Raw genomic sequence first — 144,179 nt, forward strand, 5'->3', positions numbered from 1 at the left:
TCCTTTAGGGCTGACTTTACATAGAGTGGAACACAGGCTTCAGAAGACCACCCATTATTTGATGATGTCTTTACAGACCTTTTCAGATCTCTGTTAGTTTAGAGACGACTGTATTTGGTTTTGCTAAGACTTGGTCACATGGCCCTTCCGATGCTGAGCGTTTCTGAGAGCATGCCAAGACAGGGCTGGTCTTCAATTTGCAAGGTGCTGAGGATGGAGAGGGAGCAGTAAAGGGTGCTGCACGGCAATGGACACACAGACTCGGTGATTCACATTCAGGTATGTTACATCAAACACGGGCACCCAGGGGACCCAGCCAGTGTGCTCCGTTCTCCATGGATAGTTCCCCACAGTGCTCATGTTCTGCCCTCCACATGTTGAGCCTCGGTATGCATCGTCTCCATAGCAACTTCTCTGTTTGAAGAACGGCCATTAAGAACCACATGAAACGTTGCTGCTAGAGAAAATTGTTCTGCCACATGTTTTCATTCGTGGCAGTTTTCTTTTTCTCTTTAATTTTTTCATATCTGAAGTTTGCTTGCCTAGGCTTATTTTAGCCCAGCTCATATTCTCAAGGAGGAGGGAAATAAAGGGCACACCTGCCTTGGCTGTTCTTTGCTGAAATGCCCGTGTCATATGGGTGAGTGTTCCTTTCCTAAGTAAGCACATTATGACTCTATATTAAACATGGCCTTTTCTTTATACAATGAGGCCATGCTAAAAGATTCTTGTTACCATCCAGTGTCTATGACTAGAGTAGCTCTCACTGTATTTTTTCCCCATGTAATGCTGGTGTCCCAAAATAAAAACAAATCCTGAACAAGACAGGTAAAAATCAGAATGTGTGCTGCCGTGTGCTGGCCCCTGAGTGCCTGCCTGCCTGTTTGCTGACTACATACATATATGTGCTGGTGGGTATACATATATGTGCTGGTGGGTATACATGTATGTATGTAGAGGCCAGAGGGCAACCTTGAAAAAAAGTAGGGAGCCCTTTTATTTGTTTGTGAAGGCAATGTGTCTCACCCCTCTGGAACTAACTGACTGGGCTGAGCTGCCTAGCCAGCAAACCAGTCACCAACCTATCTCCATAGCCCCCAAAGTGGTACACAGGAGCGATACACCATGCCTGGCATTTTATGTGGGTCCTTGGAATACGACAGGGGTCCCCATGCTTGAATGACAAGCATTTTACCAACTGAGGAATCTTCCCAGCCATAAAAGTCATACTTTTAAAAACACTACTGTAGTGGGATCTGGTAGCACACACCTTTCCTCCCAGTCCTCCGGAGGCAGGTGGATCTCTGCGAGTGGTCTACGTAATGAGTTTCAGGCCAGCCAGGCTAGGCCGTGAAACCTTATCTCTAAAACAAGTAAGCCAAGCAACCCAGAAATGCTATTTTCTCTAACTGGTCTTCCAGGTGCTCCTAAATGTCTCAGCAATGGGATCATCTTTGCCTTATCTGTGGGAGTCTGGCCTCTCTGGGGAGGCCTGCCTGGCTAGGAAGAAACGTCTCGTTCTCCTCCTTCATTCCTTGAACATACAGTGCAACACCCAGGCTCACCAGTTAAGTGTAGTCAGGGAGCAAGCAAGAGTATCAAAATAGCTGATGTCAAGCATGCATGGCTGAACAGACTCAGCAGTGTGTGTGTGTGTGTGTGTGTGTGTGTGTGTGTGTGTGCATATATATACATGTATATGTGTGTGCATATATGTATATATGTGTGAGTTTATAATTTACATGTAATATTTATTGATATATAATTTATATATAATTATATGTATAACTCATGCAGATATAGATATATGCAGCAGTAGCAATAAGAAGAGAAGGCCATGAATCTGAAGGGTGTAGGAAAGGGCGGAGCTGGAGGGAGGGTATAGAGGGAAATGATGTAATTATATATTTTTTTTCTTTTTTCCTTTTTTCGGAGCTGGGAACCGAACCCAGGGCCTTGCGCTTGCTAGGCAAGCGCTCTACCACTGAGCTAAGTCCCCAACCCCAATTATATTTTAATTTAAGAAAATTTACACATGAAAATTAAATACCAAATTATACTACCTTACAATACAGAGATATTAGTAAAGTCATTTAAAATCATTTAAAAAAATGTGGAATTGCTTTGAGAGTTGTGTTCTCTGCCAAATCCCTTTGCCTCTAAGAAAAGCAAGCTCCAGCTGACAAGCTCTCAATGCTCAGCGGGGCTGAGTGGGGTTCTTGATTCTTCTCTCATGGGCGGCAGGAGCACTGAGGTGACAGACCCAGCTCCTGCTCTTAGAATGCTAAGGTGGCTTCTTCCACAAGTGCTGAGAACAAACTCAGGTCCTTCTGTAGAAGCCCTGTGCTCACCAATCTATCTCCCCACTGCTGATATTTTTAACACCTTCATGAAAATATTGGTTTGGGGGCCAGCAATTTAGCTCAGCAGGTAAAGGCATTTGCTGCCAAACCTGACAACTTGAATTCAATCCCTAGAACCACATGCTGGAAAGAACCAGCTTCTTCAAGCTGTCATCTGACCTCTGCATGTGCACTGTGTAGTGAGTATACACAGACATACACAATAAATAAATAGAATTAAAAATAGATAGATAGATAGATAGATAGATAGATAGATAGATAGATAGATAGATAGATAGATTTTGAAAATAACACTAAACTACATACCCTCCTCATTTGGGTACAACTATTATATATTTATATAAATAATATATATATATTTCATATATAATATATTATACTTTATGTGGTTATATTATAAACTATACATATAGAATATATTATATACATATACGTATATGTACATATATGTCTTGTTATATCTTATATATCCATATACATGATTAAATACAATTATAATACACACGATTAATAAATATATTATATATAATAAATATATAATGTATTATGTATATATGTCATGAAATAGGAAGTGGTATCTTGCATTGCTCAGTTACACATGCCAACCTAGCTGAAGACTGAGGAGAAAATTTACATTCAGGATTTGCTTTTCTCCAAGGAGGTGGGGGGGCTATCACAACTAAAAATCAATATCCTTGTGTGTTGTGGTTTGCCCTGGAGTTATCTGTATTTTGATGCTAATTTCACTATCCCAAGTAGCTGCCTAGTCACATACTCAGGAATCAGGTGACTTCACCAGAAACTTCTCCCCATTGAATTTGTAAAGTACAGTTGAGGGGCAGGTACAGGATAGAAGGAGGCCTGTCATTGGAGGAGAAGGAAGGATGGGCGGGAGAGAAGTTTGAAGGAAGAGGAGGAGACTAGCACAGAAAGGGGGAGACAGGAGAGAGAAGTCATGGCAGGTGATGTTAAGATTCTGCTCTGTGTATTTACAGGTTGTTATTAATATTCCTAAGGGATGGATGGTACCGGGCTTTGTATGTTTAAGTGGGCAATTATATCTTATCAATTAGATCTAAGATTATTCTGTTGTGTGTTCTTTTATGTGAGGGTTTGAGTGTAGGAAAGTGTGTGGTGGCAGGAGACACTGGGCCACCAAGGAGTTGGGATGTGTTTCTGCCAAGATACCTAGCAGATATCTTGGGGCACTGGGGTGCAGGACCTAGCAGGGTAAAAGACAACATACTTTTTATTTTTATATTTTTATAACAACACTTGTGTGGTGAACTGCCTCTCTTGTCTGCTGCTTTGCTAAAGAGAGGCTCACAGATCCGGCTTGCTTTTAGTAAGTACCTTTAGGGGACCAGACGCTGAGTCAGTAAGGACGTAATTGAGTAGAATGCCTCCCCTATACATGACAAGATGACCACAATGATAGTGATGTGCATTGTTGGATACTATGAGTCACTCGGGACTTGGTTCATTTACATGCAATAAAAATTACAGCATAGGAGTTCTAAGGGGAAGAGCCAGCCCCTTAGTCTTACTTCTTCACTGAGTAAGCTTTTGTGTAGATCCCGTGAGACAGGAAAATCCTAATCAATGCACATAAAAGCCCATCACAGAGGAACTAAAATGATCTTAAGAGAGGAGATACTAATGAAAACCTTTGCCATTTGTAGCCTGGAAACACCGACATCCAGCTTGCTGGCACGTAAGGAGAACAACTCGCTTCTGTATTCCCTTGACAGAGCTGACACCGGGTACTTACTGTGAGTGCAGGATTGGGTCCAAGTCTTTAATGCATTCGATTCTTTTAATCCCCACAGTGATGCTGGTATGTTGATGCACTGTCTTGTTAATTTCTATCTGCCAGTGAGGAAACTGCCACGAAAGAGAGTTAAATAACTACCCAAAGGTCTTCCTGTGAATGGTAGACACAAGACTTAGACCGAAGCAATATAAACAGGAGCTTGTTCACACTTCAGTGTGGAATTGAAGCTGACTAAACCTAGGCTTGCATCCCATGATGCCCAGAGGTCCTTGTGCTTCTAGCCCTGCCTCCCTAACAGCTCTGAGGTCATAGGCAATGCTCACCCAGACTCACTTTTTAATATGGGCTCTGAGGATATGAACTAAAGTTTTTATGCTTTTGTAGCAAGTTCTCTTACCTGCTGACCATCTTCCTTGCCCAAGAACTAACCTTGATGCACAGAGTCAGTTCTTCCCCAAGTCTTCCTAATTTTCCAAAATGGATCATCTCCGTGTCATAACCTCCTAACCATTAAAGATGTAAGGGCTTTCTCCTTCTTCCAAAGTAAGGAAACACAAAACACATTGTTCTCATGTTTTGTAAGTCAGAATATCCAGTTTTTTATAAGTTTTCAGATAGAAGTTCATACTCATCCTTTATGGGGAGATTCTGGGGAAAGGTGAGGGACAAAGTTAAATTCAGTGGTGATTTCTTTAGAGTTAGTGGGCTGCGTCTGAGATCCTCAAGTCTCTGCCTCAGAGAAAGAGACACTTAACAGAGGAACGAATCTTCAGTACCTACTGAGTCAGCATTTACTGTGCGTCTACTACAGACAGAGAACACTGCAAGATTCCAGGAAACACACAGACACACACACTCATAGAGAAACCCATGTTCACATACATAAATTCATACACACACTTACACACTCACACCACACATACACATTCACACACACACTAACACAAACACTCACACACACACTCACATACATGCTCATGAACACTCACAGACACACACAGAAATTCACACACTCACTCACATACACATTCACACACTCACACTCACGGACATATGCACATTCACACACATACCCACACATACACATTCACACACACTCATATATGCACTCACACACATTGACACACTCACACATACTCACATACACATTTATACATTCAGACATACACATACACACACATACACACACACAACACACACACACATACACACAAGCAATATACATCTTCCTCTCAAAAGTTTTACAAACTTACTGGAAAAAAATAGCTGAACAGAAAGTTGAGGAATACTATTTGATGCTAATGATTGACAGTGCGAACTGTGAAACTGTGGACCTTGCTGTAGCCAGGTTCTCTGCCTTACTCTCAACTGCAGTTTGAGGATGTGGCTTCAGAGTCAAGAGAGACCTTTGGTTTCAGTCTAATGTCCCTGTGATTTCCAGTTAACCTCTTTCAAACATTACTCAGTTGTGGCTTGAAGGTTCTAGAAGGCATGGCTTGAGCCTCACCCTAGTTAAGCCGGTCTCAGCATCTTCTGGTGCTTGTGGTCCTTGCAGAGCAAATCCATATTCTCTCCTTCATTCATCATTTCAAAATCTGGATTATGGTTCTTGGTGAAGAGCCATGATTCTCAACCTATGGGTTGGCAAAACTCTATCTCCAAAAAAATTTATATTCTGATTCATAACAGTAGTAAAATTACAATTTTAATTGAAGTAGCAACAATTCCCTCTCTCCTCTCTGCCCTTTTTCTCCTTCTCCGCCCCAGCCCCATGGCGACTCCCCTGCCCTCAATCCTTGAGGCCAGTGAACTCACCAGAGAGGAGCTTCCCAATTAACCTGCCTTTAATAAATGAAAATAAAAACGAAGTAGCAACAAAATTAATTTTATGGTTGGAGGTCATCACAACATAAGGAAATGTATTAAAAGTTGGCAGCATGAGGGAGATTGAGAGCCACGGGTCTAGAGTATGCTTGTGTTTCTTATAAAAATAGAATTTTTAAAAAAATGTTTGAGTGTCTTCAAAATTCTCCTTTTAGGTTTCTGAACACATTTCAGGTTTTTTTTAAAGAACTGTTGGTGACAAGAATTGGACATACTATTTAATCATCCCAGAGAAAACAGACCTCGGCTTTTCTTAGAAAATACCCTTCTGGTAATGGAATATCAGTTCCTGTTGACTCTCTTATTCAGGACAATGCACAGGGCGTATACAGTTCTGCAGACACCTCCATGCTTTCAGGGGCTGCTGTGAGGCTATGTGGTTCCTATCCTAGCTGTTCAAGCTGCTTTGGGACCCAAAATCATCGTCTTCAGATTTATCCCTTTAAAATTTTATCTTGTTTTATATGGCTCTGTATTTAACCTATAAAATGGTTTTGATCACTGCATATGATCCAAAGGGAACCTGAAAAGGGGGAGAAATAGAAGAATAAAATTATGCAGAGCTGGAAATGAGATCAGACTTCCATTAACCTCCCTTGAAAGACACACATTACATAACAGGATCAACCCTCTCTGGTCACTGTATCTAATTTCTGGGTTTTCCTTCTTAACTCACTTGTGTAGTTTTTGAGGATGGAGTAGTGATGCTGGGACCATCAGTGTCGATGCCTTCCCAGCATCTAATTATAAAGACTAAATGAAGCCCTTCTGAATGTGGCTGCTGGGAGAGAAGCATTGAGGGCTACACACTGGACACTTCCCCACCTCTGCTCTGATCCCTGCGGATCCTGGGCTGTTCTAGGAGAGCTTGACGTGAATTCTGAGCTTGGAGCAGCTATGTGATTGTTTTAGGGGGGGAGCAGCTTTCTCTGTTTCCTTACCCCACCCCAAGACTCAAGAAGAAGGATGAAAAGAATCAGATTCCATATACTCAAGTGTCTGAGGATTGTGCATCATTTAACATACTGCTTTCGTGCTTTATTTATGACACTAAATTTTGTTTTGCTTAAAAACCGAGAGTGATGAGAACTAGAAGGTAAAGATCTCGAGCCCTGCCATTTTGCTTCTGTGTGTGCTGATAGACCCCACCCCGTTCTTTCCAACACTATCGTTGTATTTTCAGGTATGTGCCCTGAAGGACATGGGGACATCCTGCATGTTAGCCAAGATTGCAAAGTGTTTCTCAATCCACTTATCCGTTCTATTGCTGCACTATCAAAATTGTCCTAATTACAGGGGCTGCAGAGATTGCTCAGTAGTTAAGAGAGCACTTAGTGCTTTTCCAGAGGACCCACCTGGTGGCCCACAACTGTCTGCAGCTCCAGTTCTGGAGGGTCAGATACCCTCTTCTGGTCTCTGAAGGCACCAAGAGTACATGTGGTGCAGGCAAACAACCATATACACAAAATGCATTCTGTAATATCACTGTGTTATGTTGATAAGCACTCCTCTGTGTTCTTCCTTCCAGAAGTGCCTGACCTATGAATTGTCTTTCGGTTTGGTTTTGTTTGGTTTCTGTTTGGTTGGGGGTTTTTTCCATCAATTTATCCACTTTACATCTCAATCAAAGTCGCCCCTCTCCTCCCAGACCCCTCATATATACACCTCCTTCTCCCCTCTCCTCTGAGAAGTATCAACCCCCGGGTATCAACCCACCCTGACACATCAAGTCACTGCAGGACTAAGCACATCCTCTCCCAGTGAAGCCAGGCAAGGCAGCCCAGTTAGGAGAACGGAATCCACAGACAGGCAATAGAGACATCCCATCTCCAGTTGTTGGGGGACCTGCATGAAGAACAACCTACACATCCACTGTCCTTTAGGAGGCTCCACACAGCAGCTGACAGAAGCAGATGCTGAGAACCTCAGTCAAACCTTAGACTGCGCTTAGGGAGTCTTGTGGAAGAGTTGGGAGAAAGGTTGGTGGACCCAGAAGGGATACAGACTCCACAAAAAAAAACAACAGAGTCAACTAACCTGAACCCTAGGGGCTCTCAGAGATTAAACCACCAGCCAAAGAACATACCCAGGCTGGGCCTAGGTCCCAGCACATATATAGCAGATATTTGCTTGTTTTTAATGCCTTTTGAATCCGTTGTTAAGTTCTGAGAGTAGCATATTCTTATCTAATATTTTAATCACACACACTGAATTTATAAAGTAATTTGATGACAATTAACATTTAAAAGACAATTGATGCTGTTGTTTGAGAAAATAACCAGTCCGGTACAGGCCCTGTGTTTTTGTAGAATTCTAAAGTTTTCCAACAAGCACTTAAACAGTTTTTCTAGAGTACTTTCTAAAGTTTGCTGTCTTTTTTTTTTTTTTTTTTTTTTTTTTTTGGTAGACAGGAGCGTCAGTAATTATTTTGCCCTGTTCAGAGCTCAAATCAAGCCAAATCTTACATGACTTCATTCAAAGTTTATGATACATGTAAACAAACAAATAAAAGAGAACTAAATAAACAATTAGTCTGTGATAGCGCATCTGTGCAATGCTAGCACTTGAAAGGCAGAAGCAGGAGGATCACAGCAATGTCAAGGTCGCTCACATCTACACAGCAAAGTCCAGGCTAGCCATGGCTACCTAAATGATACCTTGTTTCAAAAAACAAAGCAAAAACTAAAAACAAAGTTTGCACTGTTTTTGTTCTTCAGGCTGAATTTAGCCAAGAATAGTGTAGAAGGAACATGAGTATCCTCCTTAACACTCTGGTGTTCTTTTATTTTTAAATTGGATAGTTTATATATTTACATTTCAAATGTTAATCCCCTTTCCGGATTTCCCCCTCTCTCATCCTACCTCCCCCTGCTTCTATGAAGATACTTCCCCTCCAACCATTCCCACCTCAACACCCTAGCATTCCCCTACACTGGGGAAATGAGCCTTCACAGGAACAAGGGCTTCTCCTCCTATTGATGCCTGATAATGCCATCCTCTGCTATATATGCCGTGGGAGCCATGGGCCCCTCCATGTGTACTCTTTCGTTGGTAGTTTAGTCCCTCGGATCTCTAGGGGCTCTGGTTGATTGATATTGTTGTTCTTCCTGTGGATTGCAAACCCCTTAAACTCCTTCAGTCCTTTCTCTAACTCCTCCATTGGGGACCCCATGCTCAATCTGATGGTTTAGCTGCAAGCATCCTCGTCTGTATCAGTAAGGCTCTGACAGAGCCTCTCAGGAGACATCCATATCAGGCTCCTGTCAGCATGCACTTCTCGTCATCAGCAATAGTGACTGGGTTTGGTGGCTGCATATGAGATGGATCCCCAGGTGGGGCAGTATCTGGATGGCCTTTCCTTCAGTCTCTGCTCCACTCTTTGTTCCTGTATTTCCTCCCGTGAGTATTTTGTTCTCCCTTCCAAGAAGAACTGAAGCATCCACGTTTTGGTCTTTCTTCTTCTTGAGCTTCATGTACTCTGTCAATTATATCTTGGATATTCTGAGCATTTGGGCTAATATCCACTTATCAGTGAGTGCTTATCATATGTGTTCTTTTGCGACTGGGTTACCTCATTTAGGATGATATTTTCTATTCCATCCATTTGCTTAAGAATTTCATGAAGTCATTGTTTTTATAGCTGAGTAGTACTCCATTGTGTAAATGTACCACATTTTCTTTATCCACTCCTCTGTTGAAGGACATCTGGGCTCTTTCCAGATTCTGTTATTATAAATAAGGCTTCTATGAACATAGTGGAGCATGTGTCCTTGTTCAATGTTGGAGCATCTTTTGGGCATATGCCCAGAAAAGTTTGCTGTCTCAATTATGCCTTCTGCAAGATTGGTTCTTTAGCTGTCTTTGATGAAGCATCACCTCAGTCTTTTAGAATTTTTCTGTAGGAAGCACCACATAAATCAACAAGCATAAGCTTCCTTTTCCCCTCATACTCACCATTTCTTACACACTTGAATCGGCTGCCTAGGAAATCAATAATTTTAAATGTTGAGTATAAAAGACCTCATGGCCCTTTCCTTGCCATTAGCAGAACTATATGTATAAAAGTCACCAGCTTAACAAATATATATGCCTGCTTCTTACCTGCCCCGCATTGCCACAACAATGAAAAGAAAGGCAGGAAAAAAAACTTCCTGTCCTCGGGAATTTGTTCAATGGTTGGTTAGAAAGATGTGTAAAACGTGTAGTGACCCATTGATGATGTCAGAAACAGTAATGGGGGAAATGACAGTTCATGACAGAAGCAGAATGAGTTGTAACTGTAAGTAAAACAGGTATAGAATGTTCCATGGAGAATGTAGCTTTTAAGTCAAGGCATTCGAGTGTTGAGCCCCAAGGAGAGAATAAATACAAAGGCTCGAGTACTCACTGGGCACCAGACATTGCAAAGGAGTAGCCAGGGTAGCTTCTGTAATTGGCTCTCATTGCGTCCTCCTCATCACATGATGAGAGAAACTGTGGAGGCAAGAACGCCAGCTCCACTCTTGAGTATGGGAAACCGCTGGGAGATTTTTGAGCAGAGTTAGGCAGAAGACTCATTGCAGAGATGAGCATCATGTTGAGGAGGTAAGGAAAACTCAGTATGAGTTTTACCTAGAGCATCTGACACGCAACCCACCACAGTTCAGTAAACGGGGAAAAATGTCTCCTGGATTTAAAAAAAAATTGGGGGGGGGACATTGGGATGTCTACAAAATCAATTTCAAGGGAAAGACAATGTCCCCTTTTCCTGATTGATGTCTTAAATTTAATTCTGATTCTTTCTAAACAAAGACACTCGGGGGCTTCCCATAGCTAGTCCTTAAGTCTGGTGTCCTATTTTACCAGTTTCGATGTCGCGTCTCCCACCCTCTGACTTTGTTTGCTTCTGGCTAGAGTCCAGCAATACAGCGCATTACAATACAGAGTAGCACGCGAGTGAATCTGTCCCTACTCCTGACGTTGTGTTTAGCTGACTGTAAAATTGCTGAGTGTCGTACTCTCAGCATATGGGAAGCATTATTTTCCTCCCTGTTAAACAGCTTACTGTCAGTCACAATCATATTTCTGTGCTATTAGTTCCATACCCCCCTTAGCTTTGTAAATTTGTGTTTTACTACAATTTGTGGGACTGTGTACTTAGTTTCATCCTGCTCGGCATGTGCTGTGTCCTTTCCCCTTGAGTCTTTGTTTGCTTTCTTCTGAGAACTTCCTAGCCAAGTCCCTTTAAAATATCACTTCCCCGACAATCCGTTACTTCTCTCCTTGGGCTAAAAGTATTTTTGAGTGTGTGCTGTGGTCTCTCTGCTCCCCCACTACTTGTGCCCATTTTCTTATACTTTAATCTTTTGCTTTTATCTTTACTGCATTCTCTATATGTTCCTTGGCACTATGGCTTAATTTTTGCAGCTTTTTAAAAAATATTGTACTGTATTGTAGATTTATTTTATTTTATGTACAGGGGTGTTTAGACTGCTCGTAAGTATGTGTCCCATCTGTGTGCAGCGCCTGCAGGGGCCAGTAGAAGGCATCAGATACCTCCTGGAACTGGAGTCAGAGGCTGCTTGGCACCACCGGGAATTGATCTGTCCTCTGCAACAGCAGCCGGTGGTCCTAACCACTGAGCACACCTTGGGTTTTCCATTTTGGATTCCTTGTGTCGACTATTGTTCCCCTTCGCTTGCCTTTACCAAGGCTTTTCGTGCCTTAATATTTCCTGTCTTCCTTCAGCCAGTCGGATTCTGAAGCAGCTGACATGAGAAAACGGCAGCAGTCACAAAATGAAGGCACGCAGGCTGTGTCTCAAGCGCCCGGAAACCAAAGGCCCAACAACACCTGCTGCTTCTGCTGGTGCTGCTGCTGCAGCTGCTCCTGGTAGGTTGACCCTCAATCCAATATAAGCATGTGTGTCAAACCTCCACCCCATGGAAAGTTCTCAACCCGTTCTGTTTGTCCACGGTGTATGTAGGAATTACTGTAGATCGTCACCAATGTAAGATACACATGCCCCGGAGCAAAGTTACCTCGCTCAGAGCCTACATTTAAAATGACAGTAAGGTACAGGACGGAGAATTGGTTTGCGTCATGTTCTCTTCTGTGTGGCTATGGGTAAAAAAATGAGATTATAATTATAAGATTACTTATCATTAAACAGCAGTGTCGTGATGGTTTAAGAGCTTGGAATATTAAGGAAATATGCATTACTGTCGCACATAGTGTTAAGTGTGGTAGGGATTTTTTTGTTGTTTTTGTTTTATTTTATTTTATTTTCTCGTCATGTGCATCCCCATAGGGATTGGCTATTCGGTTGCACAGTCGGGGCACGGTGAGTCAAAGTGGTAGCTTCAACCATAGCATTCTTGCCAACGAAGGCATGCAGTGAAGAGGGAGGGCCTCTGACTGCTAAGGTCAGACACTGTGCTTAGAAGGAAGATCAAGTCGGTCTAAAATCTCTGGAATTAGAGCCAATGGGTCTGATTTTTGCTGCAAGTGAACACTGACAAGCTTCAAGGTGTCTGTTTATTCTTTTGCTTCCTCAATCCATAGGGAGTAAGACAAAATGGTCACCAAGGTCCCACCTTTTACTAAGTCTCCACGATGCAGGTCTCTTTCCAGGTCCGGAGTCCCAAAGTGTACTTCATGAGATAATCAGTCAATTCAAAATTGTGATAGTGACATGAATATTGGAACTTTCTGTCAAGCTCTAAGTTTGGGGGTCTTTCAAGTCCTAATTTTATAAGTAGAAGTTCTAGCATAGCAGTGGCTACTGAGTCTCCCTGGCCTATTTCAAAATCTGACAAAAGGCCCAAGGGTCTGGGTTATCTCCTGCATGATTTCCACTGTTTTCCTGTATCCCTTGAGTTCATCTTTCAATGTGGTCCAACCTTACTGTTGCCAGGATAGAGAATAGAGAATGTTGTCATAGCATGTTAGTGGTTTCCCTTGATATAAAAACTGCCAGTCAGAAAACTGCAGGCTCAGAAAACCTCCATATCAGGAAGTCTCGGAATGGTTGTTTTTGTAAGCATAAAATTTGCTCTCTGAATGGTGAGTCTCTGCTAGGGAAAGTCACACGTGATTAATTCGAAATTTCAACTTCAGATGGAGGAAGGAAAACTCTAGATGAGGTTGCCAGTCTCTGTCATAGTTGTGTATGTTTTGTTTCTTGTGTACACTACAGAGACTGTTAAGCCCAAGTCTTAACCTATGAAGGACTTAGTGAGATGGGGTGGGAATTCTTAAGTCAGTCTGCCAGAGATCAGACTGGGTTCTTATCTGTTACCAACTGTGTGAGCAATAGCAATTTAGTTCATCTTTCTGGTCTTCACAGTCCTTTTCTGTCAAATAACTAATGTGAACCCATACCTCATAAAGCTATAAAATTAAATGAGATGCTACGTGTGGTGCGCTAAGGGGAGCATATGACACAAAGTGGGCATTTAATGTGATTTAGCTCCCCAGGCAATGGAAAATTGCAACCGGGAATAATAAAATATGTTCAGAAAGTGCAGTACAAAATCTAAAAACCAGCATGTGGAGCCAGCAAGATAGCGCAGCAGGGAAAAGGACTTGCCGTGGAGCCCAGTGACTGGAGCTTGGTCCCTGGAACCGACACAGAGAAAGGAACAAAGCAACCACGGAGAACTGACACTCCTGCCCCCCAGCATGCTCATGCCAGCACACACACACATGTGCACTCCTGTCTTCATACATGTGTGCACGCACACACACACACACACACACATACACACACACACACACACACATACACACACACACACACACATCATATACACAGTAATGAAAGCCTGGAACCAACAGGTAGATACAACATGGAAATCTTCCTAGGAAATAAAACTATTCTGAATTCTGTATTTCATTGGAAATATAGTTGCTTAGTGGAAAGTTGCCCTGTCTCATATTCACTTTGCCCCTGGGATTAATCATTGTTTTATTTACCTGGTAAACTTAGTTTTGTTTTGCTTGCTTGCTTGCTTTCTTTCTCTCTGTCTTTCTTTCTTTCTTTTTTACTTATTTTTATGTGTCTGAATATTTTGGCTACATGTATGTTTATGTATCATGAGCCTCACTAGTTCCCAGAAAAACCCAGAAGATGGTGTCATATCTCCAGGGCCTGGAGTTACAGATGGTTGTGAGAGGTCACATGGGTGCTGGGAATCAACCCAACTCATCTGGAAGAGTAGTCAGTGTTCCTAACTACCAGGTCACCTCTCCAGCACCCCAGTTCTTCATTAGTTTCAGAATTAAAACACTGTCCAATAACCTTGAAGTTGGGTCTCACTCTGTTAGATGTCTAATAAGTACAGACATTTGTCATTTTAACAGCAGGGATGTAGTCTGAGAACCACCAATGAGGACCATTTCTTCCTTTAGATAGCTTTATATGCTGGACCTAAAAAAACATAGATGGTGCAGACCAATCACTTCATGTGGCTCCTTGAGGACTCAGTAGGCAAGAGATGAATGCAGCCAGGATAGCTCCTGGTATTGCTTTTATATGAGTGATATCATTTTTATCTTATCTAATTATGTGAGTGTTTTGTCTGCAATGTACCACATGCATGCAGTACCTGCAGAAGCCATTAGAGGGCATCAGATCCCCCTTGAACTAGAGTTGTAGATGGTTGTGAGCCACTATGTGGGACCTGGGAAATGAACATGGATCCCCCCAAAGAGCATCTAGTGCTCTTAACTGCTGAGCCACCTCTCTCTCCAGCCCCATGATATTATATGTATTAGTGTACTCTACTAACAAAAAACACAATTTAGTAAATATGGAAAACTGATAATAACATAGCTATTCGTTAGAAAGTGTGTACTCTGAATAGTTCCATGTGCTGTGTGTGCTCATGTGATCTCCAGGACAGGTGGTTGTCTGCACGAGTATCATCAGAGTTGAGTGGGGTAATAACACAACCGTGGTTATGATGTCACTAAGAGAGGGATCTTTAAGCTCCACTATAATCATGGACCGCTGTTACCTATGGTCTGAATAATTTAGTATGTAACTATTCACCATGAGATTTCACATGGGCATCTATGTGACCAATGAATAATCGAACACTTCAACTCATTCATAAACATCACATTGCCCCAAAACACAGACTAAGGATCAAAAGCAAAGTAGCTTTGAGAAGCTGTGTCAGCCATCGGCTCCCTTTGAGGGACAATATTTTAGACACCCCCAAAAACATGAGGCCTTGCCTGGTGCTCTGTTAGCTAGTCTGAAACCAGAGCCTGGTTGTTAGAAACTGGACTTGTCAGCAATGGATCATAGTTGCCTAAGCCTAGGAATTAAACTTATACTCTATACGTTTACAAGCCATGGAAGACACACAACAGGTAGTTTCTCTTTTTACATAAAAAAAATTGTATCATTTATATTCATTGTACATGGTGATAGATTCCATGAAGACCTTTTAGTACAGATGCACTGTGTTCCTTGACTATATCCACCCTTCACCTTCTCTTTCTCAGCTCTCCCCACCCCTTATCATATTCATCCCTCCAGATATAAGCAGTTTGCTTTCTCAGAAAGCACAAAAATCCAATTGCCTTGCACTGTGAAGTTTAATTTGTTTAAGTTGCCTTGCACTGTGAAGTAAAATTTGTTTTCATAATTACACGTAAAGTTTTTTTTCTTAGAATTTTATTCTCTTTAGGAAAGAACATTGTAAGGCCTCTTTGTTAGAGTGAGAACTTAAAAAAAGAAAAAAGGAAAACAAAGATATGTTCCTTAAAACTCCTAGGCTAGGTCAAAGGAGCAGAACAAAATGCACCATGAAAAAAATGTGACTTCCAGCCTGAAAAGCGTTAGGAACCAAAACGTGAAACAACTGTCACCATGGATGGTGACTACTGTCATGTAGCTTGTTTTGCTTCCTTTTAAGGAAATAAAGGGCCAGAAAAAAAATAAAATAAATGCCTGTGTCTAGGAATGAATGTAAACACTTTACTGTAGCTCCACAATGTGGACTTTTAAAATAATGTAGCGTTTCTTTCAAGTTCGCATGTCTTGGCATACTTCACTGACAGCCCTTCTCTCAGTTTTTAACTTACCCCTCCTTGTGAAGTTATCACACTGTACTGTGGAAATCGATTAGAGGGGATTCCTGCAGTGTATCACTCCAGCTTCCCCCAAGTCCAGAGCATGGCATACTTCATAATGACCACCATGAACTATCCGCCTCCTTTTGAAAGAGCCACTTTCTTCCTTAACGATGTCTCTTTCTTTCAAGCCCTCATGGCCTCCTTTTCAAGAAGGAATGACAAGAAAATGAGATTTTAAGAAAATGAGTCTTTAACTGTCTTATACATGGGCCACAAATGCCCTAAGTACAGTGAACAAAATCTGCACACAAGCTGAACATTTTCAGCAAGAAAAACCGGGGTGGTAGGAACGTTGACAGCATCACTCATCTGAAGGTTCAAGGTCAGCCCTAACTTACTTTTTTAGCTAGAATGATTTTTTTTTAAACTGGGGAAGACTTTGAAACAACCTGCAGGCTCCTCACCACCAGCTGTCAGGATGGCATAGAAGCATAGACGTTGCTGAAAAACTTGCACCCAAGATAACGTGTGCACAAGTGCACTGGAGACTAGAAGCTTCTGTGTTTGCCCACATAAGGGGCACAGAGAAGGTCAGAGAGTAAAGCTTCCAAATATTTCTCTGACCTTAAAGCTAAGGTCCAAATGTTTGGTGAAACTTCTCATGATTGTGGAGGTTTTGCATTAAAATAATTCAGGCTAACCAACCAAAGAGCATACATGATGGACTGGACGAAGACCCTGGCACATATGTAGCAGATATGTGTCTCAGTCTTCATGTAGGTCCCTCGATAACTACAGCCACGGCTGTCCCTAAATCTGTCACCTGTCCATGGAATACATTCTTCTAACTGGGCTATCTTGTCAGGCCTCAGTGGGAGAGGACGTGCCTAACCCTCCAGAGACCTGATGTGCCAGGGTGGCAGAATACTTGGGGGAGGGGCATCTTTACCCTCTCAGAGGAGAAAGAGGAGGGACTGTGGGAAGGGACTGGGAGGAGGCAGCGAACTGGACATAAAATGAATGAATTAATGAATGAGTGGATGGATGAATTAATGGAAATAATAATAGTAATTCCAGCTAGTGTCACCCCAAAGTCACAGGTGTTAATCGTCTCTTCAATGTCTGCCTTTTTATAAATGGTGTCTGTTAGAACTCAAGCACCATGACCTACCAGTCTCTGATGCTCACCCACTCTCTGTTTGACAGTGAGTGATGATCAGCATCTTACTGAAGATTTCTATTGCTGTGATAAAGCTCTATGTCCAAAAGCAACTTGGGGAGGAAGCTGCATTTCATCTCATACTTCTCAGTGATGGTAACAGTCCATCACTGAGAGAAGTCGAGGCAGGAACTCGAGGAAGGGAGGAACCTGGAGGCAGGAGCTGAAGCCAGATACCATGGAGGGTGCTGCTTACTCAGCCTGCTTTCTTATAGAATCCAGGACCACCAGCCCAGGAGTGACACCTCCCACAGTGAGCCGGACCCTCCAATGTCAATCAACAATTCAAAAGAAAAAATGTACTACAGGCTTGCTGACAAGCCAATCTGATGGGTGCTGACAGGCCAGTCTGATGGGGGCTGACAGGCCAGTCTGATGGGGGCTGACAGGCCAATCTGCCAATCAAGGTTCCCTCTTTCAAGATGACTCTAGCTTGTATCAAATTGACATATAAGGCATAGTCAGGTCATGGCTCTAGGGAATACAGGAGCCCTCCTGAGCTCCCATTTTCAGTCTCCATTTTCCACTGCTTTGCTCTTCCTGTAGTTATTATAGTGTTAGACCTAGTACTGTGATTTGTAGATGAAAATATTCCCTACCGGTGCATGTATTTCACCACTGGCCGACAACCCTGTTTTGGAGGCTGCGTAAACCTTCAATGGTAAGGCTTAACTGGCAGACACGGGCGTGTTGGTGTGGACCTTTAAAGGTTATTGCATACCTGATTCAAGTCTACCTCTCTCGCTCTGCTTCCTGCCTGGGCTGGAGGGAATGCTCACCAGATGGTCCCCATCTGTACAGAAGCTGTTTGGGCGGGCATGCCTCCCCTGCTACAACGAAGTAATGTCCTCTGAGGCCAAGGGTCAAGATAAACCTCACTCTTTATACTCCTCTGTCAGGTATTTCCCGTAGCAGCAGGAACAGTAACTGACACACTTAGACAGAAACTTTTGTTTGAGCCAGGGATGGGTAGCCCATGCCTTTCATCCCAGCACTCAGGAGGCAGAAGCAGGTAGATCTCTTGAGTTCAAGGCCAGCACGGCCTACAGAATAAATTCTAGGACAGCTAGGGCTACACAGGGAAACCCTGTTTTGAAAAGTCCAAAAGGCAACACAAAAAAAAAACAAAAAAAAAAAAAACCTTTTTTTTTTTTTTTTTTTTTTTTTTCAAAAAAAACTGTCTTCACTAAAAAATGATGATGGTGATGATGACAGTGGTGGTGGTGATAGTGATGGTGGTGATGGTGATGATGATGATGGAAATATGTTTTAATTCCATAGGTCTGAAAACATACCTGCTGTAAAGCTGGGATTAAATGGCAGGCGTCTTAATATCCAGTGCATTGACTAGCCCCCATTACTATGCTACTTACAAACTTGGCATTCCCCTTTGATGTGAGCCACTAAGAAATTCAGCTCTCCCAGCCTAACGCACAATCCTGAATGCTACTTGGGGTATTGCTCACTGGATTTGGCCAGTGACACTAGATTCTTTGTAGGAAAGATTGGTCACAGAATAAATTTAGTAAATTAAGCTAGTCCTTTGAAACTAAAACTGTCTTCCGTTTTAGATGCATTAGTTCCCAGAATTCCCAGACCGTGGGATAGATCTCACTAAGTAAATGTTGGGACCTTCATAAGCATGCTTTTGCTTGTCCCTCCCTCCTTTTTAAACAAGCACCGTAGCCTCTGAAATTCAAAACAGTGCAAAAAGAATGTCCTATTTTATCCTCTGATGCTGTCATGCTGAAGCTCCCTGCCAATGGAAACACTAAGATGCATGCTTTCAAAGCCAAAGGGTATTTTTTGAAAAAAGAAAACAAAAATCCAAGTCTGCACCATGGTGAAGAAACCACTCCCTGGAAATATGGAGACTTACAATATGCTGAATCACCTCATCCGGGGTAGCAGCGAATAAGCAAGTATCCCCTGTGTACCCCTCGCCCGCAGTGAGCTGACTCATCCTGCATAGAGTGAGCCTCTCCCAAACATTGATTTGTTCTGCACCGAATGTCTAAAGCACCCACAAAAGGATCATCATGGACATAGCTTACATAGAGGTCAAGGTGTGGAATTCCATCTCACAAGGATGTGGGGGAATTTTCTGAATAGCTCCTCTCAGCTATGTAAACTTTACCCAATCAAAAGGCTGGTTACCAATTGATGATAGGTTTCCTAGTCCCTATATATGAGCCCAAGAGTGGGCATTAGGACTCTGGAACTTGTTTACAGCCTTCATTCATTAAGTCACAAAGTTATGGTTGGTCAAGCACAATGCGTGCTTTTGTTGGCACACGTTTGTCCTCTCAGCACTTGTTCACCAGGTTGTCCCTGCCTCCACGGTGGCAGAGAAGGAAGTCATTAGACCATCCAAACATTGGTATTTGTTTTCATTACCAGGTTTAGCCCTTCATAGTGTTCAGTAATATGGCTGCTTCTCATCATATCTAACACAGACCTGACAGGCTCCCATCTACTGTGACACTGTCAGAATAAAAACTAAATTGGCCTGTGTCCGTCCCAGGTGTATTCCATCAACCATTCTTGAAATTTCATTTACAAAATAACAAAAAAGTAAATATTTCTTCTGTGGCTGAAGAGATGGCTCAGTTGTTGAGAGTGCTTGTTGTTCTAGTAGAGAACTCAGTTTCAGTACCCAGTACCCTTATGGCAGGTTACCACCATCCTTAACTCCAGTCCAGGGGATCCGCTACCCTCTTCTGGTTTCTGTGGGCACCAGGCACACATTCGATGTAGTTAAAAGTGTGTAGACCAAACAATCATCTACATAAGATAAAAATAAATGAATCTTTTAGGAAAGGATATTTTTCTTTTCTTTTTTTTATTCATTTATTATATATAAGAACACTGTAGCTGTCTTCAGACACACCAGAAGAGGGCATCAGATCTCTTTACAGATGGTTGTGAGCCACCATGTGGTTGCTGGGAATTGAACTCAGGACCTCTGGAAGAGCAGTTGGGTGCTCTTAACTGCTGAGCCATCTCTCCAGCCCGAAGGATATTTTTCTAAGTTTCACATTGCACAATTTAGATGTCCGATGGAAAGAAGGGAAGTAACGAAATAAAATAACAGATAAAGGTATCGTGTGTGGCATATTCGATAGCATAAAAGAAAACGCAACGTTGCAAAAGAACATAAGAGAGATGATTAATTTGCGTCAGCTCGGGTAAAGAGGAAGCCATCTTAGGAGCCAAGACACCTCCTGTGTACATTAGCCAGTTCAGTGCAGAACAAACAAAATGGCCTGCCTCCGTGGCAGCAATAGTGATTGATATGGCGTGGGCACCCTGAGGTGGGGAAAGGAAGAAAGAAGGCTGTGCAGTGAGCAGTGCCATGAGAGGGAAGGACCCGGAGGGGAGTCAGATGGCACCGCACCGCATCATTGGCTTTGGAAGATGCTGTTCCCCTCCACTGCCTTGCCCTGTGGCATGTAAGAGAAACAGCCGGTGTAAAGCTCCCTGGAGAGGCAGTGCTGGGTACCAGGGAGAGCAATGTGAGGGGGGGGAGAAGAGATGTGTCACGGAAAGGTAGTCTCTCTGAGGACAGTCTGAAGTGACACCTGCCAGTAAAGAAGCCCAGAGTCCTGGCCCAATAGGATGGTGAGATGGCTTAGTGGGTAAAGGCACCTGCCGCCAAGCCCCGAGGCCCTGAGTTCAGTCCCCCAGGTGGTGGTAGAAGAAGAGAATGAACTACATAGACCCATACAGCAGATGCAGAAATATGCAGTAACAAGTTTGAAAGGTGACTGATGAGCAGTCAGGAGGCAAGGAGAGAATAGAGAGAACCATGCCAGTATTCTGCTGAATTTCTCCTTTTATCCACTGAGGAGCTAATCCCAGGTACTGGTGCTGCCTGCCTTTAAGATGGATCTCCCCATGTGACTCAACTTAAGAGACTTACGAGTTTGACCTAATCTACATGCTCCCTAACAGGCATTCACAGAGCATTGTCTCAGGTAATTCTAACATGGTGTCAAGTTCATAATCAATATTAATTATCATATGCATATTTGTATTTATATCTATATAGGATATATGGTCATCCATGGCACAGATGGGTGCCAGCATCTGTTGCTAAGTAGAAACCAAATACCTACCATTATTAGAATTTTTTTATAAAACCATATATATTACATAAAATATGGGCACCTTCCAATTATTCATTCTATAGGTGTCAGTACAATGGTAGCCCCATGTGTTTCACCATGAGTAGAAGCCACACCTGCCACACTTGAAGATAACACACAAAATTCTCATGGTATTTCTCCCTTAAATAAAATTGACTTTCTGAAGGCAACACCAGGTAGGGGAAGACTAGCCAACCTGGTATTAGACCAGTCTGGTTTGTCCCGGTTTGTCGCATGTAAACATGAGGTGATGGCAAACCACTTAATCCCTCCAAGCTTCAGCTACTCCCTTAGTGTCACATGATTAAGAGCATAAACAAGTCTTCATGTGCATACATACAGGTTCACACGTATGTGAACCTGCATGTATGTTCACGTGCATGTACAAAGGCCAAAAGTTAACCTCAACTGTCTTTCCTCAAGAGCCATCTACCATGTCTGTTGAAATACAGCCTATCATTGGGCCCTGGTTCTCAACAGTGAGGCTAGACTTGAAGACTGGTGAGCCCAGGGATGCTCCTGCCTCTACCTCCCTATCTGTGGGATTACAGCTGTGTACCATGTTTTATGTGGGTGCTGGTACTGGACCTCAGGTCTTCAAGGTTGTATAGGACAAGCTTATTTCCCAGCTCTAGTACAGATATGAACCTTTTATTTAGCCCATGGTCTGCACATGAATAGTCCGTAATGAGGTTTTCTGATTTCTTCACAAGTCTCAGTGTGAAGGGATTTCCTGGACATTGTGAAGATTTGCCCTTTGGATGCTTGCCAGTGTTCTCCTTAGTGTGCCTCTGGTTGTAACCTATGCTGTTGCTGCATTCTCTATCACTGCATTCCACCCACTCCCCCTTGGGCTTTCTGACTAACTAATATCTTCTCGAAGGGTGTAACCACACAGCTAGAAAACCCTCAGAGCCTCAGAGCCATCTACTGCCCTCAGGTTTCTCTGCAGCTTAACATTGTTACTGTCAATCAGGCGTGTCCCCAAATGTGTCCCCCACTTCCATTCCACAGAAAATCACACGCACACACTAACTGGGAAATCCCAGTCTAGGCATGAATGAGGAATGAGTCAATGCCCCTGCCAACTATCAGCCACACTATTTCTGTACATCAGCTGCTAGGGCTGTAATGTTTCCTGCTGGTCATGGTAGGAACACAGTCTAAATCACAAGCCAGAGCTGCAGTCTGATGGGTACATTTAAAGAGTAGGGTGATTACTCACACTCCCCTTCCAAGACAGCGTCTGTTCACTAAACCGGCGATGATTGCCCTGCTCAACCCAAGGTACTTGTTTTTCTACAAAAGCATTCACTAACTTCCTTATACATCACAAAGATGGGTTGAAGGAGAAACTCAAAACAGCTTTCCAACCACTCTGAGACTAGAGGAGCCCAGTAGTTGCTTTTCTCTTATGCTGTTATCTATAGTTTTGTACCAGTAATTCTCTTCATTTTGAGGAAAAACAAAGAATTCCCCTTCCTGCAAAATAAGAAATGTTGATCCTCTAGCTGAACGTCAGCTTAAATAGATCTAGATTTTAACCATGTAGGTTCTTGTACGGTAAGTTAGGAATTCCATAGCTAATAAGCCTGTCAATGAACCTAAAACACTGTATTAGGGCTGGGAAGAAATTTTAACCCATAGAGAAAGGATATTTTTGAAACCTATCTTTAAAAGCATGTGTGTGCATGGAAATCAAGAACAAAGAGAGATTGAGTCAAGATGAAAAAAGTGTAATTTTGTTTTCTATGTATTAAAAATGAAGTTAATGGTTTTTTGGTTCATCTGTTTTGTTTTTCTGTTTTTTGAGACAGGGTCTCACTATGTAGCTTTGGCTATCCTGGAACACTCTTTGTAGACGAGGTTGGCCTGAAACTCATAGAGATCCATCTGCCTCTGCCTCCCAAGTGCTGGGGTTAAAGGCATGCGCTACGATGCCTGGCACAAAGTAAATCTCTCTGCCAAGCTAAGCTGAAAATAAAGTAATGTAGAGAATCTACTCTTACGATGATTCTCTCAAAACACTGATAGACAGACAGACAGACAGATGGGTAGGTGGATGGTTTGGGTAGGTAGGAAGATGAGTAGCTAGATCTTTAGCTAAGTGTACGTGACCATTTTCCATACTCGTACTGATGATATGAATACAATTTTGCCAGCATTGGTTTTTTTTGTTTGTTTGTTTTGTTTTATTCTTCTCGATGTTTGTTTGTTTTTAAGACAAGGTCTCTCTATGTAGTCCTGGCGGTCCTGGAACTTACTCTGAGTCTGCTTCTACCTCCCAAGTTGAGTGCTGGAATCAAAGGTGTGAGAAAGCACACCCAGCAATGACTGCATGCTTTTTTAAATTTCCTTTTCCTGAATGAAGTGACTGGGGGCTGGAAGGTGTTCAGTCTCAAAACCTAAAGAAGGAAAGAGTCCCAGGTTTGCACACCTCCCCCTCCATCTTGATTGAAAAACATCCATTCCATCCACAGAAACACTGGACAACTGTTATCAAAGTCCTTGGAAGGGCAGAATTACCAAAATATCTTACATGTAAGAAAATATTTATTTTTCCAAATAAGGGTAATTACACTCAGATTTTTCAGCCTTCCTACTGACTTTGTATTCCTGAGGTAGCACAGCCATCTAGTGGAGAGAACTTGAATAGCAGATTCTCTTACCGTGGGGATTTAAAGATGAAGCACAAACAAGCTGAATGCATTCTTATTTCTTTACCTAACATCTGATTGTACAACCCGGGATGTTGTGATGTGGCATAGTGTGATTGGCTGATTCTCTTGAGACCTGTGTACGTAGCCCAGACTGACCTTGAACAAACTTACTAAGGTTGACCTTCAACCTCTGAGTCTCCAGCCCCTGCCTCCCCAGTGTTGAGACTGCAAGCCTGCTCCACCACACCTGGTTTCCAGCAGACCTGGGAATTGAACACAAGTCTTCGTGCATGTTAGGTACACATTCCACCAACCGAGTGACATCCCCAATCCCAGCAGTGCGCTCTTTTGTTTGCTTTAGCATTTCATTAGACACACTAAACGTATACACTCCTGATGTTTCCAGACACAAATTGCACAAACTATTTGGTCCATTGACACCATCCAAAACCAGGTCATCCTACAAAAATGTGGAAATGGTGATTTCTGCATCCTAGGTTTAAAACTGACATACTCTGTATCGGAAATGGAAGGTGTTCCTCCCACAGAGTTAAGATCATCCCCCTTTTGAGAATGATGAAAAAGATAAAAACATCCCAGACAGCTTTTATAACAAAAGGTGGTGGTCGTGCTGTAGAGCAAAGCATACCGGAGACCAGGCGGGAAGTTAGAGGTCAGGCCCAGCCTGCTGCAGTTGTGGGTGCTGCACAAGTCAACCTGAGTTTCTATGTCTTTGCAAATGAAGAGGTGCTGGTTAGTGATTTAGTCCCTAGTGCCTGAGGAGGGTGGTGCCTTTCTGGAGTTTTGCCGTGGAAATGGATTAATTGTGTGCACTTTACTGATTGCTCACTTGCATGTTGCATAAGTATGTGCAATCATCTGCTCTTCCTGCATCACCATGGCTACTGCAAAGGTTTCGAGCTGTTTTCCACTCTCTTCTAGTGTTGTTTCTAAAAACTGTTTTCTTACAACAGTTGACCATCTTCCAAATGGACTGCATTATCTCTGATAATGAGTGAGGAAACCCATCGTTGGCTTCAGGTGTTTTTCTCCTTCTACGATCCACAGTGGACAAGCAGTCCACCATCCACAGCCAGAGCCCACTGTTCTTATTCTCTGGAATGGACTTTCCCCCTTTTCAAAGTCACCATGCTCTAACTCGTCTCCACATTTGCCTTGGTTAATTTAGCCTGAGATGTTGATGTTCTCCTCCCTAAAGTGTTTAGACTTCGATCAAGATTCCCAGAGTGAGCATTGTGGGTGTGTCTCATTGTCTTTGTGCCTTAGGTTGGAAGATTTAAATGTTACCTACCTACCTTTAGTCCCAACACTCTGGAGGCAGAAGCAGGCTGATCTCTGTGAGTTCAAGACTAGCCTGGTCTACAGAAGGAGTTCCTGAGAAATCCTGTCCCGGGAAGGAAAGAAAGAAAGAAAAGAAAGAGAGAGAGAGAGAGAGAGAGAGAGAGAGAGAGAGAGAGAGAGAGAAAGGGAGGGAGGGAGGGAGGGAGAAAGTTACCTAGGTACCTAGGTAGAAGGTGGAAAAACAACAAAAACAAAAACATGCCTAAGGAAGGAACAGTCAATTGTGACTTACAAGATATAGTCCATCATGGCAGGAAGATCAAGACAGCAGGAGCAGGAAGCAGCAGGTCACATGACATCCACAGTCAAGAAACAACAATGAATGTGTCTTAGTGTTCAACTCACTTTCCCCATTTTTATAGTCTACAATTCCCTACCCAAAAGGAGTCCCACCTACAATCAAGACAGGTCTTCCTGTCCCAACTAATAGAATCAATATAACCCCCACAGGCAAGCCCAGGGGTCCATTCCCTGGTGGTTCTCGGTTCTGTCAAATTGACAATGAACTCTACAAAGCAGAGTGTTTTGAGAACTCACAGTTCTATGCTTGGTGCCTTCAGTTTCAACTTTTCAAACACATCAATGGCCTGAGATGTTGAGAGTAAATAGGAGTCATAATTTATTACCATCAAAAACAGCTCCAAGCCTCCATGCCTAGGGATCCTTGGAACAGAAACAAGAGAAGTGATTGTAGTTGGGTCAGGACCAGGTCAGGCAGGCAAAGCAGAAGCAATTCCTTGCTTATTTTCTCCAACTCAATCTCTAGATATTTTTTTTTTAATTTTCAGTGCTTCCTCCTCTTTTTCCTCTCCCTCTCCCTCTCCCTCTCCCTCTCCCTCTTCCTCTCCTCCTCCCTTGTCTCTCTTTCTGTCAGGGGTGCACATGTGTGCATCCATGTTTACATGACAGAAGACAGGCATGCTTGAACACTAAAAGCCCAGGATTGATGTCAAATGTCTAGTTTTCCAACTTATTCTTTGAGACATGAAACAGAGCCTCTCCAACAAGCCCAGGAGCTCACCCATTTGGCTGGCTTTTCTAGCCAGCTGCCTCTGGGGATCCTCGTCCTATTTTCCGAGGCTCCCACTGCTTAAGTTCAATTTTTTTATTGAAGGGTAAGACTGTGCTCAGTATTAAATTAAGGGCGGCACTCGTGGTGAACAGTTAAGCATTTACTGAATGGCTGTCATAACTAGTTTCAGTCCAAATGTGTACCCATATTTTACCATCTGTACAAACGAGAGACGTAAACACAATCCAATATTTATGCGGATGGCTCTAATATGGTAGCATTTGCCGTGTTTGTAAACATCATAGGAACAGACAGGGGAGCCAGGATTTATGCTCAGAATCGTGTGAATCATGCCCGTGGACTCCAGATTTGTTGCTCTACAGCAGAGGCAGAGGGAAGGGATTTCTAAGATAGGCTGCCTGAGATGAGCGGTAACCTCGGTTTTGTGCCGCACATTCTCTAGGACGCTGTATGGGAATGAGTGGCTTCTTATTGCAGTGAGATCTTCGGTAAAAGTGACAGAAGGTGCATATTTGATGTATGAGGGGATGTGACAGATGTGTCAATATCTCACCCAAATGCCCACTCAAATCCCAGAGAAATACCTTTACTCAGCCACCGAGAGAAACCGGTGGATCTCATCGAGGACACGTGTCATACCTAAATGCATGGCAGGTAGAGACGGCCATGGCTTCCTAGGCTACCTCAGATTTCAAGCATGGTCTTAGTACCTCCATGCTTAGATTGAATCAAGCCCGGCTGTTCTCTGGGTCTCTCTCCTCTGGCTACATGGCATTAAAGCCTTTGCTTCCCTAGCCCTGGCATGGTGGCCTTTCTGGGCTCTCCTTGAGTGTTGGCAGTATCAGTGACTCTTGGAACCAGCTAGGTGTTGCTTCTGCTTTCTAGAGTCTTTGGACTATGCCCCTTTACTCAGGGGATTACGTTCCCCAGGGTATCTGTACCAGCAAGCTTGCCACTACATCCCAGAGTGGGGTGAGGAAACTGTATCTTACTTCATTTTTAAGTTTTTCTTTTCCTTTGAGGTCTACAGTGCATCAAAATAAAGGCTCTTTCCCAACATCGATTAATCTCTTTTCTACCATAAGTATACTTTATCCAGTAATTTTCCCACCTCGTTAAACTCAAAGGCAGCATCACCAATAGAAACCTGAAGTCTTTAGATCCTTCCCTAAGCTACATTCTCTCCATCTTTACCTCCCCCAACCTGACAGTTCAAGAATATGTTGATGAGACACTGTCTCTCAGTATCTCTAGCCAGACTTTCCAGGTTGAGAACGACTCCTCATGAGTAACCCCCAACTCCAAAGGCTTTGTTTCTACTGCAATCATATTTAATGGTATATGATGACTGTGCCTAACAGTAAGCACTCAGTAAAAGTGCAGGCTACAGAGTTCAAATGCTAGCCATACAACACAGCTGGTGCTCAACCTGCCAGACGACCCCAACCTTTACTTTCCTCACCTGTATAATGGGAATAATAATGTCAATGCAAAGAGAATGGTATCACTGAAAGATAGCTTCCACTGAATGAATGAACCAATGAAAGACATGTCATGGCACCTTCTTTTGCTTTGGTTGGATTCTCATGAGGCCCGTCATCTTAGACTCAACAGAAATATCATCTTATTAACTCAGGAGTTTGAGTTTCTACTGAGGAAGGACCACTGAGGAAGGCCAGGCAGGTAGGTGTCTTAACCAACTAAGGCCTGGAACTGTCCCACCTTCCCTTATGATGGTCTTTTTTTGTCTCTGGGCGATGCAGACATAGGCCAGACTAGTCCGAATTAAAAGTAGATAAAGGCAGGTTTACTAGGAAGCAGCTCTGGGATAAAGCTCAGTGAAGTCACACATCCAGGCTAAAGCAAGGGAGTTTTATAGAGCTTAGTCGAGGATCGAGGACGCGCCAGTGATTGTGTCTATAATATGGATAAAAACTGAGCTGCGGGTGGGCACTCTTGGGTGGGTTGCCAGAAATGTGAAAATAAGGAACAATGACATGTTAGCTGGGACTTTTCTCCACGCCAAGTAGATGGGAAGTTTTCTCGGTGCAAGTAGGGTTAGGGGAAAGAGGTCAGACAGGTTTTCCCAGCTTATGCAGGGTGAGCAGAAGTTCTAGCCTAACGTAAGATCTCTTCCAGTGATGCCATTATCTCTAGGACCCTGGTTTCTGCCCCAAGGCACCATTAAGCTGAAGGGTACTTCATGCCAATCCACTATCCTGGGTTAGTGGAGCACACGGGGCTTTCCCAGCTCCCGGCGTCTCACTCTGTGTCACGGTGCCTTCTCTTACTGCCTTCATTCCTGTTGCTGGGATGGAATATTCTGACAAATGCAACTTGAGGGAGAAAGGGCTTGTTTTTGCTCACAGTTCAAAATACAGTCTGTTATGGTCAGGAAGTCAAGTCAGCAGGACTTTGATGAAACTATCGAATCACAACCATAGTAAGAGGGGAGGGTGAATGCAAACATTTTTACATTGTCCAGCACCTATGGCTGAAGAACAACCCCACCCACAATCAAATTAGTTTCCCCACATCAATTGTCATAATAATGATATTCCTCCTTCCCCTCTATACCCTTGGCCAGAGTCCCCTGTCCCAGATGGTTCTACATCCTGTATAGGTGACAGTGGGAAGCAACCATCACGCTTACCCAATGGCCTCCTGCTCCGCACCCTCAGAATTGCTTCCTCGTCTCTGCCAAGACACTGGAGATTGACTGACATAGAATCCAGTGCAGCTGCTCAATCTCTAGAGATGGAGGAAAGAGATTCATGACAAAAATATGGCTTGGCTTAAGGGGAAGGCTGGTGCAGAAGTCTGCATTGACTTCTGGTGTATTCTACCTTCTTAGCTATTAATAAGGAGAAAGTAAATGAAAAAAACTGAACAGAACACAGCAAAATTCAAAATGGCTCTTTACTTTCTTAAAGGTAACACAATAATATGTCAAATATCAAAGCATATCCAGTCTTGAAACCATAAAGGTACAACTATGAAAAAGAATTAGTTTACATATCATGGGGTCAGAGTGGATAGTAATATCTGTGTGACGATTCTGATTTATTTTATGATTTCTTTAAAAGTTGGTATAGACTTACCAACTCTCACACTCCGCCACCATTTAAAAGTGTTATTCCTCTCTCTGTGTCTTTTGAATAATCCCACATGGTCGGCAGTGAAAAGCCCATGAGACATGGTTCTCCTGCGAAAGAGATGCTTTTCTTTGCTTTTGCAATTGCCTTGACAAAGTGTGTTACATTACAGCCTCACTGTCAGGAATGAGGAAAGAGGAGACTCTTCGGGGAGACCCCCACACACCACCAAAATGGAGAGCATCCAGGTCCTGGAGGAATGGTGAGTGTTGGGGCAGGGAGAGTCAGTTCTGTGTTTAAAAGCCACGTACGTCCACCCAGTTCCCGAGCACCATCTCTCTGTGGTCCTCTCACAAATGGTTCTGTGAAATGAAAAGAGACTCAGCCTGAAAGGTCTCTTCTGTGACTGCAATGATTTCTCACTGGGTTTCCAAGCTGACACATTGTCTCAAATGATCTTTCTCTGTTAGTAAAGACAATTGCATGAATTATCACAGACAAACCTTCATTTTACTCTTGTTGGCTGAAAGTACTTCTTACTCATTGATCTTTTTGGCCGGTATACAGGTCTGTGTACCATGTTCATGCTCAGTTGACAGGAAAGCCTGCGTGGGACTTGAATACCCTGGAACTGGAATTACACAGTAGTTGTTCACAGCCATTTGGGTACTGAGCATTGAACCTGGGTCCTCTGGAAGAGCAGCCTGTGTGCTCTTAGCTGCTGAACTATTCTTCCATCCCCACTGGAAATATTTTTAAAATTCATCTTCATTTTATAAGAGAAGGATCTGAATACCACACACACACACACACACACACACATACACACACACATACACACACACACACAGGTACAAGTACACATGCACAGATATACACTCTCTGGATGACCAAAATCAACCACTAAAAACACCCAGCTCACCAGATCCTGGTTTTGTAACCATCTGAACATACTTCATCAAAGTCTTTCTAAAATGAGAAGTTGAAAAGCAATTTTTAGAAGATAAAATTTAATTGTGAGTTGGTGGCTCACATCACTATAAATGCCTCCTTTTTGCTTTTTATTGAAATTTTAATATTTGAATATGAGTCTCATTGTGATGTTAAACATTTGGACATTTAATTTTATTGAGAGAAAGTGTGTGTGTGTGTGTGTGTGTGTGTTCATCAGATGGATGTGTGTATGGACATATGTGTGGGCATGCTCTCCCATGTGTGTATTGTGGATCTTAGAGGGAAACACTAAGTGTCCATCTCTATCACTCTCTACCATTTTTTAAAGCAGGGTCTCTCATTGAACCTGGAGCTCAAGGTTTTTGCTAACCCTACTGGTTTGTGAGTCCCCAGCGTCTGCCTCTCTCTCTCCTTTCCCCCAAACACTGGGGCACATCATCTTACCTGGCTTTTTACATGGGTGCTGGGAATTCGAACTTGGGTTCTCATGCTTAGAAAGCACTTTACCCACTGAACTGTCTCCCCAACCCCAAGCCTAATATCATAAATGAATAAAGAGGTTCAGACATCATGGGACAGCGACAAATCTATTTAAAATCCTTGGTCAAAAAATTAAGAAAATTAAAACATAGTGCCCCTCCTAACCTAATATATATTTGAGACAAAAGCCAAGATTCTGTTAAAGATTTCTGTTAGAAAATAAAAATCTCCAAGATCTGTGCCTCTCCTCCTTTGGTGTGAGGACAAATGGACTGGTGACTGGTGATCTTGGCAATAGAGTAGTGATCTTTATTACATGTTGTCCAGAAAAATCCTTCTTGCTGTTCCAAAAGTCCTCTGCCTTTCAAGGAATACTTTGAGCATTGGGGGGTGTTTTGTGCTCAATGAACAAAGTATATCCTTGTTTTAGGAATGGCTACTGGAGATGAAAAACCCTCTTATGGTTGGACAATGCAAATGAGGGAGAAAAAAAGGGGTTCGCAGTGTTTCCCATCCATTTACAAGAAATTGCTAAGACACATCACCACTTGCAGAATTCATTAGGAGTGTCTGACAGCCATGGGCGTGTGGGATGCACCCCTTACAGTTCTAACCCTCAGCTCCCTTCCTTGCTTCTCACACCCACTGGATCAATTTGTCAAGGCTCAGGAACCGTAGTCTCTCAAATCAAGCCAGGCGGAATGGCAAAACCCTGACCAGTAGAGGGCAGCACAAGACTACAAATTTGAAACCATCAGCTGCTTCTGCCAGCAGACGGGTCAATGTTGTTCCTAATGGCTTCATTCTGTCTCTGCAGCCAAAACCCCACTGCAGATGAAGTCTTGTCCTGGTCTCAGAATTTTGACAAGATGATGAAGGCTCCTGCAGGAAGAAACCTTTTCCGAGAGTTCCTCCGAACAGAATACAGCGAGGAGAACCTACTCTTCTGGCTGGCCTGTGAAGACTTAAAGAAGGAGCAGAACAAGAAAGCCGTTGAAGAAAAGGCCAGGATGATATATGAGGATTACATTTCTATACTGTCACCGAAAGAGGTAAGGACCCAGGGGGCACTTCCCTTCACAGCCCCCCACACCCTCCCACCCACCGCCACCCCTACCCTCACCCCCCAGTCCCCTGGCCTTATTAAAGGCCAGGTCTCCCCCACTGTGCTTTAGTTATTTATGTCTGGCTAAGTGGTGTGTGACACGTACTTCCTTCTATAATTCTGTGCAGAAATAAGTAAATTGCTATGTTTTAAAGTGGGTGGTGATGCTTTTCAAAACAAAATGCTCAGACCATGACTGCCTGAGACTCACCTGAGTCATTTATCTGGGGGGTGTGTGTGTGAGTGTGTGTGTGTGTGTGTGTGTGTGTGTGTGTGTGTGTGTGTGTGTGTGTGTGTGGTGTGGGTGTGCGTGCCTACTGGTGCACGTGCATTAGGAACCATGCTCAATTCACCTTCCACATATTCATGGGGGCAGGGTCTTGCAATCAAACCTAGAGCTCCCCAACCTGCTTGCTCTGGGGAGTTCTGGGGAGTTCCTGTCTTCTGCTTCCAGGGCTAGAATCATGGGACTACCACACCCATCAGGCATTTCTTTTTCTTTTTTTTGTTTTTTATTCTTTAATCCCTTTTAAATAGTCCAGTCTTCATCCCCCTCCCGCCCTCCCTCCCCCCACCAATCCCCATTTCATGCCTCTCCCCCAACCCCAGTCTCCAAGAGGATGTCCCCATCTCTCCATCCCTACCAGCCCCCACCCTCAGGAGACCTCCCCACTCCCTGGGGCATCAAGTCTCTTGAGGGTTAGGTGCGTCTTTTCTCACTGAGTCCAGACCTGGCAGCCCCCTGCTGTAGAGAGGGGCCTCTTATCAGCTGGTGTGTGCTGCCTGGTTGGTAGCTCAGTGTCTGAGAGATCTCTGGGATCCAGGTCAGCTGAGACCGCTGGTTTCCCCATGGGGCCGCCTCCTCCTCAGCTTCTCCAGCTTTTCCCCAGTTCAACCTCAGGGGCCCCCGGCTTCTGTCCATTGGTTGGTGTTAGTGTCTGCATCTGACTCTGTCAGCTGCTTGTTGGGCCTCTCAGAGGGCAGCCATGCTAGGCTCCTGTCTGCAAGCACACACAGCATCAGTAACAGTGTCAGGCCTTGGGGCTTCCCCTTGAGCTGGATCCTCCTTTCCCTCAGGCTCTTCTCCATTTTTGTCCCTGCAGTTTTTTCAGACAGGAACAATTTTGGATCAGAGTTTTTGACTGTGGGGTGGCAACCACATCCCTTCACTTGATGCTCGCTCTGTCTACTGGAGGTGGACTCTACAAGTTCCCCCTCCCCACTGTAGAGCACTTCATCCAAGGTCGCTCCCTTTGAGTCCTGAGAGTCTCTCACCTCCCAGGTCTCTGGTTCATTCCAGAGGGTCCCCCTCCTCCGACCTCTCCCATTCTTTCTGCTGGCCCTCAGGGTCAGTCCTGCCCTCCCCCCAATACCTGATCATGGTCCCCCTCCCTTCCTGTCCCCTCTCCCATCCTCACCCCCAACCCCCACCCCGTGATTGCTTTCTTCTCCCTTTCTTTCTATTAGTTTCTGGAAATGGAATCTAAACTTTAGTCCTCATGCTTGCAAGGCAATTCCTGTAACTGCTGAGCCATCCCCACACCGCACCCCTGCCAAGCACTGCTTAACCTGGACCTTTGGAAACCCAGACCAGGATTCTGTGCTTGTGTCCAGCTGTTGGCATAGATGCCTATTGGAAAACATTTCTCTGGGTGGCAACTCAAAACAAACAAACAAAAAATAAAACCACATAGCATCCATGTTGACTCTTAAGCTGGGATACCCCATCCCCCCCATATTGAAAGTCTCCCTTCCTACCTTTCTTTGCCACTAACTCTTGGATAGAGATGGGGAATAGAAATGATTTTACTTCCCACATGCTTTCTTTTTTTTTAATTTTTTATTATACATTTCTTTCCTTACATTTCAAAGGTTATTCCCCTTCCCGGTTTCCTGTCCATAAGCCCCCATTCTCCCCTCGCCCTCCCCCATATGGGTATTCCCCATATACATCCCCCTTATTACCCTACCCCATAGTCCCCTGCACTGGGGGTCCAACCTTGGCAAGACCAAGGGCTTTCCCTTCCACTGGTGCCCCAACAAGGCTATTCTCTGCTACATATGCAGTTGGAGCCCTGGGTCAGTCAGTCAGTCTTTCTGTTAGTGGTTTAGTCCCTGGAAGCTCTGGTTGGTTGGCATTGTTATTTTTATGGGGTTACAAGCTCCTTCAACTCTTTTAATACTTCCTTTAATTCCCCCAAGGGGGTCCTGTTCTCAGTTCAGTGGTTTGCTGCTAGCATTGACCTCTGTATTAGACATGCTCTGGATGTGTCTCTCAGGAGAGATCTATATTCAGTCCCTTTCAGCATGCATTTTTTAGCTTCATCAATCTTATCTAGTTTTGGTGGCTGTATATATATGCCACATATGTGTCAGGCTCTGAATGGCCATTCCTTGAGTCGCTGCTCTAAACTTTGCTTCCATATCCCCTCCTATGCATATTTCCCCCCCCCTTTTAAGAAGGAGTAGGAGCATCTGCATTTTGGTCATTCTTCTTCTTGAGCTTCATGTGAACTGTAGATTGCATCTTGGGTAATTTGAGCTTTTTGGCTAATATCCACTTATCAATGAGTGCATACCAAGTGTGTTTTTCTGTGATTGAGTAACCTCACTCAGGATGATATTTTCTAGTTCATTCCATTTGCCTATGAATTTCATGAAGTCATTGTTTTTGATACCTGAGGAGTACTCCATTGTGTAGATGTACCACATTTTTTTAGTCCATTCCTCTGTTGAAGGGCATATGGGTTCTTTCCAGCTTCTGGCTATTATAAATAAGGCTGCTATGAACATAGTGGAGCATGTGTCTTTGTTGTATGTTGGGGCACCTTTTGGATATATGCCCAAGAGAGGTATAGCTGGGTCCTCAGGTAGTGCAATGTCCAATTTTCTGAGGAACCTCCAGACTGATTTCCAGAGTGGTTGTACCAGTTTGCAATCCCACCAACCATGGAGGAGTGTTCCTCTTTCTCCACATCCTCGACAGCATCTGCTGTCACCTGAGATTTTTATCTTAGCCATTCTGACTGGTGTGAGGTGGAATCTCAGGGTTATTTTGATTTGCATTTCCCTGATGACTAAGGATGTTGAACATTTCTTTAGGTGCTTTTTGGTCATTTGATAATCCTCAGCTGTGAATTCTTTGTTTAGCTCTGAACCCCATTTTTAATAGTGTTATTTGTCTCCCTGCAGTCTAACTTCTTGAGTTCTTTGTATATTTTGGATATTAGCCCTCTATCAGGTGTAGGATTGGTAAAGATCTTTTCCCAATCTTTTGGTTGCCATTTTGCCCTAATGACAGTGTCTTTTGCTTTACAAAAGCTTTGCAGTTTTATGAGCTCCCATTTATTGATTCATGATCTTAGAGCATAAGCCATTGGTGTTTTGTTCAGGAAATTTTCCCCAGTGCCCATCTGTATGCTTTCTAAGAAGTGCTAGCCTGTTTTCCTAGTTATTGGTAGGAACTTCTTCTAGCAATCATATTAAGTTTGCAAACATCAATTTGTTCTTGAAAAATGTTCCCCTCAAGGGGTTAGAATAATGTGCTGATCCAGGCCCCTGGGTCCTAGGTAATCAGACTCCAGGTGTGGTTACCAACCTCCAGAAAGCACGGTGGCTTCAAAAAGGCTTTCTCTTCTCCTCACCACCATGTCTTGTCTTTTCTGTCCATGATGCTCACCTGCACATTTTAATGTCCAGACCTGGTATTTTCTTCTCCCAGAGTTTAGTCTCTTGAGCATGAATTACCTGGCTGAAGTCCCCTAGAACAGCACTGTGGGCATCAGTGTTTTGGGAAGCTCTCCTCTGTGGATGCCATCCTCTCTACCCCAGCTCCTTCTCTGAGACATGTAAAATCTAGATTCTTTCCCACTCCCTAAATTGTGGATGTGACCAACTGTTTCGCTTCAAATGAATCCCTCCTAAATCACTTCCATTTTCATATCGAAATACTATCTGTATTCCAGAATCCTCCAGCAGTATTTTCTCTGCAAATTGATAAACCTTCTGTCCAAGTTGCTTTTCTGTTGCTGTGATTAAAACACTGAGCAAAAGCAACCGGTGGGAGGAAGGGGTAAACGTTTCATTTCCCAGAAGACCAATATAAAAATCACTATTGTTGCAGGGTACTGACTGTTGGGCTGTCTATGGTTTACCTTGGTATTCCATTAGTATTAATATTAGAAAATATGTTGTTAGGTTTCGATCCATGTAATTGTCAAAGTGATTTGTTTTTAGTCCTAAATAATTTAACTTGACACCAATTACACCAATAACTAACCCACAAGCAACTGTTAGACTAGATTTCACTACATAGGTTGCTAAGGAGAAAATAATCCTCTCTTGGCCACAAATCCTCAGTTTTGTTCTCCACAGAAACAAGTTCTCCTGCGTGTAGAAGTAAGAGAACTGTGGCAAAACTATGGGCATGTGTTGTTTGGCAGGATGTCACATGACAGTGACATTTCAGAATGGGATGAGTCGGTTTAATTTATTTCATGTATATGAGTACACTATAGCTGTCTTCAGACACAGCAGAAGAGGGCGTCAGATTCCATTATAGACGGTTGTGAGCCATGTGTTTGGGTAGAAACAGACAAAGTGTATTTAAAGAAAATAAAAAGCTTAGGGAAAGCTCTACACATTTTATTATTTTGTAGCTGGTGGTAACTTCATACAGCATGAAAAATGTAAATAGTTCATTTAGAAAATATTTTTTTAAAGAAGCCATGCAACTATTTTTAGATTTATTTTATTTACTATGCATACAGCATTCTGCTTACACCTATGCCTGCAGGCCAGAAGAAGGCACCAGATCTCATTATAAATGGTTGTGAGCTACCATATGGTTGCTGGGAATTGAACTGTGGAAGAGCAGCCAGTGCTCTTAACTTCTGAGCCATCTCTCCAGCCCCACAAAACATGGTGTTTTTTATTGGCTATTTATTTATCTACATTTCAAACATTATACCCTTCCAGGTTTCCCCTCTGCGAACACCCTATTCCGTCCTCTCTCCCCACTTGCTTCTATGAGGGTGCTCCCCACCCCATCCACTCACTCTTGCCTCACCGCCCTAGCATTCCCCTACACTGGGGCATTCAACCTCTGCAGGACCAAGGGCTTCCCCTCCCATTGATGCTAGATAAGACAATCCTCTGCTACCTATGCAGCTGGAGTCATGGGTCCCACCATGTGTACTCTTTGGTTAGTGGTTTAGTTCCTCTGAGCAGTGGTGGTGGGGGTAGGAGGTGTCTGGTTGGATGATATTGTTGTTCTTCCTATGCAAACCCCTTCAGTTCCTTCAGTCCTTGCCCTAACTCCTCCATTGGGGTCACCATGCTCAGTACCATGGTTGGCTGTAAGCATCTGCATATGTATTGATCAGGCTCTGGCAGAGCCTCTCAGGAGACAGCTATAATCAGGCTCCTGTCAGCAAGAGCTTCTTGGCATCAGCAATAGTGTCTGTGTTTGGTGTCTAGATATGGGATGGATGGCAGTCTCTGGATGGCCTTTCCTTCAGTCTCTGCTCCACTCCTTGTCCCTGCATTTCCTGTAGACAGGAGCAATTCTGGGTTAATATTTTTGAGATGCCTGGGTAGGCCCATCTCCCATTTGTAGTTTTTTTTTTTTTTTTTCTGATGTGACCTTTCAGGATAGAGTTTTTCATTCTAACCATGGGCTTCTGCCATTTATTTGTTCTAACTTCCTTTCTAACATGTCCCAAGGAATGGTCCAGTAATAGAAGATGTGTGTGTGTGTGTGTGTGTGTGTGTGTGTGTGTGTGTGTGTGTGTGTTGGGTTACTGAATTTCCTACTGAAATTAATTTCTGTATACTTTTAAAGTTCCACTGCATTGATAATTTTAGTAAATATTCTAAATCCCTAAGATTCTTTTATTAAATATTATACATCATTATCCTGGATTCTGTTTCATATGTGTTTGAGATGTGTGGGTGGCCTCATCCCTTAACCAGTGGCCGAGCCTAACCTCTGGCTATGGTCTCTACATGTTCTCGCTCCCTTTTTGTTGGGTATTTCAGCTAATGTCATCCCCATTTGGTCCTGGGAGCCTCTTGTTTTCCTAGCATCTGGGACTTTATAGTGTCTACCCCCAGTTCCCCATCCCCCACTGCTATACACCTCCCTTCAAGTTCCTGATTCTCTGTACTTCTTAACTGGCTTCTCCCAAACCTGATCCTGCCCCCCCATACCCCCTTCCTCTCTCCCTTTTACGTCCCTCCCTCCCTATATCTCCTATGACTGTTTTGTTCCCCCTTCTAAGTAGGACTGAAGTATCCATACTTTGGTCTTCCTTCTTCTTGAGCTTCATATGGTCTATGGGTTGTATTGTTGGTATTCTAAGCTCTTATATAATGGCCACTTATCAGTGAGTACATACCCTGTGTGTTCTTTTGTGATTGGGTTACCTCACTCAGGATAATATTTTCTAGTTCCATCCATTTGCCTGCAAATTTCATGAACTCATTGTTTTTAATAGCTGAATAGTACTCCACTGTGTATCACATTTTTTTTTATCCATTCCTCTGTTGAAGAGCATCTGGGTTGTTTCCAGTTTCTGGCAATAAATAAGGCTGCTATGAACATAGTGGAGCATGTGTCCTTGTTATATGTTGGAGCACCTTTTGGGTATATGCCCAGGAGTGGTATAGCTGGGTCCTCAAGTAGTACTATGTTCAATTTTCTGAGGAACAGGCAGACTGATTTCCAGAGTGGTTGTACCAGCTTGCAATTCCACCAACAATGGAGGAGTGTTCCTCTTTCTCCATATCCTCGCCAGCATCTGCTGTCACCTGAGTTTTTGATCTTAGTCATTCTGACTGGTGTGAGGTAGAATCTCAGGGTTGTTTTGATTTGCATTTTCCTGATAATTAAAGATGTTGAACATTTCCTTAGGCGCTTCAAGGCCATTCAAGATTTTAGTTGAGATTTCTTTGTTTAACTTTGTACCCAAATTTTAATAGGGTTATTCGGTTCTCTGGAGTCCAACTTCTTGAGTTTATATATATATTAGATATTAGCCCTCTATCAGATGTAGGATTGGTAAAAAATCTTTTCCCAATCTGTTGGTTGCTTTGTCCTATTGACAATGTCCTTTGTCTTGCAGACACTTTTAAATTTTATGACATCCCATTTGTCTATAGATTGATCTTAGAGCATAAGCCATTGGTGTTCTGTTCAGGAAATTTTCCCCAGTGCTCATGCATTCGATGATCTTCCCCACTCTCTCTTCTATTAGCTTGAGGGTGTCTGGTTTTAATGTGGAGGTCCTTGACCCACTTGGACTTGAGCTTTGTTCAAGGAGACAAGAATGGACCAATTTGCATTCTTGTACATGCTGACTGCCACTTGAGCCAGCACCATTTGTTGAATGCTGTCTTTTTTTCCATTGGATGGTTTTAGCATCTGTGTCAAAGACCAGGTGACCATAGGTGTGCGGGTTTAGTTCTGGGTCTTCAATTCTATTCCATTGATCTACCTCCCTGGCTCTGTACCAATATCACCCAGTTTTTATCACTATTGCTCTATAGTATAGCTTAAGATCAGGGATGGTCATTCCCCCAGAAGTTCTTTTATTGTTGAGAATGGTTTTTGCTATCCTGGGGTTTTTGTTATTGCAGATGAATTTGAGAATTGCTTTTTCTATCTCTGTGAAGAATTAAGTTGGAATTTTGAACATTTAGATTGCTTTTGGTAAGATGGCCATTTTCATTATGTTAATCCTGCTGATCCATGAACCTGGGAGATCTTTCCATCTTCTGAGGTTTTCTTCCAGTTCTTTCTTTAGAGATTGAAGTTCTCATTGTATAGATCTTTCACTTGCTTGGTTAGTCACACCAAGATATTTTATATTTTTTTGTTACTATGGTGAAGGAAGGGTGTTATTTCCTTAGTTTCTTTCTTAGCCTGTTTTATCCTTTGAGTAGAGGAAAGCTACTGATCTGTTTAAGTTAATTTTATACCCAGTCCCTTTACTGAAGTTGTTTATCAGGTTTAGGAGTTCCCTGGTGGAACTTTTGGGGTCACTTAAGTATACTATTATATCATTGGTAAATAGTGATATCTTGACTCATTCCTTTCCAATTTGTATCCCTTTGACCTCTTTTGTTGTCTAATTGCTCTGGCTAGGACTTTGACTACTATATTGAGTAGGTAGGGAGAGAGTGGGCAGCCTTGTTTAGTCTCTGATTTTATTTGGATTGCTTAAAGTTTCTCTTCATTTAGTTTGATATTGGTTGCTGCATATTGATTTTATTATGTTTATGAATGGGCCTTGAATTACTTGAATTATCTTTCAACTTAAAGACTTTTAACGTGAAGGTGTGTTGTATTTTGTCAAATGCATTTTCAGCATCTAATGAGATGATTATATGGGTTTTTTTCCTTTGAGTATGTTTATATAATGGATTACGTTGATGGATTTCCCTATATTGAACCATTCCTACACTACCGGGATGAGGCCTACACGATCACAGTGAATGATCATTTTGATGTGTTCATAGATTCCGTTTGTGAGAATTTTATTGAGTATTTTTGCATTGATATTCATAAGGGAAATTGGTCTGAAGTTCTCTTTCTTTTTGGGGTCTTTGTGTGATTTAAGTATCAGCATCACTGTGGCTTCATAGAGTTAATTAGGTAGTATTCCTTTTGTTTCTATTTTGTGGAATAGTTTGAAGTGTATTGATATTAGGTCTTCTTTAAAGGTCTGATAGAATTCTCCACTAAAACCATCTGGTCCTGAGCTTTGCTTTTTTTTTTTTTAATGACTGCTTCTATTTCCTTAGGAGTTATGAGACTATTTAGATGGTTTATCTGATCCTGATTTAACTTTGGTACCTCATATCTGTCTAGAAAATCATCCATTTCATCCAGACTTTCAGTTTTGTTGGCTACAGGCTTTTGTAGTAGGATCTGATGAGTTTTTGAATTTATTCAGTTTCTGTTGTTATCTCTCCCTTTTCATTTCTGATTTTGCTAATTTGGATACTGTCTCTGTGCCCTCTTGTTGATTTTCTCAAAGAAACAGCTCCTGGTTTTATTGATTTTTTTATATAGTTCTCTTTATTTCTACTTGGTTGATTTTAGCCCTCAGTTTGATTATTTCCTGCTGTCTACTCCTCTTGGGTGTCAGATGTGCTATTAAATTACTAGTGTATGCTCTCTCCAGTTTCTTTTTGGAGGCACTCAGACCTATGAGTTTTCCTCTTAGCAATGTTTTCATTGTGTCCCCTAAGCTAACGCCTTCATTTTTGTTAAATTCTAAAATGTCTTTAATTTCTTTCTTTATTTCTTCCTTGACCAAGTTATCATTGAGTAGAGTTGTTCAGCTTCCATGTGTATGTGGGTCTTCTGTTTTTTGGGTTATTTTTGTTGTTGTTGTTGTTATTGAAAGAAAACCAGCCTTAGTCCATGGTGATCTGATAGGATACAGGGGTTTATTTCAATCTTCTTATATCAGTTGAGGCCTGTTTTGTGACCAATTATATGGTCAATAAGTACCATGAGGTGCTTAGAAGAAGGTATATTCTTTTGTTTTGGGATGAAATGTTCTATAGATATCTGTTAAATCCATTTTGGTTTATAACTTCTGTTACTTTCACTGTGTCTGTTTAGTTTCTGTTCCTATGATTTGTCCATCGGTGAGAGTGGGGTGTTGAAGTCTCCCACTATTATTGTGTGAGGTACAATGTATACTTTGAACTTTATAGCATTTCTTTTACATATGTGGGTGCCCTTGAATTTGGGGAGCATAGATGTTCAGAATTGAGAGTTTGTCTTGGTAGATTTTTCCTTTAATAAATATGGAGTGTTCTTCCTCATCTTTTATTGATAACTTTTGATTGAAAGTCAATTTTATTCAATATTAGAATGGCTACTCCAGCTTGTTTCTTTGGACTATTTGCTTGGATTTTTTTTTTCCTTTTAATCTGAGGTGGTAGTGTCTGCCTTTGTCACTGAGGTATGTTTCCTGTATGCTGCAAAATGCTGGGTCCTGTTTATGTATCCAGTCTTTTAGTCTATGTCTTTTATTGGGGGAATTGAGTCCATTGATGTTAAGAGATCTAAGGACCAATGATTGTTGCTTCCTGTTATTTTTGTTGTTAGAGGTGGAATTATGCTTGTGTGGCTTTCTTCTTTTGGTTTTGTTGTAAGAAGATTAATTTCTTGCATTTACTAGTGTGTAGTTTCCCTCCTTGTGTTGGAGTTTTCCATCTATTATCCTTTGTAGGGCTGGATTTGTGGAAAGATATTGTGTAAATTTGGTTTTGTCATGGAATATTTGGCTTCTCCATCTATAGCAATTAAGAGTTTTACTGGCTATAGTAGCCTTGGCTGACATTTTTGTTCTCTTAGGGTCTGTATGACATTTGCCCAAGATATTCTGGCTTTTAGAGTCTCTTGAGAAGTCTGGTGTAATTCTGATAGGTCTGCCTTTATATGTTACTAGACCTTTTTCCCTTACCACTTTAAATATTCTTTCTTTGTTCTGCATATTTGGTGTTTGATTATTATGTGACAGGAGGAATTTCTTTTCTGGTCCAACCTATTTGGAGTTCTGTAGGCTTCTTGTATGTTTATGGGCATCTCTTTCTTTAGGTTAGGGAAGTTTTCTTCTATGATCTTGTTGAAATGTTTACTGAGTTGGCCCTTTGAGTTCGGAATCTTCACTCTCTTTTATATCTATTATTCTTAGGTTTGGTCTTCTCATTGTGTCCTGGATTTCCTGGCTTGGGTTAGGAGCTTTTGCATTTTGCATTATCTTTGACTGTTGTGTCAATGTTTTCTATGATATCTTCTGCCCCTGAGATTCTCTCTTCTACCTCTTGTATTCTGTCCGTGATGCTTGCATCTATGACTCCTGATCTCTTTCCTAGGCGTTCTATCTCCAGGGTTGTCTCCCTTTGTGATTTCTTTATTGTTTCTATTTCCATTTTTTAGATCCTGGATGGTTTTATTCAATTCTGTCACCTGTTTGGTTATGATTTCTCTAATTTCTTTATAGGATTTATGTGTTTCCTCTTTAAGGGCTTCTTCTCTTTACCTGTGCTCTCCTATATTTCTTTAAGGGAGTTATTTATGCCCTTCTTAAAGTCCTCTATCATAATCATAAGATCTGATTTTAAATCAGAATCTTGCTTTTCAGGTGTGTTGGGGTATCCAGGGCTTGCTGTGGTGAGAGAACTGGCTTCTGATGATGCCAAGTGGCATTGGTTTCTGTTGTTTATGTTCTTATGCTTGCCTCTTGCCATCTGGTTATCTCTGGTGTTAGCTAGACTTGCTGTCTCTTACTGGAGCTTGTCCCTCCTGTGAGCCCTTGAGCCTGGGTATGTCAGTACTCCTTTGGTCAAGCTTTTTCTGGGTAGGATTGGAGTGCTGAGGGCTGTAACACAGTGTCACCTCCTGAGCACAGATGGAAACTGGAATGGTCATGTCTCATGCTACACTGAGGTGCCTATGTTCACTGGGCCCCTGGTGGGTCCCACTTGGGCCAGGTATTGGAGTGGTAGTGGTGGTCTCACCTGTTATCTTAGGTGTGTCAACACTCCTGGGGGCAAGTTTTCTCTGGGTGGGGTTGGGGTGTGGTGGGCTGAAGAACAGGGTCAGTTCCTCAGCACAAATGGAAACCAGAAGCCAAACCATGTTTTTTAAAAAGGGAATTCCCAACAAAGAAGAATGTGTAGTTCAGCTAAGAGATGGACAAGTTTTTCTGTGCTTAAGTTGGTTGGGTCAAACTGAGGAAACTAATTGCTGGCCTTCATTTCAGACAAATCTAGCAAACTGTCCTTTGGGGGGTATATGTCATTCTAACATATGTGTCTGTTGAGTTCAGGAACATGGTAAGATCGGCTTCATTCTGAGATCACTGTAGATAGCACAGAGCTCTCTGTGGAGAAGAAAAGCAGGCAGAGTCAAGATAGCTGTCTCAACATGCTTACTCTAAGGTGTTTGAGTGTAAACATGAAAGGCTGTGTATTTTAAGAGGTAGTCAGCTGGGCTGGAGATGCCTCAGCGGTTGAGAGCACTGACAATATAATCCAGAGGTCCTGAATTCAATTCTCAGCAACCACATGGTGGCTCACAGCCATCTTTAATGGGATCCAATGCCCTCTTCTGGTGTGTCTGAAGACAGTGACAGTGTATTCACACACATGAAATAAATGAATTCTTCTACAAAAAGAGACACTCAGCTAAGGACCACAGCACCCAGGTCACAATTGACAGCAGTCAACACTCAGGGTAATTTTTTTGTCTCCTGCACGGTTTTCTTTTTATCCCTCTCCTTTTGCTCTGCTGGGGATGGAAGCCTCCTCCATTTGTAGGGTTTTTCCAATGTGGCCTTTCAGGACAGAGCTTTCATTCTAACCATGGGTTTACTGCCATTTATTTGTCACTCCTTCCCTTTCTAACATGTCCCAAGGGAATGGTCCAGTAATAGAAGGATGTGTTGGTTACTGGATTTCCTACTGAATTTAATTTCTGTATACATTGAAAGTTCCATTGCATTGATAACTTCAGTAAATATTCTGAATCCCTAAGATTCTCTTATTAACTATTACACATCATTACCCTGGATTCTGTTTCATCCGTATAGAGAGATATGTCTCCTAGATGTGTCTACTCAGAGGACATTAAGCCTCCTCTCACTAGGGTGGACATTACTCCTCCATGGTCATGCTTCCTTCCTTGTTTATGAGAGATCATTGGAATATGAAGCTACTGGGTAACACCTGTGGCCTGTGTGCTGGTTTTGGTTGGAGAGCTCCTTTCTGCCTTCAGATTTGTGCTCCATTTTCAACAGAGTCACCCCAACAATCTCAGGAAGCAGAGGGAGGGATGGATTCACGTTCCGATGCTTCTCTGGCACTCTATAATAAGTTGAGAAGAGAAACAAAGGAGCCAAGATATCCGTAAACCAAGTTTCTTCTTCTTTCTCTCCCCATTGTGTAATTCAGCGTGAGAAGTGGGAGGGGGACCGCTAAGCATTGTTTAGCCTTTGGAAGGACCATCTCTGCTGCTGTGGGTGTGAGACTTAATCTATGAAGTCGCTCTGAGATGTCATGATTACTTAGCCCAGGCCTTTTGTTTGGCAAAGCACATGGTCATATCTGCTTCTGTTCTTTTTAGGTCAGCCTCGATTCTCGAGTTAGAGAGGTGATCAACAGGAATCTGCTGGAGCCCAGCCCTCACATGTACGAAGATGCCCAGCTTCAGATCTACACCCTAATGCACAGAGATTCTTTCCCAAGATTCTTGAACTCGCAGATCTACAAAGCCTTTGTCGAAAGTACTGCCAGCTCCACTTCTGAATCTTAATTTTCATTTGAAAGGCCAAAAAAAAAAAAAAATCATTTCAGAGGGCTGGGATGGGAAATAAAAGTAATTAAATAACATCAGAAATCGAGTTCCTGAAAAAAACAATAGGTTGGCTGCTGGGAAAAAACAACTGGGAAAGTCGTTTGTCTCTATTTTTATCAAGGTTATCCATGATTCTGTTAGGGGGTAAAAAGCCTGTGTAAGAAAATGAGTTGCCAAATTGAGTTTGTTTGATTCAATACTTGCTCTCCTTGCAAGCGAACTATGTTCCTAGTCCTCTGAACAATCCCCTAGTGCATCTCTAGAGGCCGCATGTGCAAAGTAAAACCGCTTCGTCTGCCCTTTACTTGTGCCATTAAGTCAGTAGCATACCTTGTATCTGTATTTAAGGACTTCTGTGCAATATGGTCTCTTAGAAACAATTGCCAACAAATTGGCTGTGGTTTGCATTTTTTAAGCATAATCTGATACACACAAAGGCTATTTTAAACATGTAACAGTGATATTTAACCACGCTACATACTATGTTTAGTACATGGACTCTGAAGCCAATTTTTCTGTACATGTTAAAAAAAAAAGTGGCCATTGAAGGACCTTATTGTGTGAGACCTCTGGTTGTTCACTGCCCACATTCTGACATTTTTGTTACAGAAGAGTTTGCTATATATATATTTTAAAAGAAAGAAAAGAGAGAAAAAGAAAGAAAACAAAAATAGTTAACAATGATAAGAAAAATTTTAAAAAGCACAAAACAATCTGCAGATATCCTGTCTCGTTGAAAATTCCAAGAAGGATACTGTTTTTAGGTCTAAAAGAAAGAAAAGAGTCTATGTATATATCAGATGTCCAATAGTGTAATTAATTTATCAAAGAAAGGCTCTTCAGTTCTAAAAGCGTTGCATAAACCTATGACTGTCAGCAGGTAAACAATAATAAGTTCAGTAACCCAGTTTGGGAATAGAACGGGAAGGGTAATAAAGAAATGCCTACATGTAGCACTGTAAAAGTCACCTTTGAGGAGTCGCCTCTGTGTGGCGCGCTCACCTTGAATGTGTAATTCAGTGAAAAGCTTGAGTTTTTCCTAAGCAACATTTTACAAGGGATTATAGAGAAGAAAGCCTTCGATGTCAGACCTTAACTGTTTTCACCGTAGTCTCTCAAGAAAGACTTATTTTTAACATTGTTAAAATCAAACTACCAACCCTCGTCCGTAACTAGAAGGCAGTGCAGTGCTCAATCCTTTTAGCTGCCAATATTATTTTTTATAATTACATTAACTCTTTACACGGATACTCACCTGACCATGGCATGCATTTCTGACCTTCAGAACAGTATCGTCTTGTGCACAAAACCAAAATTACAATCAATGTCATATTTATATCAAGGTCCTACCTTTCAATATCAAAATCCCCTGGAGACTATTTTTTTAATCTTAAACTCAATGAATATATGTTGAGTAACCTTTAAAAAATGAAAGATTTAAAAAGATTTATAACCACTGAGAATACTGGCCTTATATTAAGGATGATATTAAAATTATAGGTTTTATTTGTCATTTTTAACTACCTCTCAGTTTTTAATTTATTAAACATATTTTTTTAAGATGCAAGTTTGGAGTTTTCTTTTTCACTTTATTTTACTTGAAAGGTTGGCATCATGTTTCTTTTTCCATAAATTTAAAACATTTCAAGAATTGTTTTTTAAGTGAATATGATTTTCTAATTTATATAGAATTCAGGAGCTATGATTAAAAGGGCTATTACATATTCCCTATGCAAATATTTTAACTGTTGCAGTGTTTGACAAAATGGGATTTAAAAAAAAAACAGTTTGCAGAGTGGAAAACAAAATGTTGTGTTTACACTGGCACCGCTGACCATCCTACTACGCTCAGCACTTTTAAATACATTATTTATGGAAACATAGTTAAAATGCAAGATAGAAGATATTTATAATAGTCATCTTTTAGCAAATGCCTGTGGACTCTTTTCTGAAAGTGTTAGTGTGTTTAAGACGCGCTTTGCTCATGTCTCCTAGATATTTACTCTTTGAATAGTTTCAGTAATCTGTCGAGAAAAAAGATAGCTATGAAGATGTTTACAAAAAAAAAATCCTATTTTTTCCTAAAGAGTCAAGAAAACGTAAAAGTGTCGTTGCTTCTATTGTGAAGTCCCATCGTTCTAAATGATTTCATTGTTTTCTTGATAAGTGTTTATTATGCTAATATGATGTGTATGCCTATCTAGTGTACCATCATCCTCATTTCTGTGTTTGAGGCACAATGAATTGGTGCACATGACCAGGAGATATGTAATATACTATGACGCCCTGCATGCACAATTGTTTTTGATGTAGACTTTATTATATTCCCTGTTACTGCGGATGCTCGTGACTTACTGTCACAGGTGATCTTTACAATATCTCTGGACTACTAGGCGAGTTGTCTGCTTGACCATGCATTTACTCTTTTACCAAATGTAAGAGGTAAGGGCCGTTAAAGGGTCCTCATCTCTAACCTAGGCATTTACAGTGTTTGCTTCAAAGTTGCTGTGTCTTTGGAGCCTGGTTACGAAGCTTCACTGACGAGGCGGATTTGCACAGCCGCTGTCCTTGGCGATGCTGTGTGGGCAGCTCTGTGTTGAATTCCTATTTCAGGGGGATGGCTTCTCATTTCACTTCCGAATGTTTCAAGTTTTGGAGAGTGTGCCTGTGGACTTGTGACTATGCCGGTTTTCAAAGTATGGTATGATTTCTTCTGTTTAAATCACAGAGCTACAATAAACAAACGAAAGCCCTCAACTGGTGTCTCTGCCACCATTTCAAGAGCACAACATTTGCTTTATTCAAAATTGATTGAATTCCCAGTGAGCAAATCACTCCTTGGGGAGACCCTAGCACTTTAAGTGAAGCACCTTGCATTGATGATTGCCAAGATAACTTTGTATATTGTTAGAATCCGCTAATGCACACACAAGAGGTTAATGCACTTTCTATAGGTTTATCTATTGTGGAAAGAAAAGGAGATTGTATAGGTGACGTATATAGAGGTGGCTCAAAGACAGATGTCTCCATAGGTGGATCTTACACATAGACATGCTAATGCTGGAGGGAGGGTGGCTCCTCTTTCTGGCTTATTACGATGTCATCCAAAGTAAGCACACATGCTCTGACAGCATGGCAAGGCACAGATGAATGTAAGCAAAAACGGACCTTGATACAGAAGTTATAAATGAAAAAGTCAAAAGTATAATATGGCCTTTAACATTCTTACAATGTTTATATATGACCAGTTGTTCTAACAGTGTGTCACTGTGCCTAGAACATTTATTAGCGAGCACCCTTCAGTGTCTCCTAGTATAAAGAATGTGCTCTATTTATTTGATAGTTAAGTGTCAAAGGACTGTAGAAATAGATAAAGACTTATCTGATGAAAACAAATATACATCTCTCCCATTGTATTAACTTAATACTTGAATCTTAATTTAAGTTTATTCTTTTTTTTTCTAGAATTTTTTAAATAGTCTCAGAAAAAGTCACATTATAATTGTCGAAACTACACTTGCAACAAATAAAAATTTTCAGGTGCTTTGGTGAAGGTTTTTAAATGGAAGGAATGGAAATAAAGTATAGAAAAGTGAATTTTTTGAAAAACCATCCATTTGTTTTTAAACAGAAGATATACCTAGACCCCCGACATAACATGAATTTTTTAATTCCTTTGGCTTTATATATTGATATATTATCTTGAAATAGGAAATACGGCCAAAAAAATTGGGTTATCTGTCTATTTAGATTGGCAATGAGTGACCAATCTCCAAAGTATCTATTTTTGAATCTGTAAGCGTACTCCTTTCTGTTTTCAAATTTCTGATCAACATAAAATGCTGTCCTTTGATAGGAGCACACCACACGTAATACTGTTAGTAATTCTTCACTCGCCACAACTGCAGGTAAAACCACTAAAACCTACCGAGCCTTCCTTCAGAACATATCTGCAAGATTATGATATGGCTAAGATATCATCGCAACACACATAGTGAATGAAAGAGCACTGGCTTTGATTTCTGCGTATGTTAAGAAATATTACTCCTACAGAAATAGTCCTAAGCGGCTATAAGGGACATGCTTTCTTTCCCACTGGTTGAAGAGAACACACCATACCATCATTCTATTGAAAACATGGAGAGATGGAGTGTTCCTTAGTTGGGCAAATGGGGTTGAGAACTCATTTGATTCTCATGACAAATGCTCCAAGTTGGGAAAAAGCAGTTATCTAAAGCACCCATGATGACAACCATACGCGATATCACAGTGTCATGCATACGATCTGAAATTCAGTTCCCTCCTCATGTCTTACATCAAGTATTTTCTGTTGCAAACTTTCCCGTTGATTCGCACCTTCATCACAGCATTTCAGCTTTTTAAACAGTTAGAAGTGTGTGCGTCCTAAACTGATGATTAAGCAAACTGTCTAAGGTTTGGACACATTTCCGTTTGGAAGGACAGAGCTGGTTTTAAGTTGTATTTACATCCAGAGATGGTAGGGAAAGTCATGTAACCCTTCTGAATCTGTTTCTTCGCCTGAAAACGAATATTGATCATGGGGTGTCTGCTGGAACAATAATGTTGCATATAATAATTGCTCAAGAGTTCTTCAGCCCAGTCATAGTCACATTTTTAGGAAGTGACAGTTTAGCGTACTCTCCCCTTGTTTCCTTGGAATGTTTTGGTTAGCACACAAAGAGGGTTTCATCATGCCATTTTCATACTGGTGTCTTGTTATATCTTGTTCTCTTTTGTACCCCACTGCCTTTCCCTGGGCCTTCTACTTCCTCTGCTTAATTTTTTAAACATACTTGAAAAATTTAAATATGCACAGGCACACACACTCACCACACATACACAGCAACACACACAGACACAGATACACACAGACACATGCACAAGCGCACATACACACAGACACATGCAACACCCCCACACACACACATGCACAGACACATACACACAGATACACGCACATCCACACTTAATGATGGAGACCTGGGACATAAAGTCACGAATCAGAATAACATAGAATCAGGCTAGTTACAAATCCACCAAGTATGCCACTGGATGACAGAGCTAAAAGCAAGTTCATAAAGTATGACTGAAAATCAATCCCTTCAATATTAGTGTGACTGTCAAGTTTATCATGATACTCTGAATAGAAAGATTATTAATACAAGTGGCTAAGTGTTCATTAACAGTTTGACAAATTTTAGAATATTTTCAGCTTAATGGAAAAATTACAAAGGCAGTACAAAACGCCCTGGTGTGTTCTCTGTGTCTGGAAAACAATTATTCCCAATTAATAACTAATGCTGCCCCATCAAGTTTGTACACCCCCCCATCATCCTGACACTTCTCCTCTTGTCTTCTCTCTACCCTTCCCATCCCATACATATGACCTCTTATTGTCACCCTTCGTTGTATTTCTTTCAGCTGTGACTCTCTATAAACGTTCTTGTGTTTTTCAAAATCTTGACAGTTTTGAGTGGAAATGACATCTGTTGTGTAGAGCATCACTCTGCAGGGTGGGATTTCTCATTTTTGGACTAGTGCTTTTGGTCTCTGGAAGGAATAATGTTATTCTGTTCTTTCTGTCATAAAGATTTGTTTTTATTTTATGTGTGTGAGTGTTTTGTCTGCAAGTATAAATGTGACCACATGTGTGCAACACCTAAGGCCAGAAGAGTCCACTGAAATTGGAGCTACGGATGGTCTTAAGGCTTCATATGGGCTCCGGGAACTAAATCAGGGGCTTCAGTAAGAGCAGCAAGTGCTTTAATTGTTGAGCCACCTGCCCAGCCCCGGATAGCCAACCTCGTTACATGATATCTCAAAGGCACATGCCACCCGGGTAAGTACTCTTGCTTTGGGCTCCTTGCTGTTGCTGTTGCAGTCACCCTGTCACCTGTTTAAAGCATTGCCTGTTGGATACAGCCTCTCTGCTGCCAAGTGATATGCATGCAAAGAGGGTACCTTAGAGTGAAATAGACCCTGCATTACACTGTGCAAGAAAAACAACCAACTAAGCAAACAAACAAAAAACAATTCTGGCCAAAGCCTTAGCATGAATACTAGGCTCCATTAAAAGATTTCTAACAAATACTACAAAGAAAATGGAATGGATTAGGAAATGAAATGACCCAAATCAGTCTTAGCTTGGATATCTACTTATGAAAAGTGCAACTGTTCCCTCTTTCCTGAAACAGCCCGTGTAGTTATTAAATCCTGCTCACATGCTGGATTTGAAGATTTTAGTCTCGTTAATTGTAGCAAGAGGTTATTAATTACTCATGCTTAATGCCTTCCTGTATATCATCCACTGAGCAGTGTGTACAATGCTGAAGTGTAGAGGACTTGATGTTGCTCCTCCTCAAGCTTTAACCTGTTTGTCACAGTGTTTCTTGTGTGTGATTTTAAAGAGTTTGCAAAATGTTAAAACGTATTTTACCGAATTCGACTCTGTGAAATTCATTTTGAACGTGTCTGATTTCTTACTTCCGTGCTCACCCTATTTAGTGATCTATTTCCACATTTTGCATTCACTGATGTATGTATTAGTGAACCACAAAAAGGTTCTGAGTACATGAATACAAGAGCAGCCCTGCTTGTCCATTTTATAATACCAAAATATCTGTGGGTACTCATGGTTGACTAGAAAATCCAGATTCTTTTTCTTGCAGCTCAAAATTTTCTGGGTTTTTATTCCATTGAACCAATTTCATCATTTACCTATGTACAATAATAGACTTCTTGAAAGTGTTACAGTTTTTACCATGTAATAGATTTGAGCATGACAATACTGTAAGAAAACCCAGACATCTGAGTTTTCAGAGGAAAACAAATAGGTGTTTTCATTTAACTATATTGTGGCAATTTATGGGTATTATTGTAAAATGCATATGCATTACACTGATTTTCTTACTGTGTTTTGAATTAATAAAGAATTCTCCCATGTATCCTTAGACAAGTTATTGTTTGCTTATTGGTGTAATGCTATCCAAGTATAATGACTTCTAGACAGAATCTTCACATTGTTATGTAACATTAGAGCACCTTTTTATAAGAAATGAAGTATATTCTTGAACTTACTGATGTCTTAAAAGCACAGTGGAGGGACTTCGCACACTAAAATCAAAGTACCTCACCATTCATTTACCTGAAGAGTCACTTCATTTCTTCATGCCAGCCCCTTGTATGTGATGCTACGGATTGATTAGATATGATGCAAAATTCATTTTATATAATCTTGTAATTAGTAGTTTTGATTAGTGTTGACGGTAAGAGAACCCATTCTTTACCATTTGATTCTCAAAGGAGAACAGTTTGATCATCAGGGAACCACCGTGGTCCAAAAAACACATAGTAATCCGGAAGAATTTGCACACAGACTAAGCTTCAATTCCTGCATCCCCAAGAGCGGCTTGTCTGTATGTATTCATGTCCTGTTATCCACTTCTCTGGTGGGCCGCGGTTAAGTCTTTTGAAATTGTAAATGCATCAGTTAGTATAGGATGGATGGCTACTAGAGGTAGGCCCTTGATTTCTCTCCCTCTTTCTCCTTTTAATTGCAGGGCTTCAGACTGAACCTTGAGCAAGCTAAGTTACGACTTCAGAGCAGAATAAAGGAAAGTTTTTAAATGCTTGGTCGTGTTGGAGTTTGTTAGTTTTAAGTTGAATTTGTAGAAGGAGAAAGCAAGAGCAAGAAAGTGAGAGAGCAATGGAGAATTGGGTTGAGTGGGTCAGAATGTGAGGCAGGAAACGGAGAAAGCTAGTGAATGGTGTGGTGGGTGATAGGAAACATAAGATTTTCTAGCATTACTTGGAGGTTTAATAGGATATGCCTGCCCTTGAAAGGAACCTATGTCAGACGACCACCCTAAAATTAACCCTTAGAGACTGGAGATAGATGACTTCTGTGGCTCTGATCTCTGTGCCTGCAGGTCGCTTGACTACCCTCAAGGTTCTTCAAATCCCCACATAGCTTTGGGAAGCAAACCCACTAGAAGCAGGACCCAGGCTTTGGTCTCCTTTCTCCCTCCCCCCACCCAGACCCCCCCCTCGATAGAGGCGGGGCTGAGGCGGTGGAGCTCCGCCCCCGCGGAGGCGGGGCTGAGCTCCCAGAATCTCGCATTTGGAGGTGGAGCTGAGGATCCGGAGCCCCTTCCCCGGGGAGTGTGTGTGTGTGGGGGGGGGATAGACTTCGGGCGTTCGGGTTGGAGGCGGGGCAAACGCTTCTTGACTGCCCCGCCCACTTACCTTTTGACTTTTTGGAAACTTAGCGGCTTTCTCACGCCTTGCCGGAAGTTCTCGCTACATTTCCGGCAGAGCTTTTAAATTCCGGCCTTCGTGACCTGCATAGTTCTTCCTGGAGTGTTCTCTGTATGTTTTTGGCTACGGTGGGCGGCTGGGCCAGCATGCGGAGCGGGTTTCTGAGCAGTGCCCGGCGCCTGTGGGCCCGCCGCGCCATCAGCCGCTTGCCACCGCCTTCCGAGGAGCTCCTCGCCCGCGGCGGGCCCCTGCGAGCCTTCCTGGAGCGCCGCGTGGGCTCGGAGGCCGGCGGTCTGGACGCTGGGAGTCCCCAGCTTGCCGCGGCCGCCCGGCTGCTGAACGAGAAGGAGCGGGAGCTGCGGGACACTGAATCCTTGCTGCACGGTAAGCCATCTGCTCCAGTGGGTTCGGAAGCCATCTGTGTTCCCGACCTTGTCACTAGGGTTCTGACAACCCTCCGTCGGGCTCCCTAGAGCTCCCTGGACACGGTGCTCTCTGCTCGGTCAGTCCTCGTAAGTTACTAAGAATCTCCGTTGCCTACCCTCCCCTCCCCTCCTGGCAGCTCAGGTGTGCAGGAAAGACTTGGTAGTCCCAGCAGAGGAACTAAAGTCGGGTGAGTTTATGGCATTGACCTGCTGCAATGTGGGGAGCAGTGCACCATAGTTAGGCCCCGAGACCTGAAAATTCGAGTTTCCCTCGACATTCCGTCCGAGGCCGAAGTGTCTGTGTTCCTGAAGCCTCCAGAGACCCAGTAGAACACACCTGGGAACTCTAGGCTTGATTCAGAGACCCTGCCCCGATGAAGAAAGTGAGAAAAGGGATTGATTGGGGTTGGTTACTGAAATCAACCCTGGGGCTCCAGGTTCCGAAAATGGGAACAAATAATAAGTAAGGACTTTTAATTTTAATATAAAAAACAGTGATGAAACGCAGAAAGAAGCAGTAAAACAGGTCGCTAAAGGCAAGAAAGAGGTGGTTAGGTGGTATAAGAGAAGGGACTAGAAGGCAGAAGTGGCCAACATGGATGAGGGTACGGCTTGAGAAGTACTGTATGGTGGAAGTGTATGTAGAATAGGTGTGGGAGATGGCAACATAAGAGAAACATTGTGTTAGTTTGGGTTTCTGTTGCTGTGAACACCATGACCACCGCAACTCTTAGAAAGGAAAGCATTTAATTGGGGGTGGAGGACAGTTCAGAGGTTCAGTCTGTTATCCTCAAGGGGAGAAGCATGGCAGCATGCATCAGACACGGTGCTGGAGAAGGAGCTGAGGTTCTGCTACAAGGTTCTGCATCTTGATCGGCAAGCAGCAGCAGGAGACTGTGTCACACTGGGCATAGCTTGAGCATATGCGACCTCAAAGCCCACCACCTCCACAGTGACCCATTTCTTCCAATAAGGCCACACTTCGCAAAAGTGCCACTCACTGTGGGCCAAGCATTCACACACGAGTCTATGGGAGTCATTCCTATTCAAACCACCACAAACATGAAACCAGAAAGATGAAGGATTAGCACTGTTTCTATAGCCTGAAACAGTAGGGCAGTGCCTCACACTTTAGGCAAAAACGTGGCTTTATCTAGGGAAAGTCTACTGTTGGTGTCAGTATGGAGAAAGAGTCAGGAGGAGGCTGCTTACCATCCAAAGGAGAGACAGTAGCAGACCGGCACAGAACAAGCACTAAGAAACAAGATTTGATGGGTTATATCATAAGAAATAGGGTAGAAGTATATTGGGCAGGGCAGCTTCCCATATCAGAATGAGTTTTATTTTTAATATAAGATAGAGGTACAAAAGCTGAGTTTCCTTGAGGGAAAAAGAGCTTTGCTGTTGAGTGCATACTGAGGAAATAAAAGTTACCATAGAAGGATACGGGCTCAGAGTTCTGCCTTGGCCCAGGAGAGCTGCAGTGGAGGAGAAAGCTCTTGCGCCTGCATAATGGGAGAGGTCAGAGTAGGCACTAACGGATGGAGCTATGTAGAGGCAGTAACAAGGCAGGAATGCATAGTGCAGCACATCTGGGGTGGGGGGGGGAGAGAAGAAAACCACGAGTTCCAGAAAGAACTGGCAGACCTACAGGACTTGGGATGAATTACCTAAATGGGCAGCTTTCCTGTGTATGAACTGCCCCACCTCCCTTGATATAAGGTCTTAATAGGTAAGCACACACACACTTAAGCTATGTGCACATTTGCTGTTTCGGAGGGAAAAACAGCTGCAGGTGTCCATAGAGCAGAGAAACAAATGAGAAAATATATCTTTAAGTCAAAAGTAGAAACTCAAAGATAAAATAATCATAAAACCAGAGATGAAAAGAATATTTATATAAACATTGGGCAGACTCCAGTGAATGTTTTTTGGCTGGATACTTTATCCTAAGGAAACATTTACTAAGACTGACTTTCGACTGTAGGTTTTAACTCTGCTTAACCATTCAAACCTTCCATGCCCCTGCCTGGGCATTCCAGCTAGTTAAATGCATCCATTTGGTAATGTGAAACCTAAGTTGGTAAACTAAGTCTCTTTACTGGGGCTGGAGAGACAGCACAGCTGTGAAGAGCGCTCCTGCAGAGGACCCAGGGTTGGTGCCCAGCACCCGTGTCTGTGACCGGAGAGTCAGCGCTCACAACTGTCTGTGATTGGAGAGTGAATGGTGATCCAGCACCCCATTCTGGCCTCTGTGGGCATGACATACACATGCTGCACTTACATACATGCAGGCTAATACCCATACATAGCAAATAAAACCAGTTAACGTTTTTGACATTTAATTTCATACATACAAGTATTTAGCCTGAATGTATGTATACACACAACATGCATACCTGGTGCCGATATCCAGAAAGTAAGGGGGTGTCAGAACCCCCTGAACCAGAATTACATGATTTCGAGCCAACATGTGAGTGCTGGCAGCCGAACCCAGGTCCTCTGCAAGAGTGTCACGTGCTCCTGAGCCATCTCTCCAGCCCTTAATTTTTTTTTCTTTTAAAGTCTATTATTAGGGGTTGGGGATTTAGCTCAGTGGTAGAGTGCTTGCCTAGCAAGCACAAGGCCCTGGGTTCGGTCCCCAGCTCCGAAAAAAAAGAAAAGAAAAAAAAAAAATAAAGTCTATTATTACAGCTTTTCTGGAGGTGAAAATATAGAGAACTTTAGTCTTAATGTTTATGTTGGAATTTTTTAAATTTAACTTTCTTTTACCATCAGGAAAACTTTTATAGCTATATACTTACAAAAACTATTCTCTCAATAATTTTAATTAGTGGCAACTATGAAAGATCTGATTTTCCTTCATCCGTGGTAACTATAAACACACAAACTGAAAATCTATTAGCAATTTAACAGCGATTAAGAAAACTGGAACTGCTGCTCTTTTTCCTAGATGAGAATGAAGATTTGAAGAGACTCGCAGAGAGTGAGATAGCTTTGTGTCAAAAAGAAATAGCCGAGCTGAAGCATCGGGTATGTTATTATGTTATATATAAGAGTGAAGCACTTATGCCATTCCTCTTTCCCAGGTCACTACGGGCTTAGCGAAGTCCAGGCAAGCAGCCTGTGGCTACTTACGTAGAACGTTTTTGTTGCGGTTGATTTTTTATTTGTGCGTATTTGTCTGCAAGTGTGTCTGAACCACAAGCAGGCCTGGTACTTTTAGAGTACCCTGGGATCGGATTACACGGTGGAGTAAATTGCCTGACATGGGTGCTGGGAAATGGACCTAGGCCCTCTGGAAACTTGGTCATTGTTCTTCACCTGTAGACCTCAACTCTAGACTCTGTTTTTTTTGCTTGTTTGTTTGTTTGTTTGTTTTTTGTTGTTGTTGTTTTGTTTTTTTTAAGCTCTTGTCTGATTTTCTTGTATATTTGCTTCATGAAGGGATTGCCAGCATCAAAGAGGATTTTAAAGCAGAAAAAGACATTTCTTATCCAGATTTCTCAGGCTACAAGAGTTGCATACTGTACAAGTCTCACTGATAAATATCTGTACCAGCTCTTACTGCAAAGGCAAAGAGATGCAGAACGCTCTGCTTTCTTCCTCCTCCTCCTCTCTTCCTCCTCCCCCTCCTCCTCCTCCTCTTCTTCTTCCTCTTCTTCTTCCTCTTCCTCTTTCTCTTCCTCTTCCTTTTTCACTGTGATAGAATAGACAATGGGTAGGAAAGATTGTAGACTGAAGGCAGAGTGAACTTTCTGGGATGAGAACGTGACCTTATCTTAGCCCTGATAGAATGCCAGTCCTCAACTTCCAAAATCAATGTTTCCTCTTCTGTGTAGGTGAACTTAAGTAGCAACTGTAGGATGAGCACCTTTATTCTCCTTCTGTATTGGGCCTTGTATTTCAAGACATGTGGTGTAGTATCCTGTCCCAGATGTTTCCTTCCTAACTACCTAACACGGAGTTGATCGAGTTCAGCACCTAAGACCACATAAGATCTGGTGTGGTGCTGTGCACCTGTGTTCCCAGCACTGAGTAGGTGGAGAAAGGAGCACAACACAAAAGAAAGAATTCCAAGAAATACAAACAAACCTATCAAAAGTAGCTGCATTTTATAACACTTAAAGTTTAACTGGAACATTAATACCTTACTGGAAATTATGCACTATACATTTTCAGTTAGCAAGATGGTCAGACTCTATATCAAAGAGCAATATTAAATTATTGTTTAGAGAAACTTGGGTTCTATATCTAAGTTCCCCGATCCATTAGCTTTGAGCTCTTGAGGAATGGTCACTTACGGGAAGGTGCTGTCTTCTATTTGCAGATCATCTCCCTTTTGGTTCCTTCAGAAGACATGGATGGCAGTGACCTGATCCTGGAGGTGACTGCGGGTGTGGGTGGTCAGGAAGCCATGCTTTTCACTTCTGAGATGTTTGACATGTACCAGCAATACGCTGCATTTAAAAGATGGCATTTTGAAACACTGGAATATTTCCCAAGTGAACTAGGTCAGTGTCGTAGTGAGGTTTCTATTGCTGTGATAAAAATACCATGACCAAAAGCAACTTGGAAGAAAGGATTTATTCCGTCTTTCAGTTTGCAGTACCTTAAAGAGAAGTCAGGGCAGGAACTCCAGACTGGAACCTGGAGGCAGGAACCGGAACACAGGCCACAGAGGAAAGCTGCCCACTGCTTCCTCCTCCTGGCTGCCTCAGCCTGCTTTCTTAGGCACCCTAAGACCATTTGCCCAGGGGTAGCATCACCTACCTCAATCCAGTGGCCCTCCCACATCAGTCATCAATCAAGTCATGTCTCCCGGACTTCAGATAGTGTTGTGTGGTCATCCCTCAGTTGAAGTTGCTCCTTAGATTATTCTGGCCAGCACAGTCAGTAGGTGAATTGATTAGCTTTCGTAAAGCATAGATTTACTACAGTATGTCCTGGGGGGAGGGTTGGCAAGATGATGATCAGAACATATTTGTAAGGACTAAGTGATACGCTCTTTATTTACTTACCTAATGATTTTACATGAAACCACAGTTTGAGAATCTCCTGTAAACGATAGCGGAAAGCCGTTCCATGATAAGCATTTCCAGCTTTGAAAAGTAGTTTTAGGATACTCTTGGCTCACATTTTAATCTTAGCACCCAACAGGCTGCAGCAAGAGAATTGCACTAAGTTTAGGACTAGGCTGGGCTTCAGGAGGACGTCTCAAAAAGAAACCAAAAATGTGGTCTTTTAGCTATTGCTCATGTGAATTCATCAGCACAGTAATTTAATAAGCAGAATTAAATAATTACATAGTAGGGTGCTGGAGAGTTGGCTCAATAGTTAAGAGCTCTTGCTGCTCTTGCAGAGGACTTGAGACCAATTCCCAGCACCACATGGTGGCTCTCAACTACCCATAATCCATTTCCAATAGATCTGATGTTGTCTTCTGACTCCATATGCACCTGGTACTCCTGGGTTATGCATGCATACATGCATGCATGCATACACAAACTATTAAAACACTCAGACCTAAAATTAAATACACAGATATTTTTAAACAGTAATAATTATGTATTAAAACATCAAACTTTAAAGTTTTTTTAATGTGCTTGTACTCTCTACTGACAGTTATATTGTAGGTTTTTTAACTTCATGAGAATACATGTGATAGTCGATTGTTTCTGCATAGCAGGAATGATAAAAATAATTCCATTCTGTTTTCAAGGTGGCCTCAGACATGCATCAGCCAGCATCGGAGGTCCAGAAGCCTACAGACACATGAAATTTGAAGGAGGAGTACATAGAGTACAGAGAGTACCAAAGACAGAGAAGCAAGGCCGCATCCACACCAGTACCATGACGGTGGCAATTCTGCCCCAGCCTACTGAGGTAAAGCCTCCTGATGGGTCTAGCGCTGGGCTCCTTTCCCAGCAACCGGATAACCTCGTCATTTGGTCTTCCTTCTATATTTTGAGTTACTGGTGAAAGTGTAATTCAGGAAGTGTAATTTTGCTTAGATGGTAGGAAGGAACATGTTTTTAGATGGTCTAGGTACACACTGGATGTTTTCTCCACCCATGAAATGGACATCGTAAGCCCCCGCCGTGAGTCAGGTCATATAAGCTTCTGCATGCAGACTGGTTGCCTGCTTCCCTTTGCACTGCAGGGCGGGTTCTCCAGTTACCTCAGTAAAGGACTGCACTCAGCCCAGATGCTACTTTATAAGCCAGAGGTATTAGCAAGGCCCTGAGTGCGTACCTCGCCTCACAAAGCAAGACCTCAGTATTTAAGAAAACAACCTGTTTTATTAGTTTCTCTTCTGCTAAAAGTGACAAATTAACTCACTTAAAAGGTGAAATATGAGTATTTGAGAGTTTCTATTTACTAGTTTTAAGAGAACGTACTATTTAGGTGTATGATAGGGTTGATGGGTTTAATTTCTGTGGGAAACCTGAGTGAGAGCAGAAGAGCTAAGAGAGGAAGTGCAGGAGAGTTGATGTCAGGAGCCTTGTAGCTCCTAGGACATGAAGCGAGCTCTAGGATCTGTCTAGCTTTATTTTAGCAGTTCTGAGAGGGGTTATCTTACTGCAGGATGATTAGCATGCCATAGAGAGCAGTCTCTAGCTGTTCATGGAACAGACATTTTTAAACATGGTGCTTCTCATGGTTTCTCCTGGGACAGGGCATCACCCTGTTGAATTCCAGTGTTCCTGGAATGTGTAACCTGGCTTCATGTCTTTGCCTCCAAATTATGATTATAATATTTTAAAAACAATATCACCCCTCTCCCCAAAACAATTTCATGTATTCAATTGCTATTATTTTTTGTTTCCTTTGCTAAAATTTTTGAATTCAGCAAAATTCTACATTTTCTATATTTTTTAAAAAAATGACATTTATGTGTGTGAGTCTTTGTGCATGTGGCCCATAAAGACCAGAATTGGGCCAGGATGCCCTGGAGCTGAAGTTAAAGCAGGCTGGAGTCTGCTGTGCGAGCACACTCTGCTCTTCTGTAAGGCTGCACTTGCTCTCCATGGAGGCCTCTGTCCAGCACCGAGTTTCCTCCTTCACCAGTCCTTACTGCTGCTGTTTTCGAGGCAGAAAGCTCAGCTTGGAGGATTAGGGAATGTTAGTGCCGTTCTACATTCACTGAATCATCTAAAGCAACCTTCTGCTTCTGGTCTGTTCTTGGACCTTTTACATTTTCTGTGTGGCATGTATTTATACTGTGTGGGTCTTACCTGAGACAATTGGTGTGGGTAATTGTTCCTTAAAGTTCCAACTTTTTTTGTATGTATAGATTAAACTGGTGATTAACCCTAAAGATTTGAGAATTGATACGAAGAGAGCAAGTGGAGCTGGAGGTCAGCACGTAAATACCACAGACAGTGCTGTTCGGATAGTTCATCTTCCCACAGGTGTGTCCTTCAGTTTTCAACATGAAACTCTGAGTCAAGATCAATTTCTGGCGGACTGACTGCTCTCCACTGAAACAAACTTCCAGATACCGAAATACAGCATTAAGGGCTCTGAGCCAGCCACTTGGTTCTGTGGCTGATCTGTTCAGGATAATTCCAGGAAGGAGGAGGGGTTAGTCACTATGAAGAGAACAGTTGAGTCCTGCCAATTGAGTTATGGGATATATTCTTACTAGATTTGCTATTTCCAAAAAAGCCTCAGTGAATTATATGATTATTTATCAGAAAATGTTCTAAATTATCAGTTATTAACTGCAGTGCTAAGACCCAGATCATCGGACTTTCTACAGAGAAGCATGATACATGGACAGTTTTAGATACAATTTCAGGAGCCTCTTTCCAACAGAATTGGAATCTAGATAATTGGGCAAAGTGACCTGTGTTTTTAAGTCTTACTAGATAGAGCACCGGAGTGGCTTATGAGTGACAAGGAGCGTCTAGTTAATACAGGTCAGCTCTCCTGGACTACCACATATATGGATCTTAAAGTGCCATAGCTCCTATTAACCAGGAGTAATGAAGACAGGTGGACAGGTAGGACTTTGTCCTTTACATACAGAAAACTGTTAAATATTATGGTGATAAGTGAGCTGTATAAATAAAAATATGTTAAAAAATGAAATCCTCAACTATATTCTATACTCTATATACATTCATTTCTATAAATTTTTATTAAAAATTATGATAGCTGAGGCTATGAAAAAGTCTGTATTAAAAATATTTAAAGTGGGGTTGGGGATTTAGCTCAGTGGTAGAGCACTTGCCTAGCAAGCGCAAGGCCCTGGGTTCGGTCCCCAGCTCTGAAAAAAAGAAAAAGAAAAAAAAATATTTAAAGTGTACCATGCGTGGTAGTGCTTACATTTAATCCCAGCACCTCAGAGGCAGAGGCAGGTGGATCTCTGAGTCCAAGGCCAGCCTGCTCTACAAAGCAAGTTCCAGGACAGCCAGGGCTGTTACACAATAAAACCCTGTCTCAAAAAACAAACAAACAGAGAATTAAAGTCTTCTCTTTGATTCTCATTTTTTATTGCTTCGTCAAAGAAGAAAAAGAATGAGAAAGAAAAGGAATAGTCCTTGATAATAAAGAAGATTTTTGTATTTAAACTCTTAATTTTCATAACATTATTCAGGTATTATTTCTGAATGCCAGCAAGAAAGATCTCAGCTGAAGAACAGGGAGCTGGCTATGAAAAAGTTATGTGCAAGGTTATACAGCATGCGTCTAGAGGAAGAAACTGCTAAAAGATACAGCGCTCGAAAGATCCAGGTAAAAATGAATTTGAGAAACACAAAAATATTTATAGAAAGTATAGTTTTGTTATTACTATCTTTGTATTTATTATAAGGGCAGTACCTGTGTACACCTTCAGTACACAGATTTGTGAACGTATACTAAATCTCTACTCAGTTTTTAATCCTTTGCACTTATGGAAGCAAGAGTACTGGAAGATTAAACCTACATTTTTGTATTTGATTTTGCGTTATACAGTCCTTCTGTGACTTCTTTAGTATATATACCCATCACCTTATCTCCACAGCAGGGTGACATTAATTCCCAGAGGTACCATATACATAAATGCATTTATAAATATGTTGCTTCTGTTTAAATATCAGCCATTTGCTAGACTGTGTCATTATGTAATCAATATTTTGCTGATTGTATCATAGAGCATTGAAGGAGCAGATACAGGACTCAAATATTTATCTCTTAACTGTAAAGTCTACTCTGTACCATGCCTGCATGTTATTTGGGGACTCAACGGTTTATACTTGGTTCTTGCATTGCTGTAGGTTTAAGTTTTCCTGGATCTAAATGCATCTCTTATATCCTCCCCCAATATTGGTTTTTGTTTTTGTTTTTTTTAGGTTGGAACTAAAGGAAGATCAGAGAAAATAAGAACATACAACTTTCCACAAAACAGGGTCACAGATCACAGAATAAACAAATCACTACATGACCTTGAGAGCTTCATGCAAGGAGACTGTCTTCTGGATGACCTGATACAGTCACTGAAGGACTATTCGGATTATGAATCTCTAGTAGAAATGATTTCCAGAAAAGACTAAGCTTCTTTGTAAAGATATATGTTTTTAATATACACTGGGAAAATTCTAGTGCAGATCTCTTGTGTGTAAATGCTTCACCAATATTCTCTTGAGGAATGTAAGTTAACAGTTTCTTGGACAATTCTCTATAAAAAATTAGACACGTAGACAGTTGTTTTTTGTGCAAAATATTTAATCGGGAATTTGAAATACAAAGCAGATATGCTTGTGTTAATATGATGGAAGGAAACAGAAGCTAATAGTGGAGTTAACAAGTGATACTGTAAAGCACACTAGGACTGATAGGCATAGCATAAACAGAGTCCTAAAGAAAGGAAGCACTTACGAGGTGCTCCCTCCCGGCAGTGGAGTCAGGCATGTTGTAAGGATAGCCCTCTCAATCATGGAAATGTTCCTGGGTTACCTGGCAGCTGATAGCCTGGGCCTTGCAAACAGAACCTCTTGATAGCCTGGGCCTTGCAAACAGAACCTCAAGCCCGTGGGGCCTGTTAAGCCAAAAGCCTCCTGTCAAAGTGTAAGCTCTACTGAATAGTAAGCCTTGGTGGGCTTCTATATCAGTTCCTCAGAGAAACAACCAATAGGATGTGTCTACAGAAATTCACTATAAGGATGGCCCCACATAGAGTACCATGTGTCCAAGATCTACAGTGTGGAGCAGCTGAGTGGAGACCAAGAAGAGTTGATGGTTCACTTTACTTGGTAGTTTGCTGGGGAAATCCCGTTTTTGGAGGAGTCTAGGTTTTTTCTACTCAGGCCTTTAGCCCAGTTGGTAAAACATGTTAGCAAAAGCATGTTAGCATGACTGATATTTCACTGATTTGAGTACCAGTGAAACCTCCAAACCTTGAGGAGACCCAAAATAATGTGTTAGCAAATATTAGGGTTCTCTAGGGTCATAGAACTTACAGAATGAATCTCTCCCCAGCCTCTAACACACACACACACACACACACACACACACACACACACACACACACACACAGAGTAAGTTCATTGGAATGACTGAACACTCTACAGTTCAGCTAATCCAACAGTGGCTGTAATGTGAATGGAAACTCCCAGAAGTTGCTCAGTCCCACGAGGCTGGGTGCCTCAGCTGGTCTTTGGTATATGTGGGAATCTGAAGAAATAGGCTCCAGTGCCAGTGAAGGAATGGAAGCAATAGCAAGGCCAGGAGAACAGGAGAAGCAGCAAAGAACAAAACCTCCCTTCATCCATTGTCCTCACATGGCTTCTAGCAGGCGTGGCCCCAGATTAGCGGTGTCTTCCCAACTCAGGATCTGGGTCAAAGGCATGTTGTCTTTTTGCCTCAAGAACCAGATAACAGGTGTGACCTTCATTTCTGAATTTTAGTTCAGAAATATATAGTCAGGTTGACAACTAACCATCTCAGTCACAACACAGGCTAGCCAAGTCTACAGAATTAACCATCATGGTACCCAAGAGTATTCCTTCGAGGCCATGCAATGGAAGAGGAGAAATGAAGCTTCCTGTCCTTATGTTTCTCTACCACCTGCGACTTCAAGCTTCACATGCTACCAGCAAACAAATGGATAGACGTCAGTAGTTTGAATGTGTCCCCTCTAAAATCCAGGTGATACTATGTCATATTAAGTATATATCATCACAACTAAGGTTTTAAGAGTCCCTTCTGAATGGACTAATGTATGTCAACTGTCAGACAACCAGAATCACTGCCCAGTTCCAATAATGTTTTCATACATTCAGTGTCTGAAATGAATGGAAAACTTGACATTTTACTCTTGCACATATCATATAGCACTCAGACACAATTCTACTTAAGTATATATCATTGTGTGGCAGAATTTATGATAAATACCAAACACCTCATTCAATGTCTAATAAATAGTTGCGATTTCTCTCCTTTCCCCTAGATGTGTTAGAATTGGCTTCTTCAAACTAAGATCCGATTATGTGCCTATCTAGTGGGCTTACCCCCTATCAGACTCCTAATCCCTTTTGTCAAGGCACTGCACTGGATTTTCATCTATGAAAACAAAACTAGATATTCTGATACTATGTGTTGTTTGACATTACGGGTCTTTAACACTTGAGGCTTGGCCAGTTTAAAGTACCTACATCTTTTCTTGTGACTTAGCACTCTTGTCACAAAAACTGTATTGAAAGAGGAAGGGTTTGACTGGCCCGTGCTGCTGTCTGTCTGACTGTGTGTATATATATCACTCAAAACTCAGCTTGTAATTGGCAGTATACGTTATACTGAAATTTAGTGCCTCACTATTTGAAAGGAAGTAACACAAAACCGTTAATGATAGGCAAGGATTTTTAAGCTACCTACAGTGCTTAACACAAACTAGGTCATATGAACAGTATACCTTCTAATCTCATGAAAGGTTTTTTTACATTTAAAATGTGTGTATTAATCTGCCTTTTATATGCATAGGTGTTTTTCATGAATGGATGTTTGTCCACTATATGCCTACAGTACCCATGAAGGCCAGATTAGGGTATATGATCCCCTGGGACTGTAGATAGAAACAGTTGTGCGTTGCTCAGAGAGTACTGGGAATGGAACTCAGGTTCTCTGAAAGAGCAGTCATTGGTCTTTACTGAGCCATCTCTCCAGCCCTTTATTTTGCAGTTGTTGGGTTTTGGGGCTTCTTGGATCTCCCTACCCCCACCCCTAGACTTTTTCTGTAGTAGTCCTGGAACTCATTTTGTAGAACAAGCTGGCCTCTGCCTCCTGAGTGCTAGGATTAAAGGAGCCGTATTTTACATTTTTTAAGAAGTTGCTGAATAGCTTCCATTTTTTTTAAATGTTTTTTTTTAAGATTTATTTATTTTATTTACAGATGGTTGTGAGCCACCATGTGGTTGCTGGGAATTGAACTCAGGACCTCTGGAAGAGCAGTCAGTGCTCTTAACCACTGAGCCATCTCTCCAGCCCCCAGCTGAATACCTTTCAAAAACCCATACAACTCAAGACTGGCCATTCAACTATATTCAGAGCCTCCCATATTTTATTTCTGCTTTAGACTTAACACTGCAATTATATTAAGTAATTACAATTTACCTAATCTCTTCTTGATCTGAAAGACAAAAGTTAAGATGGATTGTGAAGAATGTTAAACGTTTGATTTCACTGGGTAGTGATGGTGCAGTCTTTGGACACAGAGGCAGGCAGATCTCTTAAGATTGAGGCCAGCCTGGTCTACATAGTGAGTTTCAGGACAGACAAGACTACATAGACCCAGTCTCAAAAAGAACAAAACAAAATAAAACAAAACAAAACACAATATTGGATTCCATTCTATTAACAAGAGAAAACTGTCTCCCTTATCCCTGGGAAGAGAAAGAGGTGTGAGACCTGTGGATTACAGGTCAAAAAGAGCTTTAGATCGAATTTTAAACTACCTGTGTATTAGGATATCAGAGCTATTTAGAAAGGAACCATCCAAAGCTTATGTGACTATTTCAACAATATAAGCATAAAATGTGTCAGGAGCCTTAGGGTGCCGCTCAATGGCACCATGTGTGCTTACGACCATATCGAAGGTTTCAGCTCAATACTCAGGACTGCACAAACAATACATTTAAAAAATAAGATACCATTGAGTGCATTATCAGCCCATGCAGAGTAGCTGGCAGATTTCCATCTGTGAACTCACTAAGTGATCCCTAGTTGTTCAAATGTGATTTGGAAGTCAATAAGCAGTTAAGGTAGAGCAGTGTAATAATAGCTACAGAAACCTAATAGAACCGTGACGTGCTGAGATCCCTGGAGTGGTTTACACAGCCATCTCATTATTAGCCATGCACTTTTCCCTACCTGCCTAAACCTAGAAACTCAAACTCTACTTGCCTCTGCAGGTAGGTGTCAAGGTCCATCCCAAAGGATACTTTACTCTCAAGACAAGTCATGACACCTTTATCTGTACCCCACAACACTTGTCCATATGCTGTGGTCTGAATGTGTCCTCCCCAGTTGAAGAACTGAAAACGTAATCCCAACACAGTGAGTGGTATGTGGTCCTACACCTGGAAGGTGTTCAAAGTTTGTAGACATGGGATTAAACACAAGATTCCAAGTTTGCCCTTACCTTTTTTTTTTTTTTTTTTTTTTTTTTTTTCGAGCTGGGGACCAACCCAGGGCCTTAGCTTGCTAGGCAAGCGCCTACCACTGAGCTAAATCCCAACCCTTGCCCTTACCTCTTAAGTCCCCTGAGGCCCTACATCCAGAAGTCATCTCCAGGCATCAAGCAGCTCTCATCCCACACCAGTGCCTTTTTCCTCACCTTCCTAAGTTCTAGGACTCAGGGAAGTTTCCACTATAGAAATTACTATGATACTGCTATATGCAGTATAAAACAAACCAAAATACCTAAGAAGAAACATTTGCTGCGACATAGTAAATTTCCTGGTTGATTTCTATCCCAAATTTGTATGCTTAATAAAGGAATGAAAAGGCAAAGTTACAGAATAGGGTGAAAATAAACAAAGTCTCATAGTAATAATGGCCTAACTTGCATTTTTTAAAAAGATTTTATTTATTTTATGTACGTGACTACACTGTTGCTGTCTTCAGATACACCAGAAGAGGGCATCAGATCACTCTATAGATGGTTGTGAGCCACCATGTGGTTGCTGGGATTTGAACTCAGGACCTCTGGAAGAGCAGCCAGTGCTCTTAACCTCTGAGCCATCTCTCCAGCCCTTGTATTTTTTTTTTTTAAACCTTTTGGTAGGATGATCCCTTATGATTCTGGACAGTGGTGAGTCTCAGCACTCCAGCACTTTACAATTCTTTTATTTTTCATTATATTTTATTCATAAACGAATATTCAGAGATTTTTGTATTCATGAATCAAGCGCACAGACAGTAAGCACAGGGCAGGCTGCATGTCTCATTTCTGTATACCTCAATGTCTTGTCTGCACTAAGTTTGCAAAAGAATTTGAAGGGATGAAAGCAATTTTTTTGTACTTCATATTTCACCCAAGAGGAGAAGAACATAAACATGACATGAATGGGCATGAGAAGATTGGCACCTAGTGAAATGCAGAATGGCCCTCTCTGTCTCATCGAGGGAGAGATTCACAAGTGCCCGGGAGCCGGGTAGGAGCATCAGTTAATACTAAGCTCAAGTACCATTTAAAGCCAATGAATAATTGACCTGGCGAACTGACAAGGACTTTGACAAATGATTGCAGCATGTAAGAAAATATGCTTGCCTCCCTGTAGAAATTTGAGTTTTTCCAACAACCCATCAGCCACTTTCTTCAGGAAGGGAAAAGGTGCTGAAGAGTACTTTCAGGCTATAGTGAAGAACCAAAGGTTACATTCCAGGCGCTCAGTTGTTTACTAATCTTGCCTTCCCATCTCACATGTCCAACTCTGCATAAGTAAATAAAAGATGATAAGGAGTCTCCAAGGTCAAGCCAAGTAGAAGCAGGAATGTGTACTATCAACAATCAAGATTCCAGCAAATATCACTCCCTGGCACAACAGAAAGAAGTGCATGGGCTTTTGAACTCCGCACTCAAGTCTTGCTGAAAGGAATCTGGTTCATTTTGCTCTCAAGAATATCTCCCACTACTACCAGGAGGTTTCGAAAGTTTGTGCACTCTCTTGACTAGCTCTGAAACCACAGTGAGATCTTAGACTTCTAAGCACAATCAATATAAAGTGAAAATACTGCTAGGATTACTTAAGAATGGCAAGCTAATAGTAAGCTTTTTCTTGTCACTCCTCAGCAATGTGACAGGTGTCCATTGCCTCTAAAACCCAAGTCCATTATTAATAGTACACACAATTCAATGCACAAGTGGTCTGCATTTAGTATTATTTCACATCCGGGAGTATATTTCACATGCACAAAGATCTCCCTGGTACAGCATTTAAAACTGTCTATTTATTTTCCTTTTTCAAGACAAGGTTTCTCTGTGTTGCCCTCTCTGTTTGGAAACTAGGTTTTCTGGCTCCTGAGTGTGTGTGTGTGTGTGTGTGTGTGTGTGTGTGTGTGTGTGTGTGTGTGTGTGTGTATGCCACCACACTGGACCATGCAGCATTTTAATATCCATTCAGCAAATTACTCCAGCTAAAATCCATAACAATCTACAAATACCACAAGATCTAGCTTCTGACTCCCCCACCCTTCTTGATGAGTTCTAAGCACTTTTTTTTAATGTCGTTCTTTGTGAGGTCAATTCAGTTCAGCTGATGTTTCAAAGTCTCAGACTTAACTAACCATTCAAGATTCTCATGCTATGTCTCTATTGACAGTTCTTTTAACACTCAGGTTAGTATCGTTCATTTACTGAAAATTTTGATTGCCAAATTTCTTCTCATTAGTATATAAACTTCCTGAAAGACAGGGCTTGAGTCTTTTCAGCCATTTTTACTTAGAGGCTCAGTTCTCGGGTACAGGAAAAGCTGCCAAGATTTTGGTAAGCAACACCATTCACATCCCCCCCCCTTTTTTTTTTGAACTCAAAAACGGATTTATTTTCAAAGCTATCATAAGCCTAAATTTTAGTTTCAAACCCAGCCCCCACGGCCTAGCTAGAGCATCTACTCTGCCGTGCTCATCCAACCCTCAGACCGATACTACACTGGCCTCCTGAGCCAGGGACCTGGAGGTTACACATCACTCTTTTACGCAACGCTTTCACACTGAAAGAGGCAGAGTTGAGGCCAATCTAGGACCACTGGGAGAATTCCCACCACAAACCTCAGAGCACAGGAACCCCTCCCTTCCAGAAAGAAAAAAGCTGGTTTAGTACCTGGAACAGCTACATGCCAAACTGTCACACAAAGCTACCTGTTGCTTCCAACCGAACTCCCCCTTGGGAAAGTCCTGAACCGTACACTGAGTCCGATCTGAGAGTTGTTTAGCTCCAACAAATATGCACAGTACCCTGCCTCGTAACCATTGTGCTGATTTTGCCCCAATTGTTTGAATTCTGTCCCAATTCTTTTCAAGGTATATAATCCCCTGTTAAAATCTGCTCAGGGTCGTCTCCCCTTGAAGTGGGAGGGCTAGACATGTTGGAATTAAACTCCTCTTGCTATTATATTACATTGATCGCTGCCTCCGTGAGTCTTAAAGAGGTCCTGGAAGAGGTTCAACTTGGACCTCAAAAAAAACGTGAAAAAGCCAGAAAACTAGGAATAAACAAAAAGATTTTAGATAAAAACTAGATCCACCCAGCATTTGTATGGCTTAGTCTAATCTTAGTTCCGCCTTACACAGGAGCTACGCGGAACACTAACAGAAAGTCACATACTCTTGCAGAAAAGCAAGAGGGAAATGGCAAGTGGAGGGGGTTGGCCTATCTTGGACAGAGCATCCTGTAGCTTTGAAGCTCAGTATTCTGAATAAGAGTCCGGTGTATTGTCACCACTTAGACACAAATTCAAGGCGTGCACTGCTCAGCATCATTAGTGGTGCACTACAGGTCACCAAAAAACTTATTAATATTTTCACTCCCTCCCTTGCTACAAAAATATCCACGTAGTCAGGGCCCTCCACCCCAAAGAAACAGGAGTCTGACTTATTTAGGACTTATTAGGGGGAACAGGTCGGCTGTTTCCTGAGTCTAGTCAACAAAAGAACACGTAAAACAAAAGACATTAACACTTGTAAGAACTCTTGGTGGTTGAAAACCTAAAAGAAAGCAATGGCCAGGTACTAGGCCACGCCCACAGCCTCCGGAAGGCGCCAAGCCAAGGGACGCCGGGGTCCTGCTGCGCGCCGTCCCGGGGGCAAGGGCAGATCTCCGGCCGTCACCTGTCCCGCCCCGCTAGTCCACCCCGCCCGGAGGGAACCGCCAGGTCCCTAGCGCGCAGGCGCCAACCCGCCAACACTGCAGCTGCCGCAGTGCAGCACGCAAGCGTAGGCGCTCCAGGCAGGGGGTGGAGCCAATTTAGGAGGGAGAGTAGAGCGCGCCTAAATCCTAGAGAGGCGGGTCCGGAGCCTGGGGAAGGGCCTGTTTTCCGGAAGGTGTGGACGTAGGGTGGCGGGTTTGCAGCTCAGCAAACTCTCTCGTAACAGATGATGGAGGAAGACCCGGGCCCTGTCTGTACTCATCACAGACCTTCAGGCAGAAGTCGGAGCTGCCCCCAGGACATGAGGACTCCCGGGAGGCCGGTTCGCGGGATAATGGGGGGAGGGCAGCGTGGCGGGTATACGCAGGCACCCCGCCACCTTCGCAGGCCACGCCTACACGGGGGATTCTTGCCAACTCTCAGCATCTTAGGGGAGGCATGCATCTGGGTGTGGGAGGGGCCCAGGCTCCAGGGCTGGCTCCGCCCCCGCGCCCTCCTATTGGGCAACCGAGGGCGTCCTCTCAGGCCGCCTGCCTATTGGCACGCGCGTGCAAACGCCGCGCCCCATTGGTCTGTTCTGCTTTGGGCACGAAATTCAAAGATTTTAAAAGTACCAGCTGGCGCCTTTTAAGAGCTACAGCTCGGCGCCGCGGCTGGCCACCTCTCTCTTGTGGTCGCCGCCACCTCACCTGCATTGGAACCCAAGTTTTCCGGCATGAGCCGGCGCGCCTGCGGTGATCTCTCCCGGCCGTCCTCCTGTCTCTGCCCTCTTGACGCGCGGACGACCGTGGACGGTGAGTGTGAAGTGGGCATAGTGGGAAGCCCCACTCTGTGGCCGCAGCCTCAGAGACGGGGTGCTTGCAGATTACAGGGTTCCGGGCCTCAGGCGACCTCCCAGACCCGGGCTGTGGAGGCTGGGGGCGCGGGGCGCGGGGCGCGGGTGGCTGGTGCTGAGTGGGACAGATGTGGTCGGCCTTGCATGGGGACCTACCATCCCATCCCACCCCGAGACTCCGAACCCGGGACGTGCAAGGTAGTGGCTTCTGCGCGCCGGATTCCACCCCCTGCCTGGGCGCCAAATGCCCCCTCCTCTCCCCTCCCCCACTCCTGTCCAGGCTGTGACAGGACTGCGGGACCCCAGGCTGACCAGATGGCCCCATCTCTAGCCCCTACACCCCCCACTTCACAGCTTTCAACTACCTCACGTCCAAACTCAGTCTCCTAAACTTTTTGCCCTCAGAGTCCTGGCTGGAGAGCGCGGGAGATTGAGCTCCGCGCTTATCTCCCGCCTTCCCTCGTGCACCGCGCCCTCGGGGCACCTCCCACCACCGACCCCCTCAGCATTTTTAGGGGCTCCTTCCTACCTCCCGCCAAATGTAAAGACCTCCCTACCCCCGCCTGCCCACTGTACCAAATGGAAAAATATTTATTTTCTCCCCTTTTTTGCCTCTTCTCAATAAGTCTCAAGGCCAGGAGTCGGCAGGGGAGGGTTTTAAAAAGCGCCTTTTTGCCCCCAAAACCATGAATTTGCCTGTAGTGTTTAGCTGATGAAAGAATATCAGAGTGGTTGTTTAATTTTCCTGTGTTTTGAAGAATTAATGGTCACTTGTTCCAAATCTTGGGTGGGAGCAAAGAAAAACCGGTTGCTTATTTTTTTTAAATCTCTTGGGGCATCTCAAAGAAAGATGCATCGGTTTTACCCTAGACGTTTTCGAAACTGAAGGAAAAAGACAATTCTAAATATAACTTCGATAATCTTCCTTCATCAGAAAAGGAATTAAGTTTTGAGGGGAAGAAACTGCTAGCTTAGCAGAATGTGTTTGTAAAGGGTTACCTGAATCTCCCTTTAAAAATCAGAAATTTAATGGTTTTACGATGGGCTTCTTTTGCTCAACTTTCCTTTCCAGGAAATGCTTACTGCCCCCAAGTCCCCTCCCCCACTTGGTTTACAGCCTTGAAGAAAGTTTAAAAAATAATAATTAGTACATTTAAATATTTTTCAAAGTAGGCTTTAAGGTTTTCTCTTGACTTATAGTTTCAGTTACCTTCCCTCACCCTTAAGTAAAGGGATGGTGTTCGACCTCGGCCACATGGCTGGGTACTGATACTGAAACCTAGGTAACATATGGAGAAGCTAAGAAACGTTAACACCAGCTTTAATTTCAGTATTTAATATGGAGTGTAAAGCCTATATCTAGAAGTTAAATGAGAGGTCAGCACTTTATAACTATCAACCTTTCCCCACTCCCGGGATTGGCCAAGGGGTGCTATCTTGAGTTCTAAAACAATGAAATAATGAAATATTTTTCCTTTTATCTGTAAGTTCATTTTAAGGACAGACACCCTCCCTCCCCCAATCTAATAGAATGAGCTGATCAGAAAACTCATCAGATTTTTTCGTTTGAAGTTTTGCCTCCTAGTTTTGTACTTGGGTGGAATTTATCTTGATTTGCAATGTAAGAAATGCCAACAAGTTTGCCTTACTGTGACTAACTAGATTTTTAAGAAGCTACTTTCAATTAGATCACTTAATATAGTTTTGTTTTCTTTCCCATTTTGTGGATGGAAAAACCAAGGCCAGATTTTTGTGGTTAAGTGGTGAATGAAATGGTAAGACTAGATGTGTGCCTCACATTTGTTTGATTGGGGGGGGTGGCTATGGAATTTGTTAATCTCCCTTTATGTCTGCTCAACAACATAAACAGAATACAAAATATTTCCTTTTGTTTAGGAGCACTTAGTTGATCTTTGGAAGCCTGTTGCTCTAAGATGGATTTAGCTATTTTATATATGTACTTTTTCCCCAGATTTTTTTTTTTTAAGATTTATTTATTTATTATATATAAGTACACTGTTGCTGTCTTCAGACACCAGAAGAGGGCATCAGATCCCATTACAGATGGTTGTGAGCCACCATGTGGTTGCTAGGAATTGAACTCATGACCTCTGGAAGAGCAGTCAGTGCTCTTAACCGCTGAGCCATCTCTCCAGCCCCTTTCCCCAGATTTTTATCTTCTGATACTTTTCTCTAATTTAGAAAACCAAAAAAGAGAGAATCCTGTAGTCTGGAAAAGTTTTTAAAAAATGCTTAAACAAAATGTGAAATGCAGTCCCAGGCCAACTGGAATAGCTCATGAGTGCAAGAGTTAGAGCAGTGTGGGCCAAAGATCAGCACTGTAAGCGTAGGCGAAGAGCATCTCCACACTAGCTCTGATGCCAGAGCTGCCCACTATGGTTTTCTTGCTCCTGCAAGTCCTCTGTGTCTTGCAGAAATGAGGAAGTGCATCTCATGTCAGAGGCACTGACTAAGGGGGGTCATGAAAGTGGCAGCTAGGGTGAATGTGCGTGCCACCTGTGCCTAGTCACATGAAGGTAGAAGAAAACCAACTAAATCCCGTTGTCCTCTGACCACTTGTGCATCTTGACTCTCGGCATACCCACACAGAAGAATCAAATGGGGGGAGAGGGGACTTAGTTCATTAGTTCAAAGAAAGCCTGTGGAAATGGTAGCTAGATGGGATGTGGCATCCTGAAACAGTGTCATGTATGGGCTTTAGTTTGTAGTATTGGGTTAATGTCCTGTCTGTTGGCACATGCACACCATGGTAATGGGAAGTACCCATTTCTGGTGCTGGGTATGTATATAAGGGCTGTGATACTGTAACACCCTGGGTTCAGTCCCCAGCAAGAGGTTAGGGATCAAGTTAGCACAAAAGTGATTTTTATTCTGTTTCATGTGTTCTTTTTGTAGGTTGTAAAGAAGAAAGCCCTGTTCTTTCGGTTACCATGAAGTGTTTTAATTGCAACCCTGATCTTTTGGAGCTTGAGGTGGTGAAGACTGAGGACAGTGGGAGGGAAGGTTCCTACAGTCCTGTGTGTTTGGAACCTTCCTGTGACAATTGTGTTGGAAACCATGAAAGATTGTCTTTTGTCGAATCACCAATTGTGGGACATGATAACAAGGAAAATCAACGTGTACAAAATATACTAGATAGTTCAAAGGAAGTGGAAGAGCTGGAGGCCAGCAGACTGTATGAGGACAGCGGCTACTCATCATTCATACAGAGTGACAGTGACGATGGCATCCTTATCCTGGAGAATTTCAGAAACAGTTCCCAGGCCCATCTGCTGCTGTCATCGCAGAGCCCAGACCAGCATCCCAACAAAAACCTGCTGCCTGCCCTGCATTTTCAAAGAGTGGTTTGCTCAACATTAAAAAAGAATGGCAAGCGAAACTCTAAAGTGGATCAAGAAATGCTGAAGGAAGTTATTGCCAGCGGAAACATTACACTGCAAAATATAATTGGCAAAAAAATGGGCGTGGAACACCTAGATATCCTGGCTGAGCTCTCCCGGAGGGGATGTATGCACCTGTTAGCTAATATTTTCATGAAGCTCAGCGGCATGGACTTAATAAAGTGAGTTTGATTGCAGTGCTGACTTTAAATGCGTGGTTGACATTTGAAGTGGATGAAAATCTGCATCCTGTCTTTTCAGTTTGAATTTCGTACTCTTGCCATTAGTATTCTATCCTGCATTATCTGACTAGCTGAAATGAAACGGGTGGCTATTTTGGTTTCTGTTATTTCCTGGTTTCTGTATTCTGCATTGTGAAGTGTACCATTTCAGTTGTGTGTAATAGATTTTTTTCAAAATTGGTTACAAGTAGTCTAGTGTCCTATGAAACAACTAAGGTAGAGGTCCACACACTGTACCAGTGTAAAATTGTTTATCCCAATAGGTACTCAAAAAAAATGGGTACAAGTTTGGTGGGAGCGTTTAAGAAACTTTGGCCCTTTACTAATAACTAATAACTAGGCTCCTTCATACCTAAAGCTTAATCTACTCGGTTTCAGGACTTAGTCGGCCAGTGTAGTTTGTAGCCATTCGCTTCTGTTCTCTGTTGGACTTAGACCTTTGTCTCCTTTGTTTTTTAGTTTGTCTAAAGTGAGCAGAATTTGGAAGAAGATACTAGAAAGCGATAAAGGAGCATTCCAGCAATACAGCAAAGCCATGCAGAGAGTCATTGTAAGTCTTTCAAAATGCTGTTTTCTTAAGCTGCCAGAGGTAGAGACAAATGCTTGTAAATGCCTTAAATTCATGTACAGGTCTTCTGTAAAATTCATTAATAAGCCTATGTTTAAAAAATTCTACTTTGTGTGACTTGGAAACACTTTAGTGTGTGGACTGATTTACAAACCACTGTTGAAAAATTGGTAACGTGTTTATCAGTTACCAGAAAAATAATGAATTATCAGCACACTGAAGATTCTTACTGTAGAGAGTGATTAAACCTTCCTAATGCTGTAACCTTTTAGTAACCTTTTAATAGACTTCCTCCTATGATGAGCCAACTATAAAATTATTTCTGTTGCTACTTCATAACTGTAATTTTGCTACTGATATGAACTGTAATGAAAATATGCAGGATATGTGAATTGACCCCTGAAAAAAGGGCTATTTGACACACCACAGAGTGGTCACAAGCAACTGGTAGAGAACTGCTGGTATAGAGGAAGAGTTTAATTTTCTGAAGTACTTGGTAATTGTGATATTTTTGGCAGTTGATCATTATGTGACTGAAATGCACCCATAAGGCAGGGTTGTGGCAAGCATCTATAATCTTGGAATGCTGCAGCCTTGAGAAGTTTTAAGGACAGCCTGAGCTACATCATGAAACCCTCTCAAAACCTAAAATGTGTTTGTTAACTGACTGCTGCCATCTACTGGTAGTGGGAAGAATGACCACTTGTTCTGAGGACAGAATTTTAGTCTTGACCTTGGCTAGTTTAAAAGGCTCCTTGAATTCCTAATAGGCTTTTCTGATTCACACTTTGAGTGGGTCTGTTTTGGAGTGTTTCTGTGCACAGCTCTGTCCAGGGCAGGGCGCTAGTATTGCATTCCTGCAAACGTAATGAGTACAAAAAAATTTAAAATCTCTTTTTAAACTTTCGATCAGGAAAGCAATAAGTTGTCACTACATGCTTCAACCAGAGGATATGTCGTGGGCAGAACTGCACTAACCTGTGTTCAAAAGTCATCGACCTGGGCACCTCCCAAAAAAGATGTTCAACCCAGTCAACGTGGTCAGAGGGGTTCTGTCTACAGCCGGCACAATGAGTTCCTGGAGGTAACTGTCTTTAGAAATGAGGAGTACATATAGAAATACAGCTTCATACGACAGTTTGGCACTGTCTGGTATCTAGTGTCTGCTATTAAATTAGTTGACATGATGATGTTGTTTGGGTTTATAGTAAACATTTTATAGTTGCTACTGTCAAAAGGAGAACAGTTGGATAAAAGGTATTCCTTTTAGAAGTTAAGGCCTCCTACTCTGAACCCATTGGGTGATATATTCTAAAATGTCTATATTGGAAGCATGGCTGCCCTTCCTGGTTTAGTTAACATTCATTCGGGACACTAAAATTCATGTATGAATTTTTTTTTTCTTTTAGGTGGCAAAGACATTGAAAAACAACGAAAGCCTCAAAGCCTGTGTTCGCTGTAATTTCCCTGCAAAATATGACCATTATTTAGAGCGAGCAGTCTGCAAACGGGAAAGTTGTAAATTCGAATATTGTACAAAGTGTCTGTGTGCTTACCATAACAACAAAGACTGTTTGAATAGCAAGAACCTAAAAGCCAGCTGCAAAATGGGTCCTTTGCCTGGAACTAAAAAGAGTAAAAAGAACTTACAAAGATTGTGACCTTTTAGTCAGTCAACTGCAGATTGTAAGGGCTACTTTTTAAAGAAAAGAAAAGAAATCCGATTTTAACTTAAAGTAAACGTAATGTTGATGCCTTTTGTGAATGGAGGACATACAGCCTCTTAAAATAATCACAGCTTAATGCTTAAAAAATTAATTGTCCATAATACACCAAGATTGACTTATGCAAAATTTATTTTATCTATTTGTAGTTACATGCTAAGACAAAATTGATTGGACTTTTTGGCAAGGGAAGTCTGGATTTTTTATGGAGTCTTGAAAACAGATGTGCTTCAGTGTTAGCCTCTGAGACACGTTTTACCAAATTTGTATTATGTGCCTATCAACTTGAGTCTGTCAATTTAAATGTTTGTCAGTATGAGCTTTTCAGTGTTAAATATCCTTTGTAGAGTCCTGTTTATTTCTGAAGTCTATTTTAATGTTTTTATGTCTGTAAATATCTTTTTATGTACCAAAGAAAATAAATAATTTTGTTTTGTTACGATAATCTTGTCAGAGGTTTAGTGATGTGTGCCGTTTGATTTTATGAATGTGTTTGCCCTGGAAATAAGTGCATTAAGCTGTGGAGGGAATTGGGTGATCACAGAGGGGCTTGCCATATCCTCGCTGAGTTCTCTTCCAGTATCTTTTCTTGCTAGTCATACAGACTTGTAGATAAACATCTTAGTTGAAGCAGCAACTCCTTAAAACAATGAAGGGCCCCTGAGTTAATCATCCACCAGCAAAAACATGAGGGTATTTTCTGTCTCCACAATACCTATCGCCACAGGGAGCCTAGGGGACATTTAGTGCCAGCTCTGCTTGTTCAAGGAGTGGGCCAATCTGTGGTGCTGGTTTAGTGGTCTCTGTCAGTCACCTTATGCTTATGAGAATTCTGTCCTTCAGTTCGGTCCATATCAAGGTGGGAACATGGCAGCATCCAGGCAGGCCTGGTGCAGGGAGCTGAGTTCTACATCTTCATCTGAAGGCTGTTATCAGAATACTAACTTGCAGGCAGCTAGTACAAGAGTCTTAAAGCCCACGCCCATAGTGTGACACACCTCCAATAGGGCCACACCTAATAGATTGCTTCCCTGACTTTAGGGATTCCTGATGAACAAATTACTATTCTAGTGGGATTACCTGTAGAAATAATTTGACACCTCTTGAAGCTGTCAGTCGTCTGTACTATTAGCATTTTATATATAATAGGGCATGAACAGGGATTTTGATTTTGTGTTTTGGTAATTTTGATTTCTGAATGCATCCTGGAGTTGGTGGTCCATTTTTCTCCTTACATTTGGGGAATTAGTTTGTCAAAAGGGTTTCTTTTTATGGCCATGGCTGTCCTGGAATTCAGAGATCTATCTGCCTCTGCTGGACTTTGAGGAATTTCCGTAGTTGCATTAAATATGCTTTTTGTGTCATTAATCTGTACCTCAGTTTCTTCAACATCATTGGTATCGGATTTAGTTTCTTAGTTGTATCCCAAGCTTTGGAAGTTGTGATTGCTTCTCTCCAAGCCCCCTTATTATCTAAATGTAATTGTTCCTAGGTACGTGGTCCTGCCTCTCTTACCTGACTAGCCTCACCTGGGTTGGAGTGGGGGTGGGGGTATCTTAGGGTTACTATTGCTGTTGATGAAACACCATTACCAAAAGCAGTTTGAGAAGAATTATTTCATTCATAGTTCATAATCAGCTCAGCATCAAAAGCAGGCAGGACAGGAATTGGGGCAGGAGCTAAAACAGGCCACAGAGGGATGTTGCCTACTTGATTGCTCATTCTTCAGGCTTCCTCAGCCTGCATACTCCCCACAACAACCCCTTCACCCCATACCCCTCAGTTGGTTTTGGTTTGAGACAATTTCTCTGTGGCCTTGACTGTTCTGGAACATAGACTAGGCTGGCCTTGAACTCAAGATATCCACCTGTCTTTGTCCTTTGTCTCCATGGATGCTGAGATTAAAGGCATGGGGCATCTCACCACAGCAGGGTTCTCAGCCTGATTTCTTAGAGAACATGGCTGCTAGCATAAGGATGGCATGCTCCACCTCAGGCTGGGCCTTTCCCGGGCACTAAGAAGATGCCCTACCAACTTGCCTACTGCCATCTTATACAGGCATTTTCTCAACTGGAGTTCCTCCTCTCAGATTCTAGTTTGGGTCAAGTTGACAAAAGTAACTCACACACTAGAGGGCTTTCTATTGATTTTCTTGTTTTAGTCTGATTTGTTGAACTTTTCTCCTAGATTTCTGGGTTTTGAACTTAATTTTTTTTTAAAGATTTATTTACTTATTATATATAAGTACACTGTAACTGTCTTCACACACACCAGAAGAGGGCATCCGATCCCATTACAGATGGTTGTGAGCCACTGTGTGGTTGCTGGGATTTGAACTCAGGACCTCTGGAAGAGCAGTCAGTGCTCTTAACCACTGAGCCATCTTTCCAACCTGTTTGTTTATTTCTTAACTCAGAATTTTCCCCACACACGTTTTGATTTGTCTTTTTATTTTCATCCATTTTATTTTGATCCTTTTTAAGCCCATTGATTAGTTTCGAACCTGACTGAGAGCTGGAGAGCTCAACCATCTGTATTGGGATCTGATACCCCCTTCCAGGGTGTCCGAGGACAGCTACAGTGCACTCATATACATAAATAAATAAGTCATTTTAAAAAAGAAAAAGCTGAAGTTCTTTGTTCCATGCTTCCACCTTTTCAGTGCTTTCCTGAGCTTTCAAAGGAATCCTTCAAGACTGACTCCTATTGTGTTTTTTGATTAGCATGTGTATTGTGATGGAGATCTCTTATAGTTTGGTGGGGGGTGTCTTGTTGTACAGCACCCTGCTGAGGGTTTCTCTCCAGTACTACCAGGAAAGAAATCAAGAAGCTGTAAAGTGCAACTAAGACTCCTGGGGGTGGTACCAGCACCCCTCTTTGCCCCAGGTACATATATGTACACAGTGCTGGGCACTCGGGTCTACATACCCTGCAATGGTATGCAGACTTTCCTACCTTGACTACCTTTTCCTTCTTGACTGCCTTTTCTGTTTCTCTGAGCTTAGCTGCCCTGTCATTTCTTTCTTGGTTTTTAAATACACTTTTTTTTCTTTTAGATTTACTTATTTTTATCTTATGCATGTGAGTACACTGTAGGTGTCCTCACACACACCAGAAGAGGGCATCGGATCCCATTACAGATGGCTGTGAGCCATCATGTGGTTGCTGGGAATTGAACTCAGGACCTCTGGAAGAGCAGCCAGTGCTCTTAACCTCTGAGCCACCTCTCCAGCCTCCACTTCTGTTCTTGAGATAGTGTGTCCCCTTTGTTATGGAAACCTTTGCTCGGTCATTTGGAGGGAGCATCTAATCCAGTATATTTAGTTTTTGAAGAAAATGTCAATATGTCTATGTTGTTGTGCTGGTAAGTTCAGTTTTGTTTTGTTTGTTGTTATTGTTGTTAACTTGAAATAACTTAGAATCACCTAGGAAGAGGGAATCCCTCAACCGATTGGTCAATAGACAAACCCGTGGGGCATTTTCTTGTTTACTGATTGGTGTGGCCCAGCCTACCATCAATGATACTGTCCCTGTGTGCACGGCCTGGGTGCAGGCAGAAGGACGCTGAGCAAACACAGGGCAAAGGATTACTTACTGCCTCACAGTCTGCTTCAGTTCCTGCATCCACCTCCTGCCCGGAGCTCTTGCCCTGCCTGCCCTTCGTGATGGACTAAACTGTAAATGGTGAGCTGAAACAAACCCCTTCCCCTGGTTGCTTCGGTTGTGGTATTTTTGTTGTTGTTGTTGTTGTTGTTTTTTGTTTTTGTTTACGTTTTTTCCCCATCTTTATTAATTTATTTCCTATTTACATTTCAGTTTTATTCCCTTTCCCAGTTTCCAAGCCAACATCCCCCTAACCCCTCCTCTTTCCCTTCTATATGGGTGTTCCCCTCCCCATCCTCCCCCCATTACCGGCCTCCCCCCTGGTTGTGGTATTTTATCACAGATTGGAAAGTAACTTTTTAAGGATGCATCATGATATTTTCCAAATTGGCGCCCTTTTCTCAAAAAATGAATGAGAGTTCCGTTTATTTCTAATTCTTCTCAACACTCACTGCCAGGGCAGTAGTAGCACTTTCTTATTTACAGATTTCATTCCTACCCTAGTGAATGATGGAGGCTAAGCATCTTTCTACGTTCCTTGGTGTATTAGGGTTCTCTAGAGTCACAGAATTTATGCAATGTCTCTCTATATTAAGGGAATTTAGGGCTGGAGAGATGGCTCAGAGGTTAAGAGCACTGACTGCTCTTCCAGAGGTCCTGAGGTCAATTCCCAGCAACCACATGGTGACTCACGACCATCTGTAATGAGATCTGATGCCCCCTTCTGGTGTGTCTGAAGCCAGCTATGTATACTCTGTATGTATGTAAATCTTAAAAAGGGGTGGGGGATTTATTGTAATGCAGTCCAACTAACTGGGAAGCTGTGAATGAAGTCTAAAAATCACTCAATCCCATGAGCTTATTTGTTTCAGTTGGTCTTCTGTATAAGCTGGAATCCTGAAAAAAAAAAAAAAAAGTAGGTTCCAACAGATGTGCTAGCAAGTGCAAGCAGTTGGAGAGGGAGTCTCTCTTCTACTCTCCTTATGTAGGCTTACATCAGAAGGTGTGGCCCAGATTAAAGGTGTGTACCACCATGCCTGGATCTGGAATTTGTTTTGTTCCAGGCTGGCCTTGGACTCAAAGATCTGCTTGCCTCAGTCTCCTGGGATTAAAGGTGTGTACTACCTTGCCTAGGCCTAAGCTTTTCACGGCCACTATGCCTCCAGATCTCCATGCCAAGATCTGAGGCAGAAGCCTGTATCTTCCAGCCTCAAAATCTGGATCACAGCTGTGCCCTCCATTTCCGGATTGTAGTTCATTCCAGATGTAGTCAAGTTGACAACCAAGACTAGCCATCACAATCCGCCCCTTCTCAACTTGACACAAATAATATATCATGTCCAAATGAAACAGTAATCAGGTCATTAAAATATGTGTAACATGATATAATTATCCGTAGTACAATGGCAAGTGCATTGTAAACTTAGAATAGGTTACTGTCCCTTGGGAACAGCCTTTTAGTATCTCAACATAAATACCAATTGATATTCTTGGAAAGAAATTGGGAGAAAGCACAAACATCTCTACAAATGTGTTCTTAGCAAAATAAAACAGAACCACACATATCACTTAAAATCCTCATTTCTGCAACTGGTCACGTGGCCTAAGCTGGTATTTATAAGTACCTTCCTCTACTACCCATTCTGCATTTCCTCCACCCTCTGCAAGCCCCTCAGCAGGTCTTGGCTCTTTTCCTGGAGGAGTGACCCATACTGCCATTCCTGATGGGTCTGTGTCCTTTGTCATCCTGCTTGGATTAGGCTGCTGTAGTTTCCCATCGACTTTAATTACAGTACCAAAAGACACTCTAAGGGATCTCCTACACTCCAGACATATTCCGTCTTACCTCCATTGTGGAGAAGCAATCCAATTTCTCCACGGAAATCTGAATCTATCACCCCTCCAAACTGTTATTTCTTACCCTGTTGGTTTAAGGGCATTAAAAACCTAAAATGACCAAGGGGTAGTCTGGGCTTCCAGTTCAGTGGAATGTTTGTTGTGGCTCCTGGTAGGAGCACTCCCACTTCTGGAACCAAAACTTCTAGGCTAGCAGAATTTATGGTTGTGGGGACAGGAAGCAAAAACTTTCCTAGTGGGTCACTAGGAGTGATAGTGAGTGGAACTATTCCCTTTTCCACCCCTTGATTCCTGGACCCATGGATTTTGTCTATGGGAGAAATTGTACCATTTGTCGGACACTGACTCAAAATATATACTACCTTCTGAAGAACTCTGCCCTAGCCCTCCATGCTGCTGCCACCTAATTGGCATTGTAACTGTGCCTTCAAAGGGCCATTCCACTTTTCTATTAGACCAGCTGCTTCAGGATGGTGGGGAACATGGGAAGAGCAGTGGATTCCATGATCATGGGCCCACTGTCGCACTTCTCTGGGTGTGAAGTGAGTTCCTTCGTCCGCATCAGTACTGTGTGGAATACCATGATGGTGGATAAGGTACTCTGTAAGTCCACCTGGTTGTGGTGCTTTATCGCAGATTGCAAAGGAACTTTTTAAGGACATAGGAAGATAATTCCCTTTTCTCAAGAAATGTATGAGTTCCATTTATTTCTAATTCTTTTATTTTTATGTATTTATTTTTCTCTTTTAATTTGAGACAGGGTCTTGGTAAATTTCTTTTCTTTTTTCTTTCTTTTCTTTTTAAAGATGATTTATTTATTTATTTATTTATTTATTTATTTATTTATTTATTATATACACTGTAGCTGTCTTAAGACACACAAGAAGAGGGCATCAGATCTCATTATAGATGGTTGTGAGCCACCACGTGGTTGCTGGGAATTGAACTCAGGACCTCTGGAAGAGCAGTCAGTGCTCTTAGTCACTGAGCCATCTCTCCAGCCCTATTTCTAATTCTTGTCAACACTTAATACAGTCAGTAGTTCTTGCCACTGTACTGCCAGGGCAGCAGTGGTACTATTATTATTATTATTATTATTATTATTATTATTATTGTTATTTTTACACTCCAGATTTTATTCCCCTCCGGGTCCACCCACTGACTGTTCCACATCCCACACTGCCTCCCCACCTCCCCATCCACGAGGATGGCCCCACCCTCCCACCCCACCAGACCCCTGAACTGCCTGGGGCCTCCAGTCTCTCAAGGGTTAGCTTTCATTTCTATCCTAACGATGGATGAATACTGAGCACCTTTCCGTGTTCCCTGGTTTCGTACAGTTTTCATGGCGAAGTGTGAACTTAAATGATTTACCTTTGTTGCTTTCTTACTGGTGTTCCAGGGTATAGATTATTGATCAAATGCTTTATTCACCTGTCTCTTCTTTCAATTTGTTAGGACCTCGGAGGAAATGTTTTCATTTTTTTTTCTATTGTTCCAAATGACTTCCCTTCTATAAGTCATGTTTTTCATGTTGCATGGAAGAAATTTATCCAGTCTCCTTACACGGCAATTTTCTTCCACCTTCATATTTAGAAGTTTTACATTTAAAAATAATCATTACATTTATTTATTTGGGCGGGTGGAAGCATGCTTTAGGGCATAGATGTGCAGATCAAAAGTCAACTTGTGAAAGTAGACTCTCTCCTGGTATCAGGTGGGGCTGAGGGATTGAACTCTGGTCACTAGGCTTGGCAGCAAGCACCCTTAGTGCTGAGCCGTCTTGCCAGCCCAGCTGTACACTTTATAATTTTGTGTTTAGAGTCAATGAATAGTCTGCAGTTCTGAGAATAGTGGGAGGAGTGTATAGAAATGAGTTCCCACTTGCCCCAGCAGTGTCGACACATGTCCTTACCTACTGAAATAGAGTCTTCTTGGACTCCATCATACCAATTTGGTAAGTTTTATAATCTAACAATGGCAGCTTTATAATCTTTCTTGAACATTTTCCAAGTTACATCACATTTTACATTTCTACATACATTTTATAATCAGTGCACATTAGTTTTGATTGAGACTACAGGGTCTATATCAATATGCCTAGTACTCTTGTCTCAACACAGCTTGTATACATCATTAACATGTCTCTTAGCAACACTATCTTTTCATTATCTATGTCTAGTACCTATATAACATATGTATCCTTAAGTGTAGCTCTAAACTCCATATTAGTTATAATATTGTGAATACATCTTACTTCACTTTGAATGGTCTGTTGCTTATATACTGAAGTGCAATATATTTATCTTTTGGCTGGCAGCCTTACCAAACACAGTTCATTGTAACTGAATGTCTAGTAGATTTGCATTAAGCAAGTAAAAAACAACTTTCTCTCTTTTAGTCTATAAGCCTATGCCTTTTCCTATTCTCTTTTCCTCTTCTTTTTCTTTTTCTTTTCTCCTTCTTTCTTTTCTTGTGGCACATCTTATAGACTGAAAGTCTGCAATTCAGCAAAACATGTTGGTGTTTCTGTCATGTTCCAGATATTAAGGAAAACATACAGAACAATGTCAGCTCTCTTTTGTTTTCATGAGTTGCCTTCGTGACTTAAGGATGGTCCTGTGTGGATGTTCTAGTGTTAAAACATCCTCCTATTCCTTGGATTAAGTTAGGATACTTATTCTTTATATTCTTGGACTATATATGTGTGAGTGTGTGCATATATGTGCATATCATGTGCACATGTGTGTATGTGCATCTGTGTATGTGCACATATGCATGTTGAGAGTACTGGATTTGTGTGCATAAGAAATGTTGGTCTAACTTCTTACAGTGTCTGAGATGTGTGCTCCCCTACCCCCTTTCCAGTCTCCTGGATGCTTGTATAGGTCCGGAATGTTATCCTCCTTCGTTGTTATCTAGAAATCACCAGAGAGCTGTCTGGGTCTGGCGTTTCCATCATGAGAAAGTGATCATTTACCTGTGTGTTTTTAAGACTCTTTGGGTTTTTCATTTTTGTTCATTTCTCTTCTATTGAGTTCATTAGTCTCTCAAGGTCTTTTCTGGGGATCGATATTTACCAAACAGATCAGCATGGGGTGGTCAGAATGGTCTCTTTCCTACTTCAGGTTCTGTACACGGTCTCCACCTTTTCTTGGATAGTCTAGCTAGAATTTTGCTGCATAGCTTGATATCAACCCACTTTGATGTACCAAGAAGACAGATAACTTCTGGATGACAGCGCTTTTCTGGTTGCCGTGATACAGTATACATTGTCTGTGTATACATTTACCTGTTTAGAGGAAGTCCAACGGCTAGCTTAAAACTTACCAAAACTTCTCGAAAGACCCTGTTGACCCTGCTCTCTGGGTTGAACCTACATAAAATCTAGACCACAAGATTCCCTAATTGGTGCGTGGAGTAAAAGCACACATAACATTCGGAAGAGGCTGGCCTTGGCTAAGCGGGATCGGAGCTGGGCATTCAGCTTGGCAGTGACTTCCTTCCATGGCCCCTCTGATCAAGCCAGGGAGCAAGCTGGTGTTCCCCCACGATCTGTGTCTCATCATCCTGCTAGAGTGTGAAGGGTATTTTGTGTCTCTTGGATAACAACCCTTTGACAGCAGATGCAAATTAACTGAGACCTTACTCTTCATGAAGACCATTCCATTTAGCAGTCCTGTATCAACTCTCCTCTCAGATGCTGGGAATGATGGATTAGCGCTCCTGCTAAACCCCAGTGTGCCCATATGCATGGGTATTTTCAATCTCGGTGTGCCCATTTCATAGAATCAAATGCTGTCTTCACAAGTTAGCCCTGAGACCAACTTACAACACACCAACGGTCCTGTTGGGAGCGCTATTGGGTACCAGGAGATGAATATTTCCAGGACTCTGCCTAGGAAGCTTGCCATGCCTTTTAAACACAACTCGAGGGTCTGCTGCAGACTAAATAGATGAGAGGCCGAGCCCTGACTGCATGCATTGTTTTCTTCAAATTCTACTTCAACAGTTTGAACACCTCACCACGAGATGGCGCACTTTCAACACCGTCCTTTTGCGTGTTGGTTCCTGTGAATTTAATGTAAAATAAAGGGATGGAAGAATAATAGTATTGCTTTTCTATCCAATTTATGTCTCCAGATTAGAAAATCAAATGAATATATATCGTTATATTAGGATAATTATATTTTAAACAGTTTAACTTTTAGTCTTAGACACGATGGCTAAATCTCGTTTCTTCGGTTCAATATTTGAAAGCGTTTCTTCCTTATTTGTAAGCCACAAGCCACAAGCATCTGATGAGAAATCAGGGGCCACCACTGTATCACAGGAGCTCCAGGCTAACCAGTGAGGGAATAAGTAGCACGCGGAGAGAGGACTTTTGAAAAGTAGCTCCTCGAATCCCAAAGCGAGATCCATTATGATTGTACCGGGTACACCCAGATATCGGAGACGTCGTACAAAGCCAAACCAAAATCAGATGGATACTTTTCATCTTGACTACTGATTGAAGCAATCGTATATTAGATTTACTGGGCAATTAGACACAATGAAGTTCTCCTGAGTTTCAAAGAAGCTTTTCTGGCACCGTAACTGATGTGTCAAGTAGAGGACGCTAACATTCAGAGCTCAAGTTTTGTTTTGTTCTTTTATTAGAAGAAATCATGTTTTCCATAGATATATTGGTGTGAGTACATTTACTAGAAAAGTGAGCAAAGGGGATCCTAAAAGATCTTAAATCAACAGTAGGCTAAATAGCAACAGTTGCTACTGTGTGAAAGGTAAGTTTATCCACAACAGAAGAGATGGTGTCAGAAGTTAGATACACTGAGACATTGTATTTTGCCTTTATTTTTATATATACAGTATGTGTACATGTATGTGTGTGTGTGGGGGGGGAAGGGATATCTCTGGTGACCAGAAGAGGGTGTAAGATCCCCTGGAGCTGGGGTTACCGGCAGTTGTAAGCCACCTGACCTGGCTGTTGGATCTGAACTCTGGTCCTATTATGCTAGAGTAGTGTGTACTCTCAGCCATTTCTCCTGCCTACAGTGTGATTTTGGTTTTCCAAAACTCCTATGACACAGTGTTAGCACCTGATTCCTCATCAGATGCTTGTGGCTTCAACTTCTTTCCCACTATTTAACCTTGGACACGATGGATTTTAACATAAATAAGCTGTTTTCATAGCATATGGAAAAGGGAACACCGCCTACCTGATACTATTAACGCAATGATCAAACTAGAAAATACAAGAGAAACACTAAACAATCGTGATATAAAGAACTAAATGAAACTACCATTCCAGTTTCTTATGGTTAAAATGTTAACTATTACAACTACCTTGTTACTTATGAAGTCAAAATGAAGATATTCCCTCCAATGACTCTGTGTCGTTTTGACAGCCCAAACAATCATGTGTTAAATTTTCTATCTGCTTTACTGTGCTACTGAAAACTCAAAAGCTTTTTGTCTTCAGTAGGATGATAAGAGAAAATAGACTTATTGCCAGATAAAAAAATTGTTGCGGTATGAAGCTTAATGAACCTTTAAATACCTCTTCAAAGCGCTACCTTAGTTCTTTAAAGTTATTCCTTTGTCCTTAGAACACCTATTGGGCTGTATACAATGCGAGCTTGCTGGGTAATGTCAAATGCAGAGCCTACCTCCGAGCTCCATCAGTGAACCCACCTTTCAAGCCTCATTACAGATACTAACAGATGGCATAGGTGTTTACCACCGCGCTGGCTAATACTTTCTAAGCAAAAGTATTTCAGTTGTATCTATGACTGACTTCCTTGTTCTAGAGGGTGGATTAAAAGTGCTTTAAGGGAGAGGAGGAGACTGTAGGACAAATGAGGACAGCATTGCTGGTTCAGGCTACTACAGAGCTGATGTGTTAGACTCAAGATGGAGGCGAGCATGTCCTTTCCCCCCAGATAAATCAACGCTTACACGAAGCTACAGATGCTCAGGACACAGATGCACAAACACTATATTCTCTTGGGACTCTGTTGGGAAGAGACAAGAGAACATGTAGCCTAAGAGAGTGGTTGAAGGTGATGGTTTCTTACCACTCTAAGGAATAGCGTCAGTCTTTCGGAGAGCCCTTCGGCCTGTGCGATATGGGGTTGCTGGCGTGGCTGTGATTGAAGAGCAGAGGGAAGAGGGATGTATGGCCTATCCCACTCTTCTTAGCTGCTGGAGCACAGAAATGTAACGGTGTAGAGGCTGTTCGAGAAAGCCCGTGCTATTGCCAGTTTGCAGCCGCTCTTATATTTGACACCCACTGGTGTTAGACCAGCGTGGTGAGTGAAGAGGTGATGTCTTACTCCACACAGGTTCCTACTGGGGAGCTGACAGGAAGGAATGCCCAGTACCAGTAAGGCCAGTGGGGGCATCATTCTAAGGAACTCGACAGCCTTAATAAGAACTCCAGCGGGAAAATGAAAAGAATACCGCATTCCTTTTTAATCCATCCCCGGCAGGTAGTGTGCTGTAGACTCGTGACCTCGTCGTTTCAATACTAACAAAACCCGTTTCACTTAGAACTATTTCTAGTAAAAATTCAACCTCTGCTGTTTATTGCTTCAAATGTTACCTTGTTTCCTTTCACCTTGGGTGCTTTGCCTGTGTGGCTAAAACATGAGGGAATCCGTGTTGTGTGAGGTACTCGGAAACTCACTTTGTATTATTAAGTGTTGCTATTAGATTTTCTGTCCTTTTTATAAGTGTTCAAACTTTTGAGGCGCTGAGAATGTGGGCGACTTCTTTTCCCTTTGTTGTAGCTAATGGTCTTAGTACTCCTGTCCCTCTTTGGGTTTCCACCAGAGGGCAGAACTAACCCACCTAATACACAGTTGAAGCTTTCTTCAGTGTTTGAGAAGAAAATTTTGGGCTTCTTTCAAATGGTTGGGATTTTATTCCTCGGACGATTTGCTGTTGAGGGAACCCAGACGCAACCTCTGGAGTTAGAGTTCGGCTCTGCTGTTCACCATGTCCGTGGTTTTGAAGATTTCTCGTTTTTTTTTGCTTTTGTCTTCGTTCCTGCCCCTCTCCCCCCAATCTGAGCAATAGTATTTTCATCCTTGTAAAAGGAAAACACCTACCTTGCCTTTAGGGCAACTGTAAGTATTAAGTAAGTTTAGGCACGCCAGCACCATGCTCTTGCAGCCAAGCCTAGTATATAGTGCATTCTCTACAAGGGAGCGTTCTTGTGGAGTTTACAGAAACGACCATTCTTTCTTTTTTTCATCTTTTTTAAATAGGGTATTTCTTATTTACATTTCAAATTTTATTCCCTTTCCTGGTTTTCATGCCATTAACTCCCTAACTCCTCACCCTCCCATTTTATATGGGTGCTCCCCTCCCAACCCTCCCCCCACTACTGCCCTGCCCCCAACAATCCCATTCACTGGGGGTTCAGTCTTGGTAGGACCAAGGGCTTCCCCTTCCACTGGTGCCCTTACTAGGCTATTCATTGCTACCTATGCAGTTGGAGCCCAGGGTCAGTCCATGTACAGTCTTTGGGTAGTGGCTTAGTCCCTGGAAGCTCTGGTTGGTTAGCATTGTTGTTCATATGGGGTCTCAAGCCCCTTCAAGCTCTTTCAGTCCTTTCTCTGAATCCTTCAACAGGGGTACCATTCTCAGTTCAGTGGATTGCTGCTGGCATTCGCCTATGTATTTGCCATATTATGGCTGTGTCTCTCAGGAGAGATCTACATCCGGTTCCTGTCGGCCTGCACTTCTTTGCTTCATCCATCTTATCTAGTTTGGTGGCTGTATATTTATGGACCACATGTGGGGCAGGCCCTGAATGGCCATTCCTTGAGGCGCTGCTCTAAACTTTGCTTCCATATCCCCTCCTATGAATATTTTCCCCCTTTTAAGAAGGAGTGGGAGCATCTGCATTTTGATCATCCTTCTTCTTGAGCTTCCTGTGTTCTGTAGATTGCATCTTGGGTATTTTGAGATTTTTGGCTAATATTCATTTATCAATGAGTGCATACCAAGTGTGTTTTTCTGTGATTGAGTAACCTCACTCAGGATGATATTTTCTAGTTCATTCCATTTGCCTATGAATTTCATGAAGTCATTGTTTTTAATAGCTGAGTAGTACTCCATTGTGTAGATGTACCACATTTTCTGAATCCATTCCTCTGTTGAAGGGCATCTGGGTTCTTTCCAGCTTCTGGCTATTATAAATAAGGCTGCCATGAACATAGTGGAGCATGTGTCTTTGTTATATGTTGGAGCACCTTTTGGGTATATGCCCAAGAGAGGTATAGCTGGGTCCTCAGGTAGTGCAATGTCCAATTTTCTGAGGAACCTCCAGACTGATTTCCAGAATGGTTGTACCAGTCTGCAATCCCACCAACCACGGAAGAATGTTTCTCTTTCTCCACATCCTCGCCAGTATCTGCTGTCACCAGAGTTTTTGATCTTAGCCATTCTGACTGGTGTGAGGTGGAATCTCAGGGTTATTTTGATTTTCATTTCCCTTATGACTAAAGATGTTGAACATTTCGTTAGGTGCTTCTCAGCCATTTGATATTCCTCAGCTGTGAATTCTTTGTTTAGCTCTGAAGCCCATTTTTTTAATTAACTTGGTATTTCTTATATACATTTGAGTGTTATTCCTTTCCCGGTTTCCGGCAAACATCCCCCCCTCCCTTCTTTTATGGGTGTTCCCTCCCCACCCTCCCCCATTGCCGCCCCTCTCCCCAACAGTCTAGTTCACTGGGGTTCAGTCTTAGCAGGACCCAGGGCTTCCCCTTCCACTGGTGCTCTTACTAGGATATTCATTGCTACCTATGAGGTCAGAGTCCAGGGTCAGTCCATGTATAGTCTTTTAGGTAGTGGCTTAGTCCCTGGAAGCTCTGGTTGCTTGGCATTGTTGTGCATATGGGGTCTCGAGCCCCTTCAAGCTCTTCCAGTTCTTTCTCTGATTCCTTCAACGGGGGTCCTATTCTCAGTTCAGTGGTTTGCTGCTGGCATTCGCCTCTGTATTTGCTGTATTCTGGCTGTGTCTCTCAGGAGAGATCTACATCCGGCTCTTGTCGGCCTGCACTTCTTTGCTTCATCCATCTTGTTTATATGGGTGGCTGTATATGTATGGGCCACATGTGGGGCAGGCTCTGAATGGGTGTTCCTTCAGTCTCTGTTTTAATCTTTGCCTCTCTCTTCCCTGCCAAGGGTATTCTTGTTCCCCTTTTAAAGAAGGAGTGAAGCATTCACATTTTGATCATCCGTCTTGAGTTTCATTTGTTCTAGGCATCTAGGGTAATTCAAGCATTTGGGCTAATAGCCACTTATCAATGAGTGCATACCATGTATGTCTTTCTGTGATTGGGTTAGCTCACTCAGGATGATATTTTCCAGTTCCAACCATTTGCCTTTAATTTCATAAAGTCATTGTTTTTGATAGCTGAGTAATATTCCATTGTGTAGATGTACCACATTTTCTGTATCCATTCCTCTGTTGAAGGGCATCTGGGTTCTTTCCAGCTTCTGGCTATTATAAATAAGGCTGCAATGAACATAGTGGAGCACGTGTCTATTTTTATATGTTGGGGCATCTTTTGGGTATATGCCCAAGAGAGGTATAGCTGGATCCTCAGGCAGTTCAATGTCCAATTTTCTGAGGAACCTCCAGACTGATTTCCAGAATGGTTGTACCAGTCTGCAACCCCACCAACAATGGAGGAGTGTTCCTCTTTCTCCGAGATCCTCGCCAGCATTTGCTGTCACCTGAGTTTTTGATCTTAGCCATTCTCACTGGTGTGAGGTGAAATCTCAGGGTTGTTTTGATTTGCATTTCCTTATGACTAAAGATGTTGAACATTTCTTTAGGTGTTTCTCAGCCATTCGCATTCCTCAGCTGTGAATTGTTTGTTTAGCTCTGAACCCCATTTTTTAATAGGGTTATTTGTCTCCCTGCGGTCTAACTTCTGATTTCTTTGTATATTTTGGATATAAGGCCTCTATCTGTTGTAGGACTGGTAAAGATCTTTTCCCAATCTGTTGGTTGCCGTTTTGTCCTAACCACAGTGTCCTTTGCCTTACAGAAGCTTTGCAGTTTTATGAGATCCCATTTGTCTATTCTTGATCTTAGAGCATAAGCCATTGGCGTTTTGTTCAGGAAATTTTTTCCAGTGCCCATGTGTTCCAGATGCTTCCCTAGTTTTTCTTCTATTAGTTTGAGTGTGTCTGGTTTGATGTGGAGGTCCTTGATCCACTTGGACTTAAGCTTTGTACAGGGTGGTAAGCATGGATCGATCTGCATTCTTCTACATGCTGACCTCCAGTTGAACCAGCACCATTTGCTGAAAATGCTATCTTTCTTCCATTGGATGGTTTTGGCTCCTTTGTCAAAAATCAAGTGACCACAGGTGTGTGTGTTCATTTCTGGGTCTTCAATTCTATTCCATTGGTCTATCTGTCTGTCTCTGTACCAATACCATGCAGTTTTTATCACTATTGCTCTGTAATACTGCTTGAATTCAGGGATAGTGATTTCCCCCAGAAGTCCTTTTATTGTTGAGGATAGTTTTAGCTATCCTGGGTTTTTTGTTATTCCAGATGAATTTGCAAATTGTTCTGTCTAACTCTCTGAAGAATTGGGTTGGAATTTTAATGGGGATTGCATTGAATCTGTAGATTGCTTTTGGTAAAATGGCCATTTTTACTATATTAATCTTGCCAATCCATGAGCATGGGAGATCTTTCCATCTTCTGAAATCTTCTTCAATTTCTTTCTTCAGAAGCTTGAAGTTCTTATCATACAGATCTTTCACTTGCTTGATTAAACTCACACCGAGGTAATTTATATTATTTGGGACTATTATGAAGGGTGTCGTTTCCCTAATTTCTTTCTCAGCTTGTTGCTCTTTTGTGTAGAGGAAGGCTACTGATTTATTTGAGTTAATTTTATACCCAGCTACTTTGCTGAAGGTGTTTAGTAGTTCTCTGGTGGAACTTTTGGGATGACTTAAATATACTATCATATCATCTGCAAATAGTGATATTTTGACTTCTTCCTTTCCAATCTGTATCCCCTTGATCTCTTTTTTGTTGTCTGATTGCTCTGGCTAGGACTTCGAGAACTATATTAAATAAGTAGGGAGAGAGTGGGCAGCCTTGTCTAGTCCCTGATTTTAGTGGGATTGCTTCAAGTTTCTCTCCATTTAGTTTAATGTTAGCGACTGGTTTGCTGTATATGGCTTTTACTATGTTTAGGTATGGGCCTTGAATTCCTGTTCTTTCCAGGACTTTTATCATGAAGGGGTGTTGAATTTTGTCAAATGCTTTCTCAGTATCTAATGAAATGATCATGTGGTTTTTATCTTTCAATTTGTTTATATAGTGGATTATGTTGATGGTTTTCCGTATATTAAACCATCTCTGCATACCTGGGATGAAGCCTACTTGATCATGATGGATGATTGTTTTGATGTGTTCTTGGATTCTGTTTACAAGAATTTTGTTGAGTATTTTTGGGTCAATATTCATAAGGGAAATTGGTCTGACGTTCTCTTTCTTTGTTGGGTCTTTGTATGGTTTAGGTATAAGAGTAATTATGGCTTCATAGAACGAATTCGGTAGCGCTCTGTCTGTTCAATTTTATGGAGAAGTTTGGATAGTATTGGTATGAGGTCTTCTATGAAGGTCTGATAGAATTCTGCACTGAACCCATCTGGACCTGCGCTCTTTTTGGTTGGGAGACTTTTAATGACTGCTTCTATTTCTTTAGGAATTATGGGGTTATTTAAATGGTTTATCTGTTCTTGATTTAAATTCGATACCTGATGTCTGTCTAGGAAATTGTCCATTTCCTGCAGATTTTCTAGTTTTCTTGAATATAGGCTTTTGTAGTAGGATCTGATGATTTTTTGAATTTTCTCTGATTCTGTTGTTATGTCTCCCTTTTTCATTTCTGATTTTGTTAATTTGGACACACTCTCTGTGTTCTCTGGTTAGTCTGACTAAGGGTTTATCTATCTTGTTGATTTTCTCAAAGAACCAGCTTTTGGTTCTGTTGATTCTTTGTATAGCCCTTTTTGAGAAATGACCATTCTTTATTACTGAGGGCCTACCTGGAATGAAACAATACTGCATAAAGTTACTAGTTTTGGGTTTTTTTTGGGGGGGGTGAGAAGGGTCAGGTATAAATATGAGGGTCCATTTCTAAGTTATTCCCACCCACTTTGTCTTTAGCTTAAGAAGATAAATCCTATTTCCTTTACTCACTGATTAATCCCAAGTGTTAGAACAACATGCAGCACATTGCAGGTCCTTAACAATTAGTTGCTCAAGAAACAGAAGGTTACTAACTCATTGCTAAAGTTTTGATCTCAAGGTCTTCCATGGTTGTACAGTTTCTCTCCATCCCCAGCCCATCATCAGGAGAAGGTGGGATGTTTAGCAGGAAGGACTTAGTGGGAGGAGGTTAGGTCATTGGAATCATGTCTTTGGAGGGGATATTGGGACTTCGTTTCTGCTTCTGAGCTACGGCGAGGAGACGTGGCCTCTGGATATTCTGCTCTGTGCCGAGAGTAAAAGTGACCACGAACTCAGCAGCAATGAGCCAGAGCAAGTGTGTCTCCTTTGAAATATTCTCTTGGTATTTTTCACAGTGATGGAAACTTAGCACACACATCTTCATTTACATGTAAGAACACAGGGAGTTGGTGCAACTCTCCCAGATCACACAAATAGATGGACTTTATTGTGCCTTAACCCAAATCTGTTTAGCCCTTAAAACTCCATCAACAAAGGGCTTTGTTACCTTGAAGATAGACCGAGAAGCTTGGTGAAAAGGAACATCTGACTCAGTCTGATAACTGACTGCCCGGCTGAGTCCTTGCACTGTTTAGAAGGGAGGGGTGAGGTGCTCCCTGCAGTAATACTTTTCAAGGTTTATTTCTGCCAGTGTTTAGATGGAACAGAGGAAAAACTTAACTTTAGGCATTAGAGTGCTCAGGTCTGATAACTATTCCTAATTCATAGTTTCACAACAGCATTTTCCAACTATCATCTGTAACCAAATGGCATCTGTGAAATATAAGGAAAAATAAACCCATTAAAAAGCTGCTTGGAAGCCGGACAGGATGGTGTGTTGGTTACAGGGGATATGTCTGTAATTTCTGCACCCGGGAAGCTGAGGCAGTAAGGTTACAAGTTTAAAGTCAGCCTAGGGTAAGTAGTAAATTTATAATTAGCCTGAGCTATCTAGAGAGACATCTCATGAAGGAAAAAGATGAGGAGAAAGTGAGGAAAAAATGAAATTAACATTTTGGGAGGGCAGAATGGCTGGTTCACAGCCAATGTTACATTAGTGTTTGCTAAATGCCTGTGAGTTAGAGAATAGACACTGGGAACTACGGATAAAAAATTTTAGTGCTTTAGAACATAGCATCTTGTCTGTTGGTCAAGATCAGTATCCTATGGGAACTTGCTAGGAATGCAGTCTCTTTTTATACCTAAAGAATTGGGAAAGGAGGGGGCATTTAACGCCCTTCCTGGGTGATTTGTGGCAGCCATGAGCAGCCCCATTTAGCTAATACAGTTCCACTGCAGATTTGAGTTGTTCCAGGGATGATCCCCTTTAACCAAGAACCAGCCATCTTAGTACATTTCAAAAAGCAAAGCGTTCGAAGAAAACTCATCTCATGCGCCATTAAGTTGCAAAAGGGGAGCTGCAGGGGAGACCGGTGCTCTATATGGTTGTATTAGAAAGTGAAAACTGCAAATGTATTTATGTCTTCTTGTAAGTGTAGACCAAGTTTCTACAGGTTTTTTTTTTTTTTCAGGGAGATTGCTTGTGTGACTTGCCTGCGTGAAAGGTCTGACTTCCCTTTATTTATAGGTATCTGTCAAGGTTACATTCTGCTCTACGTGTAAATCATCAAAACGTGTTTCTTAAATTCCTAGCTGGAGGCAAATGGCCAGGCAGAAATCCTCAGAACTGTCATTCTGCAGGACAGATGTCTTGGCTTGGGTTATAAAACTCCTTGGCCTATGAAAAGTCAAAGAAACTTGAAGTGATGTTTACATATATGGTTCAGCCCTCTGGAGATACATGGGGAAAGCTTTGCCACCCACTGTAATATATATACATATATATGTAATATATATGCACATTTATACACATTTATATACATACACATACATTTTATACAAATAGCTATTTGTTAAATATATTTACAGACATCATTTAGTAGCATTTTACATGACACTTCAGTGCATATAGTCTTTATAATATCTGTGTTTTATTATGCCTTTTCAAAAGTTTGTAGTGTGCACATATAACCTTTAAATGTATATGTGAATGTGCCTGTGTCTGTGTGTATGTGTGTATATCTGAATGACTGAGTACATGTGAGAGTGTATATGAGTGTGTATGCATATACATGTATGTATGAGTATGTATGTGAATATGTGTGTACATATGTGTGACCATGTGTGACTATGTGTGAATACAATTTTCTGTCTGCCTGTCTATGGTGTGAATGCACAAAGATCTTTGTAAATACTCTTTTTTCTTACTCGTTGTTTTTGCAGTATTGGAGGTTGACCCAGGCTTTGCCCAGGTTGAACAAGGACTTCACCACCGAGCTCCATCTCAGCTCTGTACGTTATCCTGAAATGTTACAACACATGAAGCTAGCCCTGGACTGTCTCAGCCACATGTTAGCAATACGGAAATTATCACCAGGTTAGGAACAATAGGAGTAGCAAGGCGATTTCTTTCAAGGGTTTGAAGATTTTCTTTCATTCATTTTTGCTTGTCTCCAAAATTGAATTCTTCTATTTGAAGTCACAAACTATATTACTGTACATTGATAGCAATTTGTACCACTGACTTGAAAAGAACTCACCTAAAATATAAGCAATTTTCTCTCTCTCCCCCTCCCCTTCCCCTCCTTCCCTCCTCTCTCTTTCCCTCCCCCTCCTCTCCCCTTCCCACTCTCCTCCCTTTTCCTATCTTTCTCCAAAGTTTCACTATGTAGAACTCTCTACATAGACCAGGCTGGCCCCAAACTCACAGAGATCTGCTTGCCTCTGTCTCCGGAGTGCTAAGATTAATGGTGTGCAGAATTATCCCCTATAAGGTAGGATCTTATGCAACCCAAGCTGGATGGCCTTGCATGGTTTATGTGTCAGATGGCAACCTTGAGTTTTTAGGCCTCCTGTCTTTATGTCTCATGTGCTGGGATTCTGGGCATGTGACACTCTCCCTGACTTTTCATTGGTCACTTAAATTATCCTTCATGTGGTTAAAAACCAAAATGTCAGAATTTTATTACTCTATGATCTCTAGGAATTCACACAGAGCTAGAGATTGACACCCCTGCCATAGCTGAATGAGTGGCGCCCCAGCTGGCTCACTGTGACCTCCAGAACTCCCCTCCTCATGGCAAAAGGATAAGTAAGGAAATCAAATGGCAGTCGCTGCGGTGGGTTCACCTAACAAGGACTGTGCTTTATCTAAGTTGGTGATTTATACTTCTTAGTACAGAAGTTTGTCATGCAGAGAAAAGGTGTGTGTGTGTGTGTGTGTGTGTGTGTGTGTGTGTGTGTGTGAAAGTAGCCCAAATCATGTCTGCTTTTCACGTATTTTCAGAGATGGTGACTCTATAGAGACTGCATTCGGTCTCCCTTGGACTTAGTGATTCCCAGACCTGCTTGGAAATTTATTCAAAATGAAGAATTTCTGGGGCTAGAGAGATAGCTCAATGGTTAAGAACATTGGCTGGTCTCCCAGAGGCTTGAGTTCAATTCCCAGCATCCACATGGTGGTTCACAACCATCTGGAATGGAATGTGATGCCCTCTTCTGGCATTCAGGTGTAGATGCAGATAGAGCACTCATACATTAAATAAATAAAGAAATCTTTAAGAAAATGAAGAATTTCCATAGTCACAGTAGTTTAGATCATTTTTGCTCAAAAGCTGTTCATAATACATTATTTGCATTATATTTTAAACATAACATACAGCAATGATAGAGGTGGGCCCACAACATAAAATCAAATATTAAGCAATATAATAAGGAAAAAAATCACAGCAGGGAGGTTTAGGATCCCTCTGTAAAGCTGACACGCCCGGGTAGGGCATTACAAACAGTGGGCGGGGCCATTCTGTATCAATCATTAATCAAGAACATGCCACAGACATGTCCACAGGCAGAGCTGATGGAGGCAACCCCTGCATTGAGACCCCTTCTTCCCAGATGTCTCTAGCTTGTATCAAATAAAGTATGGAAGTGTTGACGTCTGTTGCTATGCATCGTAATGCTAAACACTGGTCCCCAAGATCTGGCTGCTTCAGTACACCGAACGATGCTATGTAACCTTGCTCCTTAATTTAGAACTATTGGTTGAATGAAGATGCCCACAGCCTGTAGCTGGGCAGAGGAGAGGTAGGCAGAGCTTTGGTTCCCAGGGTTGGGGTTGGAAGCAGAGGCCATGAGGAGGAGAGGAGAGAGAAGAGAGGCAAGAGGAAGATGCCATGGGGTAGGTGTATTTTGAGAGCATGGCCATGAGGGACAGCCAGTTGGAGTACAAGAGGTCCGAGTGGAACATGGCAAGTTATAGCTCATGGTTATTGACAGGGAAGTAGACAAAATGACTTAGAGAATTGGTATCTGCCCAGCTCTAGTGCTATTAAGCCTTAATATAAATTTAAAGGTTATTTTTATGCCTTTTATTTGAGAACTGAATGATCAAAAGTGGGGCATAAATCTCCAATTATTTTTTACTACAACAGAAAAGTACTAATGTCTCAAAGGCAGCAGCATAGCTCTGGTGACACCTCATAAAAGCTTGGTCCTTGGAGCTCCCTGCAAGACTGGCAGGCAGGTTAGCTGCTTGGTGAGCCTCTTCTTCCTAGCAATTGTTACTCCTTACATCGACTTGGAGAAGAGGCTCAGGAATCTTGTTAAGGGAGTTCCCTGAGACTTGTGAGTTCTTTTTTCACTTCCTGAGCCTTCTAATTCAGACTTAAAGAATCCCCTCTCCTTGCTTCAGGAGGGAGTGTTTCAATTTGTACAGCAGTTGTCCTTTTCTTAAGGATGATCCCCTTTTATTTTGGGTAAGTGCATCAGTGGGATAAGAGACAATGATATAGGACTCAAGATGTAGAGTCTATGTGATAAGGAAAATGGGGTATCTGAAATGTTGGAATCTGGAATTGGAAGCTCAGTGAACCTATACACAAGGAAATCCAGTATTTCAGGGCTCACCAAAACTTCCTGGAATGCTATAAGCAAATTTATTTGTATCTGAGACAAAGATTATAAACTGTTGTGTATCAAATGGATACACATTTAAATTAGTGTCAATTACAAGGCTCTACATAAACTGTAATTCTCCATATTCAACATCTTCCTCTTATTCCTTTTGCTGGTGATTCTGTGGAGAGCAGTGATTAGTAATTCTTGGCTTTGGACTTTGAGCCAAAGACTGGAGAGAAAGACACTTGTATTTGAACTGTAAGCTGTGAAAACACTTTGAGTCGAGTAGGGAGGGAGTTTCTGTGTGTTATGTACTAACAGAAGTCTGTACTGAGTTAGGGAATGCAGGGATCAACTAAAGACAAACTGGGGTTTGATTGGCTCCTCCAATTTATATCTAATTTCTTGAGTTGTGTTAGTATTTTCACTTCATTTAAACAATCTCTCTACTGAGTTATTTTTTCCCTTTGCTCAGTATATTATACCCAGGGAAGAAGCCTTTTCCAAGAGAAGCCAGGATTATGAAGAATTTGCATGATTATTTTAAGCGTGGTTTTCTAGCACCTTCTTTTCATTTCTCACCAATGGGCAGGAGGGTGACTCCTCGAGGACTTGACCAGCTTTCTATTTCTCACTGTTTGGACATTTCCCATAATTCCTTCAGGCTACTTCTTCACCTAACCTGCAATATGACAGCATAGTTTGCCTCGTGTTATTATCTCCCTAGTCCCCTTGTGACAGGCTTTCTGTCACACCAATTACACGTGCACAGACAGCATTAAGAGCAGATTATGTCTGCCTTTTCTCAGTATCCTGTATACACATTGTTTGTGGGCTGATCCTCCAATATCTTAACCCCATCTTCTGATTTATTTAATTAAAGCTTAATTCCTGTGGATTCACCAATGAATGCATTGCTCAATCCAAGTCCCAGATATCTTTCCGATAAGGTACCATCCTGAGTGTCAGGAATGTAACTTTAATTAAATTGAATTACCCCTAAGAGTAAAACTTTCCATATCTTTTCCCAGAAAAGCAAAGTGATATTCCCTTCCTCCCCAGAATAGCTGCAGGAGGCTACTGTGAAGACCTCGTGTTACTGGGTGACTAACTTTCACAGGGCCAAAGAGTCTCAAGGCAGGATGCCATCCTCAATGGATTTTAGCCTCATTAATGTCCCTTCATCCATTTGATAGACATGCAGCTAAGTGCACATGAAGTATCTGTCATGAAAATTTTCTGCTTTTCTTTCAGAAGTTGAGACATTTTTGACAACTCACATCAGTGTGGCCTCTACATTTCCAGCTTTTAGTTAAGCATTTTTATAGAGGGCAGAGTTACAATTTAGTTTAAACCACTCTAGCCTAGGTTCTCTTATTTTACAAATGTTTACCTGAGGATACAGAGACTAGATTACTTAGGCTCAAATTTATCTGACTTGCATGAGGCTCAGATGGGTAAGATCTTCCCAACGACACCATGTATACAGTGACTCGGAACTTTGTACTTATCTCACTCTTTACCCCATTTTTCCAATGCAAGATCTACCCGGGATAGCATGATGTGAAGCACTCATGTGAACTTAAGATGAAGTATCTCTTGCCTTTTGAAAACTTATCTGTTTGTCCCTGTTACTAAGTAGAATAAAATCATCCATCTTGTGGAATAAATTTTGGATTAATGAGAAGATATCTGGGGGAATAGAGACCTACCTTGATACCTCTTAAATTATATCTCTAAAGCCCCAATGTCTATCTCCTTCATCTATGACTAAGACTGACCTTTATAGAGAATATTGGCTTCTTTGCTCTCTGCCCCTGGAGCTATTGACAACCATCTCAACTGAGAGGGAGAAAAAGCACCAAGCCTGGGGGAAGTGAGTCACAGGAAGAAGATGAAAAATACACCTATTTCCAAATGGCCATTATATTTAGAATAATCTACCTTTCATTGTAGAGAGTGTGTGGACAGAACTGTTACTACAAAAATCACATTCTTGAATGTACTATCAGAATTTTTCAAATGGTAGCATCTTAACAAGAGTATAAGAGAATATATCAGAGATGAAATGATATTTTAGATGTGATTTAGCATTATTCAATTGACTTCCATGTTGGGAATTTTCTGCATATTGCCCATAAATATATGGCCACATAGGGGAAGTAATTCATTCTTATCATTGTTCCCTGTGGTTTTCTATTTTCTTCCAAGTTTATTTTAAGTTCTGATGATTATTCTTTAAATTCGCTTGGAAAGTATTTAGAAAAAAACTCTTGTGTTTTGTGACATCATTGACTTGAGAACTTTTATAAAATAAAGCTCTACTAACTAGAAATGATTGATGATGTTGAAATATTAATCATAGTATCCAATGTGACGGGTTTATTCAGGCAGAACACTGCAAGCATGACTAAGATCTGTATATTTAACTCTGAATAATTTGATCCTTAGTGGGCACTGTAGCTGGAAAAAAACATTTCTTTAAAATTCTGGAAGTCTTCATAGTTGGATGTTTTCCTTGCTTATGATACCAACATGCATTAATCAAGCCATTCTATTATCTCACGATATCTGCAACAATTAATAAAATAATAAAAACTAACAAAGTATTAAGTAGGTTAGACTGACCAAATGTTATCCAAAGGTATTATATGTGGCAAGAACACCTAACTTATTGGTCAAAATGTTATTTTTCTCTATTTTTGAACTTGGGGAATTGATTTATTTTCAAAGTATCTTCAATTAGTAGAACACTATATGTTTCTGTTTTAAGGATATCGTTTTTAATTCACAAAATTAACTTATTCTTTTATTTTATGGGTGTTTTGCCTGCATGTATGTCTGTGCACTGTGTGTGTGTATGTAGTGCTTGTAGAGGTCAGAGGAAGGCATTGGATCTTCTGGAACTAGAGTTATAGATAGTTGTTAGCCTTCATGTGGGTGTTGAGAATTAACCCCGGTCATCTGGAAGAAGAGCCAGTACTCTCAGCTACTGAGACATCTCTCTACCCCACAAAGGTTTCTAATGTTTGCAACAGTTTTAGAAACTCAGAAAGCAAGAGCAGTCTTTGATTTAAAGACTTTAGAGAGCACTGGCGAGGTGGGCTGAGGGTGATTATCATCTGGATACAGGCTAACCTTCTCTACACATATGCCTTCTGAATCCAGAGAGCTCCGGAGTGAGTTGTCAAAATGGAGGTTAGAAGCAGCTTCAGTGGCAGCAGGTATTGATCATTCATTCATTCATTCATTCATTCATTCATTCATTCATTCTTCCATTGAAGAGATTATTATATATGTGGTTCTGGCTAAGCAGAGGAGATTCATCCACAAAGAAGGCAAATGCAGGCCTTTTGCTCACTAAGTACGGAATGGAATGAAGCAGAAATAATAAAGTATAATCAATTTTATAGAAACGTTTTTCTTCACCATACCCACTTACCAGTACATACCAGATTCATTTACACTGTTTCAATTTTCCTTGTTGGCCTTAATAATGTTCTGTTTGATTCCATTTATATATGTATACATGTGAGCACATGCACACACAAAGCACACTCATGCACACGCATGTGCACACACTGGTGGACAGGAGTTACAGGTAGGCAGAGCAGGGGTAACTGTATGTTAGAGAGCATAGAACATTGGCTGCGCTTCCTGACAATCTCCAGCCTTTCGTTGGGGCAGTAAAAATTGTCTTGGTAATGTTCATTAGAGGGCTTGATGCATAAAAAAGACATGGCTAGACTAATCTTATGGTAGATCTCACTTACTGCTTTATGCACAATAGAATGGTATAGTTCTTTTTCCAATAATGTTAAATCACAGTTAAAGGACCAGAAAAATTGACTAAAACTTATCTTCCAGGAAAAAAAAGAAACCCTCATGTTTCTTGGATAATTGAAATTTAGATTAAACTTTCTGGAGGGCTTATAACATTAGATTTCAGAAAAACAAATAGAAATTCTGATAAGAAAGACAACAATATTTGAATTAAGCAATAATTATTACTACTTGTTTTAACTTTTTTTTTTTTTTTCTTTTTTTCGGAGCTGGGGACCGAACCCAGGGCCTTGCGCTTGCTAGGCAAGTGCTTTACCACTGAGCTAAATCCCCAACCCTTTGTTTTAACTTTTAACAAGTATAAATGTTTGATGTTTTTCTTCACATTCCTCACTGTGTTGGGCATTCGACATGGCTGGACAAAATAGATATGATGCTTCTTATCAAAACAGATATAAAACTTATAGTCCATGTATTCTAAGATCCATAGTGGGTAAGTATGCTATGATCAAACTTTATCGATAGCCCTCTTTTTATCAAAAGGCAGCGTCTAAGGAAGTTGTGGAGGCTGACTTAGAACTCACTCCGTACCACAAAGAGTTCATGAACATGCAATCTCTCTACCTCTCTACTAAGCAGCCAAGGTTCCAGGCCTGTGTTACCAGGCCCAGCTAAAGCTGTGTACCTTTAATGAATTTGTGCTCGGCTATGTGAACTTTGTGCTCTGAAATAGTCTACCTATCTTTCTTTTATAACCTCTATATCTGAAACCACTGGGACCATGTATCCTCCATGTCTGTCTACATTGCCTGTTCCCTCAGGTCCTGGAGCAAGCCCAGCATGGACAAGAAGAAGCTCGGCGCCAGCAGCTCCAGGCCAGAGTCTCTTGTCCTGGCTTCAGTACTGTGAGTCTTCTTGACTGTGGGTTTTGGTTTGTGCCTCAGTGGTCAGAGCCTGAGCCTGGTGCAGCTGCCCCATTGCCTGACCCTGTGCCAACCAGTATTGTTCTTGGCTCCCTGACAGTTTGTTGTGCGCCACTTCTAAACCACAGAGAATGGCTGGTGGCTTTGACAGGCGATTGCACTGCAAATTTATTTCATATTTGGCTTTTTTTCTTCATGAGTACATTTTGAGAGCTGTCATCTGTGCTTATAGGTCGGCAGGTCTGTCTGGAGTAATAGCATAATGAATCCGAATGACTGACAGAGGCTGCGGATGATCTTTAGTGCGTGCGTATGTATTGTGGGTGTACATATGTGTGCCTCTGTGTGGGAGCAGCATATTGACATTGGGAGCTTTTCTCAGTCGCTTGTCACCTTATATGTTGATGCTGCTTTTGGTTTGTTTGTTTGTTTGTTTTGTTTTTTACTTGAGTCCAGAGATCACCAATTTGGCTAGTTTAATTTTCCAGCTTGCTCTGGGATTCCCTTGTCTCTGCCTCCAGAGTGCTAGGATTACAGGCAGGTTATCATCCTCGCTTGGGATTTAAGTGGTTTCAATGGCTTTAAACCTTTTTCCTCATGCTTGCACGGCAAACATCTTACCAAAGGAATCATCTCCCCAGCCCCATGAGCACTTAAACTATTTTTTAGTCATTTTTTTAATTTCAAATAATGAAACAAAATTTAAGTCCTGGACTAGAAAACAGTCCAGTGAGTAAAGGACTTGCTATATAACCATGAAAACCTACATGCCAGCACCCATGTAAAAGCCAGGTGTTGGTGTGATCAGAAAGGTGGATCCCAGAATCCTTCTGGCCAGCCAGTAACAGAAACTCTAGACTCAGTGAGTCTCTGTTCCCTAAGATGGAGTCTTGCTGAGCACGGTGTGGCCCTGCTGGGGACAGAATGATGTCCTTGGCAGAGGGTGTCAGAGGAAGACTCAATTTTTTGACCTCTAGTCTCCACACACCCATGTTCATAAACACAACTCTCTCTCTCTCTCTCTCTCTCTCTCTCTCTCTCTCTCTCTCTCTCTCTCTCTCTCTCACACACACACACACACACACACATTCTTCTTCTCCTGCATACACACCCTGCTGATGCTCCCACACCTTTTCCACAAATTAACACTTACATAAAGATATTTGAACACCTAAATTATTTGGTTCAGAACACAAAACTGCCATTTCTGTAATTTCACAGTTGCTAAGGCTTTAAAATGCATCTTAACATGAAAATTAAGTTAATTAAAGCCAGCAGTGATTCCATACCAATACCTGTGACTTAAATTTTTATAAAGTTAGACAATTGATTCCTCTTAGTATAACCACCTGTGCACCAAGCTGTCAGCACACAAGCCTTTTTGGAGGACACATTTCCAATCCAAGGCAGTGTAGTTTGATGGAAAATTAAGTTTATAATATAAAGCCAACCTATATGAGGACCTATAAATCATGCCAATGTCTTATCGATCACACAGAGATGGTGTGAGGTTGATATTGTTGGTGGTGTGGGAAAATGATTCAATCAGTGGTAGATGGAGTTTGTGTTTAATTCTTTCTTGTTACCTGACTGTGCTTGAAACCCTGTATATACCTCAGCCTTCATTGTGAAAAAATGTGAGCAAAAATGTAAAGGAATGATATCAGCAAGGCTTTATTAAATAATATTTGGACATTAAGATCCTATAGTGATTTTTGTTTTTGATATGGCAGAAAAAATTTTTAATCCTCCTTGCAAAAAAGACCAACTGCCTTCTGCATTTCGTTCTGGTAACTCTTCAGTGTCTGTTAAAACATTTTCTATGAAAGGGAATAATGGAATGCATGATCAGCCATTCTCGGAAAAATTTTCAATCTTCTCCAATCTCTTTAATATCAGAAACCTTATTCTTGTAAGATGTTCTCCTTGAGGAACAGATATATTTTTAGCCGTATTGAAGAAGTGGGGCTGAGTCTATCGGGTCTTTTGAGTCTGACATGCCACCTGTAGGTCCACGAGGCCAAATATTATTGTCTTGATCTGTGTGGCCCAGATGACTGAGAAATAATGTCTAAAAATTGAACATAGTTTCATTGAAACTCGAGACAATGAAGGAAGGGCGTAATTGTCAATTAGGATTGGGAGGACATATTTGTTTATGGTCACTCACCTTTTAAAATGTTACTTAGCTCTGGGTTTAAAGTTTGAGAACATCAACCATCTTTATTTCCAATAAAATAATAATAATAATAAAATAATTTTATTATTTAAATAACAATATAATATAATAATAAAATAATTTTATTATTTTAAATAATCCAACTTTAATATTTCTATATGTACATGTACTGAATTAGAATTTTCCCTTTCAATGGGCAAAGGTGAAGGAAACACATGACAATGACCGCTATCTTACCCTTATGATTTGATGGCACATACTGCCCCATGCTCAGACCACCACTGCTTCCCCACATCCCCAAAACTTAGAGGTCAAACATTTGTGGGAGCATCGGAGAAGAACCACGTTTGCACATCAGAAATCGGGGGAGGATGAAAGATGCTGAGATGGGTTGGCCTAGGAAGAAAATTAATATGCAAAATCTCCTCTGAGGACAGGACAGGAAGACAAAAAAGAAATAACCAAAGGGCAGGATTTCTGAATAAATAACTGGAGGACAAAACCTCCCTGCCAAGCTGATACGACTAGGTAGCTCAAGCAACTGTGCTCTTTTGGAGATACGGCAAAGTGAACTGAGCAGCAGTCATGTGCAGGAGGGCAAGAGGTCTTCCCTCGAATAACCTAACTTACAGTAAGGAAGGAGAAAATAAGTGCAATATCAAGGTTGGGCAGATGAATGTTTTTTATAGGAACACTGTAGTTGAGAGAGTGTGCTGCTTCCCAACCCCGAGGCTAGTTAATGGGTTGGATCTTATTTCAACATCCTTTCAGCCTTTGCCTGTTTTCGTGCTGAAGGAGATGTTTGTTAAAGGCGAAGGACCAGACCGTATTCACCACCATTTCTCTCAATCGTCACTCTGCTAAGATGGATAGAGAAATCGAGTCATGAAAAAAATTGTGACGAAACACACTTTGTATTCCTTGCTATGCTCTAAGCTTCATTGAGATCACCATTTCTCTCCAGTTCTCCAAGTTCGAATTTATATGAAATAGATGTACGGCTTCTCTTGCTTAAAGAATGAATCTCAATGACAGCATGGGATATTCTTAATAAAAAATTCTTATTTATAAAACAAGAGTCAGTATTTAGTATATTTCAAAAGAATAATCCTGTAATGGAAATGCTCAACATTTTTGCATAATTCTCATTATAAAAATAGCACAGGGGACCATATTTTACCAGAAGAGAGATAGTAAATATTATTCTATTTTAGGATCAAAAGGGATTAACACTTTTTGTGGTGTTTGTGTTTGTTCTCCTGATGTGCTGAAAGGCAATGGATATAGCAGCTCACAGCCAATGAAGCAAAGCAGTAAGTCTGTGCTGGGATTTGATACCAACAAAGCATATGGCCCCCACGCGATGGGCATCTCACATGGACCCAGTGTGTTCTCTGCATCTATGACGCTTTCTGTCTAGTGCAGACTAGCAATTAGCCACAGCACATGTAGTCGATAGCACAGTAGTGATATGAATGAGTTAGACACTCAGATTCAGTAAGGAAAGACAAATGCAGTAAGGAAAGAAGAGGCAGCAGGGACACCAAGGTACTTGGACTTCGATGAAAGATTGATCACGTGTGTCAGGCGGAGGCTAATATATGAAGAAAATCTGCACACTCTTACTGTAATTAAGCTCTCATTGAATAAAGAATATTCAAGTACTTATCCCACAGTGCTTCCTGTTTATAGCACTGAATTCACCAGGCTTTGTTTTGATGTGAAAACACGAATGATGTTAGCATCACTGCATCTAGGAATAGAAGCATGACCTTGCTTCCCCATGGAATCTCTCACTGTTTCTCAGAGTCTTGGATAAATCAAGTGTAGTTGTGTAAACCTTGACAACAGATATTAGTACACCGATGTATTTTGCCTCTGGGGACTAAATTACGCTTTAGGAAGTGCAGAGATGTCACCAGGACTAAGAGATCTCTTGTGACCTGATCTGACGTGATGGTTGAATGTAGCTTTGCACACGATTCACCTTGCCATGTCCACTTCTCTTCACCCTCCAGATGAGTCACATGGTGTTTACTTATCTTCTTGTAAATGCCCCATGATCACTCTATGAGCAGCATTGACTGTTCTTTCTATGGCTATTGCCTCGTTAAATTCTCCACTGACCTAACAGCAGCCCTTCAGGGGCATTGCTAAAGCATTTGACAGCTCTAGACCAATATTGTATGCTGGGTAATTGGGTATTAGAAAAAGACAACCACAAAGACCAGTGATATGCTACAGGCTACCATGGCCAAGGTCACTTGAGAATATCCTTACATCAAGGACCTGGACCTGGAAGAAACCTTCCAAGAGAGAAAGTGAAAGGGAAACTCTCTGGAAGAGTCATGGTTGCTTTCCTTGCCTTTTTTGGTTGTTATTTTTGTTTGTTTGTTTTGTTTTGTTTTTGTCAACCTGACAAAAGCTGGTGAGATGCAACTCAATTGAGAAAAGGCTTCTTTTAGATGGCTTGTGGGAAAGTCTATAAAGTACTTCCTTGATTCTTGGAGAGTTCAGCTTTGTGTGGGTGACACCACCCCTGGACAGGTCCAGAGTTGTATGAGAGAGGAGGCTGATCAAACCATGAGGAGCAAGCCTGTTAGCAGCACTTCTCCATGGTCCTTGTCTTAGCTCCTGCCTCCAGGTTCCTGTGTGAGTTCCTGCATGGTTTCTCTCAGTGGTGACTGGAAATTGTAAGATGAAATAAACCCGTTCTCTCCCAAGTTGCTTTTGGTCATGGTGACAGTAGAATCCCCGATTAAGGCAGGTCCATGTGTCTAGATTATGTTTCTCAACAGCACAGTGGAGAACTTCGATGCTAGAAAGTTCGAAAGGACAATACAAGCTTAGGATCTGCTAGCCACAAGGCTATAACCTACTAATATCCAACAATTTCCGCGTAGAGCTTCCTTAGATAATGACACATGGCTAACTTTGGAGGGTTGAAGTCTTCTTGTTTGGGCTATATGCTTTTTTTTTAATTTTTGATTTTATTTTATTAGTTACTTTATTTATTTACATTTCAAATGTTATCACCTTTTCCAGTTAAACCCCTATTCCTCAGCTTCCATGACGGTTCTGCCACCCAACCTCTCCTGTCTCAGCAGCCTAGCATTCCCCTACACTGGCTCGAGCCTCCTCAGGACCAAGGGGCTCCCCTTGCATTGATGCCAGACAAGAAAGGGTTTATTTCATCTTACAGTTTCCAGTCTATCACTGAGAGAAGCCATGTGGGAACTTACACAGGGACCTGGAGGCAGGAGCTAATCAAAGACCATGGAGGAATGTTGCTTACAGACTTGCTCCTCATGACTTGTTCAGCTTCCTCTCTCATACAACTCTGGACTCTCCTGCATATGCAGCTGGAGCCATGGGTCCCTCCATGTGTACTCTTTGGTTGGTGGTTTAGTCCCTGGGAGCTCTGGGGGTTCTGGTTGGATTATATTGTTATTCTTCCTATGGGGTCGCAAACCCCTTCAGCTCCTTCAGTCCTTCCCCTAACTCCTCCATTGGAGTCCAATGGTTATCTGAGAGCATCTGCATCTGTATTGGTCAGGCTCTGGCACAGCCTCTCAGGGGTTAGCTATTCCAAGCTTCCTGTTGGGGCTATATGTTTTCATTGTAGTAAAAATATATATGGTTTGAACTCTCTCCACTGAATGGTTTATGTGGGATTGTTAACTGAAGACATGTTGCTGAACAGTAGAACTGTAGAATCTTCCATACCAGGCTTTTATTCTGACTGAGCATCCATAGAATGAATATACATTAGAATGTAATTTACTAGATTGGCTGACATTAAATGTGCTGAGTAGTCTAACAATGGCTAGCTTCTGAAGTGGGAATTTCTGGTTTCATTGGAGACTGAGTTGTGTGATGTGGTGTTTTTCTGGAAGCTGTCTGGTGAAATTGCATGTGATGTTTTGCTGGAGCAGATGCTTGAGAGGACGTGTGATGTTTGGAAAAGGATATATGTATGACACAGCAGACAGTGGATGATGCTCCTGCATTGGTTCACCTTGGTTTCTCTGCTGGCGTTCACTTGTAGAGAGAAGTGCACCAAAGAACATCTGATGGTATTCTGGCTGTTTCTTGCCCCTTGTGAAAATCGCCAATGGGTGAAACCTCTCAGTTTCTTCTGGATCAAGCTGCTGCTACTGATTTGTGTTTGGTGCTTGCCTAGTAGACTTGACTAGTGCTGCTGATTAGTGTTTGGTCTTCTCTAGTGGACTAGACTTCTGACAAAGGGGATTAGAATCGTCCCAAAGAACTATTTCTAAACAGCTCCACAACTCCTGTTTCTTATTAATCTCTCTTTCCTCTACTTCTAGTAGGTGGTGGGCTAGAAGGGAGGCTGAAGCATTAAAGAGCCCTAATTAAAGTAGGTTTTGAAAAATCTAAGCCTACGAGCTTCACTTTGGAAGGGCTCATCCCACAAGGCTGTGTAGGATGATGTCATTATGCAGGTGAAGGTAGGTACAGGCTTGAGCGAGGCCTGTCATTGGACGAGAAGGAAGGAAGGGCAGGAGAAAGGTTTTAGAGGAGGAAGAGATGGAACGAGAGAAGAGGAGCAGCTGAGAGAACTTGGAGGCAGATGTTAAGATTTCTCTCTGCACATTATAGGTTGTTATGAATATTCTTAAGTGGTGGATGTGTACAGGATTTTGGGTATCTAGATGAGCCAACTATATCTTATTTAGGTGGGCAATTGTATCTTATCAGTTGCATCAGAGATTATTGTGTTGTGTGTTCTTTCATGTGGCGATTTAATTGAGTTCAAGAGAGTGTGTGGTGGCTGGACACACTGGGCCACCACGGAATTGGGATGTGTATGTCTGGTATGGTGGCAACCTGCCTTGGGAACTAGATGGGTAGAGAGATTGTTGCCAAGCTCAGGGAGTAGCCATCAGCAGTGTGATGTGAGATGGAGCTTAGCAGGGTGAGATGCTCTGCTGACCGAGAGGAAAATATCCAACAGATGTCATGTGGCCCTACAGTGCCGGAACTAGTGCAGGTTAAAAGTAACCATTTTTTTTTTAATTTTACCACTACAAGGCTGGATGTCTCAGCAGTCCTGTCTGATGGGTGGCCTGGAGGGGTCCTAGAGAGTCACAGGTTTTCACTCCATACTAGAAAGCCAAACGTTCTGTTCCCCATTGTGTAGACTTGACACTTTTGAAGGATATGATTTAACTATACATGTCTAGGTTTATTTCTCAGCTTCCTAGTCTGCCCTATGGTCTAATTAATTGTCCTTATGCTCACATCATGCCGGCTTTCCAGCCATGAAGAGGCATCTTAAATATCAGGAGACACTGGTGGCAGGATACAGTTACAATTTCTTTCATTACCTGATTGATGTCTAACTTCCCCCCACTGGGTGAAGTTCTTGTTACAAAAGAGGTGGCTTTCTATAACAGCCTCCTCCCTCCATTCAAGTCTAAAGACCTTTGAATTTTTGCTAAATGCTCCATTTTTTTGTTTCTTTTGAGATAACTATATAGGATTAAATAAGTCTTTAGTTTTATTAACATAGTATGTCATCTCAATTGATTTTTATTTGCCAAATCACTGCATTCCAAGAATAAATCTAACTTGGTTAAAACATATGACCTTTTAATGCATTGTTAAATTCAGTTCATGAGTATTTTTCTGGGAGTCTTGTGTCAATACTGTGTTAATCAACTTTTCATTGCTATAGGGAAATGTCTGACACCAGCTACTAGAAAGAGAGAGAAGTTATCAAGTTTAGCTTTAAAGGTTCAAGAACATAGTGAAGATCTCATGGCAAGTGGCAGAAAGTGGATCATCTATGGTGTAAAGATCACATTTTATCCAGGGACTCAGAACAGGGAATGAGGTCTCATGATCCCTTCTAAGGCACACCCTAATGACCTAAGAATACCTCAATAGTTCTGGTGTCTTAAGCATCTCTACCGTCTCTATTGGGTCCAGTCCGAGGATCAAGCCTCTGACTAAAATGGACATTTGGGAGACTCTCAAAGACATCAAATCCACAGCTGTCCACCTCTGGTTTCCAATGTACATGTTTGTCTTACGTTCATTATCCATTCATTATCAAGAGACCAGTCTTTTTTGGGGTTGTGGTTCTTTTCAAGACAGGGTTTCTTTGTGTAGCTCTGGCTGTCCTGGAACTCTTTCTGTAGACCAGGCTGGCCTCGGCCTCTCTAATGCTAGGATACTACAGTCTGATTTAAGAATACAGTCTTTATTATTTTAAAGATGTATTTATTTTATGTATGTAAATACACTATCACTGTCTTCAGAAATGCCAGAAGAGAGCATCAGATCCCATTACAGATGGCTGTGAGCCACCATGTGGTTGCTGGGAATTGAACTCAGGTCCTCTGGAAGAACAGTTGGTGTTCTTTTTTTTTTTTATTATTATTATTAACTTGAGTATTTCTTATATACATTTCGAGTGTTATTCCCTTTCCCGGTTTCCGGGCAAACATCCCCCTCCCCCCTCCCCTTCCTTATGGGTGTTCCCCTCCCAACCCCCCCCCCCCTTGCTGCCCCCCCCCCCACCGTCCACTTCCCTTGGGGTTCCGTCTTTGCAGGACCCCGGGCCTCCCCTTCCCCTGGTGCTCTTTCCAGGCTATTTATTGCAACCCACGAGGTCAGAGTCCAGGGTCAGTCCATGTATAGTCTTTGGATAGTGGCTTAGTCCCTGGAAGCTCTGGTTGGTTGGCATTGCTGTACATATGGGGTCTCGAGTTCCTTCAAGCTCTTCCAGTTCTTTCTCTGATTCCTTCAACAGGGGTCCTGTTCTCAGTTCAGTGGTTTCCTGCTGGCATACGCCTCTGTATTTGCTGTATTCTGGCTGTGTCTCTCAGGAGCGATCTGCATTCACATTTTGATCATCCGTCTTGAGTTTCATTTGTTCTAGGCATCTAGGTAATTCAAGCATTTGGGCTAATAGCCACTTATCAATGAGTACATACCATGTATGTCTTTTCTGTGATTGGGTTAGCTCACTCAGGATGATAGTTTGAGTTCCAACCATTTGCCTCTTGAATTTCACAAAGTCATTGTTTTTGATAGCTGAGTAATATTCCATTGTGTAGATGTACCACATTTTCTGTATCCATTCCTCTGTTGAAGGGCATCTGGGTTCTTTCCAGCTTCTGGCTATTATAAATAAGGCTGCGATGAACATAGTGGAGCACGTGTCTTTTTTATATGTTGGGGCATCTTTTGGGTATATGCCCAGGAGAGGTATAGCTGGATCCTCAGGCAGTTCAATGTCCAATTTTCTGAGGAACCTCCAGACTGATTTCCAGAATGGTTGTAGCAGTCTGCAACCCCACCAACAATGGAGGAGTGTTCCCTTTCTCCACATCCTCGCCAGCATTTGCTGTCACCTGAGTTTTTGATTTAGCCATTCTCACTGGTGTGAGGTGAAATCTCAGGGTTGTTTTGATTTGCATTTCTTTATGACTAAAGATGTTGAACATTTCTTTAGGTGTTTCTCAGCCATTCGGCATTCCTCAGCTGTGAATTGTTTGTTTAGCTCTGAACCCCATTTTTTAATAGGGTTATTTGCCTCCCCTGCTGTCTAACTTCTTCAGTTCTTTTGTATATTTTGGATATAAGCCCTCTATCTGTTGTAGGATTGGTAAAGATCTTTTCCCAATCTGTTGGTTGCCGTTTTGTCCCAACCACAGTGTCCTTTGCCTTACAGAAGCTTTGCAGTTTTATGAGATCCCATTTGTCGATTCTTGATCTTAGAGCATAAGCCATGGGTGTTTTGTTCAGGAAATTTTTTCCAGTGCCCATGTGTTCCAAATGCTTCCTAGTTTTTTCTTCTATTAGTTTGAGTGTATCTGGTTTGATGTGGAGGTCCTTGATCCACTTGGACTTAAGCTTTGTACAGGGTGATAAGCATGGATCGATCTGCATTCTTTCTACATGTTGACCTCCAGTTGAACCAGCACCATTTGCTGAAAATGCTATCTTTTTTTTTCCATTGGATGGTTTTGGCTCCTTTGTCAAAAAATCAAGTGCCCATAGATGTGTGGGTTCATTTCTGGGTCTTCAATTCTGTTCCATTGGTCTATCTGTCTGTCTCTGTACCAATACCATGCAGTTTTTATCACTATTGCTCTGTAATACTGCTTGAGATCTGGGATAGTGATTCCCCCTGAAGTCCTTTTATTGTTGAGGATAGTTTTAGCTATCCTGGGTTTTTTTGTTATTCCAGAGGAATTTGTAAATTGTTCTGTCTAACTCTTTGAAGAATTGGATTGGTATTTTGATGGGGATTGCATTGATTCTGTAGATCGCTTTTGGTAGAATGGCCATTTTTACTATATTAATCCTGCCAATCCATGAGCATGGGAGATCTTTCCATCTTCTGAGGTCTTCTTCAATTTCTTTCTTCAGTGTCTTGAAGTTCTTATTGTACAGATCTTTTACTTGCTTGGTTAAAGTCACACCGAGGTACTTTATATTATTTGGATCTATTATGAAGGGTGTCATTTCCTAATTTCTTTCTCGGCCTGTTTTCTCTTTTGTGTAGAGGAAGGCTACTGATTTATTTGAGTTAATTTTATACCCAGCCACTTTGCTGAAGTTGTTTATCAGCTTTAGTAGTTCTCTGGTGGAACTTTTGGGATCACTTAAATATACTATCATATCATCTGCAAATAGTGATATTTTTGACTTCTTCTTTTCCGATCTGTATCCCTTGACCTCCTTTTTGTTGTCTGATTGCTCTGGCTAGAACTTCAAGAACTATATTGAATAAGTAGGGAGAGAGTGGGCAGCCTTGTCTAGTCCCTGATTTTAGTGGGATTGCTTCAAGTTTCTTCCATTTAGTTTAATGTTAGCAACTGGTTTGCTGTATATGGCTTTTACTATGTTTAGGTATGGGCCTTGAATTCCTATTCTTTCCAGGACTTTTATCATGAAGGGGTGTTGAATTTTGTCAAATGCTTTCTCAGCATCTAATGAAATGATCATGTGGTTTTGTTCTTTCAGTTTGTTTATATAATGGATCACGTTGATGGTTTTCAGATATTAAACCATCCCTGCATGCCTGGGATGAAGCCAACTTGATCATGGTGAATGATTGTTTTGATGTGCTCTTGGATTCGGTTTGCCAGAATTTTATTGAGTATTTTTGCATCGATATTCATAAGGGAAATTGGTCTGAAGTTCTCTTTCTTTGTTGGGTCTTTGTGTGGTTTAGGTATAAGAGTAATTGTGGCTTCATAGAAGGAATTCGGTAGTGCTCCATCTGTTTCAATTTTGTGGAATAGTTTGGATAATGTTGGTACGAGGTCTTCTATGAAGGTCTGATAGAATTCTGCACTAAACCCGTCTGGACCTGGGCTCTTTTTGGTTGGGAGACCTTTAATGACTTCTTCTATTTCCTTAGGAGTTATGGGGTTGTTTAACTGGTCTATCTGTTCCTGATTTAACTTCGGTACCTGGTATCTGTCTAGGAAATTGTCCATTTCCTGCAGATTTTCAAGTTTTGTTGAATATAGACTTTTATAGTAAGATCTGATGATTTTTGAATTTCCTCTGAATCTGTAGTTATGTCTCCCTTTTCATTTCTGATTTTGTTAATTTGGACACACTCTCTGTGTCCTCTCGTTAGTCTGGCTAAGGGTTTATCTATCTTGTTGATTTTCTCAAAGAACCAACTTTTGGTTCTGTTGATTCTTTCTATGGTCCTTTTTGTTTCTACTTGGTTGATTTCAGCTCTGAGTTTGATTATTTCCTGCCTTCTACTCCTCCTGGGTGTATTTGCTTCTTTTTGTTCTAGAGCTTTTAGGTGTGCTGTCAAGCTGCTGACATATGCTCTTTCCTGTTTCTTTCTGCAGGCACTCAGGCTATGAGTTTTCCTCTTAGCACAGCTTTCATTGTGTCCCATAAGTTTGGGTATGTTGTATCTTCATTTTCTTAAATTCTAAAAAGTCTTTAATTTCTTTCTTTATTTCTTCCTTGACCAGGTTATCATTGAGTAGAGCATTGTTCAATTTCCACGTATATGTGGGCATTCTTCCCTTATTGTTATTGAAGACCAGTTTTAGGCCGTGGTGGTCTGATAGCACGCATGGGATTATTTCTATCTTTCTGTACCTGTTGAGGCCCATTTTTTGACCAATTATATGGTCAATTTTGGAGAAAGTACCATGAGGAGCTGAGAAGAAGGTATATCCTTTTGCTTTAGGATAGAATGTTCTATAAATATCTGTTAAGTCCATTTGGCTCATGACTTCTCTTAGTCTTTCTACATCTCTGTTTAATTTCTGTTTCCATGATCTGTCCATTGATGAGAGTGGGGTGTTGAAATCTCCTACTATTATTGTGTGAGGTGTAATGTGTGTTTTGAGCTTTAGTAAGGTTTCTTTTACGTATGTAGGTGCCCTTGTATTTGGGGCATAGATATTTAGGATCGAGAGTTCATCTTGGTGGATTTTTCCTTTGATGAATATGAAGTGTCCTTCCTTATCTTTTTTGATGACTTTTAGTTGAAAATTGATTTTATCTGATATTAGAATGGCTACTCCAGCTTGCTTCTTCTGACCATTTGCTTGGAAAGTTGTTTTCCAGCCTTTCACTCTGAGGTAGTGTCTGTCTTTGTCTCTGAGGTGTGTTTCCTGTAGGCAGCAGAATGCAGGGTCCTCGTTGCGTATCCAGTTTGTTAATCTATGTCTTTTTATTGGGGGGTTGAGACCATTGATATTGAGAGATATTAAGGAATAGTGATTATTGCTTCCTGTTGTATTCATATTTGGATGTGAGGTTATGTTTGTGTGCTTTTTCTTCTCTTTGTTTTGTTGCTAAGGCGATTAGTTTCTTGCTTCTTCTAGGGTATAGCTTGCCTCCTTATGTTGGGCTTTACCATTTATTATCCTTTTGTAGTGCTGGATTTGTAGAAAGATATTGTGTAAATTTGGTTTTGTCATGGAATATCTTGGTTTCTCCATCTATGTTGATTGAGAGTTTTGCAGGATACAGTAACCTGGTCTGGCATTTGTGTTCTCTTAGGGTCTGTATGACATCAGTCAAGGATCTTCTGGCCTTCATAGTTTCTGGCCAAAAGTCTGGTGTGATTCTGATAGGTCTGCCTTTATATGTTACTTGACCTTTTTTCCTTACTGCTTTTAATATTCTTTCTTTATTTTGTGCGTTTGGTGTTTTGACTATTATGTGACGGGAGGTGTTTCTTTTCTGGTCCAATCTATTTGGAGTTCTGTAGGCTTCTTGTATGCCTATGGGTATCTCTTTTTTTAGGTTAGGGAAGTTTTCTTCTATGATTTTGTTGAAGATATTTACTGGTCCTTTGAGCTGGGAGTCTTCACTCTCTTCTATACCTATTATCCTTAGGTTTGATCTTCTCATTGAGTCCTGGATTTCCTGTATGTTTTGGACCAGTAGCTTTTTCCGCTTTACATTATCTTTGACAGTTGAGTCAATGATTTCTATGGAATCTTCTGCTCCTGAGATTCTCTCTTCCATCTCTTGTATTCTGTTGGTGATGCTTGTATCTACAGCTCCTTGTCTCTTCTTTTGGTTTTCTATATCCAGGGTTGTTTCCATGTGTTCTTTCTTGATTGCTTCTATTTCCATTTTTAATTCCTTCAACTGTTTGATTGTGTTTTCCTGGAATTCTTTCAGGGATTTTTGTGACTCCTCTCTGTAGGCTTCTGCTTGTTTGTTTATGTTTTCCTGTGTTTCTCTAAGGGAGTTCTTCATGTCTTTCTTGAAGTCCTCCAACATCATGATCAAATATGATTTTGAAACTAGATCTTGCTTTTCTGGTGTGTTTGGATATTCGTGTTTGCTTTGGTGGGAGAATTGGGCTCCGATGATGCCATGTAGTCTTGGTTTCTGTTGCTTGGGTTCCTCGCTTGCCTCTCGCCATCAGATTATCTCTAGTGTTACTTTTGTTCTGCTATTTCTGACAGTGGCTAGACTGTCTTATAAGTCTGTGTTTCAGGAGTGCTGTAGACCTGTTTTCCTGTTTTCTTTCAGCCAGTTATGGGGACAGAGTGTTCTGCTTTCGGGCGCGTAGTTTTTCTTCTCTACAGGTCTTCAGCTGTTCCTGTGAGCCTGTGTCTTGAGTTCACCAGGCAAGTCGTTTGTAGCAGAAAAGTTTGTCTTACCTGTGGTCCCCAGGCTCAAGTTTGTTGGCGGTGTGTTGCCTATGAGCTCTCCACGGCCTCAGCAGCCAGGAAGATCTGCGCCGCCCCTTCCGGGAGGTTCCGTGCACCAGGGTTCCAGATAGCTTTTGTTTTCCTCTGGGCTCAGTACTGTGTGCAGCGTGCAGTCTCTTCTGGTTTCCCAGGCGTGTCCGCCTCTCTGAAGGTTTAGCTCTCCCTCCCACGGGATTTGGGTGCAGAGAACTGTTTATCCGGCCGGTCCCTTCAGGTGTGGTGTCTCAGACGCAGTGGATCTGCTGCTCCTGGGCCCTCCCTCACGGGGTACCCAGAGGCCGATACAGTTTCCTCCTGGGCCAGGGATGTGGGCAGGGGTGGGTGGCGTTGGTGGTCTCCTCCGCTCTGCTGCCTCAGGAGTGCCCGCCCGACCAGGGGGCCAGAACTCCCCTCCAGGGGGCCTGGGAGCAGAGAGCTGCTGAAGGCAGGGATCCTCTGCTGGTCCGGGACTCTGGCCAAACACCGGAAGTGTCCGGCCCCAGAGGAACTCCGCCTCTGTGTGACCCGAGATCACCAGGCAAGTCGTTTGTAGCAGAAAAGTTCGTCTTACCTGTGGTCCCCAGGCTCAAGTTTGCTCGCGGGGTGTTGCCTATGAGCTCTCCACGGCCTCCACAGTTGGTGTTCTTAACCGCTGAGCCATCTCTCCTGCACCCAAGAATACAGTCTTAACTGTTCCAAAATTGCTGACAACTCTAAGTCAAGTCTCCCTTGCGACTCTAGGCAGGCTCTCTCACCTGTAAGTATTGGCAACAATATTCTGTGACTGAGAAATAGCTCCTCAAGGTTTCATGCAGCCTTGTCCCTACAAGGTCTCAGCATGTGGATGTTCTCTCGAGCTGTTTTTCACATTGGCCTGCAGCTGTCCCCTGAGCATAAATGCAAGTGGCGGTCAACCACTTTTAAGCCAGTAATTAACTCTTGAGTTAGTGTAATGGAGTTGGAAATCTCTTATTCTCAAAGTCTGAGTACTAATTGCCTTTGAATGGCTTTAACTACTGTTGGCTCTAACACAGTTGCTATTTCCATAATATATGAACACAGCACAGCTTTCTCTGCAAAACTTATTTTTCAAATTCCTTTTGCAAAACTTACAATTTATTATATGCACAACACTTCGGATGGTATAAAACCTAGAAATGTATTGCAACCTGGAAGGTAGGGAATAATGTTGTATCTTCGTTTATTTTAAATCGAATGCTCATTATTATTTTAGGTTCCCTATATTCTTTAAGCTTTACAATGTGAGTTTATACAGAACACAGTCACAATAAGTGCATATGAAAGTTTCCTTTTATGTGTGTATTTGTGCGTGTTTGTACGTATTAGACATGTGTGTGCATGCCTGAGGTTTATGATCATTTTATTTTCCTGGGTCACTCTCCTCCTCATCAGTTAAGGTAAAGTCAGTTTCTGAACACAGCACTAGCAGATCCCAGCTAGTCTATGTTGTGGAGGATGCCCTGCTTCTCTTCTTGAGTACGGAGTGGGATGTGGCTTGTCCTGTCCTGTCATGTCCTGTCCTGTCATGGCAGAGTGGAACAGGGGCAAAGCAGAGTGTATGGGATAATAGGCAGCTATCACCCATGCCTGGCTTTTCCTGTTGTTTTTGAGGAACTTTGGTTCTCGAGCTTGAAGGGCAAGTGTGTTATCCACAAAGGCATCTCCTCAGTCCATGAAATTTTTTTCTTAAGTAATAATTTTCAGAATCCAAAATTTTCAAAATTTTCATTCCTTAAAATTGTTGGTCTCATGTAAAAAAAACAAAAAAACCTCCCATAAAACAAACAAACAAACAAACAAACAAACAAACAAAAACCCAAAACCAAAACCAACCAAACAAAAAACCCAAAGAAACCTTGGAAGAAGTGGTTTTGAAAAGCAGGTTCCACAATGCCCCCATCACAGCCTTTGTAGTACACAGCCCTTGACATACTAGCTATGTTTTCTAATGTTCTTCAGAAAAAATATAACTCATTTCATATGCAGTGGATTATGGGGTAAATGCTGCATGGTGCATTTACCCATTAGCAAGAGAATGCAACCAAAGGGCTAAAATTTTGAAATATAGTTTCCAGTAAACCCAAGTCAAGTATAGTGAGGAACTTCCCAGGAAACAGAAATGGCAGCTTCCCACTTCAGAAGAGACTGAGGAGCTACATAAAAAAGAGCGAGCTGTTAGCCTAAGTTGAAAATGGAATTTGAGGGCTGTCCCATAAGCTGTTGAGTGTCTGTGCACTCCGTTCCCCTAACTGTGCTGGCTCGTCTGGCCTCAGTAGGAGAGGATGGGCCTAGCTCTGCAGAGATTTGATACGGCAGGACTTAGACTAGAGTAACCACATTAATTAAGCTGCTAGTTACTGGGAATGAAAATGGAGTTAGGCCTACGCTTTTGTTCATAATTAATTAAGTCTCAGAATCATCAATTTGGGGAAAATGGGCGTGGGTGGACAAGCCCACCATTACATTGATTTTATATGTGTGTCAGTGTGTAGTATAAGTGTGTGTGTGTGTGTGTGTGTGTGTGTGTGTGTGTGTAGATCAGATGTAATCATATCTCAGACCTCATTCATTGTTTTGTTTCTTTGTGTGTTTGTTTGTTTTTGAGAGTAGTCTCTGACTGGCCTGGAACTCACCAATTAGAACTAGGCTAGATAAGCACCATGCCACCTTTTTGGGGGATTGAACTCAGGTCCTTGCGCTTACATAGGAGTACTTTACCAACTGAGCCATCTCTCCAACCTCCTAATATGAAACTTACCTTAAACTCAGCACTTTCAGAATGGGTTATTATTTGTGCATAAATAATAGAAAAAAAGAAAAAAGGGAAGACTTTTTTTTGACATTATCCCTCTCTGCTCACACAGGATGACTTCTCAGCAATCCTGAGCTTCTGTAGTCACGTGGGGCTGTTATTTCTCTGCCTTATCACCAGGGACCATCTTTCCTATGATACTCGGATTAGAGCTGGCCAACCTACTGCCAGATTCTAACTGTGTTGATTTCACCTCTCCCAGTAAGACGGTGGTGTTTGTGAGCAGTCAGTGTAGTCCTTCCTTTCTTGTCTCGATAGTGTTGGCCAGCTTGAAAGTCTAACGTCAGACCATAATGAGTATAATCAACTGAAAGAAAGAAAAGGCATTTGAGAATGGTTATTTCTCTCCCACCTAATGTATAGGTTCTGATGAAGTGTTCCTTCTGTTATTTTTAAGACAGCTGAAGACTGAAATAGTTTCCTCATTTTGAACATGCCATGGAGAATGAATAGAGCCAGGTCAGGGTCAGCTTGGTCCTCAAAGACCTCCTATTTTATTTGATTAACTTCAGCCAAAAGATAAATTATATAGCTATGTGACATCTGAAAGTCACTTTGAAAAAGCTCAGTAAGAGGTGACCTAGAAATCTTTAGCCTTTTTCAGAGAGGTGTAATTACAGCAATGTAAATCCTCCTCTTCCTCAGTCAACACTTACTGGACCAAAATAGGCATTGTGTTGCCCTCTGCCACTGCCTGGCTCTGCCTTCCTTCATTTAGCAGGTGCCCTTTGGCTGACTCCACTTCCTTCTCTAGCATCCTGTCTTTGAGGGATACTCTCCTGGGGCTAGGTGTGTTGGCATGTCCTGTAGATTTCTATTTGTCAGCAGAAGAAACAAAGAGAGTTTTAATGGGGATATAGCTACTCTGGCTTTCAGAGTATAAGCTGTAAATATGATTTGATCAATGGCAATTGAATTATATTTTATAATCTTCTTTTCTGAGATGTGTTAAACAACACATTGGGTACTCCAAAATTAACTAGTCCATTCGTTCTAGGTACCAGTTTTCCAACTAGTGTTATGGTTTAGAGTTTTAACCTGTCTTAGTGTTTCATTGCTATAGAGAGACACCATGACCAAGGCAACTCTGATCAAGGACAGCATTTAACTGGGGGTAACTTACAGGTTCAGAGCTTCAGTCCATTAGCATCATGGTAGGAAGCATGGCAGGCAGGCATGATGCTTCAGATCATATCTTGATCTGAAGATAGCCAGGAGGGTGTTCTGTCGTCCATTCTGGGCAGAGCTTGAGTACTAGGAGCCCTCAAAGCCTGCCTACACAGTGACACTCTTCCTTCAACAAAGACACACCTAATGCAACAAGGCCATACCTCCTAATCATGCTACTTCCCATGGGCCAAGTATATTCAATCCACACATAACCTAACAAAAAGACTATAATCTAGTAAGGTGATGGGATTTTTCCTGTTTTTAGCTCTTTCTTTCTTTCTTTCTTTCTTTCTTTCTTTCTTTCTTTCTTCCTTCCTTCCTTCCTTCCTTCCTTCCTTCCTTCTTTCCTTCCTCTCTTTTTTAACCAATATTCCTTTACAGATATATATGTGTATATATATATATATACACACATATATATCATGAATAATACAGAAATTTCTTAGTAGAAGGGGAACAGAATGAGGTATATACCTTTTCTTTACATAATTTTGCTATATTTGCTCTAGTACCATATTGGAAATCCCTATGAAGGAGTCTTTATTGTTTCCAAGGTCCTGATTATAAATTATATTGTGCTCCTGATATATAATTAATTTACACACTGAGGTCATGTCTCCACCTTCTTTCTAAATAGATTTATGTACCAATGTTACATTAAGGAATGAAAAAGAGACTTCCTCTTGGAGTAATTTGTCTAAAAGTGAATCTAGATTTAAATTCTACACTTCTCTCTCTGTCTTCCGTATGTCTTTATTTTGTGGCCATTGGCTGGTTTGTCTGCTGTCTGTCTGTTGTGTGTATCTGCTCCTGTTGTTTGTCCCTAATTGACTCAGAAAAGCACACTACACTGCACAAAGATGCTATCAACTTATATCTGTATGTTGTTTCTTGCACTTATAAGACATTTATTTTAAGATTTTTTTTTCAACCAGTTGGCTATTTCATAATGGATTACACACACACACACACACACACACACACACACACACACACACACAAACAAACTTTATTTTGGGTTAGAGCCATGGAAGAATAAATAAATAAAGATTAAACTATTCATTTAACTTAGGCTGTAAAAGCTGATTACATAGGAGATCCAAAGCATATTAGGTTGTTTATGTTGATTTCATAGGGCAGATTAAAATGAAACAGATGGAGCACATAGTAGGAGAGCAGGTTAAATACATATTCTAAATTGATCTCAAGGATTATTACTAACTTGGCTGTAGGTACTGTAAAATTTGAGTGTTTTCTGAGTCATCAAGAGGTATAAGAAAGATATTGGCACAGATGCATGGCCTCTGCTGATATTCCACAGACAGGACAACTGGTTTAATAAGGAAATATCTGAGAGCAGAAAGTGTTTTGTCGTACCACAGTGCTGGTTACTATTTGTTCACTAATTTTGTCTTTATTACTGTTCCTGACAGGTTTAAGGGAGTAATTTGGGAAACGCTGAAGAAATGGGTCTTGTGGGAGTATCTGAACTTAGGTAAGAAAATTGCTTTTTTTGCTTTCCTACATCTGGTCAGAATGAAATAATAAGTTGAAAATAATTGAATTTTTTTAGTATCTGGGATGAAATTTTTATAAAAATGTTTGTGATAATAACATAATTTATTCCATGCACCTATAGACAATTTGGAGTACCAGGAACACAATGTTTTTCTTGGTTTACAGTTTGGACATCAGCTTTTAAAAAAATGGTCAATGGAATACTGTGTATGGTACTTAGGCAAGCAGCACATGGGAGAGATAGCAAGTGACAGTCTTATGAATACTAACACAGTAACAATAAAATGTGTCCCAAGCAAGGGTCAGCCAAAGAACAGTAAAAACAGGTATAATGCTATAGTCTACACTTCACTATATGGAATGATTCCTTTAATTTTTTCTATACCCCATAGCAGTCTATGCAATAATTTGTTTTTTACTTATGTAATTAAAACAAGGCAGTTTGAAATGTCTGTGTCGATCAATTGCAACAAAAATGTTATGAATGCTAAAGACACCAGTAGTGTATCTATTGTCTTCCTATGACTTTTGGGCAGTGTATTAGAAGGCAGAGCTCTGGAACCTGAGACTTATTAGAAGCTTTTCTGTGGCTTTTTCTTTGAACATATGACTTTCACTAGACTTACAGTTCAGTAATAATGTAATGATCAAAATGTACTTTATTGGGCTGGGAACATAGCTTTGTGGATGCATAAAGCTCTGGGTTTGATCCTAAGCACTTGATAAATGAAGGATACTGGTCTTTATCTGAATCCTAGATGCAGAGAGATAGAGACATAAATATGTGTAAAAGTAACTTTTATTTGTTTGACGTAATTGTCATCTTGGAAGCTTACTGCTGAAGAAGCTCAACTTTTCAAGTTCTTTCTGAACTCTGGCTAGCTGGTTCAACGCACCTATTCTGGCTCAAAAGTCTCTTCAAGCTGACTGATTAAATCTGGCTTCTCTTGGCTTCTCACTGAATTGCTCTTCTCATCTTCAAACTAACTCTGCCAATCTGTTTTAGTCTTCTGGCCCCACGTTATTCTCTGGCTTCAACTACCTCTGCTTACCTGCACTGAACTGTATGAATTCATGAATAAACTCAACTCTACTGCACTGACTTTCAAGTGACTCACTTCTCCTCAACTACACTGCACGGCTCTTGAATAGCTTTTCTCATAGGAGTTGAGCATATCTTAGTTCTGACTCATTCTGTAAAATCTTTTTCTGATTCATCACTTTGTCTGCCCCTCAGTTAGATGTCATTGTTTGGAATTAAAGGTGTCTACTAAAAGATTCCAGCCAGAGAAATTAAAACTGTCTACTAAAAGCATGTCTACATTCCAGCCATATTATACAAACCTAATAGGTCTTTGGATGTGATCAGAGCAGCCATGCTGCTGGATTAAATTTTTTTCTGCAAATAATAGAAGCTCAAGACCATCATCAGCTACATAGTAAATTTGAGGCCAGCATGAACCTGGGCTACATGAGACCAACTTAAAAATAAAATCAGAGGGCCAAGAAAATTGGTCTCTAGATAAAGGTGCTTGTTGCCAAGTCTGATGAACTCAATTTAATACTTGTAATCCACATGGTAGAAGGAGAGAACCGACTTTTAAAAACTGATTTCTGACCACGCAGGAACAGGTGCACAGACATAAGAGTGCGCTCGCGCGCACGTGCGTGCGCGCGCACACACACACACACACACACACACACACAATAAATAAAGTGTTGAAAACAAAACAACATACTGTTACAACAGTCTCCATATTCTATTTGATAAATAATTCAATAAATTAAGTTTTCTAAATCTAAATTTTTTAAGATATAGACTTCATTAGTAATGAAAATCACTTAGAATTAGTCTGGCACATTTTGAATTATTTCAAAATACTGAGCATGTGCTATGCCTGAGTTCACTGACATACCTGGGAATGGAAGGAAAACATATTATCACACACAAGGACTTAGGATTGCCTATCTTGTAAGTGTTTGGGGATTCTGGCATACATCCTAACTTCACAATCCTATAAACCCAGTACAGTAGGGACTTGTTTAGGCACATGCCTGAAGCCTGGGAGTGAGAGCCCGCGAGGATGATAAAGACTCTTTGAAATTAGCCGAGCCTTCACCAAGTACCATAGTCACTTCTATTGCTCAGAAGAGATGCCATGAGCAAGGCAGACTACAGAAGAAACCATTTATTTGGGGGCTTAGAGCTGCAGAGGATTAGTTCATCATCATCATGGTGAGGAGCACAGCAGCTGACAGGCAGGTACGAAGCTGGAGAAGTAACTGAGGTCCTGAAGCACAGCAGGCAGAGGCACTGAGCCTGGTGTGGGCTTTTGAAGTCTCTAAGTCCACTCGCAGTGACACACTTCCCTTAACAAGACCACACCCACTCTAACAAGTCTATACCTCCTAATCCCCCCCAAACAATTGCACTAACTGGAGATCAAACATTGAAACATATGAGCCTATGGGGTCCATTCTTATTCAAACCACTACTGCAAGGTATGTTGGAGATGGACTTTGTGGGATGTACTTTACATGCAGGGGAAAATATATAAAATTTCTGAACTGGCTGTTAGAGATTGCACCTAATACTGGTAGATTTATCAATCATTTGGGAAAATTTTATTAATATCCTATGATGGAGTAATAAATACTATCCTGCTGTAAAGATAAAAATGTACAGTAAAATAATTATTTTCTTTAGAAATCATTTCCCTAAAGCTAAGCTCCAACTAGTCCTGTGTAATTCAAATTAAATGCTATTTCTCATGCAAGCTCAAGCAATCCCTGTAGCTTCTTGTAAATTCATAGGTGTATTTTTTTTTTAGAAAATATATCTATAATTATTAATAGCAATTTTGGGAAGTTAACCTTGAAGTGTTCTTCCAGGGGTGAGTTTTATATATCACATGAACCTTCATTCAGATTTAACAAAGGCACAATAGACAAATGAACTTTATTTTTAATGCTGACAACATCAAATTAGTCATGCTCTTGAAGGTTTTTTGTTGTTGTTGTTTGCTTGGTTTTTTTTCTAAGTAGAGTTTGTGATAACATCAATGCTTACCATAGATAACGAATCATAGAAAAGTTTCTTAGCTTGATAATAAAGTGGCTTTACACATACTTTTACCGATCATATGTGACCTACCTTGTATGTAGTTAATCCTCTGGCAAATAGCTGTCTAGATGTCTTAGTCCAATTTCCCTACAATGGTGATTCATGCAGTTTCCAAATTCCAAAGGTCACTAAAGGTTGCATTTGTGGAAATGTGGGAAGGCTGCATTTCACACAGTCACCACAGGCAAAGTTCTGTCATCATTGATGTATTGCCAAAGGGACTCAACCCTTCAAACATGAAATTACACATTTCCTCGACTAATGCCTTCAAGGAGAAAAAGGACAACAGTAGTTGGAAAAATCAAATCTCATATCATATTGATAATTAAAAGTGATACTTATGAGATAGTAAAAAATAGTGAACTGTTCCTTACAAGTTTTAAAATGTGTGTGTGTGTGTGTGTGTGTGTGTGTGTGTGTGTATGTGTGTGTGTGTGTGCAATGGTCAGACAACAACATGAAGAATTCTGTTATTTCACCTTTACATGTGTTCCAGAGAAGCAGCTCAGTTTTCCAGCTTCCAGCTTGTGCATTGAAGCTCCACCTTGCCAGCTTCAAAAGAATCTTATTGTGTCACGTTCAGAGGACAAATACTATGATAGCAGTTCCTATCTCCTTACACCTCACTTTTAGGTAAGTAGTAGCTAATTGTCCTGCTTTTTAAATACTGACTAAACATATTTCACAAGGCTGGTGCATGTTATTTGCATGTTTCCTTGTGACCCTTTCAATGACGTTAGCATCCTCAGTTTTTCTGAGGAATCAGACCCTCATTATAGTTCATCTTGACCCTGATGCTTGGTTATGAAAACATGTTATTCTAGCAAGCACAGGAGAGTCTGAGGTGTCTCTGCATGCACACAGAAATCTGTTCAAGGACAGTTCATCATCCTTACCTTGCACTTTAAATTCTCAAATCATTTATTCTCTCCTCTCCTCATTTCTCCTTTCTTCTCTTCTCTCCCTTTTTTCTCCTCCCCTCCCCTCTTCCTCTTCCTCTGCCCTCCCTCTTTCTTCCTTCCTTCCTTCCTTCCTTCCTTCCTTCCTTCCTTCCTTCCTTCCTTTCTTTCTTTCTTTCTTTCTTTCTTTCTTTCTTTCTTTCTTTCTTTCTTTCTTTCTTTCTTCTTTCCTTCCTTCCTTCCTTCCTTTCTTTCTTTCTTTCTTTCTTTCTTTCTTTCTTTCTTTCTTTCTTTCTTTCTTTCTTTCTGAGACATGGTTTCTCTGTGTAACTCCTGCTATCCTAAGACTTACTCTGTAGACCAGGTTGGCTCAGAACTCAGAGATCCACCTGACTCTACCTCCTAGATGCTAGGATTAAAATTGTGCACCTCACACCCAGCTGCTTTCTGCCTGCCCCCGCCTCGCCCATTGCCACACCCACTCCAGTAGAGTCTGTGTGACACGAGGCTCTTGTGCTTCGTTTCTATCCAGAACAGAGGCCTGTGCCTGGAATGGCTTGGCCTCCTGGAGGTCCTGGCAGTCTCCCTATAAATAGATGATGACTGGGGTCTATGCTTGCAGTGGAGGTGCCTTCTGTGTTTTAGCCTTGGTGACTTTAGCAATTTTAAGCCTGTCAACAATATCTGATTTTAAGAATATAGCAGTGTGGGAAAATGGTCATGAACCTTTAGATGTCTCAGGAACTGAAAGTTCAGAGACGGAAACGTCTCACACCATCATGATCCTGATGAACTCAATGGCTGCGATGAATTCAACTGCTGCACCCATTAGTTCCCAGAAAAGAGGAGAGAAATTAATTGCAGCTACTAAGAACATGTCTGTTCCAGAAAAGCCTTTCCCCCCTTTTGGATAAGTTTTCTTTAGCATGATTCAAAACAGTAATGATTCTTTTAGAAAGAGCATAGACAAGTTCCAACAAGTTGAACAAACTTATCAAGAGTGAACTATGGTTACAAAAGTTTTCTTACTAATCTGAGGGGCCATAAATATAGAGTTTAAATTTTATTATGACAAAGATAAATGATGAATACATACCTGGTGCCCACAAATCTGGCAGTATAACTGCAGTTTTTTAAACTATTGTTTGCAGTTGAGAACTGTTTCCTAGACTGAATGTTTAGCTTTCCTCTCTACAAGGGACATTGGTGGGGTGATAAGAGCTGGACGACTGCCAATTATGATGCACCTGTTCTAACTGCTTAAATCTATGCCAAGAAGTAAAGCTTTTTGCAACAGCACACACCTCGAGTTTGTGTCTGTCTGTCACGCCGAATCTGTTCTCTACCTGAAATCCAAGCTTGGTCCCTCTGCTGACACACTCCCCTGGGTGGTCTGCAGCAGCCCATGTCTTGTTTTGTTTTGTTTTGCCTACTGAACCTTTTCAATCTTTAAAATATACTTCAGGATTAAATGGAGATGGCTTGAACTGGAAAGACCTGACACCTTCATCTTTTGTGCAACACAGATGTGTCAACAATTCACTTGCTGAGTATTTCCTCTTTCGTGTGCTCTATTATTTAATCGCCATTCTTACACGCACGATGATGATAGTTTTCTCCATATGCATTGCCTAACCACCTCTTAGAACTGCTATCTAGGTTTCTTCATCTAGTCTGCTATAAAAAATTATTTATTACAACCCATCATTAAAGATGTATTTATGTTTTTAATAAAAGGTTAGATTTGTTGGATGTGTACGAGTGTTTTGCATGTCTATATCACACCACGGGCAATGCCAATGCCCATAGAGGACAGAAGATGGTGCTGAACCTCCTAGAAGAGGAGCTATAGGCAGTCGTGTGGTGCCATGTGGGTGCTGGGAGCTGAGCTTGCATCTTCTGAATCGTCTCTCATGCTCCAACTTATTCACATCTCTTAACTCTCCTGTTGTCCCTTCCTTGTCTTGATCCCTGTGTCTTTTTACTTCTTAATTATGACCTTCTATAGCTTTCACAATCACTAAAATCTGAGGGTCCTTATCCATGGATAATATGTATGTCAGAAACAAATTTATACATAGATGCTATGCCTATATTTCACATCAACGTATTTGATATATTTGCAATGCTTCTGGAATCTACTTACTTCACATGGCCCTGAAGAAAAAAATACCTTAACAAAATCCTTTTGAAAAGATTGCCTATAACAATTAGTGTTTCCAGTTCTTTCTCTTTGTGTTCTCAGCATTTTCTCTCATGTGTCAAGTATGTAGTTTTTGGCCCGGTTTGATACTACATATTTCATAGTCTCTGATATCATCTCTACAAACCTTATGCTTATCTGTGTGCCACACATAAATTTCTGGAAACCTCATTGCTATTCAGCCTCATCAAATTCATCATTTCACCTTTCTCTGGAGTCACAAAAATCTCCAAAGATCAAGTAGAGACAAATAAATCATAATCTAAGCTCAGCTTTTCAAGAACAGAAGCATAGAGCAAAAAAGTATCAGAATTTGTGCTGGAGAGACAGATGAGCATTTAAGAATATTTGCTGTTCTTGCAGAGGATCCAAGCAATATTCCTGGTACCCATGCCTGGTAGATCACAAATGCACTGTTATGTGATCTACTGCCTTCTCAGATTCGCAGATACTCCCCCAAGATGGCATCTATAAACCGAGAAGACAAAAATAAAAAACCTCTTTTTGTTAAGGTTTGAGAAGGTGTAAGCCAATGTAACCTCACCAGCTGTGCAGTCAGAGGGTCTGTGTCTAAACTTTCAACCAACCACACTCACCTTCTGTGCCTATGTGGTCAAGTTACTTGAAAGATCAGACCGTGGACCTCCTTGTGTTTCTTTCATAATGTAAACAACTTTTCTCACCACAAAAGTAAGTCTGCAAAGAATGTTGCTCAGTGCACACAAGGTGCTTTCACATAATCTCACAGCCAACTTCTTGTCAGCCAGAGTCTGACAAAGCAAAGGCAGAGGAGAAGGACGCTTGCTGGTGTTGGACGTTCCAAGTCATCTTTGTTATCCACTTTACTCCAGAGTTCTCTTTGCTAAAAATCTCATCACTCCCACCCCAAGGGAGTGCAAGGGATGGTGATGACTAATATCCTCCAGTGCTCCAGTAGTAGAGGCCCTGGCTGTGAAGTTCCTGATAGAAAAATGTGATTTGGAAGGGCATCCTGTGACTAGAACGGCAAACACAGATGGCCCAGGTTTCTGTTTAGGGCCAATTTTCTGAACCATGTCCATGACAGCTGGTTCATCTGAGATGTTCTTACCAAAAGGAGAAGCAATCAGGTGGCCTGGCTCCCACTCAATGGGATGGAACTCATGGAACTGGATACAATTAGCATAAATTTGCAGGGTTTTGATTCAGATCTCCTTCTACAGCTCTTTCAAATGGAAGCCTGAGTTTGCAACTCAGATTTTCTGGCGTTTCCTTCTTTCTCTTTGTGCCACACCACCAGTAGGGGCAAGTTAAAGATAAGGATGAAAGGCTCATTTTAGCTAAAGAGAAAGCAAAATGTGACGTGAAACCACAAAACGAGCATGTAAGTCACACACACACTGCCAGCATTGTTCTGTTTAACTTATCAGAAAGAGTGCTATTTAACTTTTGTGTTTAATTTATCAGAAAAAAAAATAGTCTGAGGCAGAAAGTTGAGTGACATCTGAAAATCATAATCATTGAGGGAAGATACTGAACCCCTCTTCCATTCACGCTGTGACTCTAACTTGTCAGGGTTGGGAGGTGGCCCTTAGAAGGTAAGATTGTGAAGACCGCAGTTTCAAAAGTGATGTTAGTGACCTTATTAAATAGGCACAAGGTCTGGATGAGCCAAGAAGAAGCCATCTCTGAACAAGAAAAGGGGCCTCAACAGGCACCAAACTTGCAGACATTTTGATCTTGGATAATCACACCTTGAGAACATAAATTGTTTTATTCATAACCCATCCAATTCGTGGCATTTTGTTATAGTAGATAGAACAGATCAAATAAAGACCAATGAGATTGCTACAATTTTTGTTTTGTTTTTGTTTTTGCACTGATATAAATTGTAAATTCCATAACAAAACAAAGCAGTAATATAGTGAGCTTTGCAGACTTTGGGAAATGGGAAGTGGGAGAACATTTTACCCACTGAGCCATCTCCCCAACCCTAGGGACAGTACTTCTCAGGTCTGGACTCATTAAAGTATAACGTATGTAGGTATAATTAGCATGCACTCAAGTAGCCACATGATGTCACACATCGAATGTAAGTGCAAATGTTACTTGTGCTTCTGATTTTCCTTAGTTGAATGTCCCTTGTTCTTCTCTGAATTTTCATAGCTCTGTGACTTTCTTCTTATCCTCTTCTCTTCTTTTAAGATATATACATCTCCATCTATATATCTTGCTTAATGGCATATTCTAGTCTAGGGATGTCTACTTTTTCAGTGTTTGAAGTAGTAATATACACACACAGTACAATACTTGATCAAAATGCTCATCCACTGGCAGATGGGAATGGAGGAAGAATGAGATGGTGTGGTTTGTCAGAGATATATTCTTTTTCTTTTGAAATACAAGTAGTGATTTGAAAGCATTTTAATTCTTTCCTTGAAAAAGCAACAAAGTCTTACCACAAAGAATAATGAGTTTACAAGCGAGAAGGAAGGAATATTACAGAAATACTATTAAAATGTCAAAGCTGATTCTTTTTATCTTACTGTGTTTTTGTAGGGATTTGTAGGGATTCCTCATAGATTTAATTTGCAAATTGTTCAGTAGGCATGGTTGAGACAACAATAAGACTGAGTTTTTCAAATCAGTGTGTGCTGTAGCAAATGACCCAGTCTCCAAAACTGCCACAAATCTCTTGGTCAAAAGAAACTACACACCAACGGATGTCAGAAACGTGTGTTTAGAGTGCTAGAGAGATGTTTTCTAGAAGGCATCAATGTTGGACACTGCGTTACCATATCACTGTAAAGAGAATTAATTGCGTTTCTCCCTTCCAAAAATGCTCAGTCTTCTAATTTTGATTTCTATTGCTGTGATTAAAAAAAATTATCCAATGAAAAGCAACTTGGGGAGAAAGGGATGTTTTACCTCCCAATTTCAAGTTATAGTCTATTATTGTTGGGGAAATGAGGAAGAAACATGAAGCAGTACATTGCATTCATAGTCAAGAACTCACAGTTCAAGAGAGGGGGGGAGAGGGAGATGGAGAGGGAGAGCACATGAATATACATATAAATAGGACTTAAGCTCATCTTTTCTATTCATTTAGTCCAAGACCAATGAACAAGGAATGGTGTATCCATTGTGGCCTGTCTTCCCAACTCAACTGATGTAGACAATGCCCCAAAGATGTACGATAGGCTAACCTGACCTAGATAGTATCTATCCATGCAGCCTCCCAGGCGAGTCTAAATCATGTCAAGTTGACATCTGAAACTATCATCCTCAGTAAACTGCATGGTTATAGGAAATTTCACAGTGCCAATTAGCCTATAGTACTGGTGATAGCCAGGTGTGTGGTCTTGTTGTCATGTGTCCATTTCCTCTTATCAAGGATATGGACTAAAAGAAATGAGAATATCTTAAATTGTTCAGTTATGTCTATTTCTATTGTTAGCCATACACACAAGAAAACTTTGTAGTGTCATTTTCATGAGTGTGAAACTCAAAGGGTACGGTATCTATTTCCATGTAAGGGTAACAGGATCAGGAAATGCCTGCCTGGTATTGGAAGTTTGGACCCATTTCTTAACTGGAGAACTAGATATGGAAGTCAATGTAACTTGGAAGTAAAGTGCGCAGTTAAGTTTTTCAAATGAGAAGCTTAGTCAGTCCCCCTTCTAAAGCATCAAGCATCACCTGTGTTATTTCAATCCCTTTCTGTTCTTCAGAGTAGAAATTAGACAGAGAAAACATACTGGTTAAATTGAAGTGATTTGGTTTTTAAGGATTATCAATCCGACATCAAGGACCTAAAAATATAGATAGATTGGATTACTGATAGTCAATGCTTCTCAGTCCATTACATTATTACAGCAAAATACCTGAGGTCAGGTAACACATAAAGAACAGAAAATCATTTCCCCAGAGTTCTAGATCCAAGTTCTGGCAGCCGTGACCATCTGATGAGGCCTATTCTTTGTTTCTAAGATAGCATCTTGATGCTTTATATACTGGAGGGGAGGAACCTGCAGTATATAAGCAAGAGGGCAAAGAATCCAATGACTGTATAACACTTTTTTAATAGAGCTATTAAGGTAGTTCTAAAAGGGAAGAGATAGTTATCTAATAGAGGCCCCATTTTACAATAAAATATCATACTGACCACTAAGTTTGCATGCCTGATATTTGGGTCATGGAGGATACATTGAAACCAGAGAATAGAGTTAGTTATCATAGAAAATAGGTTTATTTCTGAGGCCTAGGGTATAAAAGAAAATAACTCTAGTGATCAATTTTAGAAGTTAATAGCTTTGCAGAGCCAGGACTTAGATATCTGAGGAGGAGGAATTCTCAGTGAGACCTTGTCCATAAACTTTTGAAGCCTGATAATCATCACATGAATCAATGAGAACTCTTTGTTTTTAAGATACATATAGAATAGTAGGGCAAGGTAGTTATAAATATGAATTACACTCTAATTAAATGTTTGATAGAAATGCACATTTCTAATATATATATACATATTATATACATAAACATTAGATTTATTTCACATAGCATTCAAATAAGACATTGTATGGTAGATTGTATGTTTGACTGTGCAAACTTATTCTGAGGGATGAGGCATCAGCTACACACTGACACATGGCAGTGAGCTTCTTAGTCTGTTCAAGTAGCACTTAGACCTACAGAAAGTAGCAGAACAGCATCCCAGTTTGTGCCTCAGTGGTGCTCATGAGCTACTCTGAGTTGACTTCCGATGGCCCTTGAGACAATACTAGATTCCTATGGAGTTGGCAGGGGGAATCTAAGACAGATGGGACATGGTAGTCTCCAACTTTTGAGAAATTCTCAAACATACTGAAGCAGGCATCAAGTCATGAAATACAGGAAAGATGGAACAATCTGAGTTCATGGCGTTCCCTTTTATCTCACAAGCAAGAAATTCTTTGTTTCAAAGTTCGGGAGAGAGAGAGTGGTGCAGCAATGGCACAAATGGAATAGCTTCTGGGTGAGAAATAACTCCCATCAGTCATAGCGCCATTTAAGCACACAGGTGACAAGAGCAGCATTTATTTTGGTTGACTACAGAAAATCAGCGATTTAATTGTGAAATAATGGGCATCAAGAATACTTCCTCTTGGTTTAGGAAAACAAACTTTTCCGGCACCATTTCATTGTAGAAAGTCAATTTATGTAAATGCCACATAAATATTCTGCATTTGGTCAAAAGAAATGTTCTACAAATATCTACAGGCAGGACCTCTCCCTATAATTAAGGTCTCATTGTGCAGCTCACCCTTTAATCCACTGAAATAGTCCTCTATGCTAATTGCATAATATTCAGTTGTTTTCAGAGTATGCAGATTGAACTCTTGGTATTTGATGGAAGCTGAATCCTTAGTGGAGACCTTTCCTAAAATAAAGCACATTGCTGAGCACATAGTGTTAAAGATTTAAAAACAACACTCTATGACAAAAATGATAAAGAAGACTATCCAAACAGGCTACTCAAATGTGATTTTGAAGAAGAGAGGAACAACAAATCCATTTTAACTCCCTGAAAAAGGTCAGGTAGAAATTTATATTCAAAGAATACAGTACATGATCAGTGGATGGGAAATTACTAAGAAGCACCCCAAGGAATCAGGAGGATTCTGGCTGAATTATAGTTGAAAGTAGGTTGTCCTAAGTATTAAGATATTGATATAGGGAGCTGAGGAGGTGAATCTTGGGTAAAGTGCTTGCCATCCTAGTGTGAGGACCTGAACTCAAAGCTCTAGAAACCGTGTAAAGCCAGTACTTCCAAAAGCAAGATGGCAGGCAGAGATGAGAAGATTCCTAGAAGCTTGAGGGCCAGCTCACCTTGGGTGTGCAGTAGGAAAAAATAAAAGAGAGACCTTGTCTCAAACAAGATGGAAGGCAAAGACCAACCTTCAATATTATCCTCTGACTGCTGCACGAGTCCCATGATACCAAGCTATGTCCACAGACACATGCATCCACATCACACACACGTGCACGCACACACACACACACACACACACACACACACACACACACACACACACAGATGTGGCGGGGGGGAGGGAGAGAGAGAGGGGGAGATATTTTACTATTGTTCTATAGACAAGAAGCTGTTTGTGTATTTGTGAATTCTAAGCTGTTGATAGCTGCCTTGTTTGATCCACAGCAGGAAGTTGTGCTATGGAAAAGCAGAGACAAGACACAAAGTTGATGGCTTTTGGGGCTCAACTTTCTGGGCTCAAATCAGTTGTCTTAGTGTTCTATTGCTGAAGAGACACCTTGACCACAGCAACTCTTATAAGGAAAGCATTTAATTGGGCCCTGTTTACAGTTTCAGAGGTTTAGTCCATTGTTAGAATGACAGGAAGCATGGCAGGAAGTGTTGCACATAGGCAGGTATGATGCCAGAGAAGGAGCTAAGAGTTCTACATCTGGATCTGTAGGCAGAAAGAAAAAAAGAGCCACTGGGCCTGGCTTAGGCCTTTGAAAATCAAAGCTCACTTCCTGTGACACACTTTACCTCCAACAAGGCCACACCTCCTGATCCCTCTCAAGTAGTGCCACTCCGTAATGGCCAAGCATTCAAATATATAAACCTATGAGAACCATTTCTATTCTAGCTACCATACCAATAATGCCGGACTTTCCAGTATGGCTTGAACTATTTTGAGTTCCTTCCACCTATCAGTCACAACTTAAAGTCCTAACAGAGACTTTTGTACTTGACAGTGGGTGTTGCTACGAGTGAAAGGAAGGTGGTGGCTTCAGCTGAAGACGGATGTTGATGTGTGAAATGAGCTGATTACACTATTGTTACACAGCCTTGGTATAAAGTTTTAGGACTTAGGAGAAAAGGTATTGGAATATTGAAATGTGTTGGCAACTTCTTCAGTCACTAATAAGTGCTTGTAAGAAAGATACAGATGCCAGCCCTATATTGGAAAAAAAGGATAGAAATTTATTATTACAAGTTCTTATTATATTTATTATAAAAAGTTCTTCCTGTCTGTTTGCTTACAGCTCATCATCAAGTTGCAGCCAAGCCTCTTCCCCACGCCTCCTGCAGATAGGCTAAGAAGACTCTTTAGAACAAGGGGAAAGTTAATGAACTAGTTTCGGAGTCCAGAGTCCCAGATTCCACTTTTACCAGATCCTACCCACCCATTCCTTAACTGAGGGGCATCAATTCTATCGCAAACCTGTGGTCACTTGTAGGCAGCCCAAGTTCAGAGTTCATGGTGTTTAGATTTCAACTGATACCAAGGCAAAGAAAGTCAAGGTGAAAAAAATATTAGTTGAGGTTTAGGAGATGGAACAGGGCAAGTGACAAAGTGGGAGAAAACACAAAAGTAAGTTAGCTTTATGGATCTTGACTGGATGATATTTCTGGCTTCAGTTTCTAGAGAAGTCCAGAAACAGCTCCAATGGAATGAAAATAAACATATACCCAGAAACAAAACTCATTCTTTTGCTATGGGCTGACCGGAAAATCAGGGGAAAGTCCTAGGGGAGCATCTTTGTCTGCTTTGCTGTGCTTCTTCCTGGTGCCCATGGTTCTACAGTCCTCACTCCTCTTGGCCACAGTGTTCTCTGATATTCTGTAGGCAGATCAGGCATGCTCACAGTGCAGTGCTGACCCAGGCATCTCATATCTGGCTCTCACATGCATGCGGGGGATCCAACCTCAGCTTCTCACACTTGTGTAGCAAACACTTTACACACTGAACACTCATATCAGCTCCATCTATGTAATAGTTTTGCCCCAAATGCAAAATGTGAGCCATCATACTCAAAGCCATTGGTGTATCAAAATTAATGAATGGAAAAACTACTCTAGATTAAAGAAGTCTAAGAGATGGATAGCAACATTGATTATTTTATTGTTCTGGATCTAAATTGTGAAAAGAAAAGGCAAAGAATGCAGGATGTAGGGGTGAAATTTGAGTAAGGTCAGTCAATACCACAGTGTTGAGATCCTGTCAGAGAGTCACAAGACTGACTGGGGGATTTCTTGAGCCAAGGAAGTCAAGACTGACTGGAGTAACATAATAAGACCTTTCCTTAACAAACCCAGGAATTGTTTTAAAGATTTATTTATTTTTATGCCATGTCTATCGGTGTTTTGTCTGCATGCATATTTGTGTATCACATGCGCGCAGTGTCTGCAGAGGCAATGCGATCAGATTAGAGTGACCGAGGATAGGTAGACGCCGTGTAGGCACTGAGAATTGAACCCAGGGCTTCTGGAAAAGCAGACCTTGACTACTGGGGAATCTTCAGCCCCTAAACGAACCTTTATTCATTTATTTTATTAAGAAGTTAATGAGGACTACACAATGAATGAGAAAAAGAGGACATAAATTTGGAAGAGAAAAGAGCGGGAATCTGAGAGTGTTTGGAAGGAGAAAGTGGAAGGAGAAAATGATATAATTATACTATAATCTCAAAGAATGAAATAAAAAGATATTGAATAAATATGTATATAATTACAAGATAGTCGGTATGATGCTTTAAAATATACAGGGATGGAAAATAGCATTTAGTGTAAAAGGGCATGAATCTTAATGTTTTGCTATTAAGGAAAATATACTTGAATTCAAATACAAAACACAATAGCTTAAAATACATGTGGAAATGCAAGCGTCTTGGTGGGCATCAAAATTGTTTTGAAGATAAAGAATAAACTTAGAAATTCTACACTAAATCAATAGTTTAATAAACTGAGAATACTAAATCAATGTGGTTTTGATTGAAAGGTAAAAAGTAGACTGCAATTATAAAAAGATACAAGTCTAAAAGTGGGTTCTCATTGTATATGAAGACTTAACTTTGTTAAACTTGGCCCTGTAAAGTAATAGGAGATCAAAGGTCTTTCAACAAATAGGGTTACATAAGTGTGCACTAAATACAAGAGAACTGAGCACTCACCCCTACAGCATACTTTATATAAGAACAGTATATTCCATATATTTTACCGAATACTTTCTGTATGGCTATTCCATGTACTTGTTGTAGATGTGACTTCATTTCTATCTATGGTCACACTACCCTCCCTAACTGTACTCAGTTTTATCAGGCTTAAGGCCATTTCCCTAATTTTGTCCTATTTTTAATTTTCGCCAGTATTCATGCATTTGCTTTTGACTGAACGTATTTCCTATGTTAAACCTAAAAATCATATTAAAAGATATTCTAAACATCTCATTCTGTGTCTGGTCTCTTTTCTCATTCCTCCCCCTCTTTCTTTTAAAGCATGGTGTTAATTTTAACTATCTACTTTCTTTTTTCTGAGTTCTTTTTTGTGCGGAGAAACATCTAGGTACTATGCCCTTTTATTATTATTATTATTATTATTATTATTATTATTAACTTGAGTATTTCTTATATACATTTCGAGTGTTATTCCCTTTCCCGGTTTCCGGGCAAACATCCCCCTCCCCCCCCTTCCTTATGGGTGTTTCCCTCCCCCCCCCCCCCCCCTTGCCCCCCTCCCCCCCCCAGTCTAGTTCACTGGGGGTTCAGTCTTAGCAGGACCCAGGGCTTCCCCTTCCACTGGTGCTCTTACTAGGATATCCATTGCTACCTATGAGGTCAGAGTCCAGGGTCAGTTCATGTATAGTCTATAGGTAATGGCTTAGTCCCTGGAAGCTCTGGTTGCTTGGCATTGTTGTACATATGGGGTCTCGAGCCCCTTCAAGCTCTTCCAGTTCTTTCTCTGATTCCTTCAACGGGGGTCCTATTCTCAGTTCAGTGGTTACTATGCCCTTTTTAAAACAAAAATGGCAATTTATATATTCTTTTCCACTCTTGATAATCTATCTATCACTCTTGATAGAAAATGACTTTGGAAAAGCCCTCCACATAAAGTACAAGTATGTTCTAGGATGCGGTGGTTTACTGTGTATAGAGAACTTGTCATCTATTGCCTTCGTCTCCTTATGAGTAGTCATGTTGTTTTCTGCAGTTTCCATTTGTATGGCATTCATAGTGAAAAACCCGTCTCATACACTTCAGTAACATCTGAACTATGTATTTACTCCTACAAACGAGATCGATACAACAAAGGGTAAATGGAGATGTTGTTTTATAAATTATTGCTAAATTCTAGTTGATAAAGATTTCACAGGCCAGTGAGGTGGCTCTGTGGGTAAAAGTGCTTAACCCCAGATAATACAAGTCTGATGACCTGAATTCGATTCTTGAGACCCGCATCAAAGCAGGGAGAGCCAGCTCCACAAAGGTGTCCTCCGAGATCCGAGTGTAGAGATAATGCAGTTTCCGTGGCACACGCAGTTTATTCACTCAAGTGGGTAAGTGCTTTGCCAGGATTATTAAATTGTTTTATTGATTTCTGTATTGAATGCAGAATGTGTTCCACTAGAACATAATTTAGCTCTTGTTAAGGATATAATTTGGGGAGAAAAATGAGTCTGAAAATTGTGCACTGCTCTGGATATCTCTGGTACAAAACTTCAAGAAATAAACACATTTACTGTCACCGGGACAAGTAGTTCCCTTTGATGCCTAAGCAGTGTTTGTAAGATGAGGTTCTTTTTCTCAATAATTCTGACAGTCTTTAATATGATTTTTAAAACAACCCAAGTCATTCAGGGAACTTTTTGCTATGCTCTTTCTTTCATGGCTAAGATCAAAAACTCAGGTGACAGCAAATGCTGGCGAGGATGTGGAGAAAGAGGAACACTCCTCCATTGTTGGTGGGATTGCAGACTGATACAACCATTCTGGAAATCAGTTTGGAGGTTCCTCAGAAAATTGGACATTGAACTACCTGAGGACCCAGCTATACCTCTCTTGGGCATATACCCAAAAGATGCCCCAACATATAACAAAGACATGTGTCCACTATGTTCATAGCAGCCTTATTTATAATAGCCAGAAGCTGGAAAGAACCCAGATGCCCCTTCAACAGAGGAATGGATACAGAAAATGTGGTACATCTACACAATGGAGTACTACTCAGGTATCAAAAAAAATGACTTCATGAAAGTCATAGGCAAATGGATGGAAGTAGAAAATATCATCCTGAGTGAGGTAACCCAATCACAGAAAAACACACTTGGTATGCACTCCTTGATAAGTGAATATTAGTCCAAATGCTCCAATTGCCCTAGATGCAATCTACAGACCACAGGAAGCTCAAGAAGGATGGCCAAAGTGCAGATGCTTTACTCCTTCTTAAAAGGGGGAATAAAAATATTCATAGGAGGGGTTATTCAGGCAAAGTTTGGAACAGAGACCATTCAGAGCCTGCTCCACATGTGGCCCATATATATACAGTCACCAAAACTAGATAAGCTAAGAAGGGCATGCTGACAGGAGCTGGATATAGATGTTTCCTGAGAGGCTCAGCCAGAGCATGTCAAATACAGAGGCAAATGCTAGCAGTAAACCATTGAACTAAGAACAGGATCCCTGCTGGAGGAATTAGAGAAAGGATTGAAAGAGCTGAAGGGGCTTGTGCAAAACCAACCAACCAGAGCTTCTAGGGACTAAACCACTACCCAAAGGCTACACATGGACTGACCCATTCCTCCAGCTGCATATGTAACAGAGGATGGCCTTGTTGGGCACCAATGGAAGGAGAAGTCTTTGGTCCTGCCAAGGTTGGAACCCCCAGTGTAGGGGAATATGGGGGGGTGGGAAGGGGGTAGTTGGGGAGGTGAACACCCTTATTGAAGAAGGGAAGAGGGATGGGATAGGGGGCTTATGTCCTGGAAACTGGGTAAGGGAATAACATTTGAAATGTAAATAAAAATATTCAATAAAAGAAAAAAAAAAGAAGTTTCCCATGAATCACAGAGGGACAAAAGCCACCTATTTATTAGCTTCCCCGTCACCATTTTATATGGTCACTGAAGAAAAGTTGGCTCTGAAAATTTCATTTATGAACTTGCAACACGAGAATTCAAGAGACTTCTCTCGCTTGATTGTCATATACTTTCAGAAATACTTCAACTGCGCATATTTAAAATATTAATTTATGTTAATTTAAGTGTAGAGAATATTCTGCATTTTCCTGCAGAGACAGATTATGTCCTTGAACACCTGAAGAAGGATATATTTCTCTCACAGAATCCCTTTGTGACCTTAATGTAGAAAAAGACAGTTGGATGTTTGTGAATTTCTTTTGCAAATGATATTTATTAAACAGGTTTTTGAAAATTTAGGGTCTGGAGAGGTAGGTGAGTCCTTAAAAGTATTAGCTGCTCTTAAAGCAGATCCAGGTGCAGTTCCCAGTCATCAGTAACTCTAGTTCTAAGAGATACAATGTCCTCTTCTGGCCTCTGCAGGAACCAGGTA

General features: G+C 41.4%; 3 protein-coding genes across 5 annotated transcripts; all 3 read left to right on the plus strand.

Annotated features, from left to right (window-relative positions):
• Window positions 1-11,549: 11,549 nt before the first annotated feature.
• Rgs17 (regulator of G protein signaling 17) lies at window positions 11,550-47,043 on the plus strand. Its single transcript, XM_032894780.1, has 4 exons — window positions 11,550-11,892; window positions 29,779-29,868; window positions 31,858-32,092; window positions 45,293-47,043. The coding sequence occupies exons 1-4, from the start codon at window positions 11,774-11,776 to the stop codon at window positions 45,479-45,481; spliced, it is 633 nt and encodes a 210-aa protein (XP_032750671.1). The 5' UTR covers window positions 11,550-11,773; the 3' UTR covers window positions 45,482-47,043.
• A 6,701-nt stretch (window positions 47,044-53,744) lies between these two features.
• Mtrf1l (mitochondrial translational release factor 1 like) lies at window positions 53,745-63,820 on the plus strand. Of its 3 annotated transcripts, XM_032894781.1 has the most exons (7): window positions 53,757-54,184; window positions 57,179-57,258; window positions 58,556-58,739; window positions 59,948-60,111; window positions 61,523-61,640; window positions 62,831-62,967; window positions 63,567-63,820. In XM_032894781.1, the coding sequence occupies exons 1-7, from the start codon at window positions 53,914-53,916 to the stop codon at window positions 63,765-63,767; spliced, it is 1,155 nt and encodes a 384-aa protein (XP_032750672.1). In that variant the 5' UTR covers window positions 53,757-53,913; the 3' UTR covers window positions 63,768-63,820. The 3 variants fall into 3 exon arrangements, 2 of the variants coding, with proteins under 2 accessions (XP_032750673.1, XP_032750672.1); XR_004386983.1 differs by lacking the exons at window positions 62,831-62,967; window positions 63,567-63,820 and having other exon boundaries at window positions 53,745-54,184; window positions 58,556-58,612; window positions 61,523-61,545; XM_032894782.1 differs by lacking the exons at window positions 58,556-58,739; window positions 61,523-61,640; window positions 62,831-62,967; window positions 63,567-63,820 and having other exon boundaries at window positions 53,745-54,184; window positions 59,948-60,110.
• Window positions 63,821-71,682: 7,862 nt separating this feature from the next.
• Window positions 71,683-78,791, plus strand: Fbxo5 (F-box protein 5). Its single transcript, XM_032894783.1, has 5 exons — window positions 71,683-72,370; window positions 75,328-75,994; window positions 76,514-76,604; window positions 77,536-77,706; window positions 78,032-78,791. The coding sequence occupies exons 1-5, from the start codon at window positions 72,292-72,294 to the stop codon at window positions 78,281-78,283; spliced, it is 1,260 nt and encodes a 419-aa protein (XP_032750674.1). The 5' UTR covers window positions 71,683-72,291; the 3' UTR covers window positions 78,284-78,791.
• The last annotated feature ends 65,388 nt before the right edge of the window (window positions 78,792-144,179 follow it).

The sequence above is a fragment of the Rattus rattus genome, chromosome 2 (assembly GCF_011064425.1).
Source record: "Rattus rattus isolate New Zealand chromosome 2, Rrattus_CSIRO_v1, whole genome shotgun sequence".
NCBI classification, from domain to species: domain Eukaryota; kingdom Metazoa; phylum Chordata; class Mammalia; order Rodentia; family Muridae; genus Rattus; species Rattus rattus.

What these genes read in the sequence shown, in the direction of transcription:
- Mtrf1l (XM_032894781.1), top strand. Translation starts at nt 53,914, where the DNA reads ATGTTTTTGGCTACGGTGGGCGGCTGGGCCAGCATGCGGAGCGGGTTT. An exon ending in TAGCCGAGCTGAAGCATCGG is followed by an intron (nt 57,259 to 58,555) that starts GTATGTTATTAT and finishes TTCTATTTGCAG; the next exon opens with ATCATCTCCCTTTTGGTTCC. An exon ending in TTCTGCCCCAGCCTACTGAG is followed by an intron (nt 60,112 to 61,522) that starts GTAAAGCCTCCT and finishes TTGTATGTATAG; the next exon opens with ATTAAACTGGTGATTAACCC.
- Rgs17 (XM_032894780.1), top strand. Translation starts at nt 11,774, where the DNA reads ATGAGAAAACGGCAGCAGTCACAAAATGAAGGCACGCAGGCTGTGTCT. An exon ending in TGCTGCTGCAGCTGCTCCTG is followed by an intron (nt 11,893 to 29,778) that starts GTAGGTTGACCC and finishes GTTACATTACAG; the next exon opens with CCTCACTGTCAGGAATGAGG. An exon ending in CTATACTGTCACCGAAAGAG is followed by an intron (nt 32,093 to 45,292) that starts GTAAGGACCCAG and finishes TGTTCTTTTTAG; the next exon opens with GTCAGCCTCGATTCTCGAGT.
- Fbxo5 (XM_032894783.1), top strand. Translation starts at nt 72,292, where the DNA reads ATGAGCCGGCGCGCCTGCGGTGATCTCTCCCGGCCGTCCTCCTGTCTC. An exon ending in CGCGCGGACGACCGTGGACG is followed by an intron (nt 72,371 to 75,327) that starts GTGAGTGTGAAG and finishes TTCTTTTTGTAG; the next exon opens with GTTGTAAAGAAGAAAGCCCT. An exon ending in AAGCCATGCAGAGAGTCATT is followed by an intron (nt 76,605 to 77,535) that starts GTAAGTCTTTCA and finishes ACTTTCGATCAG; the next exon opens with GAAAGCAATAAGTTGTCACT.